The sequence below is a fragment of the Chenopodium album genome, chromosome 12 (assembly GCF_948465745.1).
Source record: "Chenopodium album chromosome 12, dcCheAlbu1.1, whole genome shotgun sequence".
NCBI lineage: Eukaryota > Viridiplantae > Streptophyta > Magnoliopsida > Caryophyllales > Amaranthaceae > Chenopodium > Chenopodium album.
Window position 1 is genome coordinate 51,153,571 of NC_137845.1, and position 126,648 is coordinate 51,280,218.

The 126,648-nt window shown below is 35.4% G+C and overlaps 4 protein-coding genes and 3 pseudogenes across 6 annotated transcripts; 4 read left to right on the forward strand and 3 right to left on the reverse strand.

Annotated features, from left to right (window-relative positions):
- The first annotated feature begins 16,206 nt into the window (after positions 1–16,206).
- LOC145571299 (putative pentatricopeptide repeat-containing protein At3g11460, mitochondrial pseudogene) lies at positions 16,207–63,813 on the forward strand (annotated as a pseudogene).
- A 14-nt stretch (positions 63,814–63,827) lies between these two features.
- Positions 63,828–67,595, forward strand: LOC145571300 (putative disease resistance protein RGA1; annotated as a pseudogene).
- Positions 67,596–69,020: 1,425 nt separating this feature from the next.
- Positions 69,021–74,543, reverse strand: LOC145572550 (uncharacterized). Of its 3 annotated transcripts, none has more exons than XM_081631517.1 (9): positions 74,307–74,543; positions 73,225–73,360; positions 72,970–73,090; positions 72,101–72,163; positions 71,904–72,005; positions 71,667–71,822; positions 71,074–71,193; positions 69,621–69,741; positions 69,021–69,540 (listed from the first exon to the last, which is right to left on the reverse strand). In XM_081631517.1, the coding sequence occupies exons 2-9, from the start codon at positions 73,293–73,295 to the stop codon at positions 69,425–69,427; spliced, it is 870 nt and encodes a 289-aa protein (XP_081487643.1). In that variant the 5' UTR covers positions 73,296–73,360; positions 74,307–74,543; the 3' UTR covers positions 69,021–69,424. The 3 variants fall into 3 exon arrangements, with proteins under 3 accessions (XP_081487643.1, XP_081487642.1, XP_081487641.1); XM_081631516.1 differs by having other exon boundaries at positions 69,621–69,711; positions 72,101–72,168; positions 72,915–73,090; XM_081631515.1 differs by having other exon boundaries at positions 72,101–72,168; positions 72,915–73,090.
- A 5,593-nt stretch (positions 74,544–80,136) lies between these two features.
- LOC145572551 (rho GTPase-activating protein 4-like) lies at positions 80,137–84,206 on the reverse strand. The gene is made up of 5 exons (XM_081631518.1): positions 83,297–84,206; positions 81,912–82,032; positions 81,683–81,802; positions 81,356–81,586; positions 80,137–81,048 (listed from the first exon to the last, which is right to left on the reverse strand). The coding sequence occupies exons 1-5, from the start codon at positions 83,764–83,766 to the stop codon at positions 80,509–80,511; spliced, it is 1,482 nt and encodes a 493-aa protein (XP_081487644.1). The 5' UTR covers positions 83,767–84,206; the 3' UTR covers positions 80,137–80,508.
- Positions 84,207–97,383: 13,177 nt separating this feature from the next.
- On the forward strand, positions 97,384–98,523 carry LOC145571301 (uncharacterized). Its single transcript, XM_081630359.1, has 2 exons — positions 97,384–97,962; positions 98,176–98,523. Exons 1-2 carry the CDS (start codon positions 97,384–97,386, stop codon positions 98,521–98,523), a joined length of 927 nt encoding a protein of 308 aa, XP_081486485.1.
- Positions 98,524–107,578: 9,055 nt separating this feature from the next.
- On the reverse strand, positions 107,579–111,503 carry LOC145570599 (putative small nuclear ribonucleoprotein G). The gene is made up of 4 exons (XM_081629723.1): positions 111,363–111,503; positions 111,214–111,236; positions 107,972–108,093; positions 107,579–107,881 (listed from the first exon to the last, which is right to left on the reverse strand). Exons 1-4 carry the CDS (start codon positions 111,395–111,397, stop codon positions 107,816–107,818), a joined length of 246 nt encoding a protein of 81 aa, XP_081485849.1. The 5' UTR covers positions 111,398–111,503; the 3' UTR covers positions 107,579–107,815.
- A 9,755-nt stretch (positions 111,504–121,258) lies between these two features.
- Positions 121,259–121,669, forward strand: LOC145571302 (auxin-responsive protein SAUR22 pseudogene; annotated as a pseudogene).
- The last annotated feature ends 4,979 nt before the right edge of the window (positions 121,670–126,648 follow it).

Consider the following 126,648-nt stretch of genomic DNA (forward strand, 5'->3'; position numbering starts at 1 on the left):
CGCCAAAATACTTTTCTCCACCAACTATGCCTAAAATCTTCAAAAGATTGAAGCTTTTTGATCGATTTTAAGGGTTTAAGTGTGCTGAAGAACAGAGAGTGCGTTTATGGAGAAGATGAAGCCAAGGGTCAAGTTTTTCGAATTGTACTATGCTTTTTTGGGAGAGTCAATGCTTTAAATGGCGCCATTAAAGAAGTAAGGGCAATTTAGTAAACTAACACAAACGGCAGGCTAACGTTTGTTAAGAAAATAAGAATTTTGTGATAATTTGTATAAAGTGAGTGGTAGTTGGTGAATTTGAAAAAAGTTGGTGGTATTTGGTGAATTTTGTTAAAACTCAGTGGTATTTGGTGAAAAATCTGTTTAATTTGGAGGATAAAACAAGAGGGACCGAATATTATTTCTTCTAGGCACATATCATATCTGCTTTCCTAATAATATTTAGTTTATCATCGACCATGTACGAAACAACATGGTTAACATGATATTCTTATTGAGATACAAAGAAGAGACCATTGATTTTGTTGTTTACCAAATTCAATCAACAAGAAGTTTGTGAACAAGTATTTGTAAAACCAATTAAAGAGAAAATACTCTAGATTAAATCAATACTAATATTTAATAACAGGAAATTTTAAAGAAAATTTAGACTACCATGTGGCACTTCTTATTTTTAATTTTTTTTACAAAAATTTATGATTTATCCTTTTGGGTTTCCCAAGCGATGCTATTCATTTCATTATCTCTATTTCAATATTTATAAATTCTAAATTGATTCCCAATTGAAAAATTTGCGAGCAAGGTCCTTTTAAGTGGTTGACCTAGTGAGGAAGGCCTTTTATATTAAAAAAGATGGCACAAAAGGTCCTTATATCCCATTTGGGTTGTGGGAGGGTCCGTTGACCAAACTCCGACGTTGAATAGAATTATTCCGGCCAAATAATTATGCACCTGACAACTTTAGTTACCTTTTTTTTTCCTTTTCCCTATTTTTCCCTTGATTTCCCTCTTTTCCCCTTATGAAACCCTAATTTCAGACCCAAAGTAATCACAAAATAATTTCAAGGATAAGAATTCAAGATTTGTGATTACTTTGGATCTGAAATTAGGGTTTCATAAGGGGGAAAAAAGGGGAAAATCGAGGCAAAAAGAGGGGAAAAGGGAAAAAAAAAAGGTAAGTTAAGTTCTCACGTGCTCTGCATGTGCCTTTATTTGGCCGAAAAAATTCTAGACAACGCTAGAGTTTGGTTAATGGACTCTCCCCACAACCCAAATGGGATATAAGGACCTTTTGTGCCACCTTTTTTATAAAAGGGCCTTTCTCACAAGGTTAACCACTTAAAAGGACCTTTCTCGCAAATTTTCCTTCCCAATTTGTCACTGGTACATGATTAATCCACTTTCTCTCGCCTTCTAATGGTCTCTCTGATTTTTTCTTGGTTAGTTGTAGTTTCTCTTTCCCTTAATGTCTCATATTTTTCGCTAATTTTTATGTTTTTATACTACTTTTGTCATTCTTGTGTTTATTATCTCGTAGTTAAAGGTAATGTATATTTGTACTTCATTTGGTAATGATTTTTGGAATGCATATTTATATATTAATTGTGCAATTAAATTTAATTTTGATGAATTTATTGATTTTTAATAGTGTTTTGTGTGATATGTTGGAAAAAAAGTGATGCAATTTGTAATGATATTTTTGGTCGGTTAATTTAATTGTCTGGAATAAACTATATCATTATTTTCATTTTTTCTGAATTTCATTTTTCAATTAAAGATCCTTTTCCTATATTTGGTGTTTAAATTTTCGGAAAACAATTAAATTTCTTAATAAGTTAACATTTAATAAATTTCTGACGTAGTTGGAAAGGTAGAAAGAAAAGCAAGTGCTAATCCTTCGCGAATAAACAGATTTACAGACGATAAATCTGTAAAAATATTCCGAAATCCACCTGAAAAGAGTAAAACTCTTGAGAATATTATTAAAATTTCAAAACTGAAAATTAAAGTCGCCTAAAGTGCTTAAATAGTCTAAACAAAACCCTAATACGAAAATAAAACAAAATTAAAATCCGAAAAATGTTTAAACTCTATTTTCGGGCCCTAAACGAACTCGGATGGCTTAAAAAGCCTGTCATTCACGGCGTAGCCGTGTGTTGGACTCTTAGGCCCGTTTCCATTTCCGAAAAATATATTTTATTAAGCAATCTGACTCCGGGAGCCCGACTAGTAGAAATCATTACTTTTAAAATCAACCTTTATGGCATTGCACTTCTTTGTCAAACCGAGCCGTTAATCTCTCTACGTCAATTTCTCGTATGATTCTGAAACTTAAATCAATTATTTCCAAATTAAAGGTAAGAGTGATTTCATTATTTTGTCAATTATAGTATCTGTATTGCATAATGTTACTAGATATGACGCTGATATATAATTTCCTCAATAGTAAGAGTGTAGGTTTCATTTTATGATGCATTTATTTACAGTAATTAGATAAAAAAAAATTTATCCCATTCCTTTTTTAGAAAAATCCAAAATATTGGAAATACTTAAACATACTCATTTTGTTCTCAATTGTCTACAGTATCATTTATCTTTTTTCTTTTTTTTTTCGAATAGTACAGTACGGTATCATTTATATCTAGGAACACATTACTGGTTCTTGGATTGTTTTCAATACCACATTGAACATTTGTACTTGAGGGATTTGTGAATATGATAAATGACTTTGATATTTGTTGTGTGGTATAAAGTAAACTCCAATTTGTCCAATGTACAACTGTAGACACCCATTTGTGTCTCCCCAAAACCAAACCCAGTGATGAATACCTTTTGCGTCGAATGATAATCGAAAAAAGTGAAAGTGTGAAAGGTCAGGTGTTGCGGTTAGTTTTTATTAAAAATTCTTTCTTTCTGTTTTCGAAAAACAACTCTATTTTATGAAAACAGCCAATCCAATTTAGTTTGGTCCACTACAAGGGTCCATTAATAGTGTAGTTGGATGGGGCTTGCAAAGAGCTTTCCAACGATATATTATAAGCCCAATTCCGATGAATAATGAGGAAGTTATGGCCAAAATACTAAACCGGGCCCGATTTGATCTTTACATGCGGCCCGATGATCTAGGGGAGGGCCGAATGTTAATTATTATTCCTAAAGTTATTAGAATTAATTATAGTCTTCTAGAATTCTCTAGAAAGTTCTCTTAAGTCCTAATAAAATTAGAATTAATAATTATATTTTGATAAGTTTTACTTGGAATAAAATATTATTTTATGAAAAATACGATTTCAGTTTTCACACGGACTTTACAAGTCAATTTTGATTGATAAGTGGACTCTGTGTTTGAAAGAGTGTAGGAATCCAGGTTGTCGTTAAACGACAGGCCTGTCGCTACGCGACAAGACTTGTCGCCACGCGACAGAGTTTGTCGCCAAGCGACAAGACTTGTCGCCACGCGACAGAGTTTGTCGCCAAGCGACAAGTTTGGTTTTGCGGCGACAGCGTGGAGTTTTATTCCTTATCAAATTCTACCTATTTCCGGACTGTTTTCTTATAAATAGGGTCCTGAACCTCCGTTTTTATTCATCTACAATCTACAATCTACGATATATAATCTACAATCTACAAGCTACGATCTACAATCAACAATTAATCTATTCTCTAAGCTCTCATCTCTCTAGCTTTTCACAAACACAATTCCACATACACGAGATCTAGAAACACCTAGCCAAGTTTGAAGTTGCCTTCCCCCTAGACGTGAAAGGTTTATACTTTTCTGAGGGTCTGGTCCCAATCCAGTCTAAACTTTTTAATCTTTATTTAATTTAATTGTTTGATTTTATACTTTTCCTTGAAGTTACTAACGTGTGTGTTTTGTTATTAGAAAGAGATACGAGGCATCCAAGTAAGTACTTTAATTTTTTCATTGATATTATGATATAGAAATCATGTTTAGGTTCCTATTTTGATTCCTAATATCATGTTTAGGGAAAAGGTTATAATATTAAATATGCTTATTATGATTCCTGCGATGCCTTTTATTGTCTTTCCTAATAGCATGTTAGTATCATGTTAGGGCTAAAGCTTTGATTTTTATTGTTTAGTGACATGCTAGGGTTTGTTATTAATCTTGTTAGTATCATGCCTAGGATCTTGCTAATAATATTATGCTTTAACATGATTATTTTAATTATAATTATTATTATGATTTTTATTATTATTATGTTGCTTGATATATTATTATTGTTGTTGCTTGATCACACCTTTTTATGCATGTTTAAAGGGAATTTGTACTTGTAATCACGCTTAATAAGATAATTAATAATCTTGTTTAAGGCTAATATGATTATAATTCAAGTGATCGCCAATAATAGTTTTCTTGTGCATTAATATTCAACAAACATAGATAAACAGGTTTAGGGTTAACCTATTGATTGCATGTTAGTCAGAAAGCGCACATGAATACGAGTAGAATAAAGTAGAGGCCTATTATTAGGGCAGGTTCAATCTCTTTTAGGTTGGATTTGTACCTTCATCCCCAAACCCTATTTGGTTCAAGACCTTTTGGAGTTGACGATCTCCTGGATCGTTAAGGGGTGTAACCTTCACCCTGTGAACGGTTTACAGGTTCCTAAAACTTGTTGGCGACTCTTTTGCTCTAGCTTCCTTCCCTTTGGACGCCACCATGCTTAATTGTATGATCACAGTGGGGTTTAAGCTTGGGGTTAATGCTTGAAATATTCCCTACAACTACGTACTTAACACTTTGAAGCATTTTGTTAAATTATCATTCAACATTGTTAGTTGAGACGAACAATACAAGAGGGGGGGTGAATTGTATGTGAGTTCCTATTGACTACTTTTCGCAGAATGTAAAACAGAATTTAAAGGAACTTGCAATGCACACAATATTTTACGAGGAAACCTTCTAAGGCCCAACTGGAAGTAAAACCTCGACCCTTCTAAGGGATTTCCGAATCAAACCAATGCACTATAATAGGGCAAACTTCACAAGTTACAAACCTATTATAATCAGACCTATACTCACAAGTTCCAGATTGAACTTAGTACACAGTAGGACCCTATCCTACCCAACCTAAGTCTCTGACTTAGATTCACTCGTACTCACTGAGTACTACTCACACTATTATATGCAAGGATGATTACACACACACACACACACCCAAGAACCCAACCAATTACAGAGTATAAACTCTAATATATGAGAGGTAAGCTACGCATGAAACCCGAAACAAATATGACAAAGTTAAAGACTTGGCAAACTTACACAATTAAGCACGCTTAGATTTCTTCACGCATAAACTCACAGAAAAATGTATTCGGATTTCTACTATTTATACAAGACTTGCTTGTATAGGAAGTAGGGTTTTCCAAAAGATAAACATGTTAATTTTCCTAAATCCAAAAACACTGTTTTTAAGTAAATCTATTTAGAAGAAAATCTTTTAGGAAATTTATTAAAGATAGATTATCTCAAAGAATAATATCTTTTTGATAATCGGTTTTTAAGAAAATAAATCTTGTAAAGAAAATCTTTTTCCTAAAAACTTATCTTTTTAACTTTCCAATTTTAAGAAGCTTGCCAAGATTTTGTCATGTTTCTAATAAATCTCATGCATAAACCTACTTAACATATTTACAACAATTCTGAAGATATAGACATTATTAAAACTGAATTGCTAGTTGCTGCGCCAATACACTGATTATGTAGGATGCTTGGGCTTCACGCAGTCCAAGACTGAGTTCCCGTTGTCAATTTCCTTCTAGTTTCAAACTGGAACTTCGCAGACCAAGTCAACTTCTTGACTTGCTGTCTTAAACACAGACCAAGTCAACTTCTTGACTTGCTGTCTTCAGGTTCCTGTTAAGGAACTTCGTTAGTTCCTGTGAGGGAACTCTTCTTCTATCTTCCTTAACTTTCCTTGAGTTCTCTTATGAGTCTTCAAAAGCTAGGCAACTCTTCCACTTCCAAAGTCAACTTCACCTGTCTAGATCACAACACTTAGTAACACTACTAAAATTCGGTCAAATTGCGACCGTTTTTCTACGACCGTCAGTTAAACGGTCGCAAAACCAGAAATCTGCGACCATTTTTTTACAGTCGCAAATTTACGACCATTTTTGAGGCGGTCGCAATTATTGCGACTGTTTTTACCCATTTACACCGTCGCAAGCATATTTGAATAATTCTTTTTTAAAAAATACATGTGAAAAATAATTTAAAATAAAAATAAAATAGTTGTGACCGCCTAAAACGGTCGCTGATTACGACCGCTTCAAAAACAGTCGCTAGTTGCGACCGTTTTTAACAGTCGTAATTAGTTTTTTTTTTATTTTTTTAAAAAAAGAAGTGGTATAAAAAGGGATTCCACCCTAACCCTAATAGGTTAAGTATAAAAAAATATCTCTCTTTCTGTTTTTGAAAACATTTCTTTTCGTACTCTATTTATGAAAATAGCCAGCCCAATTTAGTTTGGTCCATGATAAGGGTCCAATAATAGTGTAGTTGGGTCAGGCCCGAAAAGAGCTTTCCAACGATATATTATAAGCCCAATTCCGATGAATAACGAGGAAGTTATGGCCTAAATACTAAATTGGGCCCGAAATGATTTTTATATGCGGCCTAATGAACTAGAGGAGGGCCTATTAGTTATTATTCCTAAAGTTATTAGGATTGATTTTAATCTTCTAGAATATTTAGAAGGTTCTTTTTAATTCTAATAGTATTAGGATTGATAATTATATTTTAAAGAGTTTTATTTGGAATAAAATAAGCGTTTTATGATAAACTTGACTTTAATTTGATAAACACGGAATTTGCTGATTAATCATATTAAGAAGAGGATTTCGTACAAAAGCGCGTTTTATCTTTTAATTAGCGCAAAACGACAGAGTCTGTCGCCTGACGCTAGTGTTTGTCGCCAGACGCTAATGTCTGTCGCCTGGCGACAGAAGCCAGTTTTATTCAGATTCGAATTCTTACTCTTTCTATCGGTTTTCGGACTCTTTTCTTATAAATAGGGTCCTAGACCTCCGTTTTCAAATCACCCAGAATTCTCTAATTTTCTCTCTTCTCTCTCTTAAGCAATAGCTTATTCTTTCTCTCTCTAGCTTTCTAAACTAGTTTTTTCACAAACACCATACCGCATACATTAGTTCTAGACACACCTAGCCAAGTTCGAAGTTGCCTTCGCCCTAGACGTGAAAGGTTGATAATTTCTGGAGGTTTGGTCCCAAATCTCTATTTCAATTATTTAATTTAATTGTTTATTATTTTCCTTGAAGTTACTAACGCGTGTATTTTGTTATTAGAAAGAGATACGAGGCATCGAAGTAAGTAAATTATTGTTATTTTGATATAGAAATCATGCTTTGATTATTTTGATTCCTAGTATCATGTTTAGGATAACGACTAATATTTCTAATATCATGCATGTTTCTATGATGCTTCCTATTCTTTCTTTCTATCATGTTAGTGTCATGTTAGGAATAAAGCTTTGATCTTTAATGCTTAGTGACATGCTAGGATTTGTTATTAATCTTGTCAGTATCATGCCTAGGATCTTGCTAATGTTATTATGCTTTATTGAGATTATTGTGGATGATGATTGTTATTATTTTATGTTACTTGATATTATTATTGCTTGATCACGCCATCTCTTGTAGGATTAAAGGGAATTTGTACTTGTAATCACGCTTAATAAGATAATTAATAATCTTGTTTAGGCTAATAAGATTATAATTCAAGTGATCGCCAATAATAGTTTTGCTTGTGCATTAATATTCAATCAACATAGATCAAACAGGTTTAGGGTTAACCTATTGATTGTATGTTAGTTAGAAAGCGCACATAAATACGAGAAGAATAAAGTAGAGGCCTATTTAGGGCAGGTTCAATCTCTTTTAGGTTGGATTTGTACCTTTATCCCCGAACTTCTAGTCATGGTTCCAGACCTATTGGAGTTAACGATCTCCTGGATCGTTAAGGGGTGTAACCTTCACCCTGTGAACGGTTTACAAGTTCCTAAAACTTGTTGGCGACTCTTTTGCTCTAGCTTCCTTCCCTTTGGAGGCCACTATGCTTAAGTGTATGATCACAGTGGGGCTCAAGTGTGGGATGCTTGAAATATTCCCTACAATTCTCTGACTTTAATTGCCGGAAATCAGACAAAATTCAAAGAACTAGGTTCAAAATCGCACGACGAAGCTTTGTGAATTTCGTCACCGACACCAACCTTCAACCATCACCTCCATTACCACCACCGTCACAAGCACGAGCCCACCCTCCACGATCTCCACCGTCACAAGCTCATGCTTAAACAAGTTAATGGTTTTTAGGGTCAAATTCGACCATGAAAAGATTAGATCTATTCTTTTCATGGTCGAATTTGGCCTTATAAACCACATTCGAGGTGAAATTCAAAGTCCATTCGGGGTTTGAGGTATGTTTTCGTTTTTATATTTTTTTCTTGTTTGATTTTTTCGAATTTGGTTTGATTTTTTTTCGAATTCTCATGTTCGAATGTTTGATAATTTTTTTTTTATTATTTATGTTCGTTTTGGGTTTAATTTTCGTTTTGATTTATTGTTAATTTTTGGGTTTTATTTTTGTTAAATTTCAGTTTTATTTTCGTTTTGATTTTGGGTTTGGTTTTTGTTAATTTTGATTTTGGGTTTGATTTTGTGGTTTGATTTTGGTTTAATTTTTTGTTTTGTTTTTGGTGGTTAATTTTGTGGGGTTTTTATTGTTAATTTTGATTTAAATTTTGAATTTTGGTTTAGTTTCTGGTTGTTTGGGTTAAGATTGGAGGCGGTGGTGGGTGGGTAGAGGTGGTTTTGGGTTGGAGGTTGGCAGTGGTGGTGCGTGGGTAGAGGTGGTTTTGGGAGGTTGGCAGTGGTAGTATGTGGGTACGGTGTGAATGCAGGCTGGGTTGCGTAACTTGTTTCTGTTTTTTTTTAATAATTAATTAGCGACCGCGTCGTCGCAAATACCGTTTTTTGCGACTGCTGCTCTACCGGTCACAATTTTTTATATTTGCGACCGTCTTAGTACTTGTCGTTGAAAATAAAAAAACGGTCGCAATTATTTTGCGACCGTCAACCGGTCGTAATATTGTTTTTTTGCGACCATGGAAATTGCGACCATCGCTTTACGACCATTGACAGTCGCAATTGTTTTTTGCGACCGTTTTTGCTATTTTTGCGACCGTTTGTGGCGGTCGCAAAAACCTTAATTTTTAGTAGTGTAAAACTGTAAACTCTTATTAGTTTGAAGTTTGCTTTGTTTAAGTTCATCATCATCAAAACCTTTAAGCTTCAACAAACATATTACAACCACAGTCCACAGGAGGCAACAAGGCGAGTAAAAGTTGAAAAAAGTGATGGATAATCTGGAAAAGAGTGATTGTTTAAATATGATATGAGCAAAACATCATTATATGTATAGACGTAAAGTGTCTGGTTTACTTTTTTTAATTGGATTTTATGAAGTAGATTACAAGAGAAAACTAATTTTAAAATCTTATTTTGGTTATATACTCATTAAGATCTTATCGTTATCAAAATCTTTTATTAATTGGGAGAATAAATTATACTCGTACGAAGTATCAGTTTTCCAATCTGTTGGGTAGCTCTGGTTATGGAGGTTGTTGAAGTGTTGTTATTGGAGCCTTGTTGGTTGGTTTTGCCCACAAATTTAGGGGTTGTCCGGTTGTTTTATCCCTTGCTTGTTGGGTATGTGGTCCTTTTTGTTGCCTTTCAGGAGGGTGATTATATTCCCCTTGGAGCTATAAGGCTTCGGGTGCAGGGAAGTTTTCAGGTTGGATTAGTGATTCCCTTCACCGGTAGTTTGGGTGGTCTTCGTTGTTTTGTTTTGCAGGGGGTGGTGTTAATTGTGTGGGAGGGAGGTTTACCCTACATTTGGAGTTTGCAGGAGGTAGGTGATTTTGGGGGACATGGATTGTTTGTTATCCCTGTTATTTCTTGGTTGCGGGATGATATGGGTCGTCTTTTAGTTACTATCATCCCTTTGTTAGTTTTGGTGATGACAATGTCAGTCATCGCTGTTAATTTCAATCTTGAAGGAGGCTCCCCAACTTTAATGTTTGGGGTATGCAAAGTCCTCCATCTTGCACTCTTAGTTGGTAGAGTTGTAAGAAAGGAAACTGCATGTGGGTGTCAGGTTTCTTATGTTAGGGTCGTTTCAACTTACGACTCTCTTGATCTTCCCAGACTCTTAGGATGTAGCTTTGCATTTCGATCCCTGGGAGTGAAATTTTGTCAAAGGTTCGTTTGTTAACAACAGGGTGCTTACAATTGTCAGTTATTTCGTCTCTCTTTATCTTTCATTACAAACTTGTTTTGGTGTCAGTGCAAGTTCTAGTTGGTATGGTCCACCTCAAGTTCTTCGGTTATTTCGGCATCTCTTGGTCCACTTTACGGTTTTGGTAGGTTTTCTTTAGTTGTTCAGGCTCCACAATAACAAGTTTAGCGCAAGGCACTTGTGGTTTTATCAATTACTTTAGTCCTCCTGTGATAAGTGGCAAGGCGTGTATGGGGGTTTATTTCGATGGGTCGTTGCCTCGGCTTTAGTTCTTATAGCTTTTCTTTTGTTGTTTGTGTGTATGTTTAGGTGTGTTTTGTTGTTTTTTAGTTCTCTTAGGTTGTAATTTGCTTTTATTTATATAGTTCTCATTGTTCAAAAAAAAAAAGAAAAAAAAGTGCTACCTTATACAAGAATGCATGCTTACTTTCAATTAAAAATGTCTTACATGAATTTGAAGAGCTAAGGATGGTAAAAACAAATATGCAATATGCAAAATATTGAATTGACAACATGTTTCCAATAAAAAGTATTATTGTGGATAATTTTGCTATTTTTTTCAACACTTTTCATTTCATTCTAACTATAACTTTCTTACATATGTGATCTTCCGACGGAAAATCCGTCAGAAATTTCCGACCAAATTTTAAATTCCATCAGAAATTTCCGACAGATTTTACTGGTGCCGGAAAATCTCTTATGACGGAAAATTCCGTCGGAAAAGTGTTTCTGACGAAATTTCCGTCTGAAAATGTCATTTTTCCTACAAAAGCTTTTCCGACAACCAGTAAACGTGTTTTCCGACGGATTTTTTCCGTCGGAAATGGCCGGTTTTCTAGTAGTGACATAACCTCCCCTTTCTACCTTGGTCTTCAAGACCGTCTTGGAGATTTCATTACTCCAAATCGCCTCAAAGGTGATAATTATGATGAGTGGGCGGGTGATATACAACTCGCATTAGAGGCACGTCGAAAATTCGAGTTCCTCGATGGCTCTATTACTGCACCACTGGCTATAATGGTCACAGTTAGAGCTTTTCTTGCAATAGCAGCTTCTAAAAATTGGGAGCTACATCGAATGGATGTTCACAATGTCTTTCTTCATGGAGATTTAAAACGAGGAAGTATACATGAAACTTCCACCTGGCTTTGAGTCTTCTCACCATAATAAGGTATGTCGTCTCCAGAAATCATTATATGGTCTGAAACAAGCACCGAGATGTTGGTTTGCTAAACTGGTTTCTGCTTTGAAAAATTATGGGTTTTTACAATCCTACTCTGATTACTCTTTATTCACTTATACTAGCTAGAGGCACTATTCAAATTAATGTCCTTGTATATGTTGATGATCTTATTGTTTCTGGGAACAATTTTGCTGCTCTAACGACTTTCAAAGCTTATTTGAGTGATTGTTTTCATATGAAAGATCTTGGCTCTCTAAAATATTTTCTGGGTATTAAAGTTGCTCGTAGTTCTTCTAGTTTGTTTCTTTTCCAGAGAAAATACACTGTGGACATTATTTCTGAAGCAGGTCTATTGGGAGCAAAACAGATGGGCTTCCCTATTGAACAAAACCCCAAGCTTAGTTTAGCTAGTGGTGAAGTGCTCTCAGATCCTGAATCATATAGAAGACTCGTGGGAAGATTGATTTATCTTGTTGTCACTCGACCAGATTTGGCTTATTCCGTTCATATTTTGTCCCAGTTTATGCAGGAACTAAGAATTAAGCATTGGGATGTAGCTTTACGAGTTGTGCGATATTTGAAAGGCACCCCCGGCCAAGGCATTCTCTTACGAGTTGACAATAAGCTATCTCTGCAGGGTTGGTGCGACTCTGATTGGGCCACATATCCCATCACATGTAGATCATTAACTAGATGGCTCGTATTTCTTGGACATTCTCCTATTTCTTAGAAGACCAAGATACAAGACACTGTGTTTAAATCTTCAGCAGAAGCAGAATATCGGTTAATGTCCGTGTAATACCGTATTTTTATACGTATTTTATTTTAAATAAGTATTTTGTGAAGTATTTAAATAATTTGAAATAAATTATTTATGGCATTTTAATTATTTATTTTAAATAAGTTTGGAAATATTTTATAAAAGGAAAGTTTTATTTAATTAATTATTTCATTAAGTTGGGATTTAATTTAGTAAAGTTTTATTTTAGTAAAGTTTTATTAGGAAAAGGATTAGGAAATATTAAAAAAGGAAAGTTTAGGTAAGAAGGGTTTCTAGAGAAAGGAGTAAAAATATTCAACACTTGGGCAAATTAAACTGTGCCCAGAGTGGAGAATACCCAAGGTAAACTTTCTCTCCCTTCTCCTTTATTTCTTTTTCTTTTTCTTTCTTTTCCCCTTCCCCTTTTTGCACGGTCGGTCACCACCACACACCACCGGCCGCCACCACAGCCAGCGGCGCAACGGCCAACAGTCGTGGCGGCACTGGCAGGGCGTGGTAGCAGCCCAGCCGTGCCATGGCTGCTGCTGCTGCTGTTCGGCCTCCCTCTCGAAATATTTTTTTTATTCTTTTGTTAAAACCTAGATCTAATCATAAATTATGAGTTTTGTGATGGTTTTATGATGATTGATTTTAAGTATGATGAGAATTAATTTTCAGATTTTAAATTTAATTAAAAAGCCCCAATTTTGAAACACTAGATTTATAAATAATTGATTATTGAAGGAATATGATTTATGGTGGTTTAAACCTTTAATTTGAGGGTTTAAAAGTATAATTACAGCAAGTTTTCATGAATTAATATTGGTGAAATTTTTGTTAGTAAGCTAAAAATTAAGTTTCTTGAAGGAATTTTGACTACCCATTAATTGGGATTAAAGTATGAGGTTTTAAATTAATTTTTAGCTTGTTTTAATTAAATTATGAGTGGTTTAATAAGAGTATACATTGCTGGAAATTTGTGTGGAGTAGATTTTAATGCCATATTATGATTTTAGATTGTAGGAGACTTTGAAGTGAGCGATTTCTATTAGTCGTGGCGATTTTAAAATCGTATACAAGGTACATTCGCATACTTAGCACATTTTTGATGATGTAGTAACATGCTAGGCTTGATTATTTAATCCCAAGTAGTATCATGCTATATTATGATTGGAAATTGTGATTTGGTTTATATTGGTGATTGAATTATGAGGCATGATTTATTTGCGATGGATTGATGGTTGGAAAATAATTGCTTGGCAGGTTGAATATGAACCAAACTTTTATTCATGGCATGATAGAAAGCATGTTTAATTAAACTAAATGTTTAATTTGGTTTAGAATATTAAAAAGGGGTTCATATAATTTTTATTGATGTTATAAGCATAAGAAAGGAGCTATGTAAGTGTCTATGTACACGAGGAATAAATTATATGTTGGTGCCTTAGTGCACTTAAGGTGTTTCTAACACCGAGGGATAGGAATTGTGGCGCATTACGCGTTTAAGGTGTCTTTGACACCGAGGTAGATTTAAAAAGGGTTCAACATTAAATATTATGTGGTCACTAATTATTCAAGAATCAAATTGGTATGTTGATTGTTTGAAAAATTATTATAATTGAATGATTATGGTTTGAGAGTTATCACCAAATATATTAATATGTAAATAACGTAAAGTAAAAGAGATTACGCACCAAAACTCTTGGAACGTATATGCCTTGAGTATGAATATATTGGGGGGAGTTATGCGACTTTATATTTGATCATAACTTCTACTGGGAGTACAGGACGCCATATTTTCCTTTTATTATTATGCGCAGGAATTCCTCCACTCACGAGTGGTTCTTTTATACTGGCACGGTTAGCTCCCGTGTTAGTACCCCTTTATTGGGGCAGGTTAGGAGGGAACCCGTTCGATGCGTAATCAATACTAAATAAATTATTTAGTTACTTAGTTGAGAAGTCTTGTTGAATGTTGTGTGCTTGTAAATAGGTGCAACAAGGTAAGTAGTGTGTTGATAGGTGAAAGCATATTAGTGTGTTTAACTACGCTTATGTACTCAGTTTTGCTGATTGTGTGTTTGTGTGTTTGTTGGCCTTGTCTTTACCTTGGCCCTATGATGACCCATTTTTAATGGAGAGTAGTGGAAACAAGTAGAGAGAAGCTTTTCAGGTGATGAAGCATATTCATGATGGGCATGAGTAAAAAGCGAATCATGCTAGTTTCCATAAGTTTATGATGTGTTTATTGCTTTCATTATTTTATTATATTCTGTTTGTGAGACTAAAGCAAAGGTTTTGAATTGATTCGGTTTTGTTAAGGGCCTACAATGGTTCCAAGTTGTAGGTTGACTTTGTTTTACTTTGGTTTGACTTTACTTTCGTTGGTTGACTTTTTAAGTTAAATTGTTTTGAAGGTTTTTAAAACTAGTCTTCCGCTGTGTGTCTTTGATAGTTGCCTTAGCAAATTTCACGGTGGCGGTAATGTCTTAGAATTTCCAATTTTGAGTTTTAAACAGAGAAAAACAGGTATTTTAAAATAAAGGAATTTCTAGGGTATTATAAGCCGTTATTACTTGTGAATTGAAATGGTTAAAGGGGCTTCTTTTAAGTTAGGGTGTGCATCATGCAAAGGCCATTAAACTCTTTTGTGATAGTCAATCTGCCCTTCACATTGTTAAAAATCCTGTGTTTCATGAACGAACAAAACATATTGAGGTTGACTGTCATTTTGTTTGTGATGCTATTACTAGTGGCTTGATTGATCCATCATATGTTTCCACGCATGCGCAATTGGCTGACATATTCACTAAAGCTCTTGGAAAATCAAAGTTCGATGTTTTACTTAGCAAGTTAGGCATCTTCACTCCAAGTGCTCCAACTTGAGGGGGGGTGTTAGGATAATTATGGATTATTTCCAAGATATATTTTTGGTTTTATTGTTACCTTAATTATAGGAGCTAATTGATAGTGGAATATTGTGTATATCTTCTGATATTATCATATATTTATGATGTGATCTTGTATTATATATTGAGGTAATCAATACGAACAGAGGCAAGCAATTCACCCTGTTCCTAATTCTTCATGTTCTTGTTTGGAATCTTTGACTTTTAAAAAGTAAGAGAGAATCTTCTAAATTTCTCTCAATCTATAAGAACAAATATAGTCATGTGGTATCTAGTTTGATTTGTCTTGGTGAGTAGATTATTAATATATAACTTTTATAATTTTTGCTAATGTAAAATTAAAGATATTTGTGGTTTAAGATGGATAAAAATTTGCATCAATTTACGTAAATAGGAACATCTTTATGAAGCGGAGGGAGTATTCAATTACGTTTATTGTTATTTTTATTTACTTACATTCCTCTTATACCAAAACCATATCATTAATTTCCTAAAAGATAAAAAATCTTAAATTTTGTGATTGATCAAGATGAAATGGATCTTTAAATGGGAATTTGGGACATGATGGAATCAGAACCATTTGAGAAGAGGTCTAGTGTGAGATTATCTAAATTATGATGATGCTTTGACATGTAGTGCTCGGCTTAGATGTTAGCTTTTGATTATATGATGAAAATGGTATAAAACATGCTTAGTTAATCATTCCATTGTTCTGTACAACTGTTGTTATATTTAATTTCATGAGCTTAATTCACTGTGATTCTTATGTAGTGTGTGTTGAAAATTGCAATTCAGGCTTGCAGCTATCCCAGCCTCTAAGAGACTTCTGCATTACTGAGATAATTATTGGATGATCATCCATGGATTATTCTCAATCCTTTTGATTATCATTGCTCGATGGAACTAACGTACTTATCGTTTAGCTGCTCAATTGGGAATTGAGACTACTATGAGTGATTATCTGATAAGATGAATAATGTAGAAATGTGTAGCAAATTGTTTGTTGACCATGTACATTCGATGTGGGTCAGTTGATTCTGCTAACAGATTGTTTGATGAGACACCAGAGAAGAGTTTGATTACTTGGAATGCCATGATAAATGGATATGCACAAAATGGATTGTTAGAATATATGTAAATATATTCGGCTAACTTTGTATATAATTAGTTTGGTAATTGTATTTATCCTAGCCTAGTTTGTAGCTAGTTAGTTTCCTTACATAACTCTTGTAATTGTGTATTTATACCGATTGTGAATCAATGAGAAAGGAACGATCGATCTCTTTCAAGGTATCAGCTAAGGGTTTCGAACCTTGGTTTATCTATCCCTATCAAACGGCCCATCTCCCTGCTTCTTCCTCGACTCTTTTTCCTCTTCCGCTGCAACCTTTCCATGGCTAACAATTCGAAATATCACCCTGCCTTGACTATCACCAACGTGAAGTCTCTTATTCCGATAACCTTGGACGCCAATCATGGTATGTATCACTCTTGGGCTGCACTCTTCAAGGTGCTTTATAGGTTTCATGATCTCACCTATCACATCATTCCTCCTACGGAGGCTACAGAACTTGCTGCATTTGAGAAGTCTAAAAACACAGACCTTGCATTTTGGAAGTGATTAGATGTCGCGGTTCTCAACTAGATATATGGCTCCATATCTCCCGATCTCCTCACTGCTATTCTCCTCAAGGATGACACCGCTCAAGGTTCTTGGACTCGCCTCGAGTCTATGTTTTAAGACAATAAAGCATCCCGGGCCTCCCACCTTGAACAAGAACTTGCTGACCTTGATTTCGAGCCATTTTCATCCATTGACGGCTATTGTAATTGTAAGGAGGGTGTTCTCATCGTAGGGGATCCTTCTCCTTAGATGCCCATAGCCCTTAAAAAGCCTAGGACTTTACACTTGTTAGGGAGTATTAGGATTTGAATTCTTGATTGTTTGGGAGACCTTGAATTAGAAATGATACTCTGATCACGCTTTTTTGTAAGAAACAAGTAGGAGTCGCCAATGAGTTTTAGGAAAACTCATAAACCTCGTTCATGCCTTTCTCCCAAATGGAGTTCAAGGGATAATTAGCACGAATCGTAAGTTTACCCATGCCCAAATTGGTCTACATAAACCAGAAATGAGTTCGGGAGCGAGGGTACTAAAATAACGTTCCTTTTAGGGAGGAATCGCTATTATAGCCCTAGTTACGGCCTCTACTAGCTCTTTCTTTTTCACAATTTCATTACCAAACAATATATGCAACGTGATACCTAAAACTAAGTTAGTTGATTTTATTTACACACATTGATCACGTAGGAATTACATTACAAAGTCGTTATTATTTATTTAATTCAAGTTCGTGAGAGGAACAAAATAAATAAGATTCTCCTTGGCTTAAGTGATCACTAAACAATTAATTATTCAATTCTATTCTTTTTTAACGCAAGATACTATGTGAAATTAATTAATTAGAAATCCGTTTAAAGTGATCAAACAACACTAATTAATTAATTAAAGTCCTTTTAAACAAAAAAAAATAAAGGTGATTGATCTAAGTGCTCGGGAATTTACCACTTCTTTTTGCTAGATCTTCGTTTAGAACACTTATGGACTCCTTCTTGTTCGGGAACCTCCACCGTAGTAACAAAGATTAAGAGGGATGAGTGTTTAGGACAAGAGGGTTTGGTTGCACACAAGTTCACAATATTTCTGCCAGTAATTTAGGTTAATTTTCTGTGTGTTTGAACCTCATATTAAGCCCCTATTTATAGGGAAGGGATACGATTAGGGTTTTGAGCATTCCATCGCAGCAGGTGTCGTGCGCATCTGAATGGGTTGCGCGCGAATGACCAGCGCAAGTGATTTAGTTGCGCTGCTATAGACAGCGCGACTGACCAGCGCAAGTGATTTAGTTGCGCTGCTATAGGCAGCGCAACAGATTGTCTTGCGCTGCTATAGGCAGCGCAACAGATTGTCTTGCGCGCAGTATTATGGTAAGATTCGATTTCATATTTTTATAAAATTCTGAATCTTCCGCAAGCGCATCACTAGAGGTTGTGCTGGGTGTTGCGCGCTACCTTGTGAGTTACGTGCGCCAGACCAATGCGACTCTTTGAGATGCACGCGGATTTATCTGCGGCAGCATCAATTTTAACCTAGGCGCCTCTAAATCCGTCATTATTAGGGTTTAAGCTCGGGCTTAAGCCTAATATGATTGGGATTAGTTGATTGGACCTTAATGCTTTTGCTTTTGGGTTAGGCTAGCTTATTTTTATGTTCTTGCAATTCAATCAGTAATCCACAAGTGTTCTTCACGTTAATCCAACACGAAGATGGTTTTATTTATCGTCATTGCACTTCCTGTCGGGACAGGAGGCTAAAAGTAGATGTCTATAGTTAGCGCCCACTTTGATCGAGTCTAGGATAGACGAGGATTAAAGTAGCCAAGGAAATAAATCTTAGACTTTTTCTGCGGAGAATCTTTCAGAAATGTTTAAGGATGTCGAAACAATCCTTGGTTCGCTAAATGCTTGAGACAAATAGTTGTTAAGGTCATAAAAGAGTACTTTCTAGTCTTAACGCGCTAAAGAATCTAGATTGATCCTTTGCAATTGTTGAACGCTTTTACAAGTAAAGGCGTTCTGGGTGATGTCATTTCATGAGAAGAGAACGATTTAAAAAGGATTAAAGGGGATGATGTCCTCCCAATCATGTCATCGTTGGTCTAAAGTCCCTCGATACGTCATTGAAACTTTAGCCTGATTTTAACAAGTTTGAAAAGATGATAAAAGAGTGTTTCGGCTTTCGCAGCCTAAATGACATGCTAAAGTCGTATCACCTTATCAAAAATAATTCCTAAGTCCACTAACTATGCAGATAGGGAAGAAGGGTCGAACCACAGGGAAACAAGTCAATTTATTCCTAATTAATTAAGAGTAATCTAAATTATTAAGTAACCAATTTGTTGTTATATAAAGGAACTATACTACGAAGAATAAAAGTAGGGAGAAATAAAAGTAGGGGGAAATCAATGAAGAAAAGACCTAGGGCATAGGTTCACCAATAAATAATATTAAAACATAACAATCAATCATCAATGCATCAATTAATCAGATCATAAAGGGCTTTCGCTACATATTACAATCACAGAGGTAATTTACCGGTATTAAATCTCATCTCTCGAATCTCGACTTAACCATTTATAAATTAGTCCGCCTATTGAAACTAAGCCTAAAAAACAATTCTCATCTCTCGAATCTCGAATCAACATTGCTAAACTGATACATAAAATACCTGCGCAAGTCTAGTTGCATAGCATTAAATCAATCAATAGGAAATTAATTAAGCGTTGACAATCAACAACAATAAATTACCCCTTCATATTATTTATGGGTCCCCATAAACTCTAGAAAGAAAACTACTGTAGACACCCATTTGTGTCTCCCCAAAACCAAACCCAGTGATGAATGCCTTGCACGTTGTGTTATTATCGAATTAGGTGAAAGTGGTTCGAAAGTCAAGTGTTGCGGTTTAGTTTTAATTAAATTTTTTTCTCTCTGTTTTTGAAAATGACTTTATTTATTTGAAAAAATCCATTTCAGTTTATTTTGGTCCATGATAAGGGTCCAATAATGGTGTAGTTGGATGGGGCTCGAAGAGACCTTTCCAACGATATATTATAAGCCCGATTCCGATGAATATTGAGGAAGTTATGGCCAAAATACTAAACTGGGCCCGGTTATTTATTTTAATACGGCCCAATGATCTAGAGGAGGGCCCGATGTTAATTATTATTCCTAAAATTATTAGGATTAATTATAGTTTTCTAGAAGTTTCTAGAAAGTTCCTTTTAATTCTAATATTGTTAGATTTAATAATTAATTATTTTTAAAAGATTTTTATTTGGAATAAAATATGGTTTTATTATCTTAAAAATATATTTTATCTTCTGTACGGATTCCGTAGATCAAGTTGATTAAAGATCGGATTCCGCGTGAAGAAAAACGCGCTAATACAGGCTGTCGCCAAACGACAAGTCTGTCGCCACGCGACAGACCTTGTCGCGTCGCGACAGAGTTAATTCTTGGCGGCAGCGTGGAGTTTTATTCCTTATCAAATTCTATGTTTTTCCGGATTATTTTCATTATAAATAGCGTCCGAATCCTTGTTTTCAAAATCATCAACTATCATCTACAATCATCTACAAACAATATTCTCATCAACTCTTTCTCTCTTTCTCTTATTCTTAATTCTTTTCTTTCTCTCTTTTTCTAAACTACCTTTTTACATACAATATTCCGCACTCACAAGACTTAGAGTCTCTTAGCCAAGTTCGAAGTTGCCTTCGCCCTAGACGTGAAAGGTTGATAATTTCTGAGGGTTTGGTCCAAATCTAGTCTAAACTTTATTTAATTTGATTTCAATTTAGTTCTTTAATTATTCTTTATTATTTTCATTGAAGTTTACTAACTTGTGTATTTTGTTATTAGAAAGAGGTACCAGGCTTCAAAGTATGTAATCTTATTACTCTCTTTCAATATAGAAAGCATGCTTATTATTGTTTTATGATTCCTAGTATCATGTTAGGATGTTTAATATTCCTAGTATCATGTTAGGATGTTTTTAATGATTTCTAATATCTAATATCATGTTAGTACCATGTTAGGTTTAAAGCTTTGATCTTTATTGTTTAGTGACATGCTAGGATTTGTTATTAATCTTGTTAGTATCATGCCTAGGATCTTGCTATTATATTTAAGCTTTATTATTAACATGATGATTATTATTTATTTATTGTTTATTATTATGTTGCTTGATATTTATTATATTTTATTGTTATTGCTTGATCACGCCTTTTATGCAGGTTTAAAGGGAATTTGTACTTGAAATCACGCTTAATAAGATAATTATTAATTTGGTTTAGGCTAATGTGATTTTAACTCAAGTGATCGCCAATAATAGTATTATTTGTGCATTAATATTCAACCAACATAGATTAAACAGGGTAGGTTTAATATAATGTTTGTATGTTATTCGAAAAGCGTACATGAATACGAGTAGAACAAAGTAGAGGCCTATTTTATAGGCGGGTCCTTTCTTTTGTAGATTGGATTCGTACCTTCATCCCCGGACCCTGTTTGGTTCTAGACCTTATGGAGTAGTTGATGGTCCTTTTGGATTGTCTTTTTTGGGTTTACAAATTCCTAAAACTTGTTGGCGACTCTTTTTGCTCTTTGTCTTTCCCTTTGGAACGCCACCGTACTTTAGTGTATGATCACAGTGGGGTTCAAGTTTGGGGTTATCGTAATGCTTGAAATATTCCCTACAGTTTTTGGCGACTCCACTGGGGAGGATTTCTATTTATATTCCTGAAATTTATTTAAATTTTAGCAATTATTTAGAATGAGCGGATGAGACTTGAAAAATTCTAAGTATTTCATGTGCGTGATTTGATTAACATTATTGTCATATGCATTAAAAGGTCCTCATGGGAGCACCCCATGAGTCAATCCATAGGAATTTTACACGTAGGAAATTTGGGAAATATCTTTCATGACTAGAATCGAAAAGATGATGCGAAATCTGGAAAATTCGAAGGACACAGAAACTTGCCAAGGCATGTAGGAACTAGCGTCTAGAAAACAGGGCTTGTCGCCCGTAAAAAGTTTCTGTCGCCTGGCGACAGTCCTGTCGCCTGGCGACAGAAGCTTTTTTGCGGCGACAGTCCCTGTAGTCTGGCGCCAAGTTCTTCCAATACCGAGCCAGGGGTCTGTCTTCTTGCTTTGACCATTTCTAGTGTTGTTGGCTCGATTTTGCTTATTGATTGAGTCATTTTCTCACTTTTCTGAACCCATATGTGTTCTACATATGGAAATAACCCTCTGGGGGTTCCTGCTTCACCTGCCCAATGGAATATCCCACGATCATGTGCAAAGTTCAGATTTGGGTACGTGTAATGTTTGTGAATCCACCAAACCATAGGAGTCGAGTCCGAGCTCATCTCGCACTCGCGGAATCCTGTCCATTCGCTCCAACCCTCCCGGTAGGCTTGTGTGCAATGCATATGGATTCTTAACCATGGACCTTTTTGACTTAACCCATATCCTCGAACTTTAGAGAACTAGAGCCATGGTTAGGTTGCAAACTCATCTTGTGACTATGTAAACTACTTGTGCACCCTTGCTTGTATTTATTATATGTACTAACCGTTTGTTTGACTTGTGTTAAAGACTAAATAAACTGACTAATGACTAAAAGGACTTTGTCTAATTAATTAATTAATTTTGAATTAATTAAAGGCTAATAATTTAATCAATTCGACTTAGTACGACTTTAGGCATGTCCATTTAGAGTAAAATTGCTGGAAACAGTCCAGATTAATGTTCCAGCAATGGCGCAGGAATTTGGACTGTGGCGCTGCAGTCTAGTGTCTGTCGCCCGGCGACAATTTTGTCGTCTGGCGACAGACTCTAAACTGTGGCGACAGTCCTGTTGTTTTTAGCGACAGTCCAGTTCTTTTGCTCGAGTCATCACGACGAGTTTGATTAACAGTCTACTAATCGGATTAATCAGTTTGTTAATGGTTCAAACCATGTTTAAGTCTTTAATTGAGTTTAGGCACTTAAAGTCCCATGGTCATACACTAGTAGTCAAAACATGTCACTCACATACACATAAAGCACACACATAACATGTTTGTCACATTATGACCATGTCTAGAGAGTCTTGAATGCGTGTTTTCCGTCATTTTTTTTAGGGGGGTAAGTCGGATATTAATCCTCCAATTTTTAAATTCCCTTAAAATATATACCCCATTTTTCATCTTTTTCACTTTTTCTTTTAAATCTTTTAAACATAAAGTCAAGTCAATTAGAGTCAAATATTAAAACAAATATGGTTTAAATTACAGCGCGTGGTCAAGAAAGGAAGGGCGTTTAATCAAAGACAACACTTTTGTTCAAGTTTTACTTTTCGACAAACCAGTCGGTAGGAAAAGGAAAGCTAAGAAGGCAATGGCTAGTCAAGAAGAACTTAATGAAGTCAAGGGACAGGTAGCCAACTTGGCTGAGATGTTGCAAAACCTATCGCTGCAAATAAGTAATCCTGAAAAACAAAAACAAATGGACCTAATCCAGGAAAGCTTGGGCAAATTGTCCAGCGACTTTAGATTTCAAGAGATTAGCTCCCAAGGGGTCTCGGTGGATAAGGACCTTCTTCCACAAAAGTTCAATCCCAATGACATCCCTAAGTTCAAGGCCATGGATAACCCCTATTTTCATTTAAGAGCTTTTGAAACTGTAATGAGTATTAAGGGGATAGATAGAAAGGCATTTCATTCTGTATTTTCACTATCTTTAGAAGCTGTATGTCAACAGTGGTACTTTTCACTTGATAAAGAAAAGACTTCTAGTTGGGAATCTATTGTGAGCGCTTTCATTGAAAGATATAAATGCAATATACAAGTTGAAACCGATCATAGAGAATTAGAAATGCTGAAATAAAAAGAAAACGAGGGTTTTACCTCCTTCTTTAATAAATGGAGGGAAACCACTGCAAAAATGGTTGAAGTGCCTAGTGAAAAGGAATCCGTCAGGATGTTCATTAAAAACCTCCAAGAGAAATATTCTAAGCATCTCAAATATCAAAGCAACTTAAATACTTTCAAAGCGGTATATGACATTGGAATTAACATTGAAGATGACCTTGCTAAACAGAAAACTGCTAATAACAACTCAAGTAGTGGCTGGAAAAATAAGAAGAACGACAATCCTTCTTCATCCAAATCTACCCACTCAAATAATGTTAGCACTTTTCCTCTTAATGAAGTATTGGCAATGAATAATAATCAAGGACAAAAGAAACCATTTAGGAAGAATTATACTCCTATTGGTAAGAGTAATGACACCGCATTTGATCGTTTACATGCAAAAGGTCTTATAACTCCTATTGGACCTTTTGGGGACCCACCTGTCGAAAGAAGAACGGCTAGCTGGAACCCAAATGAACATTGCAAATATCACCAAGGTAGGGGTCATCCTACAGAAAACTGTTGGAGATTAAAGGAAGCCATTCAAGATTTGATTGATAGTAACAAGCTCCCATTACCTCCTGCAAGTAAGAAGCCAAGTATCAATACTGCACCGCTATCGGATTCTTTGGCTATTTCCGAGAAGAAAACCAAGAGGATCCGTCTAGCCTCATAGAGCCTATCGAGACCATTGAAGAAGAAATCTTTGAAGATGCTCTCGAATTCTCCGGTCAGGAACCCGCAACTAAGCAAGAAGTATTGGCATTGACATTAATACTTTCGGAATTAAAAGAATTAATCTCACAAACCTTCGAGGCCATAAAAGAGAAAAATGAGTTGCTTAAAAATAAACCTCCTCTTAAGCCAAAGAAACCATTTCCTTTCCAAGTAATTGACACTCCCAAAAAGAACAATAGGAAATATACTCCAATTGGGACATCATACACAAACATGTTCAAAATGCTCTTCGAGAACGGAAAATTTCAACCTCTCGAACCAAGACCATTTGAATCACTGAAAAGGACAGACAAATATTATTGTGCATATCATCAATCAGGAGGACATACAATAGAGCAATGCTTCAAGTTTAAGGACTTGGTTCAACGTTTGATTGATGAGAAAAAGTTAGTTCGACTTCCACAAGATGCCACGATTAATGGAGTATGGGACAGTGACGATGAGGATGTGTACCTCAAAGATATTGAAGAAACTCCTCTATCAACAATATACCCAGTAAGTGACATTTGGGACGAGGAGGATTCACCCATAGATGTCCTCACTAGGTCCGGAAGAATACAACCTCCCATCTCAACACAACCCATACCTTCTATTCAGCAAATTCCCGTGCCTATTATAGAAGACAACGATATTGTCAAACAGCTGAAAAAGGACTAAAGTAGAAATGAACGTATGGAAACTTTTAGCCACATCTCGAGAACATAGAGTCGCAGTCATGGATGCACTGGCTAAGGTAGGCATAGATTCGGACACCACTCCTGCGGGACTTTCAAACTTCCTCACGAGCGATCTCCCAAGTCCAATTAATTTGGTCACTTTTTCGGATAAAGATCTACCACCGGAAGGTGACAAACACAATAAAGCTCTAAACCTCACAGTCATATGCAAAAGAATGAATGTCCCTATGACTCTTGTGGATAACGGTTCAGCAATTAATGTGTGCCCACTTAGAACCGCAAGAATGTTAGGAATAAGAGATGAGGATTTATCCCCATCAACCCAAGGAATAAGAGCCTATGATAATTCACGTCGTCAAGCATTAGGGACGATCACTATGAATGTAACTGCAGGCGCAATTGAACATGCTACTACATTTCAAGTAGTAGATATCAAGGCATCTTTTAACTTGCTATTAGGACGCCCTTGGCTTCATGATTTAAAGGTCGTCCCTTCGTCTCTCCATCAACAAGTAAAGGCTATAGTTGGAGGCGTTCCAATAACCATTGATGCTTCATCTATGAGGATTAAAACAGTAGAAAATCCACTAATTAATGTGGAACACGACGAAAACGATGAAGATTTGTGGGGCTTTAGCGAAGAGGTCTCCTTAATAGGGGAAGATGAAAGGACCCCTCTTCATTATGACCTCCACTCAAACATGATAACAAATGCTATCCTAAGAAAACAAGGACACTTTCCTGGAATGACTCTAGGAAAGAAGAAAGAAGTAGCTAAACACATGGGCTTACCTGGCCTCCCTAAATTGGATACTTTCGGACTTGGTTTTGAACCAACCCTCGAAGACCTTAAACGAGCCCAGGAAAAATCAAAAGCACGAAGAAATGCCCGTATACAAAAAAAAGGAAATACCCATGGATCAATATCCTCTCACTTTAAACGGGCAATTTATAAGAGAAGGAGAGGATTACCCTTGTCACGAATTTCCTGAACCTTTTGTTGTAAATGGTATAAGGCAGCCTGGATTCGAAATCTTTTTGGATTGTTGTTTCCTAGACGAGATCCCAGCCCCAACATATAAGGAAAAAACACCCCCTTGTTTCGACTTTAATGTCATGGGACTCCTCTTTGGAAGGGAAAAGAACGAATCAAGATATGCGGAAGATGATTCTTCACTCATCCAAGCAGTTCTCCAAAGCGAAAATTTCGATCCCTCCGAACTTATCACTCCAATAGAAGATCAAGAGCGTGGATGGCGTTAGACAGCGAAGATAGTTACTATAAATGGAAAGAAGATTTCAATAACTACAGGGCAGGGACCAATATTCGAAGAGTCGTCTGAGTCAGAGTCAGAGTTAGAGTCTTCCCTCGTCGAGTCTTCTAAGTCTTTAGTTGTAGCACCCTCACCTTCTTTCTCTACTCCTAGGATAGTTAGCAATCAAGTCCCGACGGACATCTCTTTATTTGATGTAATGATTTCTGAGTTTAATAATATGTCTTCTTCCCCTTATTCCTCTTGTTTTTCTTTATCTAAAGATGACGAGCATTGCTTAACTAATGATGAAAATGACAAAGAAATAATTAAAGCAATGGAAACACTTGAAAATAAGACACCAATAATTGAGAATACAGAAACAGTCGATATCTCAAAAGATTCAACCATTAAAAGAGAAGTTAAAATCGGACTGACGCTAAACGAAGAAGAAAGAACCGATTTAATTAATCTACTTAAAGAATTTATCGATGTATTTGCTTGGTCATACGAAGATATGCCAGGCATTAATAGAGAAATAGCTCAACACACTATACCATTAATTCCAGGAATGAAACCTGTAAAACAAAAGTTACGTCGAATGAAACCCAACGTGGCCCTTAAAATAAAAGAAGAAGTACAAAAACAAATAACTGCAGGTTTCATCCGGGTATCTAAATACCCTGAATGGGTCGCCAATGTTGTCCCGGTTCCGAAAAAAGATGGTAGAGTTCGAATGTGTGTCGACTATCGAGATTTAAATAAGGCAAGTCCAAAGGACGACTTCCCTTTGCCACACATCGATATTTTGGTAGATAACACAGCAAACCATGCACTTCTCTCATTTATGGATGGATACGCAGGATACAATCAAATCCTCATGGCCGAAGAAGATATGGAGAAAACAACATTCATAACACCTTGGGGTACTTATTGCTATACGGTAATGCCATTCGGGTTAAAAAACGCGGGTGCTACTTACCAACGAGCAGCAATTGCCCTACTCCATGATATGATGCATAAAGAAGTGGAGGTCTATGTGGATGATATGATTGTAAAGTCAAAAGACCGCCAAGGACATCCAACAGACTTAAAGAAATTCTTTGAAAGATTAAGAAAATACAACATGAGGTTAAACCCCTCTAAATGTGCTTTTGGAGTTACCTCAGGGAAACTCTTGGGTTATGTCATAAGCTCTAGAGGAATAGAGATAGATCCCACCAAAATTAAAGCAATCATGTCCATGCCACCGCCCAAAACCGAAAAGCAAATTCGAGGATTTATTGGCCGGTTGCAATACATAAGTAGGTTCATATCCAAGTTAACCACGATATGCGAACCAATATTCAAAAAGCTTAAGAAAAATGTACCAATCATATGGGACGACGAGTGTCAAAAAGCCTTTGAGAAGATCAAAGCCTATCTTGCGAATCCTCCCGTATTAGCCCCAGCACTCCCCGGAATACCCTTAAGACTATACTTAACCGTCACAAAAGAAACTATGGGAGCTATGCTCGCACAAGAGGTAGAAAGCAAAGAAAATGCTATTTACTACTTAAGTAAAAAAATGCTCGAATATGAAACACGCTACACCCCATTAGAAAAGCTGTGCCTCGCGTTGGTGTGGGCCACAACTAAATTGAGACATTACATGCTCGTGCATACCGTTTACGTAGTCTCACGAATGGATCCCCTAAAATACCTATTCGAAAGATCTACACTTAATGGACGAATCTCAAGATGGATAGTAAATTTGGCCCAATTTGACATAAGGTTTATGCCTCAAAAAGCAATTAAAGGATCAGTGGTCTCGGATTTTCTAGCAGATTTCCCAATAGAAGATTCAACACCCTTAGAAGAGAATGAATTCCCGGACGAAAATTTAATGATGACAGAGGATGATACATGGACTCTATATTTTGATGGAGCCTCAAACCAAAAGGGGTGCGGCGTAGGAGTCTTATTAGTATCACCTAAGGAAGAACATGTCCCTATATCCATCAAATTAGATTTCGACGTCACCAACAACGCAGCTGAATATGAAGCATGCGTGGTAGGCCTCGAAACTGCTTTAGCCTTAGGTGTAAAGAAACTCCGGATATTCGGAGATTCATCCCTAATTATTAATCAAATCTCCAAAAGATGGAAGGTTAGGAGTGAAAGTTTAGCTCCTTACCAAACATATCTGGAAACCCTCACCGATCAATTAGAAAAAGTGGAATACACTTACTTACCTAGAGAAGAAAACCAATTCGCCGACGCCTTGGCGAGGCTAGCCTCAATGGTCAGAATACCTAAAGAAATTGAGCAAATGCCTTTAACCATAGAAAAAAGGCATAAACCAGCATACATTCAGGCCATAGAAGACGACGAAGTAATTCAAGAAGAAGAACCAGAGGAGGAACCATGGTTCGTAGATATATTGAATTATGTCACCAAAGGACAATATCCTCCTCATGCTGACAAAAGAGCGAAAAGAGCATTAAGACTCTTAGCTTCCCAGTTTGTACTCATAGGAAATGAACTACACAAAAGGGTACCTAAGGGACGAGCTCTATTATGTGTAGACAAAAAAAATGCTCAAAGGGCTATGAGAGTAATCCATGAAGGTATATGCGGAACACATGTTAACGGCAAAATGCTAGTCCAAAAGATAATGCGAGAAGGATATTACTGGACTACCATGAATAAAGATTGTCATCAATATGTAAAAAGATGCCCAAAATGTCAAATTTATGCAAATTTGCAACATATCCCACCATCTCTTCTCTACACCTACACTTCACCATGGCCTTTCTCTACATGGGGAATAAATATAATTGTAAAGATTACACCTCCTGGAACAGGAGGCCATGAATACATCTTGGTTGCAATAGATTACTTCACAAAGTGGGTGGAAGCACAATCATATGCTAAACTCACCGCCAAGCATGTAGCACTCTTTATAGAAAGAAACATAATTTGTCGATACGGAGTCCCACATGAAATGATAAGTGACAATGGAACTCATTTTCAAGCAGAATGTGAAGAATTACTACAAAAGTATGGTATTCAACATCACCATTCTTCCCCGTATAGAACTCAAGCAAATGGAGCAGTTGAGGCCGCTAATAAGAATTTGAAAACGATCATTGAGAAAATGACGGAAAATTATAAAGATTGGCCTGACAAACTTCACTTCGCATTGTGGGGTTATCGCACGTCAATCCGAACATCAACAGGAAATACGCCATTCAACTTGGTATATGGAATGGATGCCGTACAACCTGTAGAGTTAGAAATACCTTCTTTACGCATTGCGTTAGAAAGTAAACTTGATGAAGTTGAGTGGACTAGAGCACGATATGAAGAGCTAATCCTACTCGATGAAAAACGACTAGAAGCTCTACATCATACCCAATGTTATCAAACCCGCATGGCTAGACATTTCAACAAAAAGGTCAAAACCAGAAATATCAAGGTTGGGGACTTGGTATTAAAAGCATTAAAGAAAAATGTTTTAGATCCGAGAGGCAAATTCCGGCCTAATTGGTCTGGACCATATATTGTCAAAACAATCCTGTCAGGAGGCGCGGCTAAATTAACTGATATGGATGGCAATGAATTTTCAAACATGACAAACCTTGACCAACTTAAGAAATACTACCCATAAGTACTTGAGTAAAATACTCAAGAGAGCTACGTTTGGCCTGATTCCTTAAGCAAAGGATACGTAGGCAACCCAGACAGGGTGCGGCCGCTTTAATCTCTTTAGATTCTGCAGCTTCGAAGTAAAAATGCACGTCCGCAAAATTTCAAAACTAGCGCCAGACGATAGTTTCTGTCGCCAGACGACAATTTTGTCGCCAGGCGACAGAGCCCAATCGTCAGCGACAGTGCATCAGATAGCAGCGCCAGTCTTCTGCGAGTGTCTAGACCAGTTTCGCATGTTCTGGAAATTTATTCGACTTTCGTACTCGAATTTAAATCTCCGAAAAATAAATGTTATAATTGTTTTCATTGCTCTAATTAAAAGTTAATTAAAATAAAAGCTGAAATTTTATTGATTAATAAAGAAAGGACATTATTGATAAAATAAAAGCTGAAAAATTAACTGAAACAAATTAACTTTGTCTAATAAATCAAAAGAAAAGCAATGTTTTAATCTTTCTTCTCCTTCTTCATTCTTTTCCAATTTGTGTCTTCATTCTCTTCCTCTTGATCCATAACCTTCGCTAGGAGACAACCGTTAGAAGATCTACACTCTATTTTAGTATAGATAGTTTCTCCTTCCGCTAGGACTCCATGTTTCTTCTCTACCCAAGCTTCCTTCTTAGTAGAGTCGACTTTTCTTTTTCCTTGATTCTTCTTGGCACTCTTCTTTCTAGGCATAATAGGAGTCTTGAACTCAATTCTTTCCCCTAGGCGTTCCTTAGCAGGGATCTTCTTGTCACCTAGACGATGCTTCACATTGGTCTTTTCAACTTGAGGTTTTTGGAATCTTCCATCAAGCCATTGCTTCACTTTATTTGACAAGCAATGTGGTTCCTTATGGGTAATCACCTCCCATAAGGGCCTACCACTCCAGTATCCATCAAAGCGCTCAATCTCTTGTGACACAGGAAATTCATAAGGACGGCGAAGATCTCCTGTAGGGATGGTTTGTGCGAGACCATATTGTCTCATGACTCTACAAGGAAAGTAAAAGGTTAGTCTCGACAAGCTCGGGAGACGACAATATGCTTGATTACTACAACCAATCATCGCCTCAATCCTCCACCAGGGAACAATCCAGTTTATGGTAAAGTCACCGGCAGCGAACACCTTGCTCCACTCATGGCGACCGATTTTCAAAAATCGTTTCTTTCGGCGGACTATGCAATTTGGAACATATGTGTGGATATTATCGGGAGGATTAATAAGCTTCAACCTCTCCATGAGCCATATCTGCAAATATGTATTTAAATTAACATTACAGTGTAAAAATGATATTCTTTAGTTCTTGATAAATTAATAATAATATTATTTTATACCTGTAATAAAATTGGAGAACCTCTTAAAGGTGCCCTTGAATCCTTTCTTAGTGCATCTAACCACAGCATAGTCTCTCCAACAATTAATGGCATTGGATTTCTCCCAGATTCAACTTGTTCTATAACAGATATAATTATCGATTGCCCTTCATTATCTTTGCCACTCACTAAGAGCAATTGGTTAAATAAACAATAAAGGAAAGCCCTTCTTTTATAGACAAGGAAATTGGGATTGGGATTATCATAAAAATAATGTGCAAATTCTGTCAAATTAACTATGTTACCATGCACTATGTGTTTCAAAGCCGTCCCTCTCAAATCAAAAAAAGTGTTCGAAATCTTTATAGTAATATTCATTGATTCTAGGCATTACCGCAAGGTCTGTGGAATAATAACCTATGATGGCCCCAAACTCTTCCGGTAAAGGACATATTTCATCATGAAAAAATCTAAAACAATGAGTATCAATATTCCAATAGTCTATGGCAGAATAAATAAAGTCAATATCAAGGTTCATCCCCTTGACTCCAAACATACCCCCCATATGAGAAATATCTAATGCTTTTTTATCTTTAGCAGTCAAGTGACGACACCATTCATCCATGTACCCACAAAAGGTTCTCTTAGCTAAAGGCATGATTACTAGTTAATTAACTATTTAATAAGCTGGTTAAAATATGCAGTAAACGGATGATTCGGGGGCTATTTATAACTTTTTTTGCACGACAGACTTCAATTCCTGTAGGAAACAGGAAAGCGCGTCTGTCGCCAGGCGACAAAATTGTCGCGTGGCGACAGAGCCTGTCGCGTGGCGACATGATGGATTACGCGGCGCCAGTTGTTTCCTTAGTAGCGTCACCTATTGCGCGTAGGAAACCGTGTTTTTACGTATTTGATTTCGACTTTGACTTGGTTTATTGTTCTATTCCTTTTCTCATACCCTCAATATTATGTTTTTTATTATTATTTTTTATTTTATTATTATTTTTACTCTTATTATTATTATTATTATTATTATTATTATTATTATTATTATTATTATTATTATTATTATTATTATTATTATTATTATTATATTAAAGTTTAAATTTATTTTTACACTTTCCTTCATTTTCTTTTTTCTTTTTTGGGGGAGAGAGTCGGTACCCTCCATTAATATTAAAAATGACGGAAAAATTTTGCGCAAAAATTACACTTTCTCACACACTTACATGCACGACACATTTGTTATACAATAATAAATCAGGCAAATAGAATGTTAATAAATAATAAAATGCATATATATATACAAGTGTCTGGTACATAAGTCATATAAATACAATAGACAAAGTCCTACAAAAGTCAAACATAAAACAAACACAGGTACAACTATGGCGCTGACGGTCACAAGTCGCGAGGGATGCCGAATGTATCGAAAAATGTCCTACTCCGTGGAGTATGTCCATCATCGCCCCCTGAACCACTAGGCGGCGCGAACTGCAGCTCGAGACCAGGCCATCTAACCTCACCCTGAAACCCGACAGAAAGAGGCTGGGGCTGCAAAGGCTGCTGCGACGACGAGTCGAACTCGTATGTCCCACCACCCACCCCACCTCGAACGGTCGGCCCGGTCGGAATGTCCTCAGGTGATGACGCCGAATCCTCTACAGCGGCGGCCTCAGAACGACCACCTCGACCACCAGAAGTAGTCCGGCGACGCCTCGAGTCGGACCTAGTAGTCTCCCTCCTAGGCTCGGGCCTCGATCGAGTGCTTGGAGAAGGAATAGGCTGCCCCTGCAAAAGTAAATCAAGGTTAGCAGATGCAGCGAAAATAAAGCCAAAAGTAGTAAAAGTAAAAGTAATACCTCCTCAGCGTCGTTGCTACGACAGGTAGCACGGTTCCGCAACCTCACAAGCTAGCTGCGAAAGGCGTCAATGCACCTGGCCATAGCCGTCACCACCTCACGAGAGAACTGCCAAAATAGCCAAAGTCAATAACAATTATAAAGACCAACATAAGGATGGTATATAACAAGAAAAACTACTTACTCGAGTTTGGTGACGAGGAATAGACCGTTCCACAAACTGCTCTCCCGCTGGAGCTGGCGGAATAAGCTCCTCGATCGGTCCATACGTACCCTGGTAGCGTATAGACATCCTCAGAGGGATGAACTCCCTAGGACCAGCTTGCTAAAAGTAAAAGTTAGAAAGATACTTGGGGGCTACCTAAGAAAGATAAACTAAACAAATAAAAGCATACCGTTGCCTCCTTTGAAGGGACAGGAGCCGGCGCTAGTAACGGTAGCAGGTCCTCCTCATAGCTCTGCTCAAGGAGAACGTGTGACCTCCAGGGAGTACCTCGCGAAGGCCCACCAGCACGATCCCGCTGCAAGGCATCGTGGAACATATGCCGAGGTGGAGGAGCAGGAACAACGAAAGTATCTGAGGAGTGTTGGATGGCCACCCTCTCCCCTAGGTAGACCACCGCACCATATGTCCCCAGAAAGTAACGACGCTCAGCTGTATACTGCGCCGCCAGCGCAGGGATAGGGAAAGCAGCCCAAGGTCGATATACCGGGCTAGGCTCCTGAAACATCACTAAGTAAGATACTAACGCTAAAGGGTGATAAAAGAGAAAGTAAGAATTAAAGAAAAACCTACCGTGAGGATCATCTCTCGAAGGCGTAACACCTCCGGCGGACCTCTGCGGCCCCCCCAACTAGCAGCAATGGGGAGCACGCGAGGAGAAGGCCTCGCAGGCGCAAGAGAAGGGAAGTACTCATAGAACCAAATCTATACAGAAAATGAAAGTTAGTAAAGATTGTGCTTCTAAAGCTAGAGTTAAAATCTAAATAGGGAAAAGGAGATATACCTCTACGACCCTCCAGAAACTGGAAAGGGCTATCTCTCCAGACAAGGCCTTGTGACGACAGGAGCGCCGCAAGCCCAGTAAAAAAATCAGCATAGGCCATGCTGGCCCAGTCATATGTCCCGACCAACTGGAGGTCGCGAATGGCGGACAGGTAGTACAGGAGTACTCTACTACCTCGATCGGGGGAAAATGTCCCTGATAGCAGAATCAGCACAAAGATGCGCACCCGCTGCTCTTGGGTAGTCGCATCATCCTCGAAAGCCGCAGCCAGCGTGCCGCGACGAATACATCGAGAACTCAGCTGTCCCGACTGAGCCTCAGCCTGGGCCCGAATAACTCCAAAACCTCCAGCGAGTAAACAGTAACGCCAGCATCGAAAGGTAGAGGAGTAGACTGGAACTCTAGCCCCGTAATGAGACTAAAGTCAGCTGGAGTGACTGTCATCTCACCCCAGGGAAAGTGAAAAGTGTTAGTGGTGTCCCAAAAGAACTCCACCAAAGCTCGAACGACGAGGTTACCCCCATCGTATGAAAACATGGCCCGAGTGGCCTGCAGCAGAGGAGTCAACCCACATGACTCCCAAAGACGACGAAGCCCCTCATCGCGGCAGATGAAGTTGTCGTACAGGGAGATGATGGTGGAGTTACCGGAGCCATGGCTACGGGTCCTCCCACTCGCTAGACCTCGTCGGATTCTCTCTGACAGATGATGAACCGGCGCGTGAAAAAGAGTGCGCTCGTCCCAATCAGGCATGACACCCAGCCCGGAAGTAGAAGGCACGTCCTCGCCCTCGCTGGTGGGCTCGTCCTCTCGATGTGTGTCCCTCGACCGAGAACCGGAACCACGTCGTCTAGCCATGCTAAAGTATGTAAAAGTAATTAAGTTTAAGGCTCTACAGTATCTAAAGTTCGCCTAAGCCGCATGATACTATGTTAAAAAAAAAAAAAAAAACAGAGTACGTAGTACTAAAACAGAGCAAAATCTCAAACAAGCATGGAAGTGTGTTCTTTGAGCAAATAAACAATTTCTTGCAAATATATGATGAATATTATGACAAATTGTACAAGTAAAAGCAGTTAAAATGCAAAGAACGGCTCACATTGTTCTTCACGACCTTAAGAGGTCCTACAATGGTGAATTGCTTATTTCTTCACCAAATTGAGTCAAACAAGTCTCAAAATACTCCCAAAGTAATATACAAGAATAATTAAACAAATTCAAGGCATAAAATTCAACGAGCAAAGCAAATTAAGCAAAATGGTTTTCGATTTTTCGAAAAATTCGCGAATTAGAACGCGTAATTCGTCAAAAACCGAGTAGAGTTTGAGCAAAACTTACATAGATCGGGAAAATAGATGAGAAAAGCTTCGATTTGCAACAAGTTTGAGCGAATTTGGTTGAGAAATGAGCAAGAACGAGTAATTTGAAGTTTTTCGCGAAGTTTGTGAAGCAGAGCAGCGAAATGAGAAAGAGGAAGAAGACGGGTTTAAAACCCCGATTCTGTCGCCAAACGACAGAATTGTCGCGAGGCGACAGACTCTGTCGCGCGGCGACAGATGCAGAAGCTCACGACAGGTGTCTCTGGCCAGCGCTGGAGCGGCGACAGAGTGCTGGACTCTTCCTTATGATTTTGTGGGTCCATTTTAGTAATTTGGGTTCCTTGGTACGCCAGTTAGCCCCTTTAAGCAAATTGACATGATTTAGTCAGCTTGATCAAAATGCACTGAGTGATCGACTTAATGAAAGATCGTCTCACTTTAGCTTAAAGCGCCTAAGTATTGGCTCATAATAAGGCACCGAAGTAATGGTTCAAGGCACCGAAGTAATGGTTCAAGGCACCGAAATATTGGTTCAACAAATAAGGCACCGAAATAATGGTTTAATAGAGGCACCAAAGTAATGGTTCACGAAGGCAAAAGCACCAAAGTACCGGCACAAATAAAAGAAACAATGATAAATGATGATATTAAGGGTCAATAGGTAAAGTGATTCTTTGGCAATGTCTCAACATAAAGAGGAATTGTTTAGCGGCGAAGTACGGTCGTGACGAGGTAGTGTCACAAATGGTGGAGATGGCGAAGCAAGGCCACCTTCGGCGATCCCTCAAGGTAAAGAAGAGATTGTCTATAGCGGCGACATACTGCTGTGGCGACATATTGCCACACCCAGGAAATAACGACATACAGTTATTTTCGACGATGTTCCCGAAATACTGTGGAGGATTGTTACCAAGGATATTGAAGACGACGACATACGGTTATCTTCAAGGATGGCGTTCACAAGGCACTGTGGAGGTTGTCACAAACAACAAAAAGCAACAGAGATGGTTACTTTCAGAGACGTGTGCTCGACGGTGCAAGATACGCGTTTCTTAACTCTTTTATCTGTTTTAACTAATGATTAGTTTTGCAGGAATCGGCGTTATAAGAATGATTTGGAATCGCAGAACGTTTTGAATCATTCTCCGTCCCTATCGATACTTTGACTTTCGTTTTTCGAAACATAAGTTTCTTCAAACTCAGTCAAAGTGGGGGCTTCTGTAGACACCCATTTGTGTCTCCCCAAAACCAAACCCAGTGATGAATGCCTTGCACGTTGTGTTATTATCGAATTAGGTGAAAGTGGTTCGAAAGTCAAGTGTTGCGGTTTAGTTTTAATTAAATTCTTTTCTCTCTGTTTTTGAAAATGACTTTATTTATTTGAAAACGTCCATTTCAGTTTATTTTGGTCCATGATAAGGGTCCAATAATGGTGTAGTTGGATGGGGCTCGAAGAGACCTTTCCAACGATATATTATAAGCCCGATTCCGATGAATATTGAGGAAGTTATGGCCAAAATACTAAACTGGGCCCGGTTATTTATTTTAATACGGCCCAATGATCTAGAGGAGGGCCCGATGTTAATTATTATTCCTAAAATTATTAGGATTAATTATAGTTTTCTAGAAGTTTCTAGAAAGTTCCTTTTAATTCTAATATTGTTAGATTTAATAATTAATTATTTTTAAAAGATTTTTATTTGGAATAAAATATGGTTTTATTATCTTAAAAATATATTTTATCTTCTATACGGATTCCGTAGATCAAGTTGATTAAAGATCGGATTCCGCGTGAAGAAAAAAGCGCTAATACAGGCTGTCGCCGCGCGACAGACCCTGTCGCCGCGCGACAGACCCTGTCGCGTCGCGACAGAGTTAATTCCTGGCGACAACGTGGAGTTTTATTCCTTATCAAATTCTATGTTTTCCGGATTATTTTCATTATAAATAGCGTCCGAATCCCTGTTTTCAAAATCATCAACTATCATCTACAATCATCTACAAACAATATTCTCATCAACTCTTTCTCTCTTTCTCTTATTCTTAATTCTTTTCTTTCTCTCTTTTTCTAAACTACCTTTTTACATACAATATTCCGCACTCACAAGACTTAGAGTCTCTTAGCCAAGTTCGAAGTTGCCTTCGCCCTAGACGTGAAAGGTTGATAATTTCTGAGGGTTTGGTCCAAATCTAGTCTAAACTTTATTTAATTTGATTTCAATTTAGTTCTTTAATTATTCTTTATTATTTTCATTGAAGTTTACTAACTTGTGTATTTTGTTATTAGAAAGAGGTACCAGGCTTCAAAGTATGTAATCTTATTACTCTCTTTCAATATAGAAAGCATGCTTATTATTGTTTTATGATTCCTAGTATCATGTTAGGATGTTTTTAATGCTTTCTAATATCTAATATCATGTTAGTACCATGTTAGGTTTAAAGCTTTGATCTTTATTGTTTAGTGACATGCTAGGATTTGTTATTAATCTTGTTAGTATCATGCCTAGGATCTTGCTATTATATTTAAGCTTTATTATTAACATGATGATTATTATTTATTTATTGTTTATTATTATGTTGCTTGATATTTATTATATTTTATTGTTATTGCTTGATCACGCCTTTTATGCAGGTTTAAAGGGAATTTGTACTTGAAATCACGCTTAATAAGATAATTATTAATTTGGTTTAGGCTAATGTGATTTTAACTCAAGTGATCGCCAATAATAGTATTATTTGTGCATTAATATTCAACAAACATATATTAAACAGGGTAGGTTTAATATAATGTTTGTATGTTATTCGAAAAGCGCACATGAATACGAGTAGAACAAAGTAGAGGCCTATTTTATAGGGTGGGTCCTTTCTTTTGTAGATTGGATTCGTACCTTCATCCCCGGACCCTGTTTGGTTCTAGACCTTATGGAGTAGTTGATGGTCCTTTTGGATTGTCTTTTTTGGGTTTACAAGTTCCTAAAACTTGTTGGCGACTCTTTTTGCTCTTTGTCTTTCCCTTTGGAACGCCACCGTACTTTAGTGTATGATCACAGTGGGGTTCAAGTTTGGGGTTATCGTAATGCTTGAAATATTCCCTACAACTACTCACGCATAATTAAATCTAAACTAATAAAAGCAATTAAACAAGACATGATGAATTAAAAAAATAAAATTAATGAAATTAATAGAGAAGAAATCGTTACCAAAGTTAATGGAAATAATGAGTTGAATCAAGAACAAAGTGTAAAGTTGTAGAGAAAGAAAATAAGAGAGGAAATAAAACTAAGTAGAGAGAGAAAGTCTAAAAGAAGAGGTTCTTTTCACCAAAAACAATAAATCGTACTTATACAAAGCTCCTAACAAAACCTAATGAGAAACTAAGTAAATCGCCGAAAACGCCCTCTCATAAACACGCGCCCGATCGGGCGAAGGGCCGGCCGATCGGGCCCGCCTTTTTCCTCGTCCTCTGATTCTAGGCAGCCGCCCGATCGAGCCAAAGGTTGCCCGATCAGGCTCGGCTTTGCTTGGACTTCAATTGGGCTTCACTTCTTAGCCCACTCCGGATTTCCACTTTGGGGCTTGAATACTTGGTTTCCAATGCTCGGTATTTCATACGTCGAACCCTTAATCACCGGCTCCATGACTCTAACCGACCTTGGGCTATGAAAAGTGGTCGTGCTCCTCCAATGCTCGTAGTCACTCCATAAAATCCCGGGAAAATTCTCCAAAAGTGCAATTCCCTACAAAACTCAACCAAAACTACGAAAACACTAGAAAACACCAATTAGTAATAAAAGTGGCTCTAAAGAGCCAAAAACACTACCAATTATGACTAAGGGACGAGGGTAAAATACTATATAAAATAGATATATCACTAAACGTTTCGGCTTTTGCAGCTGGAATAAAGTTCTCGACAATTCGCTTGTCAAAACGCAATACTCGGTGTCCACAAGATAAAAATAAATGTCTCAGGACTGGAGGCGTATATCCAAATCCAGTGAGAGAGAAGAAAACCGGCTACTCTCTTAGCAGTTTTGTCCACAAGATGAGTACACGTGTCTCAGGACTGGGGGCACGTGCCTACATAGATGCGACAATTCGCTTGTCGCTCTTTATACAGGGGGTAGACAACACCCTAATTGTCCGATAAGCCAATAAGCTCACTAACTACCGTATTTTCTTCTAATCAAGAAGTGTCTGTTCTCGAATGGTTCGGCGCGCCTGTCGACTCGTGAGCTAACGCCTAAAGTAAAGTAATTCTACCTTTCAGTTACGAGAGGTAGATCTCGTGAAAGCTGGGAAGAAGTGAAATTTTACGCAACACCTACGTCATACATTTTTACGCTGTATGATAACGCCTTACAATTTTACGCTGTATGATAACGCCATCCTTTTCGCTTTGGATGTGAAAAAGGAAGAAAAGACCGGACATTTATAAAGTCAGTACAGTAAAATGACAAACCTGTCTATGGGAGCTTTTACGTAAAGCACCACCACAAAACATCTTAAGACACTCTTACGAAAAACGTTCAAAAAGTATGCTTAGGGAAGGCACAAAGCACGATGTGTATGCAGGACGATGCAAAAAACTATTAAAGAAGAAAAAAAAACTACAAAATGAAAATCAATTAAAAGAAATCTTGATAATTTGTGCACCATTACGTCTAACAACGAGCAAAAACCGTTAAAAATTAATCAAACGGATCGAAATTCAAAAAACCGGTCTTTTAACTGACCAATATCCGCGCGCAACACAATGGGTCGCGCTAGCAAGGCGCGCGCATCGTTCTGAGTTGCGCTAGTCTGTCATCGCAACTTATTAAGTTGCATGCGACATTTAAATCAGCAAAAAGAAAATCGCTGAGCGCGATTTTTCATTTCGCACTCGCTCTCCTTCCTTCGCCATTTTCGTTTCTTTCTCTCCCTAAAAAGCTCGAATTTCTTTCGTTTTTGAAGCTTAAGGAAGTAGATTTCATCCCCTATTCATATTTTCCATAATCCAATGTAAGTTTTTACTAATTTTACTCCTTTTTTTTTTTGCTGAATTTGGGTGATTTTCGAACCATAAAACCCCAAAATTTGAATTTGGGGGTTTTTGATTCGGTTGCTTTTCCTTGAAATTGTTTGTTCCATGTTATTATGCTATGTTTAGGGAGCATTTTGCAACACATTTCATGAAAAAAGGTTAAGTATTGAACCTTGTATGAGCGTTTCTTCGTTTAAGAGCATTCTTACATTTTTCTTCGATTTTAGTTCGATTTGTTTTGTTTTTCTTGCTCATGTTGGTTATACTTGCTGATTAAGAAGTAAATTATAGAATTAGAACTAGTATTACTTTCATGAATCATGTTTTGAAAATTTCGAAATCGGAAAATGGCGCGAAGTATACTCTTAGCTTGTTTTTTTCCATGTTCGAACTCAAAATAGTTTGGTAGACGATAATTATGTTTGTATTATTATTATTCGCCAAAAAATAGTTGATTCTTTGAGATTTAGGAATATAATCTCTTGAATGCTTTAGTTGAAACTGGTATAGGATGGCTTTTGTGGGTGTTAAAAGCCCCCGTTTACTGAGTTTAACTGCAGGTATCGTAGCCCCCAAGCATGGGTGGCGTTTGATTTTTGTGTTCTATCCTTTTAGTAGCCGTTGTGCTGCCGAAATGGGTCTGGAACATATTTATCTTAGTCCCAGTTTTTAGGAAATAAACTAATAGGGAACTTTATCCCTTTATAGCATGGATACCCCTCCATTCGTCGAAGCCGAGGAGGATTTGGGAGTTCCTGTTCCTGACGAGGCAGTTCGCCCTCGAAAGAGGGTGACACGTCCTCGTGAGGAGGTTCGGGAGCGACGCGCCGTAGCTGATCGACGTCGCTAGGAGGATGTGGTCTGGGAGGCCCCTCCCAACTGGGACCCTTGGGTTCTTAAGTGGGACCTAGACCATCACGTCTCGATTAGGAGTTGGCGTGGCATAGTGAGTTTTTTCGCGTCTCCGTAATTTGGTTCTCTCTTTTATCTTAAAACAAGCCGTAACCGTATTATTTTCATATGTTTGTTAGAGGAGCCCAACACGCGTTTGTACGGCTCGGGTGACTTGAGGGGCCGTTATGAGAGTTTACTAGACGTGGTAAAGGAGGTGGTGGAGCTTTCGGGGATCAGCCCTCAGTTGGCGACTCTTCGGAATTTATCGAGTCAGCCTGCGTCGTCAGCTTTCCTTCGTGGGTTGCTGGAGTTTTGGTGGGATTCCACCAACACTTTCCATTTCCCATGGGGGGAGATGACGGTTACCCCTTATGATTTCTCCATGATTACGGGTTTTCCTTTTGGAGGAGAGCCTGTAGTTATGGAAGTCGTTAAGGGGTCAGACGAGAGACTGCGTGACCTTGTGGGGGACCGCCTTGCAGCAGCCCTCCATTTGTATGCGCAGTCTTGTCCATACTTAGTTCTTGCCGACGAGTGTTTGGCTGATGAGGTTGATCAGTAGTGTACACCTGAGCAGCTGGCTCGGATATACAATGCTCATATTCTTTCCGTTAGTATCTTGAGTGATCGGGGAGAGCGCTTCACTATCGGATTGCTCATTTGCCTCATTGATTTGGGGCAAGTGGGTAACCTGAGTTGGGCGGAGGTGTCGTATTCCCATATGCTTACAACTTTAGGCAAGGCGACCCGAGTGATGGATTCCGCGGCGGCTACTGAGGTGCCTCGGATCTCCATTTCGTGGCATGGTCGTATCCTCGAGGTGCGTGTTCATTTTTAAATTTTGTTATCTTTTTAATCACCATTTTCTCCTTTAGATCTCATTTTATTTCTTTTAGGCTTGGGGGTACTCGTACCTGCCTTTCTTAGCCCCTAGGATGCTTGGGGTGGCTCGCTTTCCTATTGGCCATCGTCTGGTCACGATTAAGAAGCGAGCGACTTCAGCCGGCGACTTTCGCCAGAGGATTCTTTCGGCGACTTGTGTGTTGGTGAGTATCTTAACAACACATGTATATATATTTATTGTTATTATTATTTTTTGATGATTTTTCATGTGATTGTGTAGATTGATCTCCGTCCTTGGAGTTTGATCGTCGAAGTCCTTGAGGTTGTCCGGTCTGGCATGGTTCACTGCCATTTCCGGGCCCTTTATCATGGACTTTCAGTGCTTTAGAGGACAGACGCTATGTTTTTAGGTGAGCGTGTTCTCTGGCAGGCTTCGTCCGAGGAGCCTTTGGTTCCTGCGGACCCTCCGGTCCGGATGCTGCGTTCAGACCTGCTGTCTATCGAGGATCGAGCTCAGGCGATCCTTAGTTATCCAGCAGAGCAGCTGGTGCTACGGGATGCATCTTACATGGCATTCGTTGCATCCAGGCTATCTCCTTTTCCAGCTTTTGTTTCGGTTAGTATTTTTACTGTCTCTTTTTATTTATTCTTTTCTTTTGCTTTCGGAACATTGACTCTTTTATTGTATTTTCAACGAGTCGAGCTAGGTGGTTGGGTACCTCCTACGACGGAGATCACGTATACCGACGCTTTTGGGTCGGTAATTTGTGAGATTTTCCCAGCAGCGGAGGATGAGGACATACCGTTCGTTCCTGAGACGGTTGAGTCAGTATGTTTATTTTGTATATGTGTTTATTATTTTTTCTTTCATATACATTATTTTGATAACTGTCCTTATATATATTTTTTTTGGAACAGGTTCCGCGAGAAACCGTGAACGGCATGGTGAGGACTTTGCATGCTTTCCGAGCTGCTTATCGTAGAGCCCTCGTGCCTTTGTCATGTAGTGATCATCGAATGGTCATAGTAAGGATTTATGTCTTCGTCGTGTGTAATTACTAGATATATAAATGGATCAAATTAGGAGATAATTAAGTTCGGACATTTGGGTCATCGTTTTATCATAGCTAGTGGTACTAACGATCTTTGGGCTAGTAAAATAGCCCAAAGCCCAATTGGACGGATCCTATAAGGTCACACAAAGGGTCTAGATCGAGCACGAGAGGACGAGGCCCATGATGGGCCTCATCCTCTAGTATGGCCGGCCACATGGAATGGGTTGGAGGGTTTTGGGCTTCCTAACCCTAATCTAATTATAATGTGATTATAAATAGACTAGGTGCCTAGGGTTTGCATGACACAGTAATTCAGTGATCAGTTTGATCAAACCCGAATTAGCAAACACGAGACAAAGCCCTCTCAAACTCTCCTCTCTCTCACGGCTTTCTCTCCTCCCTCGGTGCCAGTGTTGTGGTTCATGGTGGTGGTGGTTCGTGGTGGTTGGTTAGTCCATTAAAGGTGGTGATTGCGGTTTTCCTCAATCACTCGACCAATCTAGTATTGGTGGATGGCTCGTTCGAAGCTCGTGGACTAAGTAGAGGAGCAACGCTTAGGGCTCTATTCTCTCCTTGATTTTTCAATCATTTGCTACGTGGAATTCACGCTTCAAAGGTATGATTATGTGTCTTTTGTGTTATGCATGTGATCTTGGGATTAGGTACTTGATTGAATATGATTCATGATTTTCCGCTGCGTAGTACCTATAAACTCCTACAATGGTATCAGTTAGCCTCTTGCATGAACGCACTTGATCATATTAATACGATTAATTTGAAGTCCATGTTAATTTTATAATCAATTAAGAGGGAGAAATTAATTTAATTATGGTTCAATTGTTATATTTAATGTGATTAAACTTTTGGAATTGATTAAATGTGATTTAATTATGCTCAAAATAGTCATGAAGAGGACCGAAATAAGCCCTAGAGCATTCGAAAATTTCGAACCATAATCCTAATAATTTTCGGATTTTCGAAAATTCAAAGCCTAAAATATGATTTTTGTGCTTGATTTTGATTTAATTCGATTTGTTTTATGATTCATAATTTTAATTGGATTGATTTATGTATAAAAAAATTTTGTGTATGATCATCAATTTAATTTTAAGAGTTAGAATTCAATTGGGATTAATTTTATGATGAACCCTAATTTTAATATTGAATGATGATTTAGTTTTAAAATTTAGACTGATTTAATTTAATTTTAATAAAAGTTATTTTGATTAAATTAAAAACCAAAAAAAAAAACGGTTTTAAGGCCGGCAGCCGCGATTGGGTGGCGCAGCCACGGCGGCTGCCGACCTGGTGGTCTGTCCAAGAGGGAGGGAGGGAGGGCGGCGGTCCAGGTGGCTGGGGCAACAGCTGTGCAAGCGTTGCACGGTGCTGCCGTGGTTGCCACTGCTAATGGTTGTTGCTGCCTTGCAGCAGTGGCTGCTGCGAAGCAGGCAGCCACCGTGGCTAGCTTCGACTAGCCAACCACGGTAGCCAGCAGCCGTGCAGTCACGGTTTTCAAAAAAAAAATCTATTTTGAAATAAAATCGGTTTTATTTTTGATAAAATCTTTTGTTTGGGATAAAATCAAATCTTTCAAAAGTTGTTATATTTGATATTATCCATATTTAAAGTTGTTAAATTGGTAATTATCCATAATTAAAATGGTTAATTTTGGATAAGATTGATTAGGATATTCTGAGCATATTCCAAAAGAATAATAATTGATTTAAATAATGTGATTATCCCATAATTCGATTAGGATATAATTGATTTTAAAATTATTTGATTGGCTAATAATTAGGATAGAATTTCCTAAAGTTGTTAGGATAATCATGGAAGATTAAATATGATTTATCTTTCTAGATTAAAATAAGATTTGATTCCATCTCATACCTAAATTAAAATATATGATATTTTATGATTGGTCATGAATAAAATATGATATTATCTAATTATGATTTAAAATATAAGATATTTTAGGAAATGCGTTGCCTTAATTATGAACATTCGATGTTGTAGTTTAGACAAGCATGTTGAGTGATTTATTATATGGTACTTTTATAATATATGATATTATGTTGTTATATATAGACTAGTATGGCCCATAGATTCTAAAATACGATCTGCGCATCGTGATGTATTTTTGTAATCTAAATACGGTCTGCGAACCGTTAAGTATTTTTGTAACTTTTATTTAAAGTAAATAGATTAGTTATTTAAATAGTGTTAGTCCATAGAAGCCCATGTAGTGAAGGCTCTAAGGAGCAAGGTGGATGGAGATCAATGATGATTCAAGTGGGAGCTTTTCATTTCTAGTTTTCTTAGGACTAAGGGGCCATACTATGTCATGTTTTACTGCATTAGTAGATTATGCATGTTAGATTTTATTTATGTTGATTGATGATGCGCTAGAGTTCACTGAATAAATCACAACATAATAAATCTAGGTCCTAGTAATATTGAGATTGATTTTCCAATTAGATACCCAACAATCCTTAAATAGTGAGTGATGGGTCGGCCTCCGCAGAGCGTCACTTGTTATTTTAGGCATTGTGGGGTAGATCACGTTCTACATATTTAATTGGTTGTGCTCAACAAGGTTACCTAAAGCGTTTAGAACCTTGAAACAAAGGGTAATAATTAAGTATGTGATGGTTAATTATTCAACCAAGAGTTACAAGAGTTGTAATCAGTAAAGAGTTTACTCACCTTGAAAATGTAATGCTTGATGGTAGGGCCTCAGTCCGGTCAACTATTACACAAATAAAGGATCTTGGAATCACTTAAAATTCAATTGGGATCAATTAATGTTGAATAAAGTGCTTTAAAGTTACCTAATTAATTTGTATATGGTACTTTAATGTTAAATTAAACATAATTATTAAACTTTGCCTTATTTTGACATAGATGGGTAGCCGTAATCATAATGACAACAACATTTATAATCTTTGACCATTCCTTGAGAAGGATAGGTTGACTAGAGAAAACTTTTCCACTTGGGAAAGAATGCTAAGGCTCGTTCTGAAATCTGAAGGTAGAGAGGATGTCATTGACACCCTATTACCAGGACCTCTGCCAGAAACTGCAACTACGGCAGAAGTCAAGAAGCATAAGGAAACTCATGATAGAGTTGTGCCTATCACTTGCTTGATGATTTCTACCATGGAGCCTAGTCTTCAAAAGCGTTTTGAGGATCAGAATGCGTACACAATCATGCAAGAACTCAAAGCTTTGTTTAAGAAACAAGCTAGAGTTGAAAGGTACGAGCTCCATCGTGAGATTCAGGATTGTAGGACGGAGAAGGGTGCCATAGTTCATGATCATGTTTTCAAAATGATCGGCCTTATTCAAAATATGGAGAAACTAGGGCACCCATACAGTGATGAGATAGCAACAGACATCATTCTCCACTCACTTCCAGAAAGTTTCAACCAGTTTATCATGAACTTTAACATGACTGCGATTGCAAAGACTATGAATCAATTGCACGCAATGTTGGTTTGCTAAAAAACAAATCCCTAAGGAACCTAAGAAGGAAGTTCTTATGATTCAAAAGGGAAAGGGGTTCAAGAAGAAGGGGCAAAAGGCTAGTGCCAAGAGCAAGGGCAAGCAAGTTGCCAAGGCTCCTGAGAAGCCTAAGGCGAATCCAAAACCCAAGGCTGCAAGTGAAAGTGAGTGCTTTTACTGCAAGAAGAAGGGGCATTGGAAACGCAATTGCCAAATATACCTTGACTTCCTCAAGAAGAATGGAGCATCAACCTCAGGTATTATGTTATAAACATTTTAACTTTCACTTAGGTATGTGATACCAAGTTGCAGTGTTTAACATTATTAATGTTGCATAGGGACCGCAAACAAGTGAAGCTAGCATGGAAATAAAGCTTGAAGGTGCACTAAAAGTGTTTGAGTGGCCAGAGATAGCTTCATAGTTTTATTTTCTGATTAGTTTATCATGATTCAAGAACGATTTCCGGTTTTGATGAGACAATTTTCAGTGTTAGTTTGAATACTGATTTGGTTTTACTTGGCTTGGAAAAGTGTTGATCCATGAACGAGGTAATAATTGTTTTCATTTTGCTAGATATGAGTTATTTTGTTTTATGACATTGATAAAAGTAGATCACGAAAGCAATTTAGATGATTAAAGTAAACTTACTTACAACAAAGTAAAATTAGGTCACATAAACCAATTGCACATCCAAAGTAACAATTGGATGGACTATTATTCTAATTTGATTATGAATCATTTGAGAATTAGAAGTCATGCTTGATAAGGTAAGATGACCAAGTCACCTTTTAGTTGAAAGGGTAAAAGAGCTAATGACCTTTTGGAACACAAACATATGATGTGTGTGAACCAATAAGTTCAAGAATTAGCAAAGAGATTTAACTAAAAGCTTAGAATCATTGAAAAGTTCAAAATTCCAAAATGAAATGAAATCAATTTGAGATAAACAATTTAACACCATAATATGATTGTTGTGATAAATATTTAACTCAAATTTAAGATCATCTAAAAGGGAATTGTTGAATTAGTTCACAATCTAGGAACATTATAATTAAAATGTATGTTTAAAGAAGGAATCAAACTTTGCTTGCCATGGTTCGATCCTAGAATAGCTTTAATGATTTACGGATATCGTTTTGAGGACATATATTACAACAACAATTGCGAATATACTAAATAGGAAACTTAACCAAAGCAGTAGAAAAGATGTCATAAGAGTTATGATTTGGAAATGTTCTAAAAGCTATCTTTTCCAAACAGGATTAAGGGTTATGAAATTAATGTAAAATGTTTACAAAGATAACATAATACACCCTAAATTAAGTGAATAGTTCTTCGTGGGTTTTCCCATGAAAACTAAGAGGTATTATTCCTACAATCGCGTACATAACAAAGTGTTTGTTGCTTGCGATAATGTCTTTATAGAAAGAAATCTCTTTCTACAAAGCCAAGTGGGAGTAAAGTTAGGTCTCGATGAGATTCGAGACGAGCAACAAATGGATGTGGATAACACTACATCAAAGACGAAGGCATATGAAATCAGCTAATTAGATAAACCATGTGTCGAAGAAAGCTAATTCAACTAGGGATGCTTCTATCGTCCCAATTTGAATGAAAGGCTTCAAAGAGTTGAAGAGAATAATACTATTGTTCCTCATACCCATTGTAGGTTACCTAGGATCAAAACAAGCAGTTTGTTGGAATTCTAGTAAAAGGTGAATTCTAAAATTTTCCTATTGAAATGGTTAAAATCCATGCCCTACAAGCAAGCTTTGGATAAGTGCCAACTCAGGAAATGGCTAAGGCCATTAAATCTAGAATGGACTCCATGTCTGTAAATATGTGTTAGTCCATGATAATCTTACAAATAGGGTCAAACCTATTAATGTGTAAGCCTGCTCGGATTCTTCTAGTGATTGCTGATTTCGATTACGAAGTTTAGCAATGGAGATCAAAATCACCTTCATGAAATGTTCTTGATGGATGGTATGTATATGATACAACCTAAGAGTCTTGAAATCCAGAAATCCTAGAAAGTTTTGCAAACTTCAGAAATTCATTTAATGGATTGAAGTAAGCATCAGGGAGTTGGAAAATTCGTTTCAATTAGGCAATCAAATAGTTTGATTTCCTCAAAGAACGATAAGGAATATTGTAGAGACAAGAAGTTTAGTGGGAGCAATCGGTCTTCTTGGTCTTGTATGTAGATGACATATAGTTCATATGAAATGACATATCAATGCTTGAATAAGTCAAGCAATGGTTAAAGTGTTATTTCCATATGAGAGACTTAGGAGATGTTGAGTGCATATTGGGAATCAAGATCCACGACGTGGATCTTGAAGAATGATTGGACAACATCAAGAGACTTATGTTGATAAGGACCTTGACAAGTTCATGAAGCATGACTCTAAGAGAGGATATTTTCCCATGTTTCATGGTATTACGCTCAGTAAAACTCAGTGCTTTCAAAAGCTAATAGAGTTGAGTTGTACGTATAGTGTGCCTCATGCTTTTGCAAAAGGGTCCATTATATGTGCCATGATATGTACTAAGCAAGATGTTACATATAACTTGTGCATGTGTAGCAGGTTCCAAGCAAATTCAAAATAAGCATGCTGAAAGTTGCCAAGAGCAAATCCTTGAGTACTTGAGAAGGATTAAAGGAATTTCTCTAGTTTATAGTGTTAAAAGTGAACAAGTTGTCAAAAGGTTATACGGATGCAAGTTTTCTAAACAAGCAAGATGACTTTAGATGTTGATCTAAATACATTTTGTGTTTGTATGGAGAAGTACAGTAAGCTTGAAGAGTTCAAAGCAGCATACTGTCGCATACTCAATGTCAGAATATGTGTATTTAGCTACAGTAAGAGTAGTTAAGGAGGAAGTTTGGATCAAATTGTCTTGTGACTAAGAGGACACCTTTGCCAAATTAAAAACAAAGGAGCCAGGGTCACATCACAAATCCGAACAAATAGATATGAGATATCACCTCATTTATGAGATCAATGACAAGGGGGATGACGTGATCTTCAGAGTTTTATTACTCTCATATCTTAGTCCATAGACTAAGATATGAGAGTCATATTAAAGACTTGGATTGAAGTAAGTTATGTAATTTAAGTTGTGTATGTTTTGAGAAAACATATTACATAAGAAATGCATCAATTTGTAGAATTATGTTTAAAATAGAAATTTCATTTCTCTTATTTAATTATGGTTTTGGAAATTAAATAAAATGTCCAAAATAATTATGAATTGATGGGCTCATCAGGTTGATGACCTGGTGAATGAAACCCCACGGGTGAACAAAACTCATATATTATTTGAGTTCCTAGTTCGAAATCATTAAAGTGGACATAAATGATTTCAATAAATGGACTAGCATGTAAGATTGATTGGATAGCGCAGTTTCATGGGCTATAGGGGAATAGTGATGCTCGGTCAATCACTTGGATATGCATGAATGATGCATGATCAAACTATTAACCTACTTTGAAGTTCAAGTATAGAGCTTCCGGATATATTAGTGGATTCCTTTGACATGAGTGGAACATTGATTTCATTTAATGGATGTTATGACTGTGGTACACTCAAACGTCTACCCGTAACTGGAGATTATAAAGGGTGTTTCCTGGTTATTTCAAAAGTTGAGTGGGAGCCTTGTTTCCACAAGATTGGATAGAGTCTACCTATTAAATTAGGAAATGTGTCATGGCCGCTTAAAGAGGGAGAATTCAGAAAATACGTGGCCACGTTCAAATGAATTACTCAGTAATCATTTGGTTTTGTAATTCTAACTCAGATTTCAAGAAATTATTTGTAGATTAATATATCTCGACATGTGATGCAATCATATTATCAAATCGACACATATTGACTTAAGGAATTTGAATATTGCACATTTGTCTCAGACAAGTGGGAGATTGAAGGATTTATGTCTTCATCGTGTGCAATTACTAGATATATAAATGGATCAAATTAGGAGATAATTAAGTTCGGACATTTGGGTCGTCGTTTTATCATAGCTAGTGGTACTAACGATCTTTGGGCTAGTAAAATAGCCCAAAGCCCAATTGGACGGATCCTATAAGGTCACACAAAGGGTCTAGATCGAGCACGAGAGGACGAGGCCCATGATGAGCCTCATCCTCTAGTATGGCCGGCCACATGGAATGGGTTGGAGGGTTTTGGGCTTCCTAACCCTAGTCTAATTATAATGTGATTATAAATAGACTAGGTGCCTAGGGTTTGCACGACACAGTAATTCAGTGATCAGTTTGATCAAACCCAACTTAGCAAACACGAGACCAAGCCCTCTCAAACTCTCCTCTCTCTCACGGCTATCTCTCCTCCCTCGGCGCCAGTGTGGTGGTTCATGGTGGTGGTGGTTCGTGGTGGTTGGTTAGTCCATTAAAGGTGGTGATCGCGGTTTTCCTAAATCACTCGACCAATCTAGTATTGGTGGACGGCTCGTTCGAAGCTCGTGGACTAAGTAGAGGAGCAACGCTTGGGGCTCTATTCTCTCCTTGATTTGTCAATCATTTGCTACGTGGAATTCACGCTTCAAAGGTATGATTATGTGTCTTGTGTGTTATGCATGTGATCTTGGGATTAGGTACTTGATTGAATATGATTCATGATTTTCTGCTGCGTAGTACCTATAAACTCTTACACTTTTCTCAAGCGACCAATCTCTTCTTGAATTTGCTCTATGGATGACATTATTGTTGGACTAGAACTTGTTGTAGAGGGAAGGTGGTTTGAAAGGGATGGATTGTTTGGTGGTAAACGTAGAAAGCGAGCGCCCAGGAGAATTCGTTCCCAAGTTTGAAAACCAGCCCTAAAAGAAGTAAAAAAGGATAAGTAAATCAATACGCTTGTTTAGGGAAAAAAGAAGAGGAAAGTACGCAAGATATATTCAAACGGATAACATCGCCTTTAAACAATTCTTCAACAAAGATATTGTTTTAACGAGCCAATTTGTTTTTCGCAAAATCAAAAAGGCTCGTAGCAGAAGGTGCGCGCAAGTAAATAGGCTGCGCGCGGCTAGCGCGCACATCCTAATCTCTTACGCTGGTTGTGGTCGCGCAACTCAATGACTTGCGTGCCACCTACTCGTGCAACTTTTTTTTCCAAGCAGTTTTTTTTTTTTGTTTTGTATTTTTAATTCGTTTTTTTTCTCGATTTTTTTTATGTTACCCTTCGAATATGACTCAAAATTACAAAGAGAAAACTTCGTAATTGGGAACCTAAACCAAACTAAAAAAAAAGCTATCCTAACACGTCACACATAGTAATATAATCATATAAGCATACAATAAGCCAAGGTTCACGTAATGCCATTCTAAGGTCGTAAGCTTGGGTGTCCAAAGGTACCATATCTTAAGGAACGACGCACAAATCAATCACTCAACGTGTTGACTCATGACATAGCCCTCCCAACATTTTGTTGGCGATATGGGTGGGATGATTGTTATTGATTTTGGGATAGAAGCCTAGTGTTGGCAACCCCTAGTCAATGAGCCAATCCCCAAAGGTTAAAGTGTGCTATGATTATGCATGATGCAATGCTGCTTGTTTGGTTTTTACTTTTGTGAAAAAGGAAGATATCATGTGTTCGAGTCTTGCTCTCTAACTAGAGATTATCCAAGTTAATTCTCATTACAATCCATTGGCAACCTAGTGTTGGAAACCTTGAACCATAACTACTAACTAATCTTGTAACATCTAAGTCCCCACTGTAAGGAGGGTGTTCCCATCGTAGGGGATCCTTCTCCTTAGATGCCCATGGCCCTTTAAAAGCCTAGGACTTTACACTTGTTAGGGTGTATTAGGATTTGAATTCCTGACTATTTGGGAGACCTTGGATTAGAAATGATACTTTCATCACGCTTTTTTGTAAGAAACAATTAGGAGTTGCCAATGAGTTTTAGGAAAACTCATAAACCTCGTTCATGCCTTTCTCCCAAGTGGAGTTCAAGGGATAATTAGCACGAATCGTAAGTTTACCCATGCCCAAATTGGTCTACATAAACCAGAAATGAGTTCGGGAGCGAGGGTACTAAAATAACGTTCCTTTTAGGGAGGAATCGCTATTCTAGCCCTAGTTATGGCCTCTACTAGCTCTTTTTCAAAATTTCATTACCAAACAATATATGCAACGTAATACCTAAAACTAATTTAGTTGATTTTATTTACACACATTGATCAAGTAGGAATTACATTGCAAAGTCGTTATTATTTATTTAATTCAAGTTCGTGAGAGGAACAAAATAAACAAGATTCACATTGGCTTAAGTGATCACTCAACAATTAATTATTCAATTCTATTCTTTTTTAACGAAAGATACTATGTGAAATTAATTAATTAGAAATCCGTTTAAAGTGATCAAACAACACTAATTAATTAATTAAAGTCCTTTTAAACAATAAAAATAAAGGTGATTGATCTAAGTGCTCGGGAATTTACCACTTCTCTTTGCTAGATCTTCGTTTATAACACTTATGGACTCCTTCTTGTTCAGGAACCTCCACCGTAGTAACAAAGATTAAGAGGGGTGAGTGTTTAGGACAAGAGGGTTTGGTTGCACACAAGTTCACAATATTTCTGCCAGCAATTTAGGTTAATTTTCTGTGTGTTTGAACCTCGTATTAAGCCCCTATTTATAGGGAAGGGATACGATTAGGGTTTTGAGCATTCTGCCGCAGCAGGTGTCGCGCGCATCTGAATGGGTTGCGTGCAACTGACCAGCGCAAGTGATTTAGTTGCGCTGCTATAGGCAGCACAACAGATTGTCTTGCGTGCAATATTAAGGTAAGATTCGATTTCATATTTTTATAAAATTCTGAATCTTCCGCAAGCGCATCACTGGAGGTTACGCTGGGTGTTGCACGCAACCTTGTGAGTTGCGCGCGCCAGACCAGCGCGACTCTTTGAGATGCGCGCGGATTTATCTTCGGCAACATCAATTTTAACCTAGGCGCTTCTAAATCCGTCATTATTAGGGTTTAAGCTCAGGCTTAAGCCTAATTATGATCGCGCTTAGTTGATTGGACCTTAATGCTTTTGCTTTTGGGTTAGGCTAGCTTATTTTTATGTTCTTGCAATTCAATCAATAACCCACAAGTGTTCTTCACGTTAATCCAACACGAAGATGGTTTTATTTATCGTCATTGCACTTCCTGTCAGGACAGGAGGCCAAAAGTAGATGTCTACAATAATCACATCAAATCCCTTACCAATCGTCTTGCGGACGTTGATGATCCGATTCCTGATACCCGTCTTATCCTAAAAATGACTGTCGGACTTCCAGAAGCTTATGCCGGAATCGTGGATTTTATACAAAATCAAGAACCTCTTCCCTCTTTCGAAAGTTGTCGTTCCCGCCTTAAGCTTGCCGAGCACACCATCAAGAACCGCCTCGCCAAGGAGGGGGGCACCACCAGTCGCCAGCCTACCGCACTCGTCTCCTCCACCGACAGTCAGCAGCAATCCGAGTCCTCTAGGAACTCAACTCGAGCGAATAACAAAAACATCAAGCAGAAGAAGTCTAATTCTAAGAATTCTAACAAAGGTCGCACATCTAGTCCAGCCCAACAGCAATCGGGCTCAACTAATGGGCAGCCTTAACAGTTTCAGCAGGGCCCGTATTCAGGGCCACGTTGGCTGGGCCAGTGGCCCAATCCTCCATGCTTGTATCCAGCTCAATCTTGGGCTCCACGGGCTGCTTCCTCTTCCACTAGTTCAAGGCCAAATAGGCCTGGGATTTTGGGTCTGGCTCCTCAAGAGTACAGTGCTCAAGACAATGGTCCAAATCCTACCCCTACACACATTGAAGTTGCTATGCAAATGCTTGCCAATCTCAACCATCCGGATAGCAATTATTATATGGACACTGGCACCACATCTCATATGACGGCCGATCAAGGTATTCTCTCTACCTATGTCAATTTGAGCATTAAAAATCATAACATTGTTGTTGGTCATGGTGATTTAGTTCAATTATTGGTCATAGTAGTGCTACTTTTCCCTTCCCGTACCCTCCATTTACCCTAAACCATGTTTTGCATGCTCCCAAAATAATAAAGAACTTGATATCTGTTCTTAAATTCACAACTGACAATATAGTTTCTATTTCCTTTGATCCTTATGGGTTTTTGTGAATGATTTACAGACGCTGGCCCACCTAATGAGATGTGACAGTTCTGGTAACCTATATCCAATCTTTCCAACCAGTCAAGCCAACTCTTCCGTCACACATTCAAATTTTACTACTCTTTCTTCTGATCTTTGGCATAATCGATTCGAACACCCCGGCGATGTTGTTCTTAGATCTTTAAGTAATCAGAAATTTATTGAATGTAATAAGGCTTGTAATTCTTTTTGTTCTTCGTGTCCTTTAGGCAAACACGTTAAACTTCCTTTTTATGATTCTATGTCGCATACTGTTTTTCCATTTGATATTATTCATAGTGATCTATGGAATTCTCTTATCCTTAGTTCTTCTGGACATGGTTATTATCTATTGTTTCTTGATGACTACAATAAATTTTTTGTGGACTTATCCTATTGCAAAGAAATCTCAAGTCAAACACCTATTTCAATCTTTTCATAAGATAGTCCAAACTCAATTTGAACATAACATTAAGACTTTTCAATGTGATAATGGCACCGAGTATGTTAATGGTACTCTTAAATTTTTTTTTTAAGATCATGGCATGCTCTATCGTCTCTCTTGTCCTCACACCTCTCCTCAAAATGGAAAAGCTGAACGCCACATAAAATTAATTAATAATATTATTCGGACCCTTCTTGCTCATGCTTCCTTGCCACATTCTCTTTGGCATCATGCTCTAGCCATGGCTACTTATCTCCTAAACATTCTACCAACAAAGGTCTTAGGTTATAAATCACCTACTCGAGTTTTATACCAACGTGATCCAATCTATTCGGCATTACGAGTCTTTGGTTGCTTATGTTTTCCTCTCTTTCCTCCCACTACTATAAACAAGTTGCAAGAACGGTCTACCCCTTGTGTCTATCTTGGCCCCGCACTAGAGTCGGTTTAGTTATATTTGTTAATATTGTCGTTTAGGTTATATATCAACCGACTCTAAACGGCAACCTACATTATCTAAGTCTAGTGCATAGGCTGAATATCGCGGGGTTGCTAATGTGGTATCCGATTCTTGTTGTATCCGAAATTTGTTGCTTGAGCTCTATTTTCCTATTCGCAAAGCAACGATTGTTTATTGTGACAATGTAAGTGTCATCTACCTCTCTGGTAATCCGGTGCAACATCAACGCACCAAACACATTGAGATGGACATTCATTTTGTTCGTGAGAAAGTCGCTAAGGGCGAGGTACGTGTCTTACATGTTCCTTCTCGTTATCAGATTGCAAATATTTTTACGAAGGGCCTTCCTCGGGTTTTGTTTGATGACTTTCGTACCAGCCTCAACGTTCGTGATGCTCCCGCTACGACTGCGGGGGAGTGTTAGAATATATGTAAATATATTCGGTTGACTTTGTATATAATTAGTTTGGTAATTGCATTTATCCTAGCCTAGTTTGTAGCTAGTTAGTTTCCTTAGATAACTCTTGTAATTGTGTATTTATACCGATTGTGAATCAATGAGAAAGGAACGATCAATCTCTTTCATGGATTTCCTGCTCGTGTTTTGGATCTTTACCATGAGATGGAGTCCTTGAGGATCCGTCCTTATGTTGTACGAGTAACATTAGTTGAGGTTTTATAACTTTTATCCTCTTGAGCACTAGACCTGACAATCCTGACCTATACCCGACCCAACCCATGACTCAAAAACATTGACTTGAAATAAACCCGAAACCCGAAATTGATCCGACCCGACCCGAAAATGGAGTTGACCCGACCTTGACCCGACACCCAAACTGACCGGACCCGAAGTTGACTCATTCCAAAATTGACCCAAAGTTTTTGACCCGAACAAACCCGATGCCCAAAATTGACCCAAACAGACCCGATAACCAAAATGTCCCGAACTAAAATTACCTTATAATTGAACTTAAAATGTCGTACAAAAAATAACTCAAATTGTTCATCTTCAACCGTAGCTAAGCTCATAAACTTAATATATACTCCGTATTAAATTATTGATTTGAGCTTGATTCATAAATGAAACAACCCGAACATGACCTAACCAGACCAGATTTTGACCTGGCCCGAATATGACCCAAACATACATGACCCGAAATTGACCCGACCCGAACTCGACCCGATACTTGACCCGAAACCCGAATCGATCCGACCCGACTCATACCCAACCCAAATGTTAGCTGACCTGAAATGACCCAACCCGAAAATGACTCAACCCAGACTCGACCCGAATGACCCATTTTCTAGGTCTATTGTGCGCACCAGTGCTCGTAGCATTGATTGTAATGTGGAGAAGCAAAATGAACCTTTACGGTATAGTTCGAATGTGTTCTTGAAGAGTGTATTGATTAATATGCATTTTAGGCGTGGGAATTTGGTGAAGGCTCGAGACATTTTTTATACACCCAACAAAAGATTGGTCCTGTGGACGGCTATATTAATAAGTGGTTATGGCTTGCGGCAAGGAGAAGTTGTTGCGGAGGTTTTGGGAGAAGGGGGTGGTTTCCGGTAGAGCTAAGGAGGGAGTGGGTAGGGGCTGTGGTGGTAGGTGATTTTTTTTTTTTTGTATTTTTGTATTTTTTTTCTTTTGTTTATTCATTTTTTTCCCCAATTAGCATTCAACATGTAAAAAAAAAAAAAAGCAGGCCACCGTTTCATATTATTTACAACAATTAGACATTTTTTCTTTCTGCTTTATGTCAAATCGTTGCAAATAATATGAAACAGAGGTAGTATTTCTTTACTAACAGAGAGAAATGCCATCCATTAAACTAGGAATTTGGAGTTATTTAAAAAAATAATAAAAAAAATTGGGAATCTGGGATTAAGGCAGTTGTTCAAAAAGGCTAAAAATTGTACTCCATTCGTCCCCTTTTGTTTCTCACTTTTGAAGGAAAATAACGGGAATTATGGTGGAAAATGTAAATTAATGAAAGTATATGGGAAAGTAAGATTTTCAATTAATAAAGTAGTAAAAGTACATGGAAAAGAGACATTCCAATTAAAAAAAATAATTAAAGTACACGGGAAAGATAAATTGATAGATTTAAGATTGTAAAACATTAAATTAGTCAAAAGTTGACACAATTATTATGGCAAATGTTAGGGTAAAATAGGAAGATGACTTAATAAAGACAAAAAAATAAGGGTATAAAAGTCTTTTATGTATCTTAATAATACTTCCTCCGTTACGAATTACTCGCAACAATTACTAAAACCGGTCGGTACACATTACTTGCAACAAGCTTTTTTCTTTCCTTTTTGGTAAGTTTTTTTTTTTTTTTTTTTGTGTAAATTGACCAAATTACTCTTAATCTTTTTTAAACACCCTAATTAAACTACTGATTTTATCTTATTAACTTAAACCCAAACGTTGATTAACTTAATCATTTCCACCAAAACATTCGTCCTCCATCTAAATTCATCGTCATCCTAAGTTCCCAACCACCTTCATCGTTAAATTTCATCATCTTCTTCCTCATCCCCATTATTTTTCTCTCTCTTCCTCCATTGAATTTATTCATCTTCTCCCTCATCCCCATCATTTTTCTCTCTCCTCCTCTAACCCCATTCTCATAATTTTCTAGATCTGTGGGTTTGCTAGTTTCGTGGGTTCGTTGGTTCATGGGTTAGGGTTCTGGGTTTGTGGGCTGTGGGTTTTTGATTATGGGTTTGTGGGTTTGAATCTGGGTTTGTGGGTTTGAATCTGGGTTTGTGGGTGGTGGGCATTAGGTTATGGGTTTGTGGGTTTGAATCTAGGTTCGTGGGTTGTGGTTTGTAGTGTTTTAGGTTTCATGGGTGGTGGTTTATGGGTTCGAATCTGGTGGTGGTGGTTAGTGGGTTCGAATCTATCTTGTGGTGGATTGTGGTTCGAATCTTGTGGTGGGTGGGTTTGAATCTATCTTGTGGTGGGTTCGAATCTTGTGATGGTGGTGGGTTCACGCTGCTGGGTGGTTTCGTGCTGCTAGGTGGTGGTGATAGGTGGTGGTAGTTTGTGAAATCTTGGTGCTCGGTTGACGGTTGTGGTGGTGTGAATTTTGATTTTTTTTGGGGTGGGGGGGGGGGGGGGGTTGGATTAACTATGTTTAACATCTTTTGACTTGGGAACCGCAAAAGTCTTGCGAGTAACTCATAACGGAGGGAGTAATAAAAATGTGAAATGTGACAAACATTTAGGGGCACCCAAAATGGCAAAAGTGACAATCAAATGGGGACGGAGGGAGTATTTTAGTAATATGACTCAAATAGGAGCACGCCCACGTTGATCTCGCAGATAAACCAGGGACGTTTATTAAACGTCAATTTCGTCAAATTGGCTAGCGAAATAGGGGTATATCTATAATTTAACTTCGACTGGGAATCTTTGCTTTTAACTTCATATAAACAACGTTACTCAAAAGTGAGTTAACCATGGTTAAGTGGAGTTACTTCCCATGCCCCAACAACCAACTTCACCGCTTCGCGGTGATAGGGCGGTCGACCAAATATTAAGACACCCTAGTAGCAAAATATGTAAAGTGGGGCCACATTAACCCTTTAGGGGAAGGTGTGACAAAGAGGGTGGTGGTTAATCGCCGTTATCGTGGTCGTTGCTAGTGGTTGTGACTTGTGAGGTGGGTTGAATATGGTAGGAACGGTGGGTAGATCTGGTAGTAGCGGCGGGGTCGATCTAAAGGAACAAGACGACTAGGTTTGTAGAGGAGAGAGAAGGAAGTGTAGTACTGTTTTTGGGGTTGATTATGGTGAATGGCGAAGATCAGAGTAAAAGCAAGTAGGAACCAGAGTAGAAGAAAAGATCGAATAAAGGAGAAAAGGGAGTTAACTCAAGTTGAGCAGCTTGGGTTAACTCCTAACGGCCACAAGCAAAGTCGTTTGATGGACCCTAAAAGCACTTTGCAAGTGATATTTCAGAAAAAGTTGCACACCTATTCCAATTTGTTTATTGTTATTTTGTGCTTCCCAATGCTATTTTATTACAAGAATGTCACTTGATAAACAAAAAAATGTTTATCAAAAGGATCAATTTGTATTTGCTCCTCAAATAGCGAGACATTTTATTCACAATAATGCTATTAAATAAATGCCTAAAATTTATATAGGTAACAAATCGAGTCTCGCTATTTTATTTTCCATTCATACTTTTTTTTTCTTTTTTTAAACAAGATTTTACAAGCCATTCTTACTAGAGGTGTCAAACCCGAACCGACCCGAAAAAAATTATCCGTTTCGAACTGTAACCGATCCGATTTTATCCGAGAAATTCAAGACCCAAACCCGAACTGTAACCGAACTGAACTCAACCCGAATCCGAACTTGACCCGATCTGAACTTAACCCGACACCGATTTGATCCGACCTGAACTCAACCCGAATCCGATTTGACCCGACCTGAACTCCACCCGAACCGATTTGACCCGACCTGAGCTCAACCCGATCCGAAATTGACCCGACAAATAACCGATCAGATCCGATCTGTTTTGACCCGAACTGATATTAACCCGGCCCGATTTTAACTCGATTTGATTTTACCCGATCCAAATTTAACCCGACCATAATTGATTATTGACCTTTTTATTCAAGTTCTTATAAAATATATTTACTAATTATTAATAAGTTAACTTTTTTACTAAAAAAAAATAGTCTGAAGTCTTAAATTTACTACAAACCCATCACGTAAGACAATCTGACCAAAAAGTAGGTGGGGTCCATATAAAGAGCTCTTTCTTCCTATCTCTCTCCTTTTTCCTCTCTCTACCATGTGTTTTTTAGAACATTTTAATCATTGTTATGTATTTACAAATACACAACATTCCTTCATTACTACTTCCTCTACAACTGTGCATTATCATAGAATTATAGGCATTATACATCGTACGGTTATATACACACTACATACATATGCAATAATTTATGCTCAAATAAAAAGAATGTACATAGTAACAATTAACTATCAATATGTATAAAGTCAAGTTTTTAATATAAAAATTGAATTAGTAATAAAGTAATTCTAACAACTCTAACAAATATCTTATACAAATTGAACTAGTAATAAACTAAACTAATAGTACAGTACTCATAACCTCGTAAGATTGTACAATTGATGAATAGTTGTAACCTTGTAATAACCTTAAAAAATTGATATTCTTTTTTGTATATATCACCATATGTAACTATTACTCGTTAATAACTTAATATATCACTAGCTTGGTCTCACTTATATAAGTATGATAAGTTATCAATAATTATTCAATCTCAATTTTTCTTTAAGATAAAAATTATACATAACTTGATCAAATGAGAAAACTAAAACTTCGTGCTTCGTAATTAATAATCATATTGAACCAATAATAAGGTAAAAACTCAATAATATCTCTAGATTAAAAATAACCTTATTTGGATATGAATTTGGTCAGCTCGACCAAAATCCAGCCAAACACAAAAAGGAATTGAATTGAAACTGACCATTTAATGAATCAACGGATCAACCTTATCTTAATCAAACCGAACTTGACCGAACCGAAATCATCCGAACCGTAATCAACCCGACCCAAATTCATCCGACCCGAAGTTATCCGGTTAAATCCGTTTTAAACCCGATCCAAATTTATCCGATCCGAAAGTGAACCGATCTGGAGTTGACCCGACCCATATCCGACCCGGACTCGATAGACCATGACCCGAATTTGACCCGACCCGAATTTGATCCGATCCGACCCGACCCGAGTTAAAAGGATAATTTTGATCCGAACATATCCGACCCGAACAGATCCGACCCGAACAGACCCGACCCAAACTCCATCCGATTATCCGAATTGACACCTCTAATTCTTACTAGTTAACTACTAGTCTAGTACTAATTAGTTACTACTACGTTTAAAACTCAACAACTATGATCAAACAAAGCAACACTTGCCAGTTGCCACCAAACCCGATTTATATGTCATCTTCCCGCCACTCTTACCGTTCAAAGCCCTTCAAACTGTCCAACTTCCACCACCTTCGCCGCCACCGTCAACGAATGGAACCTTCAATTACGAGAGCTTTCCAAGCAACATCAATTCTTAAATTCCATTCAATTATACCTCCGAATACTGCGATTTGGGCAATCCCCAGATTCCTCTACATTCCCCTTCATCCTTAAATCTTGCGCTTCTCTTTCTCTCTTTTTCACCGGCCAGCAGCTCCATTCCCATGTCATTCAAACTGGGTCGCTCTTAGATACCTTTGTAATAACCTCTTTGATCTCGTTTTATTGTAAATGTTGTCGACTTGATAGTGCACGCCAAGTGTTTGAAGAAATTCCCCAACCATTTCAGCACCAGCCCACTGTCTGTTACAATGCTATGCTTTCTGGGTATTCGATGGAATCCCGGGTTTCCGATGTGGTGTCGTTGTTTGGTGTAATGAGGTTTTTGGGTGTGGCTTATAATGATGTTACCATGCTTGGGTTGGTCCCTGTTTGTAGCTTGCCGTCGCATTTGAGGTTTGGGATGTCTCTACATGGTCTTAATGTTAGGTGTGGGCTGGTTAATGATGTGGCTGTAGTAAATTGTTTGTTGACCATGTATCTACGATGTGGGTCGGTTGATTCTGCTAGGAGATTGTTTGACAGGATACCAGAGAAGAGTTTGATTACTTGGAATTCCATGATTAATGGATATGCACAAAATAGATTTCCTGCTCGTGTTTTGGATCTTTACCATGAGATGGAGTCTTTGAGGATCTGTCCTAATGCTGTAACGTTAGTTGGGGTTTTATCCTCTTGTGCGCACCTTGGTGCTCGTAGTATTGGTTGTGATGTTGAGAAGCAAATTGAAACCTTAGGGTATAGTTCGAATGTGTTCTTGAGAAGTGTATTGATTAATATGCATTCTAGATGTGGAAATTTGGTGAAGGCTCGTGCAATTTTCGATGATACACCCAAGAAAAGCTTAGTCATTTGGACGGCTATGATAAGTGGTTATGGCTTGCATGGGCAAGGAGAGGTTGCAGTTGATCTGTTTGATGAGATGATTAGTAGTGGAGTTCAACCTGATGGAACAGTTTTTGTGAGTGTTTTATCTACGTGTAGTCATGCAGGCCTAATTGATAAAGGTTTGACATATTTCTACTCAATGGGAAAAGATTACAATTTAGTGCCCAAAAAAGAGCATTATGATTGTATGGTTGATCTATTAGGACGAGCTGGTTGTCTTGGAAAAGCCCACGAGCTCATCATTTCTATGCCAATGCAACCCGATGCAGCTGTTTGGGGAGCTCTTTTGGGTGCTTGTAAGATTCATAAAAATGTTGAATTGGCTAAATTAGCTTTTCAAAGAGTTGTTGAGATTGAACCAGCAAATACTGGGTACCATGCCTTATTATCAAACATATACTTGGATGCTGGAAATATTGAAGGTGTAAAGAAAACCCAAGTGATGATGAGAAGGCTGAAACTTAGAAAAGATCCCGGGTATAGTTATGTTGAACATGAAGGGAGGATTCATATGTTCTTGGCAGGGGATACATCCCATCCTGAGACAAATGAAATCTGCAAAATGTTGGAAAGATTGGAAAAGTCGATATGGGATCTTGGTGAGTTCAGGCAGAGCAATAGTAGATTACATAGTGAAAGGTTGGCAGGTGCAAAAATTATTGTGATAAAGAACCTTCGAGTATGTGAAGACTGTCATTTGTTTATAAAGATAGTTAGCAAGATTGTGGACCGGCTTATTGTTGTTAGAGATGCAACTCGCTTCCATCATTTTAGAAACGGAGCATGTTCCTGCAAAGACTATTGGTAGCAAACTAGCAACAGATGAGAATAATTGATCTTTCAGCAATCCTACCTCAGAATTTTATGAGCTGTAAACACTAAACAGATTACCAAGATTATCAAGGTGTATCTACAATTTAGGAGACTGAATGGTAGGATTCTTGAAGATGTTGCTACACAGCGATGAGTCGGTGACTAGTGGATTGAACAGATAGACAATTGAGGACTGATCCATTCGACTAAGGTGTTTAAAAAATTTGGTTTTTAAAATGTAGAATCTGACTAAACTTCCAAACTTTGAATTTACCCATCTCTTTATTATTTTTTTTTAACATATCTTAAAATACTGGAGTACTCGAAGAACTATACTTTAGAAAAATACTTGTACAGTTAACTTGGTATTGGAGTAAAAAGTAAATTTAAACGTTAATCATTGAAAAGAATATAATCAAACTATCAAAGTGATTATTTTGATTGAGTCGTACATGTTTATTGGTTAATTATTACATACTTCACCGGAATTGACGGATGTGCTCATTTTTCACATTAGCTATTGGATGCTTTCACTTTTGTCAAGTTCTGTACTTTTATGTTCTTTATTTATTTTATATTTTGATGGAAAGATACTTTTATTGAAGTCTTGAACTTACAAAACACAGATCAAACCCATTTCTCATTCTTCTTGTAATCTAGTGATTTTTCAGTGAATAGCTCAACGACAGACCTTGGAATCACCATTGCTGCAAAGCTCATTGAAGTAACTGGTTCTGCTATCATTAAAGGTATTTGTGACATGTGGGGCTACAAATCTCAACTAGCAGACCTTAACGAAACTTTCACCACCATCAACAATGTTCTCCTTGATGCTGATTCCAAGGGTGAGATCTCACACGAAACATGCGGTTACATTGATCAACTCAAGGCTACTGTTCATGATGCTGATGATCTATTCGATGAGTTTTTCACCCTTGCTGAATTGAAGCTGCTCGATGTCAATAATGATGGTAAATTCCTTAATAAGGTACGTAGCTTTTTTTCTACTAAGAAGGGGGTGAGTAATGCTCGTAGAATGTCTCGTCAGGTCAAGGAAATTAGAAAGAAGTTGGATGAAATTGTTAGCAACCATCAGAAGTTTGGTCTTAGTGTAGACTATAATCCTATTGTTAGGAGGAGGGAGGACACTTGTTCCTACGTGGACGCACAGGCTATCATTGGGAGAGAGCATGATAAAAAGGTAGTCATTGATATGTTGTTAGGTTCGAATGATGTTGATGAAAGTATTCGTTTCTTGAGTATTTTGGGAGTGGGTGGATTGGGTAAGACTGCTCTTGCTCAACTCGTTTATAATGATAAAGAGGTTGAAGTAGAGTTTCCGGATCCCAAGTTGAGGTTGTGGGTTTGTGTCTCTGATCAAGATGGTGAGCAATTTGATGTCAGATCAATCCTTTGTAAGATTTTAGAATTAGTTACTGATCACAAGCCTGATGCTACATCCACAATGGAATGGGTGCAGAAGAAATTCCAAGAGCAATTAAAAGGAAGGAAGTTCTTGCTTGTTGTTGATGATGTATGGAATGAAGATTGTGAGAAATGGCGTTGCCTGTACAGGTTCTTAACGTTGGATCTGCAGGGTAGTCGGATTGTGGTGACCACACGTTCGGAGATGACTGCAAAGATTATCGGGGAAAAATATGTGCACAAATTGCAAGGTTTGTCTCCAGAGAATTCTTGGCTCTTGTTTGAGTCTATAGCATTTGACAAAGGGGAACAAGAGCTCGTTAATCATCTCAAGTTAGTTGATATTGGAAAGAAAATTGCTGAAAAATGCTACAACATCCCGCTTGCTATAAAGGTGGTCGGAAGTCTTCTATTTGGTCAGCCTCTGAGTAAGTGGCAGACATTTGTGGATAGTGGATTGGCTAAAATTGGACAAGGTGATAATGAAGTTATGTCTATACTTAAGCTTAGTTATCACAACCTTAGACCCTCTGTGAAGAATTGTTTTAGCTATTGTGCATTGTTTCCCAAAGATGTTTATATAAAGAGGGTGAGATTGATTGATCTTTGGATGGCACAAGGATTCATTGTGCCATTGGACGGAGGTCAAAGCATAGAAGATGCTGCAGAAGAACATTTCCTGATTTTGGTACGCAGATGTTTCTTTCAAGATGTAAAGATAAATATGGTGATATTGAGGGAGTGAAAATCCATGACTTGATGCACGATGTTGCTCTAGAAGTGGGGGGAGAGGAAATAAGTGTAGTGAGTTCTAATACAACCATATTGGGAGATAAAGTTCGTCATGTGTATTTTGCTAGTGATAGATGTCCACAAAGTTTCTTTTGTAAGAGTAAGATTCGTTCGTTTATTTTAAGCTCTCATTCAACATCTCTAGTGGATACACCAATTGACAGTTGGATCTGTCTAAGGGTGTTGTACTTGCGGTCAGTAGGTATGATAAGGCTGCCTGATTCAATTGGTAAGCTACTGCATTTAACGTATCTTGACCTGTCTTCAAATTGTGATTTAGAGACACTCACTGATTCTATTACTAGACTGAATAATCTGCAGACATTAGTGTTATCTGATTGCAATAATTTGAGGGAGTTGTCAAAATACTTTAGTAAATTGGTAAAACTTAGGCACTTGGATTTAAGAGGCTGTGATGAGTTGAGTAGAATGCCTTCTGGAATGGATAAATTGACCAGACTTAGGCACTTGAATTTACGACGATGTGAGTTGAGTAGTATGCCTTCAGGCATGGGTAAGTTGACCAATCTTAGGGTGTTAACGTTGTTTGTGGTGGGTAAGGAAAAGAGAGGTTCTACAGAAGAGCAATGTATGGGAGAGCTCAAAGACCTAAAAGCCCTGACTGATTTAAAAGGTGGCATACGGATTGAAATCGGAAAATATTACATGAATGATGGAGAAGGAAAGTATTTGAAGAGCATGAAACATCTCAGCAAAGTTGAAATATATTTTTATTCAGATGATGATGATAGATGTTCAGAGTGTGAAGGTGTGATGGAAAAGCTAGAGCCATCTTCGAATATCAAGGAATTTCTCTTGTTGAAATACATGGGTATGAAAATTCCAAGGTGGGGTAGAGCAGAGGATGATTGGGCAATTTCTTTCCAACATCTTGTCAACATTAAGATTAATTTTTGTAGAGAGTTGGAGCAAATACCATTGTTGAGTAAACTGCGCTATCTAAAATCACTGTCATTTTGGGGCTTGGAAAAGTTGGAGTATATGGAGATTAGAAGCAACAACACGAGCAATGACGGAGAAGAATTGACCACATTCTTTCCCTCCCTTGAATCTCTTCAGATTCAATATCTTGGAAGTTTGAAAGGATGGTGTAGGGGGGAGGAGTACGTGGTTGATGAAAAGGATGATGATCACATCTTGAGGAGTAGATTGGCATTTCCCCGTCTCTTAAAATTAAAGATCGAGTGTTGTGATAACTTGATGTCATTTCCTTCCTGTCTAAGCCTTAAAGATTTGAACTTCCGTTGGAAGAACAACCGGGTACAAGTTGACTGTGATGGAGATTTACAAGGTGAAGCCAGATTAAGGGAGGTGAAAATCAACGATATGGACTTTCTCAAGTTAATACAGTCACTCTGTCTTACTGCCCTATGCATTGATTCCAATGAGAACGTGGAGAGTTTGTCAGAATTTGGAAAAGTACTCCAGAGCCGAGGGTCTTCCCTACAACGACAAAGCCAAATCTATGTGCATGGACTCGAGGCCCTTACACATTTGAATTATATTAACGGAAGGCTTTGTATATCTGATAGAAGATAAGTTAGTAAGTTAGGATATTGCCATATCTTTTCCTAACTAAATACTAGGGCTGCTCCTGTATATATTAGCTTGATTGATGAATGGAAATACAAGTTTTTGGGCCTAGCTTTTCAAATTAACTGGTCAGGGCTTCACAACTGTCCTTCGGGCAGCATAAAACCCTTAAATTAATTTGGCTGAATTCTTTGACAGATTAGAGGTAGGTTCTCTCTTTCTTTTTCTAATAAACAATATCCCAATTTGATTTAAGCACATAGTAGTTAGTAGTTACTTTCTATTTTCTATTATCAGTAATGCTGAAGTGCTTGTTTGATGTTGCAAAATATGGGTAAACATTCAGAATGATTGAGCAGATGAGCTTATGATAAGTTTTCTTTCATGACCTTTGATTTTCATCCCCTACTCCATAATGATTTTCCAACAAGTCAGCAACTTATTACAAATATCTGGTTATTTTTGCTTTCTCTGGAAGCTTCTTGGATTTGATAGTAGTGTAAGGTAGTATACTAGTTCGAGGGGTGGCACTATTAGTTGAGTTTTGTTTTATATCCTATCTCAATTTGCATATCTTTCTTTTTGTGCAGTAAGTTTCAAGTTGTCAGGCATCAAAACATCAGTATTTACGTGAAGTTTTACGTTGTTGCTGCAAGTGTCGATGCTGCTGCTATTGATGCTGGTTAAAAGTATCTACTGTATCTGCTCCCAAGATTTTGCATTTGTATGCTGTGCTGAACAGCTGAACTATGGAAAAATTGGTGCAATTCCTCTTTTTATGCCCTCGGATTGAACTGATGTATACAGTTCTAGAGTTCAAAGATAGCAAACGGTGATGAAAATGCAAATGAAATTGAAGCGTCTGCTATGACTTTCAGCACTGTCATTTTGTCGTGGCAGATGGTTTATGCTGAGGGTCAATCTTCACTAGCTCACTTTTTGTGCTCAGTATATTCTTGGTTTTAGTTTTTTGTAAATTGTTGAAGCTCAATCTCCCCCTCCATTAAGGTTGTGGTTTTAATCTGATCAACATAATTTGCTGGTTTTGAATTTTGATGAAGTCTTAAGCAATGTATTGTTTCATTAGTCATTTGGCTGACATCTATTCTTGTTATCTAATTCTAAAAAACCGTTCACCTTTGTTTTGATCACTGAAGCATAAGCAGCTCACTCCTTTTAAACATATTATACTTTTTTTTATACTCACATATTACGTATATTATTTGAATGATACACCCAAGTTTGGGCATTTGGATGGCTATGATAGGTGATCGTGGCTAATAATGAAAAGCTTTCTAAGGATTAGGTCCCTGTATTCTATGATGCTTGCTTGTGCAGTACCCCCAAGGCTTAACCGGCTAAGCTATTGACATTTTAACATACTTCATATCTACCAACACACGGTAAACAGAGAGAAAATTGAATTGGCCTCTTAATTAACTTTGAACAGATGGGGCAATTTTATACTCGTTTTGACCCAATACAATATCCCAACTGCTACAATGTGAAATGTTGATTAATAATGAAAAATACTGTAATACCTAGCTAAATTTTCTGCATAATGTTGGAGGGTTATACAAATAAAATGAACTATTGTTGGAAGGTTATACAAATAAAATGAACAAAATAATACGGAGCATGAAGTATAGAGTAAGAGCCTCTTGAACACCCTATAAGTTGGTTTTAGCTTCTGCCCCAATGATCAGATCCACTGTTAATATGTACTATCAACAATCCTTTTCTTGATTCTCGATTAAGCTCTCTTCTTGTGTTCACTGTTTTGTCATGTAACTAATTTCATCATATTTGTACTTATCATCAGAAAAATTGAACAATCAGAGCTGCTTGACAAGCCCACCAACAGTGATAACGGAATGAGTCCCAGACATGCACATATCTTCCAAAAATGGAATCGTTTTCCACACTCTCAAAGCCATAGGTGTTAGGTTTTCTGCACAAGTGGACCAAATTAAAAAGTGATATCCCATATCCATGTTTTGAAACCGGGAATTTGATAATACTATACCTTACCTTTACTGAATTTATCATTCTGTGTGCAAATAGCAGCATAATGAGTATTAGCCAAGTCAAGAAGGGCCAACTGCCATTCCCCAGTTTGAAACTGAGATGATTCAACAGCAATATCAGATTCCTGGTATGTCAATGAGGTGGAAGTGACCAAACATGTTAGAATTTTTAGAATAGAAAAGAAACACAGATAGGTAAGCTGCAAACACTCGTACAATTTTAGCTTTAAAAAATCAGCAATATGTTAACATAAAGAAATGGTAGCATTTTTTTGTAGTACACAATAATGAAAAAGCATCTAATAATCTATCCAGATCCTGATAAAACCAAAATCAAGTTAAAACAGGTTATCGCAAAACACGTCTGGATTGAAGATTGAGCATTAACGCCGAAATATTAAGAAAATCTTCTCAAAACGATCCTAACAACATATTAATATACTACTGCATTCCATGATATTAGTCTCAAATTGAAGGTTCTTAAAAATACAATGAAAAGGTAGAAATTCAGAATCACAGATTGTCAAAAGGGGCAGATGAAAATCCTGCCTCACTTGAAAATCAGACCAACAAAACTAGACCAAACCCGGAACACATGATTCTGCTCCAGTCCTCAGCTCTAACTTTTGGCAAACTACAAAAATGATTTGTTGTAAAGCAAAGCAGCAAAACCCAGAGACTGAACTTATGGAACAAGTTTCTATTGACTTCTTTTTTTGGTCAAGTTTATTAACTTGGTTAGCTGACCAATTTCTACAGTGACTATCTGTATCTGCCATCCCCTCTTGGACAACAAAGCCCTAGTCAAATTTAAAGGGTTGACATTTAGCTTAAGTTTAACAGACGTTGGTTTTATACATTTATAACTTTCTTTTCCTAGCTAGGTACTTTCTGGAATTTAGAATTCCAAGTGTTATATAGTTAACCACCCCTTATTTGTCGACCTACTTTTCTTCTACCCAATTGTCTACTTTTTTAATTTGTAATATCATTTGGTGATCAAAATAACTAAACAATTTTGATCACATATTTATATAGATGCGCTAAATAATTTAAAATCATGTGAGATTTTATTATAAGCTTTTTACGTAATTTACATATATGTTATTAAGATTTTAAGATAACATAGGACAAAGTATGCATTGGAGTCTGTGAAAAAGATATGTTGTGATGGACTGAGAACATAGGTGGTATATTCAAAAGGCACTATAGCAGTAGGATTTTGCAAAAGATGATAATTTGAAGGAACCATACAATCAGCAATCCGAGTCTGGACTAAAATTACTGGACCATTCTAGTCCAGATTGGTTTTAAACAGATAAACACCCCATCGATTCTTGAAATCTTATTAAGCCAAAAACCTTCATCTTTCAGTCATATCATAACATCTAGCTACAAGAACTATTTGAAAGGGCATCAACTTCGTCAAAAAGGACAGAGAACATCCGAAGGAATACCTCAAGAGCAGCAGTTTTTGAAATATTAGACTTATTTTTTGAAGAAGCTTTGAAGTGAATCCTGAAGGTCTTAAATGGAGTAGCCGAAAAGCCCCTTCCTATTGCTTTTACATAAGCTTCCTGAAAGTTTTAATTACATGTGTAAGGTGAGATCTGAGCATCAAATATATTAACTGTCAACTACAAGTTCAAAGCCAAAGAAATATACTGAATGGAAAGGGCCAATTCATGAGATTTAAGAGCTTATGGTCTGTCAGTCCTGTCTACATACATAGATTAAGTGTTATTTAATTAATGCTTTTCATTCTTCCCCTTAACATTGCAGACATATAGCAATTCCACCTTCACATGCCTTGGTTAATGACAAGAAATGGATGGTTCCATTTTGTAAGCAATATAGGTATCAAACACTTTTCAGGAACTCTCAGATACTTCACAATCTTGAAAGGTAACATTGAGGAAAAGTAAAGCAGTTTTACATTTATAAATCTGTATTTCTTGTCGCCTGAAATTTTCAATAAAATGAACAGTTTTTCACACACATGTCACACTTGTACATGAAGTCTTATGATATAAACCATATTAGTCATTACCTTGAGCGTCCATAATTTTATAAATTCCTGGTGTTGTAATTCCGGTTCTGAAATATTGGCCAAGTGATCAACTTCACAGGGAGAGAAGAAGCGACGAGCAAATGATATGACATCATTTTTTGTTTTTCTACTCTTATCTTCAACATCAATTCCAATCTAAATGGCACAGAGAATCAAATCAAAAGTTTGCATCAAGTAAGCGGTCATAAGCTAAAAAGGCAGAAAAAAGTATCTCACAGGAGAATAGGTTGTAATTCCACAAGCAATCAAGGATGAGGTGTGTGACAAATTAAAATGCAATGGTGGCCAACTTATATCAGGTACATCTTGCCAATCAACCTACAAAATGTAGAGCAACCATAATAAGAGAAGATAGACATATGACTAACCAGAGTAATGAAATCAATAGTTAAATAAGGGAAGACGACAATAACCTCGGGTTTTCCATAGGTGTTTTTCTTAAACTTCAAAGATCTTGGGTCAACAAAAGAATTTGTCTGATCTACCATAAAATGCAATCAGAAAATCAGTAATTCATTATTTAAGGGTGACATTTCTGTTATAAATAAACAGATGAAATAAGAATTGTGAAGTCCACCGCTTGCAGTGTTAAGAGTCCTAGCTTAATAGGTCAAGGGTACAAGCCCAGAACCCCTTTTATTGTGGTTAAACAATATGGAGCTTATCATGGTAGCCATAATTCCATATGCTACAATAGCATCAAATGAAAGAACACACTCTAGAAGCCTCCATAACCATGCTCAAATTAAAGAGTCAGCCAGTTATTCTTGTTCCAGACGTTGAAAGATACACACACATGTAGCACATCAACACAACCCAATATGCCAATGAAGCATTAAGTGTATATTAATCAAGCATGAAAGTTTGTACATTTATCAGTTTGCTACCAAACATTAAAAATAAATAAATAAATAAATAAATAAAAATAAAAATAAATAAAAAATAAAAAATAAAAAATAAAAAATAAATAAAAAAAATAAAAAAATAATAATAATAATAATAATAATAATAAAACTCAGTATCTAAACAATTGATGAAATTTAATTGCTTAGAGATGTCCGATGAACAAAATATTTCTAGAAGGCATTGCAAGCTAAAAGGTCACCCAATCACTGGAAACTCAAAAACCCTTAAAAATACCACAACATAGTAACATACCTTATGACCAATTAAATTTACGCAAACAATTTAAAAAAAAATCCAAAACAATTAGAGATGAGTACTGACATCTAGCAATGGTAGTACGAACTAGAGCACGAGCCAAGAGGGCTTTTTTCCTGACCTCGTCTTCCGGGAAGCTAAGAACACTTTTTTTCTCAGAAGGGGAAAGGATATCCAAATATTGCTTCAAGAGTGATGAGCTCTTTATTTCATCAGGAATGACATACCACAAGTGAGTTTCCCTATAAAAGTTCCACGGAAAAATCAAATTTCTATTAATTACAGCATTGAAGTGAACAAGCCAAGCAAGAAATTGAAAAAATTAATCTAAATCCATTCTAATCAAAGTTGGAGAATAAAGGTAGAACATATGTACCCTCGAGGTGGGAGAGGAAGAGGATGCAGAGGCTGACAGGAGAGAGAAAATTGTCTATTGAAGCAGCGCATGTTAGTTCATTATAGTTATGAATTGATTGTTGACGTGAACTATTGTAGTAAAAATTATGAAGCACCTGCAGACAAAGCACAAACAATTGAAAACTAAGATGGAAAATCTCTCATATTCCCATGATATATACAATATACAAATCAGCAGCCTCATTATTTTCATTCTTACAAAACTCAAAGTTAAAATAATCAATAATGAGTTCACCTGCAGCTACAGCTCATAAATCCTCGATGTAATACTTAGATTTTATGTCATTAATACATCGACAAATACAATTCTTTGTACCCAAAATATTTGTCACTGTTATACACAGCATAAGAAAGGACCATTCATCAGAGAATGGGGCTTAATTAGCTCAAAATCAATCATAATTAATACCATGCGATCAAGATTGTGTGATAATTTTTAAGTCTTCGATTAGATTATGTAATAAGCTTTGTAATTCTTATTGTGCGCAATTCTCACTTAAATTGTAATAATAAGATAACTAGAAGTAGATTATTTACATGTGAGAAGCAACATTATGCAAATATGCGTGTATAATCTTATGCCTTATTTTTTTTATCAAACACTGAAATTGATTTGAAACTCATTGCATTAATCTAATTCGTTTAAAGGCTAACTGTAGAGTTCCGACAAGCTCCGTCCCTGAGCCATGGCAAAAGGGGCAGTGAGGGAGAAAAGGTCCATTTTTAAAGTTCCTCCTCAAAAAGCTCCAAAAATTACATTAAATTCTTCATTTGTCAGATTAAACTCCAAAAAACACATAAAATTCTTCTCAATTATCAAATTAAACTCCAAAATTACATTAAATTCTTCTTGCTTACAAAAACCAGCGTACGTTGCACATAGCAAGAACAAAATCAATCGTTATACACATTCATAAGTTGAGCAATTATAACAAAAAGTTAAATAATCCATTTTTGAAGAACCCTAAAATTGAATATACTGATCAATGATAAACCCTAGATTGTGAAATTGATATTCAATGATTTAAAAAAAAGTCTTACCTCAGAAGCAGCTTCAATGGTGGAAAGCTGACTCAGAAGCCTATTCAATGGAGAATTCGGAGTACGCATCAATGGTGACTGGCAAGCCAATCAAAAGAGGAAATTCCTAATTTTTAAATTTGATACTCACTTCTTGATACTCAATTATCAAATTTCAATCTGACGTTTTTGAATCAAAGGCATTTAATACCTCTTGTACTCATATCTTGATAATTACAGTACCTCTTCACATTTTATACTCACTTCGCGAATCGCGACACCATTAATTTTTTTTTTTTTGGTAGGTTCTGCCCTACGAAGTCGGAATTCTTCACGGGTTAACCCGACCTGGGTTACCGGTTAGACAATTTGGAAGATAAGCGAAGGACGAAGGTACGGAAATTCCATCCTCAAATTGTTACTAGTGGGGATTGAACTTTCAAGGTGTTTTCCTTTCCACTAGACCAAACTTAATTTTAGCAACACCGTTAAATTAACAATTGGTTAATTGCTTTTTAATAAAGATGGATTTATATTCCGTACTATGGTGAAACTAAATATGGTTTAAAATAGAACTGCAAACCAAATCGAGTAAGTAATGCGGTTCGATTTTTTGTTAATATAACTCAATGCGATTTGAGAAATGAAAAAATTGCCTTGATTTCGGTTTTTGGATTTGAAAATTCGAAAACCAAACTGAAATATAGACCCATATCTAAACTATAGCTCATTTCTAATTTTTAGCCCTACTACATAAGGCCAAAAACAAGTACTGTAATATTGAGTCAAGCCCAAAAAAGTTACAAATCAAAGCTCAAAACACTAGGCTCAAAAAATTGCAAGGCAATCTATATTTTTTTTTTTTTTTTTTTTGAAAGCCGAATAAAAAACGTGTGGTTTGGTTTGGATCATATAATAATATGTTGCGATGCGGTTTGAATTAATATGGTTTGGCTCGGTTTGGGCTATAAACCACACCACAAACCGAAGTTTCACCCTACTCCGTACTTCATAAATAATAAGTGTGGTACCCCATTTTTGACTAATTAGAATCAGAAGTCAAAATCCCACGTAAGTCGATAATTTGACTAAAAAAAAGAAATTAGAGTCGTCACTCTATTTTTGCCCGAATAGAGACGGTCTTTTTGTTTATGATCGTTTTCAAATAGAAAACAACATTGACTCCATTAGGTGAGGCACTATATAAGTATGGTCTTAGGAAAATTAGAGATCTAGGTACGGGGTATAAGTTAGGAAGATCGAACGTTTGGAACTCGTCTCTTCCTCTGTTCTAATGACAGGCTCTTACTAGTACGTTGCTAATTGGTTATGGTTATTCACATACTTTTCCTTAAACTAATGCATAAAAACACGAAAATTTCCACATTGTCAATCACACTCAAATGTAAAATAAAAGTGAATTAAACCTTACGATATATGGTGGGTTTGAGCATTAAAGTTGCCCTACGTACCGTTCATTGTGGGATTTGAATCCACTCCCGGATCAAAACCCTACGTAGTTCTTACGAACGTCCATTTGTACATGGTCAAAGATTCCATACGAGGTTTCAAGAAGGTTTATATTTTTTTTGGGGAAGGGTGGTCGATCCGTATGGGTTTATTTGAATGAGATTGAGCAATCTTGCTTTCAAGATGGAGGTCAATTTGTCAAGGTTGAGGAAGTCACTAGAATTAGCGACACCATAGGAGTTTCTTTGAGGAGAATGCTTTTTTATTTGGAAAATGCGTTTCAATCAACGGCTTTACTTAGGGTTGACCAAATTCTGAAAAGAGATTGTATGGGCTTTATTGGAGTCTGATAAAAAGGGGTATTTTACTTGGTATGAATCGAGAAGAATACAAAGGAAATGTATTTGGATTGTAGGAAATTGACTTATGCAAAATGGACATTCCATATGGCTTAAATCTAAATGATAGGTAGTGAATTGAAAACCTTGATCATGTCAGATTACGTAAACGATCTATCAGAGATAATAAAACTTTAAAAGTATAGTTCTCTGTGGCAAAAGATCATCTCATAACCTATCATGAATGAATATTCAATTTTACCCTATTATTTAAATATAGGCCATAAACCACAACTCGAAAGGTTTATTTTATTAATAAAATGATACAAGCATGCAAAGCCATATTTCACTTAATTAAAAATTAGTTGTCTCTTTATTAAGAAATGCATAAGGAAATTTTGCTCCTCCGAACGGTGATGGAATTAAAACTTAAACAAGATTTATATATAAAAAAAAGTAAGGCATTCTATTCCAAAATAAATGAATTATTTATACCGCTCCTTTCATATAGCCATAGGAGGAAGAAGACCTTTTTTTTTTTTAAGAAAAAAGAGTGTTAGTCTTAAAGTGATACATATGTGTCTCTTTTTTGGATTAATATCAACTTGAGGCATGAATAATTTATAGCTTCCTCAAATGAATTAAATTTAAATCTTTTAAAGAAAAAAAAATACCAGAGGTGTATATAATATGGTGACACAAATTATATAATAAAGTTCATTCTTTCTTTTAAAAAAAAAAAGGAACTTAAGGGTTTAGAAAATTTCCTTAATATTTCGGACACCATAACTCAAGTTTTAACGGTGGGATTTGAGCATATGATAGATCCCTGGAAAGGTATATCAGTCTTCTATAACATATCAAAAATTGGGATTCATCCAACGGTTGAATTGAAAAATAATGAATTTTCTTTAAAAATACTCCAGTTTGAGACGTTCATGGGGAATTGGGTGATAATGGTCAAAGTACTTCGAAATTGGCATGATCCTTTTAATGGTATGTTAAGGACAAGCATATAAATGCTTTGTAGAAAATTCTCCCTTTTTAGAAGTCATTTGATATGCCAAATAAAAAGAGTATGCTTGGTTGGGGAAGACAGCCTCAAATCAGTTTATCATTTTGTTACCTTGTTTTGTAAAAATCATAAAAAATAGAGTATTTATCCTATGGGAACGTGTGACCCCAATTTACAAAGCTTAAGAAATCTTCTTTCTAGATAGTCAATTCAAATTTTATTACTCCCTCCGTCCCTAAATTACATTCCTCTTTCTAACATTTATTCCTCACATAATAGAGAGAAAAAAGAATGTAATTTAGGGACGGAGGGAGTATTAAAAAGGATATTGGTCGAAAATTGGCAAATAGAAAGACCTGTAGTAAAAAATTTGTGGTCTTACTATGTCTTCATGTCTGATTTTTTGTGGATTGGTTAAAATTTATTTTTATAAAATTCCAAGTCTCATACACTCCTAAATACATAAGCTTACTGTTAAAATTTTATTTCTTAATTTTATAATAAAAAACGATTTTTTTACATAATAAAATAAAGTGGTCGAAAATGCTATCTTGCTAGAATTTCATCATTCATTCTTTGGAGCTTCCTTATGCATTTTGTACAATTATCATTGCTTCCATTTCATACTCTATATAATGATGATACATACAAGAAAAGAAAAATAAAAAAAAAAACCATGTATACTCACTCTCAAACTCGCTCGCGGTCGGTCAAATTCTACTTGGTTTCCAAATTAGGAAACCGGCACGTATAGTGCCCTAGGAGGTTATGGAACACACAAAAGTAGAAAAGTTAGTAAATGTATGTAAAAATAATATGAAATCACAAATAAAAAGAAAGAAAATATTACCTTTGATTTTGAGTAGCTATCTTGAGGAGTTAGTAAGAGTAGCGTGATAGTGTCAAAATGATCGAATTAAAATTAGGCCAAGTCTTTCTACAATATTTTTTTTATTTTTTTTTTTACGGTAGATAAAAATTTTGATTGCTTTTTTTTTTTTAAGTCTAATAATAATGCTGAAATAATTTATACTTCTTTTATGGTTTTTTTTTTTTTACTATTCTCTTCGATATTTTTTCCTCCCCCTTTCGTGAAGAGTGGGGTGGTATAAATATGGGAGCAAATGGGAGCTAAAATACAAAATACAAAGAATATATTGTTATATGAAATAAATACGTACAAATACAAGAGTTAGGTAGAAATTATAACCAAAAAACGTCTTAATGAGGTAGAGGACAAATAGAATAGCCTACTACTTTATGTAAAACTTAATTACTATTGACTGAACAAAAGACAATATTATTAATGACTAAAAATAATTAAAAGTACTAATATAATTTAAATACAATGGTTAATTAGTACTACTTTCTTTTGAAGAGTGTACTTACTCTTCGTATATTAAACTCACCATAGCAAAATACGACTATTACACCACCTACTTATCAGAAAATAACAAGAAAAAAAGTTGTTTGCCATTGATTGTGGATAGTCATATCACCTTACCGTTTGGGAAGAAACACAGCTCAGTGATACAACGTATTGTCATATCACACCATTTTCTGATTCTCGTTGCTAAATTACAACCATGGCTTACCATTTTCTTTTCCTGTAGAGATTTGGCATATCAAATGAGTGGTAATGGCAGAGGTATCTTTGCTTGGAGCCACTCTTTTACTATCAATATTGTCGTCATTGCAATAACCCGGAAAAGAAATAGCATGCATACTTACACTTGGAGCCACTCTTTTACTATCAATATTTTCGAGTGCTAAATTTATATTTAGCTTTGATCATGGCGTTAGTGGTGCTACTAATGGTGTTAATGATTTTCATAATTATGAATAAATGACGACTTGAAGTTCCCGGCACGGAGTATACAAGGTTCGAGTAATGCTTCAAATTAATCTCGTATTTTGTTCGTAAATTAGGAGTACAAATTGTAAGAGTTTTGTATACTCCAAAATTATAAATAAACACTACTTGAATTTGTCTCTTATGTCTAATTATTGCGGTTGTCGTTAGCAAAATCAGATCTTATTATTATAATTATGTAATTACACAAAATTTATTAGTGAATTGAAAGTAAAAAAAAAATATGGAAAATAGGGGATCAAAATTTGGTGTCTACAATAAGTCGTACAACATGTCAACATCTATTTCGTACAAAGAATCAATTTACTACCTGCTCATTTTAAAGCCATAAAAAAGCTTATTTGGGGATATATTTGGTAAATAACCATTCCCTCAATCTCTTTACTAAATTAACGTTTAAGATTTTACGAGGGTATTAAGAAAAAAAATGTGTTGGGAGTAAATAAATGGAAATACGTAGTATTTGCTTTGGGAGTAAATAAATATTTTGGTAAATGAGAATAATTGTTTTGAGATTATGGAGATATTTTAATAACTGAGAATAGTTGCATTGCATGTTCGTAAATATGAATGTACACGCAATTAAATGTAAATGAGTGTAGTTGCAATGCATGTAGGTAAATATGTATAAATATATTAACGTAAGTACCGAAAAAAAAAAACGATAAAAATAGAAACACAACTACAGAAAAGAGACAAAGTGAGTAATACGAAGTAAATAAAAACTCATATTACAAGTTCATAAAATATAATAAAATTCAATAAGCACACTTGTTGCACACATCTAGGTGGTTGTATTGTGTGTTGAAATTAATCATCTTATGTACGTGCCTGATTGTACCTACTACCTCCGTTTCATGTTATTTGCAACGATTTAACATAAAGTAGATAGGAAAAATGTCTAATCGTTGCAAATAATATGCAACGAAGGTAGTATTTTTTGTATGTTCTTGACTTTCTATAATAGAAAAGAAGTTTCCACTATTATACTTCGGAGACCTTATAGAAGTTGTAGAACTTCCCTTATTTTCCTGCAAATGATATTGAATTTACATGGATCATAAAGCGTTGTCATTGTCTTGTCAAAAATTCAGGACATATGATCTTCTCAGGGTGAGGGTATACATACTAATTCTATACCAGAAGCTCCAAAAATGTGTTTCAAACTTAAGTCATAACATGATAACATGCCATATTGTCAACTATACAATGTTATTAGCAAATTAAGGACTTGATTCATACAAAAATCCAAAGCCTAAATATGCTTTTAAAACATACAACTGTTAGCTCTTCTGGGGTTAAAAAGGAAACATCCCAAATCACTTCAGAACAGGTTAACAGCAAATCACCACTCATACAACATATAAAATCATCCAAGAAAAGCCATGATAGATACTAAATACATTATTCCAAAGCGAAACTACAATTTCGACTTTGGATCACCAGCCACAAAAGATGTAGACAATACAACCATCCCCCCAACTGAAGACATGGATCTATAATAAAGCGGAGTAAGCACAACAGGATTTACCGCCAAGCTTCAATTCTCTCATTCCTTGGTTTCACGCTACTAACAAGGATGGATCCCTTAGTTTTCTCTGCTGACTTAGAGGCAATCTGAACAACCAGTTTTTCATTACTCTTTCTAGGTCCCTTTTTAGTTGTAGAAGTCTGTCCATTTTTACTATTCTTCTGCTTGTTAGATGACTTGGTTTTTGTGTCTGCAGGTGTTGATTCTTCTTCTCTGTGATTGCTAACTGATGACTGATTTTCTCCAGGAATGATATTAATGTTCTCAGCCGAGGTGGCTGGTTGATCGGCTGCAGCAGGGTTCATGGCTTCAGAAGTACGGTTTTCTACAACATCTGGCTCACTTTCAGTATTCTCCTCATGAATGGTTTGCAAGGGAGTGTGACAACCATTGTCACCTGAAGGATCCCTGCTGTAAGAATCAAGAGCAGAATCTAAAACCGAATCCTCTCTTTCTTTTAGAGTCCTTTCGATGAGTGTCTTCAGGAAATTCATCACTTGGACTGCATGCATCAATGCTGTTAAAGGGTCTGCCATCTGCAATTTATGACAACAGCATTAAAAATCGAATTGTCAAAGAATAAAAAGAAAGAAAATCATACTAGAACCAAAATGACGCAAGATGGTATAAAACTGGAGATAGCCTAAACGCTTTAGCTCATAGACACACTAATTAGGTCCAGACAGAATAGAGAAGCAAAAACTCAAAGTACAGCATGATTAAACAGAAACTATAATTAACCTTCAGAAATAAACTTTCATTACTCCCACCTAAAATCATTATTTGTGATCACTGATCAACACTTATGTTTAACTGCATGGCTTTAGAATTTTTTTTACTTACATGAGTCATGTTTGGAGCAAACACCATAGCAACATTGCGCGCATTCATTTTGTTCATATGCTCAAATTGTGCAACATCAGCCATCAGATTGACAGCCCAATCCAGAAGAGCAGCTTCTGTTGGGGGAAGAAGCCTTGCAAGCTGAAAGCACTCCTCTTCTGTCTGCGATTCCATGACTTGCTCCGGGGAAAGACAGTCTAAAACACCAGTTGGAAGTTCTCTGAACCAAGCCTAAGAAAAAAGCACAAACAATCTGATTATTCACCATTTTTATTCCATGCCATTAATGTTAAGAAGCTATAGCTCTGATAATATATCAAACATTACCTTAATTAGACCTGCCAGGCAATGAACATCGACATCATCAGGAATTAGTCCTCGGTTTAGTTGATCTCTGACAATATCTTCTTGCCCATTATCGGGATTAATTCTGAAAATTCCTTCTGCCTAAGAATTAACATTTTAATTTTAATCAATTGCAAGCCAAGGGAAAAAAAAAACATCGTTAAGGTGATGTTTAGTACTAAATGGTAAAGAGAAGAAATAAAATGCTTACTTCGAGACCTCCTAAAGCATACAACCGATGTTGCATTAGCAAGAGTATTGTAGGCACACTGTTTCCTCTAGTGTCAAAGGACAGTTGCATGGAATTGGTCGAGACTCCGAAAACTGTGGTACTATAATGAAAAGCACAACAACCAAATGAATTTGCAAGCTTAGTTCCATAACAGTCATAATAAATAGATCGAAAAATCATGATTCATTTCAAAACATTCCACATAAAGATGAGAACCAAAAAAGTCTTATGAAAGTTCATATATTACTATGCTCTTAGCTAAATTGATCAACCGTTATGCAAAAACCAGCCTTATTTTCCATGTTTATCAGCAATCAAACTGTGCAAATCTTGAATTCTGAGACCCAATACCAACAACTAATCGCGAGATCAACATCAAAGTATTGTTCTTGGGGTCTATCTTTTTTAACTACTGATTCAAAATTTCAAATTACTATTCAAAACATATTGTAAGAAAATATATTGGCCCACAAAAAAAAAAAAAAATTACTTCTGCCCCAGCAAATCTACTTGGAGGTCCCTAGATTGAGAATTTGAGACTATGAGGAACCACCTTTACCTCTTTATTACCCCCTACATACAACTTTATGGATTGAAGATGGTCCCATTTCTCAAGACTATGCCTCTTTTACCAGCAATTAAAAACACAGTAACTCAAATTATGGTCTAAAACATGGTGATTAACAGTTAACAAAAGCCGGAAAAGGGGGGAAGGGATTTGTAGAATTATATATTTATATGGCATATCAATAGCTAGATTGTAATAATTCATACACATTTGTCGGACCGACTAAGAGAAATCTTATACAACGGTTGTACCACATATATTTCCACTTCGGATTAGGTCTACACGAGTTATGGTGAACTCAAACCTTAGCATAATAATGAAATTAACTTCGTGTTGTTTTAGAATTTATATATCAAACTTAAATTTCAAATTCAAAACTGAGAAAAGGAGAAATTTTTTTAAAAGTGCATAAAAAATTAAAAACTCTAAATAATTCACTCACTTCTTAAAACAAATGAAAATCAAAAGACATTGTTTACCATGAAGAAAGTAATTCCCTTTAATGTAATTTTCAAAAACAAAAAAAAAAAAAAAAAAAAAAAAAAAAATGCAAATATCAATTCAATTCAAACAACAACACAGATACAAAGAACATAACATAATCAATCAAAGAATAGCATTTAAAAAAACCACACTACATCCGCCCAGATATATTTGTCACATTTCTAATTCAAATTACACAATCAGCACAACTATTAATTCCGAACAAAGAGATATAGTAGTCACATTGCGAATTCAAATTACACAATCAACACGACTATTAATTCCGAACAAAGAGAGTATACGTCGTAATTACCTAGCACTAGGAGCTCGTCTAGGGACTTCAGGCTCAAATTCAACAGGAAGACCAAGAAAGCCATTGAATCGATCAAATGTGACATGAGCAACATGCCTCACATTGGTAGGCAAACCAATTTCCATCCCACCAAAAGAAGTATTCGAACCCGAATTCGAAGTTGAAAACCCTGATTTAATATCACAAGAAGAACACCCAAACACAGATCTCCTAAAAGCAGTGAAAAACAATCCAACAAATTTCAACTGAAATTCTCTTTCTTCTTCTTCAACTTCTCTCCTCCTTTTTCTCTCTCCTCCACCCAACTCTTCTTCTTCAGAACAAGTATTACTAGTATTGATAATACTATTATTATTACTACTACTATTACTATTATTATTACGACTATATTGTTGGTACAAACCATCATTTCTAGTGGGGCTACTTTGAATTGAACTTATACTTGAAGATTGCACTACTTCTATACTCATTTTTGAAAAATTAATTAATACCCACTAATTTTTCTTCAATTAAAATCAATACCCACAATTTATTTTAAGGTAAAATCCTACCTTTTTAGGAAATTGAGTAAAAACAAAGAAAGAAATGTTGTGGGTATTTAATCTTTTTAATTAATTTGGGGGAAATTTAAAAAATTTGATGAAGAAGTGGAGTTAGATTGAAGAAAGGGATATGGTTATGGAAGGTGGGACTAAAACATCATCAATAATTTTTTTAAAATATTAAAATTTTCTCCCAGAAAATACAATTGCTGGTAAATTGATTGAGCCTGAAAGAAGCAAAGGAGAGATTTTGCAGTTTATGATTGGTGAAGAAAGATGGAGGAGAGAGAAAATGATGAATTTAGAATGCAAGAAAGAAACAGAGAGAGGAGAGAGAAGTTTGTTTGTGTGTGTGCTTCAGCGGGAAGACACAAACTTGGAATAGGTGAGAGAGTAATAATCAATAATCATGAGTTATGAGTTATGAGTTATGAGTTATGAGTTATGAGTAATTAATATAGTGGAGGTTTTTCTTTAATTTGACAACACGTTCCTTAATCCTTAAATGCATAATTAGCATGTCGGATTATTAACAAAAAAAAAAATAAAGATTTTTCGGATAAATGCGAAAAAGTTATTTATGATAGGTGTGAAATTAAAGTGTGTTTAATTATAACCAACCTACAAAAGCAGATCAGGAAAAAGGGATAAAAATGCTCGTATTATGCCACCGGGCTCGATTTGGCACCGTTTGGACCAAAGATTGTCGTTCTATAGTAATGAAATGAAACTACGATGAGGACATTTTTTTTTCATGAGATACCTTTAGTTTGGGTGTAAGTCTATAACATTGTTTTAATTGGGGGTAAATAATCTGACTCGGATTATGTAATAAAAAATGTGAGATAGTATTGATTACATAATCTTCGCTTTATCACGATGTTTATTGGGGTGGGATTATCATTATTGCTTGATCTTCTATGATTTCTATTAATTTGAAAAGATATGATTATTAGAAGGAGGATATTGTGAGAATCAAGAGAACTAATTGATTGCAAATTAGTCTTTTTCACATTCATATTTTTATTGAAAAAAATGTAAGTTTTACTCGTCAATCTTTTTTCTTACTAACATTTGACTTTTTATGGTCATGGTCAAATTTATTCCGTCTAATCATTCATATGTTAAAAATTTACAAAAAGTTACTGTAAAATATAATGATAATTCATATGGCAATAAATATTACAGAGTATTATTCAACTATTTGTACTCATGTCTTCAATAGTACTTAAAAAAAAAAAATTAAAAAAATATCATAATATATATTGTGGAGTATTATAAGAAAAAATTATCATGCATAGTATTATGGGTTAATGGAATACTAATCCTCATTTTATTTACTTATATTCTTAATTACCATACAATAATCTATACTCATACATGCATGTTCCCGCAATTCCACACACAAAATAAATAAACAAAATTGTTTATGGGAATGAAGTCTTAATCAAGAATTAGGTAAACTCCACCATATTATGACCATTTTCCTCGTGAAAATTATCATCATTTGGTCACATAAAGACCACTATTTTTAAAATAACTTTTCATATATCACAATCTCTTAGGTTAAATGTTATAGTCAATCACCTTGCCATTCTTGAACAATCCCTCGATTTTACTGGTTTTTGGAGATAATGTTATTTACTATTACTAGTGCATGTATTTTACATACATCACATCATTAAATTTGACCCAAAGTTTTCATATATTTTTTGATACTTCATAGTAATCTTTTCATGACTTACCATGTATATTGTCGCACGAGTAGTAGTATTAATTGAACAAGTACATACACTATTATTGTAATTGTAATAGTCAAACTTCCAAAAATTTTAAAAGGAAATAACTCATAAACAATTTTGCTTTAAAGGTACGATTGCATAAGTATAATTAATGACTAATTTTCCAAAACAAAAATGATGAACAGCTGAAGAAATAAAAAGTGGCCGTCTATTTTGATGCAAAATATATGCATGTATATATTTTGACCGATGCATGCACTAATAGTCATATTATAGCGTAACTAGCTCGTTATTTGGGTCGCTCGTCTCCCACACAATCACAAGCATGGTATAGCGTCATAGTAGTATAGGTTACTGTGCTAACAGGTTAAGGGTCTGTTCACTTCAGCTTAATTTCAGCTCAGTTTAGTTCATTTCAGTTCAGTTCAGTTCAATTCAGCTTCAATCAGTTCAGTTCTATTCAGTTCAGCTCCTAATTTCCTTCTCTCATAAAATATTTATTTCACCTCTATTCAGTTCAGTTCAGCTCCAGTCAGTTCAGTTCAGCTCCAATCAGTTTAGTTCAGTTCATAGTTTAGTTTATCTCAGTTTAGTAAATGTGAACAAGCCATAAGTCAAAATAAGTCGAAAAATTATATTAGCTAATCAGAAAACAACTGATTACCTAGCTTAGGACTTGTTCTCTTCAACTTATTTCAAGTACTTATTACTTATTCCTTAATAAATTCAAAATATATCATACTAGATCAGAATGATTTAGATCAGACCATATCAGAACTTTTGATTATCATTTACTTATCGTTAAATATCATTAATTGTGTATTAAAATTACATATTTAAAAAGTTCATGATGAGACGAATCTAACAAGATCCATTTTGATAATGTTTTTATTTATAGATTAGTATTAAAACGCGGTCAAAGTTTAGTCAAATTGTTAAATCAAATCAAATCAGACCAGATTATAAAAAATCAGATTAGACCATATCAGATCTTAAAAAATTAGACGAGATCTACTTGTTTCAAGTGAAGAGAACAAATACTTAGTCTCCACCAAACTTCTACAGAAACCAGTAATGATACTCGGGTCCTTCACAATAAAATTGTTCCAGTTGATATTTCATTTGGGTGTTCATTCTAGATAGTTAGTGTAGACTCTAGGTTAGAAATATCTAGAATTTGGAGACTTAGGGGCAATGAGACTATAAATAGGCACTCCCATTCATTTGTACTACACATTGTAGTTTTTCTTACCGCCATCAAAGAGCATATTCATTCAAATTAAACACTCTCATATGCATATTCTCTTACTTAGTTATTTTTGTATCATAGAGCCTGTTATGAATTTTTTTGATCCAATATTTATGGTTTAGGCATTTGAAAGTTATTTTTGCTACTTGGTGACTTATTAAAAAACATGGTCTAAAAATATTACACTAGATTTAGTCATAGGATGAGATTTATGATTGTGTTAATTAATATATGAACGTTTTTATTAGTTAATTTTAGCGAACACGTATGATTTGACGCATTCGTTGCCCATAACCCTATCCTGTAGCTGTAGCCTCCAAAATAAGAGGACTTTTCCAATAAAATGATAATAAATATAACTTTATGTAGCGAATATATATATAAATCTCAACCTATTAACTTAATGTATATGATTTTTTTTTTTTAATTTTACAAAAAATTAAATAAATTTATTAGTCAAATATATAAAATTGCATCAACAGCATTAAAAGAAACCTCTTCATTCGAAATTCTCATCTCAGACGAGCTAGCCTATGAGTTACCCCATTACTCTTTCAACCAGCATGAGACACATCAAAAAAGATACAAGTATTAACTAAATGAAGAATATTGTTAATATGGTAGCAGCTCAAACTTGAATTCTTACTATTCTATCTTGCATCTCATATTCTCACACCTTCATGCATCCAGTTTCTTAGAGATACAAGTATTAACTAAATGAAGAAAATTGTTCATATGGTAGCAGCTCAAACTTAAATTCTTACTATTCTATCTTGCATCCCATATTCTCACACCTTCATGCATCCAGTTTCTTACAAGCAAAAATTTGTTAATTTGTGCGATCTTTAATACATCATTTGTATATCATATATATTTACATCAAAATTAGAAAATTATAATTTAAATATATTATAATTTAAATACCTCTAATTTTTCATATTTAATATTTATTGTCATGTACTTTTTATTTTATCAATACATGCATGTATTTAGAAATGTATTTACAACTAATAAAATTGGAGTTAAGGTAAAATACAATCCCTGAAGTTTGGTATTTGTAGCATTTTAGTCCTTTAACTTTTAAATGAGGCAAAATGGTCCCTCAACCACCCAAGCCTCACCCTTCCTGGTGGAGGAAAGCAAAGTTTAGGGACTTTCTAGCCAACTAAGCAAAGTTCAGGGACCATTCAATATGATGTGTCATTTATTTTTATTTTTATTTTATTTTTCAAACAAAAGTTTAGGGACTTGTTAGATCACAAGTCAATTTATTAAATTAAATATAAACTAAAGCTTAGGGATTTATAAAGTGGCTTTTTTTTTTTTACCAATTAAATATTTATAAAGTGAGTTGACAAGAATTAGAAATCGCTAATAAAATTTGATAATCATGATATATTTTATATTTTTTATAATAAATTTTCTTCTTACCCTTTTTTCGGGCATATTCATTATAGCTTAATTTCAGTTCAGTTCAGCACCAATCAGTTCACTTCAACTTAATTTCAGTTCAGTTCAGTTCAGCTCCTAATTTCCTTCTCTCATAAAATATTCAGTTCAGCTCCAATCAGTTCACTTCAGTAAATGTGAGCAGGCCCTTCGTAATCAAATTTTTTATAATATATCTCAATCAACTAAACTCATTAACCACACATCCTCAAATTCTAAGTCTTTACCCCTTATATATTTGACACACCAAAAAAAATTTAAATAAAAATAATTAAACCAAAAAATGTAATGTGTTTTCAAAGTGAGTGAGTAAGACAAAATCCAAACTCTATAATATAAAACTAAATAGAAATATGAAAAGATTGAAAACTAGAATAAAAAATATAATAATACCATCCCACTTTTTTTTCAAACCGACAATTTATTTTCATGCGTTTACTTTCTAAAAGAGTTTCAATTTTTTTGGGTTTTGTGTGTCAACTTTCAAGGTTTTTTTTATTTTTTATTTTATTTATTATTATTTTTTTTAATCTATGTGTTTATGTTCTAAATAATTTTCAATATTTTTGGTTATTTTGAGTGACATTTTTTAGGGTTTTTTTTTTCTTGTGTTAATTTCTAAGAGAAAATAATAATTGCCCTAACTTATTAACTAAATATATTTAACTGAATGAGTAAGAACTAAGAAGGAATTTTTCTTTCACAAATAAATTTCGTATTATAGCAAGATTTTAGCGAGATTTCTAAACATATTTTAGTGAGATGAAGTGGATTGTGACCATGAATTTCACACTTAAAATATCTCTCACTTATATATTTTTATAAAGTTAAAAAATTTTACTAAAATTAATTTGATTATTTTGTTGAAATCAAATTAAATTAATTGAACTAAATTACACTTATAGGTTAAAACTTATAATCACTTTTATATGGGAGCGCCATGTGTCCCTATAGGTCCCTAAACTTTAGCCAATAATAATTGCATTAGCCACCTCATCCCATAGGTCCCTAAACTTTCATTTCTAATTTAAGTAAAGCCAACTCATCATCTGAAGGTCCCCAAACTTTGCTATTAAAATCATTAAGTTTATTGCCATATGTGCACTAAGGTCTCTAAACTATGCTTAATCAGCTAATTTGGACCTGAAAAGTGAGCCATTGGTGGTTGAGGGACCATTTTGCCTTACTTAAAAGTTCAGGGACTAAAATGCTACAAATACCAAAGTTCAGGGACTGTATTTTACCTTAACTCAATAAAATTGTTAGCTAAGACATGTATTAGTATTATATCGAGTTAAGGTTAAATACGGTCCCTAAACTAACGTACTTGTAGTATTTTAGTCCCTCAACTATTGGATGAGGCAAATTGGTCCCTCAGCCACCAAGGAGTACTATTTCCGGCCAAATAGTTTAGGGACCTTGCTTTGTCATCAATAGTTTAGGAATTGAACCATTTAAAATTATATGGCAAAATTTAATTATTATTTTATTACAATAGTTTAAGGACTTGTCAAACTAGCTAATTGATTAAAGAGAATAGTTTAGGGACTACAAGGCTGCCTTGGTAAAAACAATCATAACAAAAATAGTTTAGGGACCTTATAATTTACTCGTACTTTTACAAGACTTTGAAAAAGTGGGTTCGTTAAAAAGTAATAATAAATAAAAGATTATTAAAGGTGACTTTCATCTTCAAACTCAAAAAACTAAAAAAACATAAGCTCTATTTTTATGTTTGGGTGCCAAGGTGGTAATTTGAAAATTCATCAGATTTCATTTTTATCTTTTTTTAGTTTATCGCCTTTTTTATTTACGAAAATCGAGTTAGGGTTTTAATTTTTTAGAATTTTGATGTGAAATTTTCGATTGTTGATTTACTTAATTTTTGCTTATCTATGATGTTTTTGACAATCGTACGTATGAACTTTTGTGAGGTATCGTTTGAATTTTTTTAGAGCTTTGATATGATTTTTTTTTTAATTGTTGATTAATTAGGTGACACCATCAATTGTAAATGCAAATATAATTAATTTTCATTCTTTTAAATAACATACAGAACAAATGAAATTGCCATAATTGCAAAAATAGTCCAGTCATATTACTGTTCCTAATTGAGATAATTATATGTGTAGATACTTGGTATTTAATACAAAAAAGCTTTTCTCTCTCTAAAACTGAGAGCTTCTCTTACTAAAAGTGAGTTTTTCCTAGTGTAGACACCCAAATGTGTCTCCCCAAAACCAAACCCAGTGATGAATACCTTTCACGTCATTTGATTATTGAACGAGGTGAAAGTGTGGAAAGTCTAGTGATGAGGGTGTTTTTTTTATTAAAATATCTCTTCTTTCTGTTTTAAAAAATATTTCTTTCCTTACTCTATTTATGAAAAACGTCCAGTCCCGTTTAGTTTGGTCTATGATAAGGGTCCAATAATGGTGTAGTTGGATGGGGTTGAAAAGACCTTTCTAACAATATATTATAAGCCCAATTCCGATAAATAATGAGGAAGTTATGGCCAAAATACTAAACCGGGCCCAGACCGGATTTTACCTACGACCCAATGATCATGTGGAGGGTCCAAAGGTCTAATCTCATTCTTAAACTAATTAGGATTAATTAGAAGCTTTTATAAGATTCTAAAAGATCTTAATTATCCTTTTTGAAAAGATAGAATTAGAGAATTTGAAATTGAATAAAAACTTTCCTTTTTTAAAACTTTCCTTTTTTAAATCCTAATTCTATTCGAATTTAAAGATGTTCAAAAACAGTCAAATATTATTTTTGTGCCTCATAATTTTTATCCAAATCTTATATGGTTGGATAGATCTTGAAATTATCTTTCCAATGATATGTTATAATATTAATTCCGAGCTATAACGAAAAAGATATGAAAGAAATACGAAACTCTATCCAAAACTGACACCCTTCCACTATTTCGGCCATATTTTTTTTATCTACAAAAGATTTTAATCTGATTTCAATTGGGTTGGAAAGTAGACTTCAAGATCTTTCCAACAACATATTATATACCTTATTTGAAATTTTGGATCAAAAGATATAATAAAAACAAAATCCGCAAAAAACTGTCCTAGCGCCAAACGACAAGTCTGTCGCCTGGCGCTGCTACCTGTCGCCTGGCGACGAGCTTGTCGTCTGGCGCTGACTCCTGTCGTTGGAGACAGAAGGTATTTTATTCCGAATGGGACTTGAACTCTTTTCTTCGATCCCGTGCTATTTTTCTATAAATAGAGGTCGTATCTCTCCGTTTTTAATCATCAATCTCTCTTTCTCTCTCTAGAAGCTAGAAGATTTCTCTTTCTATTCTTTTTCTAAACCTTCCCTCTTACAAAATTCCACATTCACAAGTTCTAGACACACCTAGTCAAGTTCGAAGTTGCCTTCGCCCTATACGTGAAAGGTTGATAATTTCTGAGGGTTTGGTCCCTAATCCCTATTTCAATTATTTAATTTAATTGTTTGATTTATTATTTTCCTTGAAGTTACTAACGTGTGTATTTTGTTATTAGAAAGAGATACGAGGCATCCAAGTAAGTAATTTAATTACTTTCTTTTTCTATAGAAATTATGCTTTAATCGTATTAATTCCTAGTATCATGTTAGGATGTTTTATTGTTTCCTAGTATCATGTTTAGGGTTAATTAATATTTTTAATATCATGTACGTTTCTATGATGCTTCCTATTTCTTTCCTAATACCATGTTAATATCATGTTAGGGCTAAAGCTTTGATCTTTATTATTTAGTGACATGTTAGGGTTTGTTATTAATCTTGTTAGTATCATGCCTAGGATCATGCTATTATTATTAAGCTTTATTGAGAGTATTATTATGATGATGTGATTGTTATTATGTTTCTTGATATTATATTTATATTATTGTTATTGCTTGATCACACCTTTTATGCATGTTTAAAGGGAATTTGTACTTGTAATCACGTTTATATAAGATAATTAATAATCTTGTTTAGGTTAATATGATTATAATTCAAGTGATCACCAATAATAGATTTGCTTGTGCATTAAATTCAACCAATATAGATAAACAGGTTTAGGGTTAATCTGTTGATTGTATGTTAGTCAGAAAGCGCACATGAATACGAGAAGAATAAAGTAGAGGCCTATTATTAGGGCATGTTCAATCTCTTTTAGGTTGGATTTGTACCTTCATCCCCGAACTTCCAGTCATGGTTCCAGACCTATTGGAGTTAACGATCTCCTGGATCGTTAAGGGGTGTAACCTTCACCCTGTGAATGGTTTACAAGTTCCTAAAACTTGTTGGCGACTCTTTTGCTCTAGCTTCCTTCCCTTTGGACGCCACTATGCTTAAGTGTATGATCACAGTGGGGCTCAAGCGTGGGATGGCTTGAAATATTCCCTACAACTAGGGTTCATAGTTTCTGTAGTTTGTTCTTCTTCTCTTTACAGATTTCTTGCTTATCCTTGGCATCCTGTGTGAGTAGGATTGTCATATAGCTCCCCCTAGGTTGGAGAATCCCAAACATTTACTTCATCTATGGGTTTTTCTTGTTCTTTTTTTATTTTCAAGGAGTTTAGCTTCGTTTGGATAAAACTCCTCGACTCCCATAAAAGGTTTAAACCTTTCAACAGCTATTCTCTTCTTCCAATATTCTGAGCGCCACCTTCGTTTTCCGCAACCAATACTTGTTGAGCAGTTACTGTTCCTTTCAGCCATTGATGCAGCGTTTTAATAGCTAGAGTCGGCTACTTAATTTATAGCATTAATTGCTTCTGTTCTTGCTCTCCATGCTTGATTTGTATCAATTTTTAAGAACTCAAATTTGGCTATAAATGCAATAGCATTTTTCAGAAGAACATACCACATTCCTTATTCTCTTCTTCTATCCTTTTCTTTTTCTTTTAATCTGTCTTCTTCTTAACTCCTCCTCTTCTCTTAAATTCTTCTATCTTTTTCTGATTTGTCATGAGCAATAATAGTAATTCTTCTAATGCTCATGATGAGCAGCATAATCTGGATCTGCGAGGAGGCCCTCTTATACCCCCCCACCAGATTTTGATTTAAATAACAGCAACATTGATTATAACTCGTGTGCTATTAGTTTCTTTATTGGTCCCTACCCTCCTTTTGAACACTTTGTGCAACTCATAGTTAACTCCCGATGGTTGAGGAGGGGAGAAATCAGGGTCCATAGGTCAGGCCCTTATTTTCTATTTGAATGTAGAAGCAGGGAAGATCTATCAGGGTTAGTTCGTATAAGTTCTACCATAATTGATTGCAAAATTATTAATCTCATAATGTATCAGCGAGAGTTCGTGCCTCAACAGATGAGTTTCACTTATACCAGGATTTGGGTGAGAGTCTATGCGCTTCCTTTGGCATACTTGACTACAGGTTGGGCTAGACAAATCCTACGTCATGTAGGATACATTGAAGAATTGGGTCATGAAGGGAATAACCTTCCTCTTAATTCCGAACTAAGGGCGAGAATGCTAGTTGATATGTCTATGCCGCTAATCCCTGGATGCTTTATTACCTTAGAAGGGGATAGGGTAATTTGGGTTTATCTGCGATATGAAGGGGTTTTTAAGTTCTGTAAGTCGTGTGGCTATGTGGGGCACTCTACTTCTCGTTGCCTTCTCCATGTTATTGTAGCTCAAAGGAGGGTTAGGCGTAGACTTGATACGGTGCAAGCTGATAGGATAAGGGTTTTGTATGGGCCAGCAGAATATCCCTTCTATTCTAATTTCATTCGGAGCGGATTAGGGTTTTGTATGGGCCAGCAGAATATCCCTTCTATTCTAATTTATTCGGGGCTTACCAAATTTGTATAGGTTTCAAAACACGGCGACAGACTTGAGGCGGCTTGAAGCTCTAAATGCATCTCCTTTGAACAGGAGGATGCCAACGGAGGAGGCTCGGTTTGATGAAGGTCTTTATGATGATCCATTCCCTTCTTCAGAAAGTGATGATAGTGATCGCTTCTTCTCAGGTGAAGAGGATCTCTCGAATGATGATTCTGAGCTCATTGAAATGGAAGCACAAAGAGTGCAACCGGATCTTTCTCTCTCACCAGGAAGAAGATTGGGTTTGGTGGGAGATCCATATGCTGAATTTATTCATAAAGGGAGGGAGAACCCTAATATGGATAGCTCTTCTGATTCTCAAAGAAATTAGAATGTTTCTGCTGAACATGGTGCGCACATCTCACGGAACTCGGGTCCGGGCCCAAGAAAGCCCATCTATGTGCGGCATGCATCTCCTCCAATGCCGAGTGATTTACCTCCTCCACCTCGGGCTTTCTTTAAGGGTTCTACTTATGAAAGGGGTGAATCTTCTTCTGCTCAGCATGTGAATGGACAAAGGGGAGGCCCAGGAACAATTTTCCATACTTTGGGGATCTCAAATTGGGCCACCTCGCATGCTGGCTTTGAAGGAAGCAGCTAAGCTTTGCTGGGAAATGGAGTTAGGCAGAATAACTCTATTGTGGGCCAATTAACTTCAATCTCACCTCAAGGGTTCGATAGTACGTCGATCATGGCAACTAGGAGAATGGATGAGGAAATGCTTTCGGATGAGGATTATGCTCATGTTATGGAAACTAGCACGATACTTGCTTTGGGTATTCGTAATACAAGGAGGTTGGAAATTCAAGAGTTTCATCAAATAAAAAGGGGAACTACTCTGCCTTTCTTGAGACTTTCCTCGAAGGTGGGGTTGCCAAACCTACCACTTATGGAGTTCGATCCGCCTAACTCACCGGTATCGCATTTTAGCTCTTTCAATTTCACAGATTTATTTAACTATGATGACAGTGCAAACACCGGGAAAAGGATTAGGGAAGCAGTTAGCCACATGCCTCATTCATGTGATGGGGACTCGATTCGTTACAGTGAGACGGATTATGAGTGGGTGTAACGTAAGCGTCTTAAAAGGCTTCATAGGTGGTCTGAAAAGGGTAGGTTCAACATTTGGCTCAAACATAAAAATGGGGTTGGTAGGTTTGCTTCGAAAGTAATATCTGATCCGGACATGGCTCGTGAATTTGGGGTTGAAATTGATGAGGACATCCGCAAGAGGGGGAAAAACAAGAGGCCTCAGGAAATATCATCTTTTTCTTTTGGTTCATATAAAAGGAAAAAGAGTAAGGAGGTGACTTCGGCTCTCAGGAAAATTAGGGATGACATGGACATTGATCTGCAATTGTCTATTCTTGAGTCGGTGAGGATCTCTTCGAGGGGTAAGGAGGCTGAACCAGATTAGCCCTCGAATGCTTTATGAATGTTGTGGGGTGGAATTGCAGGGGTCTAAATGATCCACACTCTCTTGCGATTCCCTACTTAGTGTGGCTCTACCGTTCTAAGCTTCCTTTATTTATGTTTATTTCGGAAACTAAGATGTCTTTCTCTAATGCGGCATGTAACTTAGGTATTTTGGGCCGTACTTCCACTTTTGGTTGGGATGCGGATGGAAGTAGTGGAGGTCTCCTTGTTTTAGGATGTTCTAATGATGTAGTAGAATGTTTATACTCGTCAAAAAAACTTTATCCTTTGTAAGATTTATGAATCTAATGGATGTTTTAAGTATGTGTTGTTTCTTTATGGTGAACCTCAAGTAGAAAATAGAAGATTAGTATGGGAACAACTTCAATGGTTTTTGAATGAATTCAAAAATGTTCTAGTAATAGGGGATTTCAATCAAGTGGAAAGTGGGATTGATAAGCTAGGAGGCTCGGCTCTAATTAGGGGAATCGACGCCTTTCTAGATTGGAGGTTTAGCAGCAATATTACAGAAGTGCCTTTCTCGGGTCCAACATTTACTTGGAGCAACAAAAGGGAAGGCAATGGCCTTATTATGGAAAGTCTTGATCGTGCTTACATAATGGAGGAATGGTTCAATCACTCTCCGGATGGTAGAATTACTCATGAATCGATTGTTTGGTCGGACCATGCAACCATTACTTATAGCTCTCAGCCTAAATCTTTGTCTTCAAATAGGCCTTATCAAATCGAAAATTGGTGTCTCAATTTTTCGGAAGTTAAAGAAATGGTGGAAGGTGTGTGGAAGGAGGAGGTTCAGGGGTCTCACATGTTCCAACTCTCTAGGAAGTTACAATTGGTTAGATCAAAGCTTCAAAATCGGTGCTTGGAGAACAAGAAAATTTAGGGCATCAATTGGAGAAAGCTTACCAAAGATCTACAAAGTATAGGGTTGAATATTAACTCATTTCAAGAAGGGGAAGATTACATCCACCGTATAAATCTTCTCGTTCCGGAGAGCCAGTTGAGTTTCAGTTTTCGGAAATAAAGAATGAAGTCTAACTGGATTAAATTTGGGGATTGTGCTACTCCTATGATGTATAGGAAAGTGAAGCAACGACAGTTACACAATGAGATTTTGACTCTGCGAAATGATAGTGAGGTCTGGGTGGAAGGTCAAAAGGAGGTGGAGAGGGTAATTTTGACCTCTATTAAGGGGGATTTCAACCCGGCTATGGATAGTAACCATGGAGAAAATATTGATCTTTTGCTATGACAACTGGATATCCCTCATATCTCCACGAAAGACCGGGTAGGGCTAGATCGGCCATTCACAGGTATGAAGATTAAAAATGCAATGTTTAATATGCACCGATCTGAATCCCCAGGCCCGGATGGGTTCACGATGGACTTTTTTCAGTCATATTGGAAGGAGGTAGGGCAATTAGTGGTAGACAGTGTTCAACAATTTTTGAGAATAGGAAATATGCTCAAGGAATGGAACCAATCTTTACTTGTGTTGATTCCAAAGGTTAAGACATCGGAGCTGGCCAACCAGTTTAGACCAATAAGTTTGTGCAACACGATCTACAAATGCATCTCTAAGTGCCTTGTCAACAGGTTAAAAGGGGTTGCCACATATTATTTCGGAAAATCAACATATTTTCATTCCAGGAAGGTACATGGAGGACAATATCCTTCTGAGTCATGAGCTTATGCATTTAATACAAAGAAGGGCTTGAACTTCACGGTAGTGAAAATTGATATGTCAAAGGCATATGACAGGGTGGATTGGCTCTTCATCCTTAAGGTTTTACAAGCTTATGGTTTCTCTAGTCACTAGATCAGAATGGTGTCTCAATGCATCTCAACTGTTAGTTTCAAGGCGCTCATTAACAGGAAAACTACGGACCATCTCTCCCCCAAGTGTGGGTTGAGGCAAGGAGATCCCCTTTCTCCATATCTCTTCATTTTCTGCATGGATATTCTCTCAAGGATGTTATCTCTTGCAGAAGATATTAACCAGTTCAAAGGGTTAAAAGTGTCAAGGATATCTTCTTCTATCTCTCACCTATTTTTTGCAGACGGTGCTATGCTTTTCTTCAAAGCAACTGAAAAGTATTGCCTCTGCATCTCCGATATCCTGCATAGGTTTGGTAAGGCTTCTGGTCAACAATTGAACTTACAAAATTCCTTTGTGAAGTTCTCACCGAGGGTTGACTTTAATACAAGGTTAGACATTAAACGTATTCTTTCAATGATTGAGAGTGACAATATGGGGACTCACTTGGGAGCCCCAATTGATATACAGGGGAAGAAATGTTTGTCTTTCTATTATCTGGTTAAAAAAGTCTCAGATAGGATTTTATCAGGGACATCTCTAAAGCTGTCACAGTCGGCAAAGCTAATTCTTATTAACACAGTACTTGTAAGTATATCTGCTCATGTCATGAAATGCTTGAAGCTCCCCTAGAGTATTGCAAACAAAATTGATTCCTTCATCACTCAGTTCTGATGATCTAACAACGGGAATAAGGGTATGCACTAGGTAAATAGGGCTACTATTCAAACACCGAAGAGCATGGGGGGTCTGGGCATCCGAGGTACAGCGATCCTAAATGATGCACTCCTCTTCAAATAGGCAACTAGGATGCATCTCAACCCCCAACTTCTCCTTTCTAAGGTGCATAAAGGTTTCCAAGGTTGTGGTATTTGTAATATTGACAAGTCTTACAAGAGAAAAGGAAACCCCTCAATGGGAAGGACAAGCATCCGGAGGGTTATTGAGGTCTTCAAGAAGGGTTTTGCTTGGAAGGTGGGTAATGGTAGGGATATTAAGGTTATAAGCATGTCTTGGGTGAAAGGGGATATTCCAACAGTGAATTCTAATCAAGTGTTGGGGGTCTCTCTAAATTGGAAGGTTCGGGACTTCATTGATACAGATACAACTACGTGGAATATAGGGAAGGTGAGGGAGTGTTTTGACTAGAATAGTGCTAAGTCAATACTATCTATGGAACTTCCCCATACAAGGGAAGATGATTTTCATTATTGGAGATACCATCCGTCGGGAAGATATACAGTCAAAACTGGGTACTACTTCTTCTCGAAAAATGTAGGGGTAGAGCGAGACCCCTTTTCCACAAGGGATCAAGATTTTATAAAGCTAGTTTGGCGATTGAATATTCAACCAAAATGGAAGTTGTTCCTGTGGAAGCTATTTCATGATGGTATCACGGTGAAGCTTAACTTGGCTAGAAGGGGAATTCAGGTTGATGTAACTTGTGACTATTGTGGAACAGAGTTGGAAGATAGCCAACATCTGTTTTGGTTTTGTGATCTGGCAAAGGAAGTTTGGGAGATCTGTTCCCTTACTATTTGCCCTGACTCTACTGGTTCCAACTCTTTGAGAGTGTGGATCCAGAAATATATCTTGCTTTTCTATAGCGAGGATGGCAAACATGGGATCCGCATTGTTAAGTTTGTTGCAACACTATGGGGGTTGTGGAAAACCAGGAATGCAAGGTGCTTCAATGGGAGCAATGGGGCGGCAAATCTAGCTATGGAATTCATAAATATGGCTATGCATGATCATGAGGTTTTCACACAAGACAGTAGCACACTTTCCGATAGTAGGTCTCCAATAGAGGATGGCCCGTCTATCCCGCCAGGTTTTAATTATGTGCATTTAGGGAAGGATAAGCTTATGGCTCATGGGATAAGAATACTTCTAGGGCCGGGATTGGATGGGCTTTCACGAGGAACGGTCAAGGTAACCCTACAGATGGGGGGGAAGATATGGAGAGACCGGGTCGTCAATTCATTATGAGGCTTGGGCTTGCCTAGAAGCTATGAAGTGGGCTCGAGCAAAAGGGTTGAGAGGGATCCTCCTCCTCTCAAATTCAGTCTCTCTTTTTTCCAACCTTCAAGATGCCCTAGGTAAGGATGTTTCTATCTCTTGAATGTTAAAGGAAATTAAGGCAGTGGGAGCTTCGTTCCAAAGATGTGCAATTCTTAAAGTTCCAAGGGACCAGGTACAACGGGCAAACGACATTGCAAGGAAATGTCGGATTACTCTGTCGGATTACTCTGTCTAATTATTTATAATTTCTGTTTAGTTTCCATTTGCTATTGTCAAAAAAAAAAAAAAAAAAAAAAAGATACTTGGTATTTGAGTTCCTTATGCAACTGCAACTAGGGGTGAACACTGGTCCAGACCCAGACTGCACCTGATCCGGATTGGACCTGGCCGGTTATGCGAACCGGTATTGGATCTGAATTTGTCGTTTCGATTTCGGTCCAAACCGGTTCGGTTTTCGGTCAGATGTATTTATTTTATGCGCACCCGGGGGGACACCAGTCCAGACCGGTTTACGCGGACCGGTAATGGACTTGAATATGTTGGTACCATTTTCGGTCCGGGGTATTTTATGTACATCCCTAACCGCAACAAATAAATTTTTTAAACATACGAAATTTTTGAATGATAAAAAACAATCTGAAGAACATACAACAATATATAGCCAAATTTCAATTTGTAACAACTATTTTTTTTTTAACAAACGATTTTTTGGATAATTTGTTATACAAATATTTTGATACATTAAATGCAAAGTTCATAAAGTATTAATTGATTTAGTTTGTCTTCATTTTTTTTTCATGTACACATATGTTGATACATTAAATACAAATATTTAAGGAAGTCCCTAAATTGTGATGGCTAAGCAGACAAAGTCCCTAAACTATTGCTAAATATGCGTTGCAGGTCCATAAGTTATTGATGATTAGGCAAGGTCCCTAAACTATTTGGCTGAAAATAGTTCTCCTTGGTGGCTAAGGGGTCAAATTGTCTCACTCAATAGTTGAGGGACTAAAATGCTACAAATACGTTAGTTTAGGGACCGTATTTAACGGTAACTCATATTATATCAATCGGTTTAATATACGTAATGTCGGCGAGCCAATAAAATTACTATTGCGTCCATTTCGGGTTATTTGTCAATGTCGGCAAGCTACTCTAATTAGGATTCATTTTTGAATTAGGTTTGTATAATTACCTTGTATTTCGTGGATGGACACAATCAGATTAATACAAAGTTGATAAACGGGTCTGGGCCACACCCGCCACAAAGTGTCCACTTTTATACGACCAAGGAGGTTCCACTTCAACAATTGGTCTTACATGCATCCTTATGCACTTAGGATAGGTGCAACATTGGCCCAATAAAGAAGCCCAGTTGCAAAACTTGCCCAAACGAAAACACGACCCACATCCCTAACCCGACCCACTTCCCAACCGCCATATTTTGGATTTTAATTTTTTTTTTTTAAAAAAAAAACCATTTTACTTCTCTCTCATTAATTTTTCAAAAATTTCTACATTTAATTTCTCTAATTTTCTCACTCTAAACTTCATTCTCTCTCCTTTACATGATTTTACTTCATTAAAAACTGAAAAATCAGTAATGGATATACGAGAAGAGATGCAAAATCAACAGGATTATCCCAAGAAAAGGTAAATTTTCACTGATTTTTGTCCGAATTTATGTGAAATTTTTATTTGAATTTTTCAAAACTCTGTTCTTCGAAATTTTCTGTTAATTAGTTAAATTTTTTGTTCATATTCTTTATGCATTCACTACGGAAAACAATTAATATGTTCATATTTTGAATGGTTATGTTCACTTTTTGAAATGCATGTGTTCATATATTTTATGCTTATGTTCACTTTCTGAAAAGCATGCCTATGTTCATATATATATATCTATTCTGAAATGCATGTGTTCATATATTTTATGCCTATGTTCACTATCTGAAAAGCTTATGTTCACTTTCAGGGAACCTAAGCATATGTTCAGATTTTGCTTGATTATGTTCACTTTCTAAAATGCATATGTTCATATTTCTTATGCACAAGTTCACTTTCTTAAATGCTTATGTTCATATTTTGAATGCTTATGTAAACTTTCTAAAATGCTTTTGTAAACTTTCTGAAATGTATATGTTCACTTTCTGAAATCCATATGTTCATATTTTTTATGTATATATTCACCTTCTGAAATGCTTATGTTCATACGCATTCAAAAAATGAACCAATGCAAATGTTCATATTTTGAATGTATATGTTCATTTTCTAAAATGCATGTATTCATATTTTTAATGCATATTCATATTTTTTATGCATGTTCATATTTTTAATTGAAATTCATACACAGATCAAATTGATCGAAACTAACAAAATGCAATTCATATGAATTCAAAAAATCAGATAAAACCTAATCAATCGAAATTAAGCACAAAATCACCACATAATAAATCGAAATTCATACATAGAATTTATGAACAAAAAAAACACGAAGAATGAAATTTACACAAAATTCATACATAATAAATCGAAATTGATCGAAGCTAACCCAAAAAAAAAATAATAATAATAATTACAAATCAATAAAACAAAACACTGATGTGCATTGACGACCTCTTTGGGAATAACAACTAATTCCATGTTGTAAGAAACAAATCCAATAAAAAAAGTGAAATAAAAGTGAAAAATAAAAAATAAAAAAAAAACAGAAGAGAGAAAATGAAAAGGAGAAAAACAGAGGAAAAGAAAATTATATTGAAGAATTTGATGATAATTTGGATCAAATTATTATAAGAAAGAAAACAGAAGAGAGAGAATTTGGAAGAAGGAAACAAAAAATTTGAAAAAAAAGGGAAACAAATAATTGTGTTGATTGATTTGAGTTTGTGCTGGTGTTGCACCTATTCTACATGCATGAGGATGCATGTAAGAATATGCCCCATCTCAAACCATATGGCAATGAGGAAAGTAGCCCCTTAGCCTTATAAAGTGGACACGACTTTATCTTTTCTTCAATGTGGGATACACATCCTAATATTTCTCTTCACTTTTTATACCTTTTTAATGTGGGACAACACTTTCACTCACATGTGGTTTTCTCATTGCTCAACACTCTCGTTTATTGTTTTAGCTTTAGTGCTTGACTTACTTGCTTAATAATCAATTCAAGATCAGAGTTTGGTTGAGAGTAAAGTTCATCAATACTTAGTTCTAGGAGATAGTCTAGGTTATTAATTGTTAAAGAACTTAGCTCTAGAAGGTGGTCGAGGTGATTTGATTAGGCACGCAAATAATCGTTCCAAAAGGTGGTCGAATTTGTTGTCATATCCGGCTCTCTAAGCTTAATTGTTCAAAACTATTTGTGTTAAACTTTTAATTAATAAAGGAAAAATCACCTTTAATAATGCTCTTAAATTTGAATCATCAACAATCATTAACACGAACTTGACCCGTTGTGCATTATTTATATATTGTCCAAAAATACAGAGACGACAAGTAAATTGGAGCCCCTTTTATATGATTAACAACAGACAATTTTATAGGAAAGAGTTTGAAGAAGATTCAATGCTAAAGATTAACAAAGCTAAGAAAGATGCAAAAAAGAAAGATAGTGAGACACAAAGCTAACGGACAAACAGTAAACAGTTGAGGTTAGTTAACCAAAATAATACTAAGTACAGTTGTAAAATTCAATTAACTTCCAACAATTTTTAGCCTTATCATAAATCATAAAAGTAACGTAGAGACATGCATGCTCTTACAACGTTTTCTTCGACCACCCCATGTGGAAGAGTTGTGCATAACTTATACTATTCATGTTTCATCAATTTCATTCTCCTGTTTTTCTGTAAAATTATGTTTTATTTCCTATGTTAGTCCACCAAATCTCATGACTTTAAATTGGTTTTATTTCCTATGTTAGTTTTAATTATTATTTTTTTCTTCTTATTTGGAAATGCTAACAAATTAACGTTGGTTTAAGTTAAGTTTAATTGACATATTGCCATATTGGTATCCATAATTCAATGGTACGTTGGTCAACATTGGACAGCAAAAACCAAATTTAAAATTGGGAATCAAATTTAAGATTGGGAATGAAACACTTTCTCAACCTAAACATATTAAGTTAAGGGTTGGACGATAATGGTTATACTTTAAATGGAAGTAATACACACAGAATGTCTTTAGGAGACATTTTAAGCAACAAAATGAAAGGACTGATTTGTCCTCATTTAACACTGAAAGAATTTGCTATAATTATGATTATCTTATAAAACAACACTGATAAAAAGTTAAAGGGAAAATTTTAAATACTTATTAGTATAAAGGTCATTATAAATTTATAATAGACAAAACAATCAATGCTCCCAAAGACATGAATGATTATTAGTAATTAGGTACTTTGAGTAAAAATCCCATAAGTAAACTCGATAATCATTCATTTTTACATAGAGTAGTTTATACGCCATATTTCACTTAGAGTAGTTCAAAATAAATTACGATACTTTGTATTTCATCTAAATAACTTACGATAAATAATAATAATAATAAATAATAATAATAATAATAATAATAAATAACTTACGATAAATAATAATAATTATAATAATAATAATAATAACTTACGCTAAAAGTTTCCTTAAACTATATATATGAAGACATATTCTCTATCAATTTATTTAGCTAATTTGCATGCAATGGACTTCTTTCTTAATCCATGCAAACTTATATAATTATATTTTGATTAGAGTCAACAAGTTCATCATAAATAAGTGATATTCTATTAACAATGTACATTTTGGCAAGTATAAGATTTTCTGACAAACATTTCATCTAAAAGTGTAGTAGATTGATCTAGTTGTGAATCCTAGCTAGTTGCCAATCATTAATTAAAGCAATTAAGGAAGACCATTCTTAGCTTAATTAATACCCTTTCCACATGTAAACAAAATTAGGGATTATCTCAAGAGTATGGCCCACCTCCAAACTAAAGACTTCCAAAAAGAAAAGAAAAAAGTCAAAAACAAAAACACAAAAATATAAAAATATCTAGAACACCTTATTTTAGGACAAAGAAGCAAACATGCGATAATATAGGCTTTAAAAATTAAAAAAATTAAAATTAAAAAAATTAAAATTAAAATAAAAATTAAAAAAATTAAAAACTTTATTTTATGATTTGTCCGTTTTAAGACACTGGAAAATGGGAAAGTGAATTAGATAGAGCATAGTGTTTGATGTTTGGGGCATAAAAAGATGGATAAATGGGCTTTTTTAGACGACAATCTAAAATGGGGCTGTTTTTTTTTCCTTTCAAATTCAATCTCAACTTGAGCGGCAAAACAATAGTTTACGTTGAATAACCTTTTTCACAACGGGCAAACAAATAGTGAAATCGTTAAATCAATTACTTTATTGATCAAATTCATGTCCTTTTGCCTTATGTAAAGGTTTATGTATTAATTCTCCTGTTTTAAAAATTCTCATTTAGATTAGCATGTATGTCAACGTGGAATTTTGATTGACAATTTTTTTAATTATCATTAATTTGTATGAATTATGATAAGTTGTATTAAAAAATTATACATTGAGTCGCATATCTATAAACTATCTTTAATTTTTGTAATGTATCAACATTAGTTAAAACAGTTTATGGTGTAAAAGTCAAACTTAAACACTTATTTAAAACAGATAGAGCATTCACTTTTTCATTGTTCATTAAACATGAAAAAATTGGCTTGATCCAAAGTTATTCAACCAAGATTCAAGTTACAGAGTATATGCATACTAGACGACTCTAATTACAGAATAGTATTGATATGACCCAAGTATGTACACTCATTTATAACTCGATTTTGACATGGCAATAGAAAATAACTTGATTCAAATACCTCGTTTTTACCTCAACTAATATGTCACATATATGAAGTATTATAACTTTATAAGATGGAGGAGAACTCTAAGATAGAAGGACCGTTACTGTAAACCAATTGATAATGTTTCAATATGAATAACTCTCTCTGACCCTCCAATTTACAAGATTCAGATAAGATTTCAGTAAGAATAACAGATATCTTAGCCCCTCCCTGTTTTACCAGATTCGGTAAAAAAAAAATGTCAATATCACAACTCACAACTTCACAAGATGTACCTAATTTGGCTTTTGGCTTTCATAGCAGTGGTGAAAAAAATAGTAGTGGAGGCAATCAGGCAAACAATTGATAAATTTCTATTGTAACCTCTCTGTTGCTACTGCTCCCAGGCCTAGAGCTGTCAATTCAGGTAAACGGGTCGGGTTTGAGTCGGGTCATCTCGGGTCGGGTCAATACGGGTTACTATCATAACATATGCGGGTCGGGATCGGGTTGGGTCATGCTTGAGTCGGGTCACGTCGGGTCATACATCTTGTCGGGTTTAGGTTGGGTTTGTAAAAGGTCGGGTTACATTCGGGTCGAGTGAAAAATAGGTCGGGTTAAATTCGGGTCTTTACGGGTTTAAACGAGTTAGGGTCGTTCTCGAGTTTGAGTCGGGTTCGGTTCAAGTCAATTATTTACGAATTATAATCAGGTCGGGTCATTCTCGGGTTCAAGTCGGGTTCGGTTCAAGTCAATAATTTGCGCATTATAATCAAGTCGGGTCATTTCCAAGTCAGGTCATTCTCGGGTTCGAGTCGGGTTCAGTTCAAGTCAATAATTTGCGGAAAACATGTTTCGTCCCTGAAATTCGTCCCTAAAAACTTGTTGTGAAACTAACCTCTTAAAATTCAAAGTGAAATATTGAAGGAATAGAGTTAGGATTCAATTTCCGTTCCAATACCAACATGAGATAACAACCTATACATATTGATTCAATAACAAGTCGGGTTGAATTTGGGTCGGGTCAATAACAAGTCGGGTTGATTTGGGTCGGGTTAAAATTCGAGTCGGGTTTGTAGCAGGTCGGATTATATTTGGGTCGGGTTAGGAACAGGTCGAGTTGAATTCGGGTCAGGTTAGGAACAGGTCGGGTTGAATTCAGGTTTTGACGGGTTAAAACGGGTTTGGGTCGATTTCGGTTCAGGTCGGGTTCGGTTCAGGTCAATAATTTACGGGTTACATTTGGGTCGGGTCGAGTCGTCTCTAGATCGGTTAATGTTCGGGTTCGGGTCTCAAATGCTCGGGTCAACTCGGGCCTAGGGTTGGTTTCAGGTCGGGTTAGGTCAGGTTCGGGTCACCATTTTTTCGGGTTCAGACGGGTCGGTTGATAGGTCGGGTTAGGGTCGGTATTTCGGGTCGGGTCAGCTTTTGACAGCTGCCTCAGTGAGGCAATAGACATTAGGATCATGTCCAACAACGTTTCCACAGGGAATACAGCCAGTGTACGTATATTATACTAGCAGGATGAATGGGTTATACAGCCAATGTACTACACATTATATATATACTTTCTCCGTTTTTTTTTTTTACTTGACCTGTTTTGGTAAGGAAAAACATATTCATATGGGATCTTTTTGAATTCGTCTCAATAAGTAGTATCATAATATATAACTTTTATAATTTTTACTTATGGAGAATTTAAGTTATTTATCGTTAAAGTTTTGCATTGGCACACGTGATAAAAAAAAACAGATCAAGTAAAAAAGAACAGAGGAAGTATTTTTTTTCCCGATAAGCTGATAGGCCAAAAACCAATACTTTCCTTACTAGAAGTAGATACTGTGATGATATTTCCATTGGGTTGTACTTAATTTAGAATCAAGAATGGCCTACGGTTCTGTTTCTACTTCTATGATAAGCATTCGATTCTCATTCTTTGCAAAAGGGGTAACCAATTTTCCCTTATTAGACGATACCTACTCTTGCCTGATTATTTTTTAGCTTTGTCAGCTATATGAATGAATACTGACCGTTGTGATATTTGATAAAGTTTCAATATAACCAGAGAAACTATACACAACTTTCAAATTAATGTCTGATTGCAGATTACTTAACCCAACAATGTTATGGAAAATAATTTATGAGATGATCTGAGAAGGGAGATTGAGCTCAGACAGGCAAAAGAATACAAGCAGGATCTTGTTGATCACATTTGAAAATTTGTACACACTACACAGCAGAAAGGCCTGCAAAAATTGAATAACTAGGGGAGCTTTTGGCTAGAAATTCATACAGGACCTTCAATGATATGTGGCAAATCGCAATTAGCAAGTAATCAATACTAGTGTTATGTCAAACATTTCTCTAATCATCAGTGTTTTAGTGTTTCCAAGGATAATATAACTTCAGCAAGCTACTGTTTACACCAAAGGAACAGCTGATATCCAAAACACAAATTTGCTCTGAATTTTTACGAAAATTTCAACTCAGAAAGCTCAGGATGAGTATGATTAAAATACAAGTTCTAATTACTTTTGATTCCACTCATAAAATCTACGTCACTACTGCATCATTTTACTCACAGGTTCAAGAGCCTCGACAGTGACCACACTATTGCCTCGGATAACCTAGTAGAACAGAGAATGACCCAGTCAATCAGCATCTAAAATCAAAATACATCAACAAAAAATTAGAAATTAGGGAAAATCTTAACTCACCACCATGCCTATTTCATTTTTCTCATTGCCGTTAACTTCCACAGTGTTGTCAACCACAAGATTCATAAACTGATCAAATCCACGAAGTGTGCCCACCACCATCCTGTTTGCATTCAGCTTGACTGCACAAGAGCCAGTTTGTGTTTAATAATTTCTTTCATAGGATCCAGCCACTTGAAAATATATATTACAGAGAGTTAAGTATCAATTGTCAATGGTATGAACATGAATACCATTAGCAAACATAACATCAGATATAAATAATAAAAATCAGTCCTTGGAGAATATATAAATACAGAGAACAGTAACTATCGACAATAGTGATTTTCCATTAGAGCAGGAATTTTTTTTTTTTTTTTTTTTTTTTTTTTGGAAAGACGTTCGAGCAAGGAATGATCAGCAAACTCAATACCAAAATAACCTTATAATCTATTTACGCACCTAACAATAAGCAAACTGAGCAATTACATTAGCAACTTTCTAAAAAAAAAAAAAAAGTGCTTAAATACATGAGTGATGTCCTGACCATAGAACAATCCTGAATACTCTTATTATCATGTTGAAGTGTGCTCTATGACTGATCTACACCATAAAAAAGTACAACTTATATCCACCTACCTTTCATCATTGAAAACACAATTACCTCTACAAAATAGCTCAATTTCAGGAAAGGTTACCAAAAAGTACCTCTGCCCAACACAAATCAAACGATTATTGGTCTTTAAAACCATGAATGGTGATGAAGAGGCACTTTCATCGGTCTTTGAAGCCATATTGGCAAGGAGATTAAAAGGGAAGCATGAAGATACTGATGACGAATTTACAGAAGAGCTCCGATTCAGTATATTGGATGATGTAGTTGATGAAGAAGTTCAGATTTCGAGGATGGTCATAAAGCAGATTATGATATTCCTAACTTGTACAATGCCAAGGATATAATTGTCAAAAGGATGATGGAGGATGAATATTTCAACATAGATGGCAAAAAATGGAATGCCATCATCTAAGAAGCAACAGAAAAAGGATATGCTAGGAAAATGAGGGAGTGTGAGGAGATTTTGGAGGATATGCGTGATTGGGATAAGCTCCTCCCAGGTATATCTTTCAGTTCTTGCAAGTTTATTTTCAGTGATCTCTCGAGATTTCTTAATCTAGTAATTTGTTTCCTTAGCACTAATTATTAAGTCCTATTTCCTTGTTAATAGTTGAACTTAAGTGATATAATATGATATATTTCAAAGATCAATGTCCATTAACAACGAACATGAACAGACCATTTCAGATGACATAAAGCAGAAGGTCAAAGCAAAGTTTGACGAATTAGGAGATAAGTGTGAAAGACATGAGCTGGAGCTTGAGCTGGAGGAAACATAACAGCAGTTCAAGGAGTTTGGAGATCAGATTGTGGCAGAGTATATGTAGAAGGTGGAGGCAGAGGAACCTCCAAAGTCTGATCAGGTGACTTGGCTAATTGAGAAAAAGAGGTCTGATGATCCACCAGGTGTGGGTCCAGTCCTCAGATGGCACACACGGGTGGTATTTTCCCTGGGAGGTGGGAAAGGTGAAATTATCAGTTACAGTCAAGGAGCTAGGACTTATAAAATATCAGTTCCATCGTCTGAGGGAAATAGTAGGAAAATGATATCATCCTGGAAAAAAGAGCTAACAATCATAAGTGAGAGGTAAGCTTAAGATAAATCTCTGTAGTTTTTATAATTCTATTCCTCTGCAATTATAATTGCCAACTATATTCCTACAACACCCCAGCTTGCTTTATTTACATTTTGTGTGTGTGTAATTATTGATTAGTTTTTAATCTGGCTTGTAGCTCTTCAGCTTTAAATGAAATTAGTTGAGCAGAAATGTGTGAAGTGAAAGAATAAGTGGACAACATTGATGCTAACAACTACTGGGTATCCCTCCTCCCCAATATGGCTTCAAAGACCAATGAAAGCACCTCTCAATAATTACCTTACAGCCTCAGAAAAATATACCACTAGCCACTAATTATTAGTGAATCAATGAACTCGTCCATTAGCATGTCATGGTTGATTTTGTGAGGTGGCAATTCAAATCTGGAAAAGCCAGCAGCTTAACTCTAGTTTCAACATAAGTATTAATGTTCTACTGTAATTTATATATGAAGTAAGAAAGAAACAAACAGGTAGCACTTTTTCAAACAAACTACTTGAGCAACAGTAACATGCAGACATTGCAGTTTGCACTATATTGAAGGCAGCATATATCTACAAGTATTACTAATAACTTCTCCCTTTTATGTAAATTCCATCTCCCCAACACACACCGGCGGTGTGTTGCTAAACTTCTCCCTTTAATGTAAGTTCCATCTCCCCAACACCCCCCCCCCCCCCGGGTTGGAAAGCCACCTGTTAATCAACTGGAGTTTGGCACAACTTAGAATCTAAATTTATATGGTAGATCATGCAAGTTTCTCGGTTTAGAAAATAACACAATTAAGAGACATTAGAGGGGAAGCATTGACAATTAAGCAGGGAAAAAACTCATTTCTTCATCTGCCATGCATTAAGCTGTGATAGTATTAAGGATCGTAGTCGCAACTCACAGCCTTTTGTAATTAGGAAGAACTATAACAGAATTTTAAATACTAGAGTCAACTATTCCATGTAATAATTAGTCATCTTACTTAGACGATCACAAAATTATCCTTTCGCACACCACTTTTCACACCTACAAAGTATCTATCAAGGTGAAATTCATCCAACCTCAGTTCCACGAAATGTAAGACTTTGATCAATCTATTGGCACTACTTACACTAGCAACTAATTTGGGGGGTAATTCGCTAATAATTTGCTTCCCTTAACCCATCAAATCTCCCAAAAATTCTTATTCACTCCTTAAAAATTCAACAACCAATTCATATTCTAAATCCCCAAATATTACTAAAACACAAATTTTCCACTTGTTCAAGTATATAATCCGGCATCAATTTCCAAGTTATCACCACATTTGACTTAATCATAACTCATCCAACTCTAAAAAACTAAAGTTTGCGCAAATAATTTGATTTTCCAAAGCCATCAACTCTTCTAAAACCCTAACACACTCGTCCTTAATCTCTTTACTATGGCGCTACAACCAATTCATAACTAAAAACCAATACACACACTACTGGAAATACCCACAAATTATTTACACAATTAAAACAAAAAAAAAAAAGGAAAAAATTAAATTGAATCAGTATAATCACGGTGAAACTTACTTTGGAGCTTCTTGTCCATGTACCTATAAAACACCCAAAAAAACAGAGAAAAATAAAATTAGCGATAAATTTGTAGAAAAATCAAAAGTTAAATTGATTATCAAAGAGAAATTGAAAATTAACAAGAAAAAAGGGGGGAAAATACTGACTTCTTGAGATCTGGAGGCTGGCCTGATCTGCTCATCCTGGAAGCCTAGACAGATTTACGAAAGAGAGCAGCTGAAGTTGAGTACGAAAAAGATGAACTGGGAAAATGTGAGTGATTATAAACCCTAAAAAAAAAAGAGGGTTTTTCTGTATTTGATTTTCATTGATTGATGATTTGGGCTGGCATTTATAGCTTCTAAAGGCCATGGAGTTGTGACGGTCCATACATGAATATCGATTAATTATTTATGGCTATACTCTAGTCTAGGCATCTTACCCTACACCCCTTTCCTCAAATACTCACTTTCACTACATAAACACATGTCCCCCTCCCCACCATATATATACAAAAAAAAAAAAAAAAAAAAAAAAAAAAAAAAAAATCAAACCATCATTCTCATTTCACTTTCTCTCTCCTTACCCATTTTCTGCATTTTCTCTCTCTACACCCATTTTTCGCATTTTTAAATCCGAATATTTCTACGAATTTGTGACAAACTATCAAAAAAATTGTTCAATTACTACCAAATCAAGGTCGAAATTCAAAGGAGCAAGTGATTTTGTTCATATTTAGTTCGAAAAAGAGTATAAACACTAGTTTTAATAAATTTTTGTTGCAATAGTGTTACAGGAATAACATCAAAGTGTAAAACATGGAAAAAAGAGTATTAACTATTGCTTTTTAATAATTTTTACTAATTTTCATTTAAATATTAGCAAGCTGAATAAATACATTTTGATTTTTGGGTATGAAGTCTTTTTTTTTTTTTTTTTTTTTTTTTTGCAGTACAAAGGAAACAGTTTCAGAGAAGAATATCAAAGAATCTGGAGAAAAGTAAGCACTAATTAAATTAGTTCGTAGTGGTTTTTTTTGTAATGAATGTTCATTTTCATTTTGATAAATGTTCATTTATATATTAGTATACAGTCATTCACATGTTAATAACTGATTAATATAATTGTTCATTTACATATTACTACGTAGTCATTGTATTAATATTCATTCTTTTTCATAGTTTGGAGTGGAAAATTATTTTGATGAGTGTTCATTTGTATTTTGACAGATGTATGTTCAATCACATAAAAGTATATGATTTTTCACATATATTAGTATACGATTATTAGAATATTGATAAATATTTATATTTTGGTCATCCTCTTCAAATATTTCATGCTCGGTTCAATTTTGAGTTTCAATATATGTCTTTTTCATATGGATGTATGGTAAATCACATATTGATAGCTTCAAGAGTTATTCACGTATATATTTCATGTTCATTGATTGATATCTTTCATAGGCATTTTTAAACCAATGCATGTTCATTTATATATTAATAGATGTTCATTTTCATATTGAATTATGCAAAAATGTTCATTATTTATTAATAGTTGTTCATTTTCATATTAATGGATGATCATTTATACACTAATATATGTTCATTTATATATTAATATATGTTCATTTCCGTATTGATCATTTCAATTGTTATACTATTCATATTCATATGAAAATTGGTTCATTTCAACACTTATTCTTGCTCAAATCTAACGAAAAATTCATTTATTTTTGTCTATTAGTTTAACAAAGAATCGTGGATATAGTGAGCTACACCACACAATAGCAATGAAAAAAAAGGAAGACGACAAAAATAAGGAAAGCAAGAAGGCATGGATTCGCACTACACGGACCAATAACATGAGCTTGAATTTTTCGATTTTGGATTAAGAATTCATTGTGTATAATAATATGCATGTGTGGAATTGTGTTGTATATTTATATATTCAATATTTTAATTTTTGGGGACATACAATTTCTATTTGACGACTTATATAATGTTCATATTAGGGAAACAACATATATATATATATATATATATATATATATATATATATATATATATATATATATATATATATATATATATATATATATATATATATATATATATATATATATTCATATTTTTTGACGACTTATATAATGTTCATATTAGGGAAACAACATGTTCATAAATAAAAAACTAAATATTCATAAGAACTTGTATTTGTGGTTGAGCATTTACAATTGTTGACTTTGAACCATCATTCACTAACTATATTAGAATATACATGTTCATAATCACACCTGAACGATCAATAGAAAACTGTACAAAAGCTAAACATTCAGTTCTTGTATCAAGTCTCTCATAGGACCTAATATTTCTACATTTATTATCTTTATAATCCTCATCAAAACAAATAAATCTTTTCATAGAAAATGAGTCATCCCTTCGCCTCTTACTCCTCCAAACTCTAATTCAAAAACCTTTCATAAAAGTATACTCATTATACATTTCATAAGCATCATCTTCGGAAGGAAATTGTTTCCCCCCAAAAATCAAACTGATTTGCTTCTTGAAAAATAATAGCATCCTCTTTTCCACTGCAATAAATAAACATGTAACAGATGAACACATATAGTAGCATTTTTGGTCAATTACAATAATGCATTTGATCACTTACAATTAAATTACTATATGTAAAAATATAAATGATCATCTATATAGTTACATAACTGAATATTATTTATGAAATTACAAAACATTGATAATCATTAAAAGTCACATGTACAATTTATAATTCCATAAACACAAATATATATATAAGTGAACATTTATAATTGCATAATTGAACATTATTACAACAAAACAGAATAACAAATGTTAAGATTTTTTTTTTTAGGGAACAAATGTTAAAATACGTTCACTAGTTAGGGAACAAATAATTTTTACTAATTTTCGTTTAAAATCTAGTAATCTGAACAAGTAGCTTTTGATTTTTGGGTATGAACTATGAAGTATTCTCTTTTTTTTGGGGGGGGGGGCAGTTGAAGGAAATAGTTTCAGAGAAGAACATCAAAGAATCTGGAGAAAAGTAAGCATTAATTGAATTAGTTCGTAGCGTTTCTTTTTTACTGAATGTTCATTTCCGTTTCAATAAATGTTCATTTATATACTAGTATACAATCATTCACATGTTAATAGATGATTAATATAAATATATTGCTACATTTATATATTGCAACATAGTCATTGTATTAATGTTCATTCTTTTTCATAGTTTGGAGTGGAAAATTATTACTACATAGTCATTGTATATATAAATGTTCATTCTTTTTCATAGTTTGGAGGGGAAAGTTATTTGAGATGAATATTCATTTGTATTTTGGTAGATGTTCAATCGCATAAAAGTATATGGTTTTCACATATTAATATACGATTACTAGAATTTTGATAAATATTTATATTTTGGTCATCTTCTTCAAATATTTCATGCTCGGTTAAATTTTGAGTTTCAACATATGTCTTTTTTTCAGATGGATGTATGATAAATCACATATTGATAGCTTCAAGTGTTATTTACGTATATATTTCATGTTCATTGATTGATATCTTTCATAGGCATTTTTAAACTAATGCATGTTCATTTATATATTAATAGATGTACATTTTCATATTCAATTATGTAAATATGGTCATTATTGTATTAATAGTTGTTCATTCCATATTAATAGATGATCAATTCTACAAATATATATGTTCATTTATATATTAATATATGTTCATTTCCATATCGATCATTTCAATTGTTATATTTTCATATTCATATGAAAATTGGTTCATTTCAACACTTATTCTTGCTCAAATCTAACTAAAAAAATCTTGTTTTTGTCTATTAGTTAAACAAAGAATCATGGATATTTAGCAAGGAAGAAAAAGGAAGATCAGACGACAAAAATAAGGAAATCAAGAATGCATGGATTCGCGCAACATCAATATGTGTAGAATTGAATTGTATATTTAATATTCAATAGTTTAATTTTTGGTGATATACAATTTCTATTTGATTTTAATAAGAAGGATATAAACTTTTTGTTTCCCAAAGTATTATTACAAATCACATCGTTCAAAAGCAAACATTTAAATAGTATATATATAATACTAATATTTTTTTGACGACTTTGAACCATCATTCACTAACTATATTAGAATATGTTCATAAACACACCTTAACGATCAATAGGAAACTGTACAAAAGTTAAACATTCAGTTCTTGTATCAAGTCACTCATAGGAAATAATATTTCTACACTTATTATCTTTATAACCCCTTATTAGAACAAATAAATCCTTTCATAAAAAATGAGCCATCCTTTCGCCTTTTACTCCTCCTAACTCTGATCCCAAACCTTTCATAAAAGCATACTCATTATACATTTCATAAGCATCATCTATCGAAGGAAATTGTTTCCTCCAAAAATCAAAGTGACTTGCTTCTTAAAAAATAACAGCATCCTCTATTCCCACTGCAATAATTAAACATGTAATAAATGAACAAATACAGTAGCAATAATGGTCAATTACAATAATGCATTTGATCAATTACAGTAAAATTACCATATGTAAAAATATATATGATTATCTATAGTTACATAACTGAACATTATTAATGAAACTATAAAACAGTGATAATCATTAAAAGTTGCATGTACAACTTATAATTCCATAAACACAAGTATATATATAAATGAACATTTATAATTGCATAATTGAACATTATTACAACAAAACAGAATAACAAAATGTTAAATTATTTTTTTGGAGGGAATAAATATTAAAATATGTTCACTAGTTAAAATTTACATGAGCATCTTTAAAAGAATGAAAATCATTCAAATTTACATGTACAACATATATTTTCGTATACGACTACAATAAACCTATAGTTTACTACAGAAACATGTGATTTTGCAATCACATTTTGAAATTTATGATCCAAAACTAGCTTAAATTACTACTAATGCTTAGTTGTTCTTAACATTTTTATATTTTAACTTCTTATATACATTTCTTAAGATTGCAAATAGCATTTTCCAAGAATAATTTTGATATATTTTCGATAGTTTTACTAATATGCATGCATGTTACTAATATACACATATTAGAACTCCCATAATGCCTTAGCCTAATAGCCTTAGCTATATAATCCCTCTAATAACGTACCATACGTGTATCATCCTTCTTAAGCATCTCAAATTTGGACCTTATCAAACTTGTAATCCTATTGTAGGATTCATGCTTCATGTAATGCTTGTTTCATACCAAAAAAATATTCTTTTCCTTTGTTTTATATATGCTGGCCCAAAACCAATATTTCAATATGAAGTTCATGCATGTCCAATGTAAAGAATCTGCCCCCTTTAGAATTTTGGTAGCCGTACTTCGTCGTATACTTAGAGAGTTAGAGATCCCACGTTGTGGGGTTCAAGTCGTTGAACCTTTTTTTTTTTTTTTGGATTTGTTTGGTACTACTAAACTACTAAGCTACTTTTGTTTTGTATTTTATATATGCATAAATTAATAAATAGAGTGAATAAATAGAGTACATGCTATGAGCTAAACGCCTAAACCTTTTGGTTTATAATTTTCGGTGATGCCGTTAGCTTTTTTTATGTTACCCGCCGGCAAAGCTAGCCAACTACCCAACAAGTTATATACATTCGGACTATCTCGATTATCTCACCATAACTACTTCGATTTATTAATATTATATATCAGTTGTAAACAAGACACAAGATATCTGTTACTATATATTAGCCTATCATCATTTCGAGAGCTACAAACACATTTAGACCAATATGCATCTAGCACAACTAATTAACATAATACATAAGGACTACAATAATCATCTAACCTATTGTAACTTAACGAACGTAATTATTATTTTTTTTTTTCCTTGGACGGTTGAAGCATTCTAGTAAATGAAAGGCTAAGTTTCTTCATTTATCTTCAATTTAGGGTCTGTTCTGATTTACTGAACTGCACTAAACTGATTGGAGCTAAAATGAATTAAACTGAATATTTTATGAGAGAAGAAAATTAGAAGCTGAAATGAACTGAATTGAACTGATTGGAGCTGAACTGAACTGAAATGAACTGAAAATAAGCTGAAGAGAACAAGCCCTTAGTACTTGATATGTCTATTTTATATAGTATTTTACCCCCATCCCTTGGTCTTAATTAGTAGTGATTTTGGCTCTTTAGAGCCACTTTTATTACTAATATGTGTTTTCTAGTGTTTTCGTAGTTTTGGTTGAGTTTTATAGGGAATTGCACTATTGGAGCATTTTCCCGGGATTTTATGAAGCGACTACGAGCATTGGAGGAGCACGACCATCTTTCGTAGCCCAAGATCGGTTAGAGTCATCGAACCGGTGATTAAGGGCTCGACTTATGAGAAGATGAGGCATTGGACCGAATGATTAAAGCCCCAAGGAGGATATTTGGTTTGGCCCGAGTTACAAGCCTAAACAAGGAGTCCAAGTAGCCCGAAGTGTCACTGCCCGGTGCAAGGGTCTCCGCCCGAAGTCGCGCCCGATCGGGCGGTGCCTCGCCCGATCGGGCGGGAGAAGAAAAGCTCACGAAGAAAAAAAAAGGCGTGCCCGATCGGGCGCGTGTTTTTGAGGAGAAGTTTAAGCGTCGTTTAAGTTGTTTTAACTTAGGATTTTCGAGCTTAGTATTTATACGCTTTCGTTAAGTGAGTTTAGTATTCTTTTCTCCCTTCCCTTACTCTCTCTCTCTCTCTTTCTCTCTCTAACTTTTCTCTCTATCTCTCCGCTTAAACTCTAGTATTATTTTCTCTCTCTACAACTCTTTGTTTAATTCCATCTCTTGTTTCCTTCAACTTTGGTAACGATTTTTTCTCATTTAATCTCAGTTATTTATTCTCTCTTTTTCATCCTGACTTGTTTAATTGCTTTGTTTAGTTTATATTTAATTATGTGTGAGTAGTTTTCTTTCTAGAGTTATGGGGATGCATAAATAATATGAAGGGGGTAATTTATTATTGTTAATTGTCAATGCTTGATTAATTTCCTATTGATTGATTTAATGCTATGCAGTTAGATTTGGCCAGATTTAATTCGTATGAGTTTAGCAATATTGATTCGAGATTCGAGAAATGAGAATTGATGTTTAGGCTTAGTTTCAATAGGCAGACTAATTTATAAATGGTTAGGTCGAGATTCGAGAGATGAGATTTAATACCGGTAAATTAACCCTGTGATTGTAATACGTAGTGAAAGCCCTTTATGATCTGATTAATTGATGCATTGATGATTGATTGTTATGTTTTACCCTGGAATATTATTTATTGGTGAACCTATATCCTAGATCTTTTATTATTTGATTTCTCCTTACTTTTATTTCTCCCTACTCATATTCTTCGTAGTATAGTTCCTTTAAATAACAACTTTTGGTTACTTAATAATTTGGATTATAATAATTAATTAGGAATAGGAAGACTCGTTTCCCTGTGGATTCGACCCTACTTCCCTATCTATTATTAGTTAGTGGTTTTATGAATTACTTTTGATTAGGTGATACGACTTTAGCTTGTCAGTACCTACAAAAAAAATCAAATCAAGGTCCATATATTTTTCAGAGGAGCTTCTTCCCTTATTCACTTGATTGAACACCTAGATTGTGGTTGGAACATCTTCTTCCTCGTTTTTACTACTCAATGACATAGCCTATGACCTTGCTTAAGATTAAGAGACGACGGGAAGGATCTTGTATATGAATAGGATATCAATACTTTCAAGATCCCCCTTAGCACATTTTCTTGAATTCTCGGTGATGGCACAAGTATATGTACTAAGTTAAGTCTGTTCTTTTAATATATACGAGTAATAAGTTAAAAGTATTGAGAGCTCGGTGATACTAAAAAATTGGATCGAATCTTATAACATCACCTTTTTTTACCAAACTACTCTACATAAAGTGTAGAGTGTATATGTTTCCTGAACCGCATGATTTCACCTTACACTCTTAGTTTGATGTGAATTGACAATTGGCATGCATAAAATTATAAGCTTGGTGCGGAATAACCGCTAAGGAATTTTTCTCAGTTTTTTTTATACTTGCAAAGTTGTAATACTACCTCCAATTTTTTTTAGTTGTAACTTTGGAATATTTTATATTTCACAAATAATACCCCAAAGTTGCAAGTAAAAAAAATCAGAGGTAGTATATCTTTTTGATACGTTGTTTGAGGAAGTGATCAGACTAGATAAACGAATATATTACATCTTTCACTATTAATTAAAAAGTTTGTCTGCATAGATAGTTTGGTATCTTCCTTAATATCCGAGCATGTTAAAGTGATGCGTGCATAACAAGTAAACATGAATGGAAGAAGTATTTCTTTGGCTATTTATTTTATTAATCCTGTCCACTAATTGTTACTAACTACAGGTTGTTAGTTTTTTGCACCAAAGATGAACATGAAAAATTGGAGTTGCTAAGTTTTTTTAATTCATGATTTATAACTAATTTACGGCATGATTGAAGGTAGAGCAGTTGGTGTTACATCAATATCTTTTGGTCTAAACTTTGATCTACTACTTTAGAAGTACTATAAGGTACTACCAAACATCCAAACCATGATGTCAAGCTTTGAGTTTCAGATACTCTACCCATGTGCCCTGAAACATAACGTTACTTGCCATCTAATTAAAAATGCCACTAATCTTACCTGGTTTTTGAGTAAGACGTGTGAAAAATCTGGTAATTAGATTTGCTCGAGTCATTTTTGGTTTTATATCGATAATCCAATGACCATGACCTAGAAATTTCAATTACGAATTAGTCCGGTCAAATTAATGACATATTTTTATAAGATAAGTTCATATTAATATTATGAATGTTACTCAAATTCAAGTTACAACTAATATAGTTTGTTTTAATTAGTAAAAATAATGTCAGATTAGATTTAAGAAGTTCATATATATTAATAGATACTAAGTGAATAAAATGCACCATAGTTACTTAAATTAAAAACTAATTTCTTATTTATTGGGTTTATAGAGAGTGAGGGATAGCTCAAGTGTTAGAGCTTCCCTTCTGGTTTCATGTGATCTTGCGATCGTTATCATATAATTATCAAACCTCAAAATCATAGGAAAATGGTATGGCTAGGTTTGAGTCATTTTTGGGTTAATCTAGTGCTTAAAACTCTTTGTGGAGTCGATTTCTACTCAGATCAAAATTTATCAGGTTAAATATTAAAACTCTGTATCATAAGAAATCGCTAATTAATAAACAAAAAGCCAATTTTCAATCAAATACTCCGTACATAACACATTAATCGGTTATGTACTCTTTAACAAATTAGCAAGTCACATATTAATAATATAACTAATCACTCCACCAATTGCTGAAAGTTTTGGCAATACAAAGTCACCATGCATTATTTTTAAATTCTATGTTATTTTCGAGTAGAAATGCAAATAGTCAATGGATTGGGCCAAATTTAACTACAACCATATATTTAACATAACCCTCCTTTAAGCTTTTTAATTCCAGCTAATTATAATATACATTTTTTGGCCTTATTGGCCGTAATCGGCAAATTTCTTCAGCCTAGACTCTAAATTAAATCCCAAGGAATATTTACCTAATCCTTGTATTTTAAAAGGCTTTATTCTTTAAGGGAAAACATAGATCAACTTCAATCAATGTAGCAAATCATATCATGAAATTGCAACTAATTTTTCCAAAAAAATAGAAAAATTAAAAAAAGTACACGAATCAAATTGTATAAGAAGTCAATCAAACTAACATGCTTATTAATTTATTATTAAAAGAAACAAACAAGGTAAAGAACTTACACCCTACAATAATGATTGATTGATTATTTTTATTTCCTTTCTCCTTATACCCTTACAAAAAAAACATACATTCCCCCTTAATTTCCCACATTACAAATATAAATACCTCTCTTTTTTTCCTCTCAACCTTCAACCAACCCACTCAACTTCTCTCAACTTCCTCTCTAATTTTCTTGTTAATTTAGTAAACATGTTGAAAAAGATTAGAGTGGTAAAATCCTTGTCTAATCTTTCCAAGAAAACAAAGGCGACGATCAACAAAGTTGATAGTTGCCATTCTTGTGAGTATTCACATCGACAATCTTTGCTAGTCAAAGGATCGTTAGAGGAAGATTCATTTTCTCCCACGAAGATCCCTACAGGGTTCTTCGCGGTATATGTTGGGGAGGGGAGGGAAAGATTTCTCGTCCCCACGAGTTTTCTTTCTCATCCCCTCTTCAAGATTTTGTTAGAGAAGACTTATGATGAGTTCGGGTTTGAACAAAAGAATGGCCTTATTGTACCATGCAGCGTTTCGACTTTTCAAGAAGTGGTTAACGCGGTAGAGAGTAACCATGGAAGGTTTGACATGAGAAAACTCTTTGAGGAAGTTGTTGTTTGATCATTTGTATGTAAGTATGTATATATAAAAGAGTTATAATCATAGAGTTAATTAAGTTTAATTGTAGGTGATTAAGGGTGATGAGGCCATGATTTTGTAATTAAGTCTCTGTAATACTTGTAGATTTAGGAAATTCTTGAGAGTAATTTCCAAGGAGTATGTAGTAAAAATGCATTCCCATGGATTTGCTGTAGATGATGTGGTTGATAAATATAATATGATCACGTATGACATGTTTTATTTTATTTTTTGACATTGGCATGTCATAGTTTTGGAGCAAATTGATAGTTGATAAAGTATAAAACATATTCTTGGGCCTCAACCATCAATTTAAGCTTTTGGTTGAGTTGGTCCTCTAACATGGTATCAGAGCCAGCGTGACACAAAGGTCACGGGTTCGAATCTCATCCATTTTTTGACATTGGCATGTCATTAAGTTTTGGAGCAAATTGATAGTTGATAAAGTATAAAACATATTCCTGGGCCTCAACCATCAATATAAGCTTTTGGTTGAGTTGGTCCTCTAACATGGTATCAGAGCCAGCGTGACACAAAGGTCACGGGTTCGAATCTCATCCACCCCTCCTTTAAAGTGGAATTAATTCGCTCCAGGTATGGGTGGGCTTGTGTTGCATCCACATTTCAAGCCCAAAGGGCCTTTCATGTGAGGGGGAGTGATAGAGTATAAAACATATTCCTGGGCCTCAACCATCAGTTTAAGCTTTTGGTTGAGTTGGTCCTCTAATAATAGTTGCTACTGCAAATTCCAAATCAAAATCAACAATTAATAGAGTGGATGTAGATTAATATAATAACACCAGGAAGCGGATACCAAAAGTAAGTTATATGTACAGCATAAAAAAAATTTCTTCGTACAATGGTATTCCGGATAGGTGTGGTGGTGTCTCATATCATTATGATAATGTGATACACTGATACTCAATTTTTTCAATGCTTACTAGAGAACTGTAAAGATAAGTCAACATGTTTATATACACCTAAATTTTACAAATTTGTGACATTGTAAATGCATGTGGTGTTACCACGAGTGTATCAACCGTTCTTTTTTTTTTTTCATGAGGCTAAAAACATTATGAGTTTGCATTGATGCTAATGTATACTTTCAAAAGTTACTCTACGTTTCAAATAATTTTTAGCGGTTGAGAGATGGCAAAATGTGTTGTTATATCCCTTATAAGTTAATTAATCAATGCTCAAATAGCGTAGTAACGACCTCGGATGCTCAATTTTGCTAAATTTAACTTATTTTGTTGCAATAATACTACAGTAATAAAATTTTTTGTACAATTTCAGACTTATTTCTACTGAATTTTGCTTAGCACGCATAACCTATTTAATTTATTTCTTAACCTTTTTTCTTTTGAAACAAATCTTGCAGAGATTAAATTAATAAAGGTCTATTTCTGCCAAAGTTAAGAGAATTTGAGGAAAAGGGCCTAATCAAACATATTCGTTGCAAGTTCGCAACCTTTAGCATCTCACCTCGCAACAAGGTGAGCTAAGTGAGGAAAGGGCCTAAAACAAACATATTTTTAATTTTTTTTAAAACTTAACTTACTTTAATTAAATTTAACTTTTTGTCAAAAAGAAAAATAATAAATTCAACTTATTAATGTAAAACAGTAAAAGTTATTTTTTGTGAATTAGCCCTAACAGTTTTATTAGAAAAATTGCAAATTTTATTGAACATCTCATTTTGGTACGACATTTGCCCATGAAGTTCTTTCAGCAATAGAAGCGACACGCCGGCCTGATGCACGTTTTAATACATTTATCCACCAACAAATCACTAATTTTCAGGGTCTAATTTGTAGATAATGTTAAAAACTAGCAATTCCATCCATTATCTCAAAATTTAAACAATCATCACATATCCATTCTTGTTTAATTAATTTAGAACAGGAAATGGTCGAATTAATTTCAAAAATAAAAATTGTTGTGTACGGAATATTACATTTGTACTAATATTATTCATATCATGAGGTATTAAAAGTCAAAATAATATATGTATCTATTATTTCCGCATACTTTACGATGTCATGACCAATAAGCATACCGAGCATATGCTCTAGAGTTCGGAGTTGACAATGTCGAAGTTGAGTAGCTAAGTACGAAGTATGTTTTATTATTACTTATATTCGGTATGTATGTATATATCAAGCAGTTGATATACTAGTATTTGTTGCCCAACAAAAAGGCTGATGCATGATTCAGTTTTTAGTTTTATTTTTTGGTACATGAACATAGATAAGTTATAAATATGAGAAGAAAACAACATTATTTCTTGTAAAAGCATTTTAAATTGGTATTTTATTTAATATTATGGTGTGTTATCAGTTTATCACTTATCTGAATTGTGTTTGCTTGTAGACTTTGTCATATGACGAGTGATTGATGAGTGAATATTCATTTTTGTGCCATGGCACAATCTCTTTTCTTTCTTTTTGTGACAAGTTGTTAGGAATCATTCATACAATAATTTATTTTATTTTATTTTATTAGATGACAATGGTGTGCAAGATGATTGATTAAATTTAATCTTACATAATATTAATTCATATACTTAAGTTGCTATTTTTAAATTCATTTATGAACCAAATTCATCAGTTAGATTTAAATTCTAAAGTTAGTGTCAACAAGTCCTTAATACTTCGTATTGATTAATGTGTAAATTAAAATATACACCTGATTACATGTATGAACATATTTTACGAGAAAAATACATTTAAAATACTTAGTATAATTGATACATTTACTTTCACTTAACAAGACCGGGGTCGCATATGATAAAATTTTTTTCTTCTCAACTTATCCTCTTCGACTCTTCATTATTTCAAGCCTAAACTCCATTGAAGAAAGTATCTCCAAACCGTACCACGGCCAATGTTTATCCATCCGTATTACTTCATAGTTTGATTTAAATTCTAATGTTATTGTCAACAAGTCTCTAATATGATTAGATCTTACAACAAATATATTTAAAATGCATCATACAATTGATTAAGGTACATTATCTTTTTATTTCAAACCAAACCTTATTGAATAAAGACAATAAAGTGCCTACGTTTCCATGGCCTATGTTCATAAATTTTCCTTAGATATTTTAGTTGCTCCGTTCCAAAATGAGTCACTTTAATGTTACGTAGTAATGTACACATATTAGGAATTTGAATATAAATTATTGACAAGCAATATTGCAATGGTATTTTAGATTTTATTACTTACTTTATTCAATTTGAATATATATATATATATATATATATATATATATATATTATTTTTTGAAACCAAGTAATATATAAACTTATCTTAAGTTTTACTAGGTAATAAAATAAATTTTAGTACATACACCACAAATTTATTTTCCGCTTTTTACAAGAGAAATTCAAATAACAAGTAGAAGGAATTTAATGTCAAATTTTATAAACCAATCCCAAGGCTACCAATAACCAACCAAACTATCTAACACCCACTATCATTCCTTTATTTGAGAGAGTGAGACGCATCCTTGCCAAGATAGTCTACATCGGCTAATGATGGGCCTACATACAAAGCGTCATGCTACCATGGTTCTACTTTACGCTATGATAATAACAGTAATTTCCCATGAGTCATGACGCTTGAGGTTGGATTCTAACACACAGACATGCTCATGTATGTATTAGGTGATAATGAGATCATGTTAAACAACAAATGAAGAAAAAAAAAGGGACAAGTAGTAATTAAAATTTTCTACCCTGACGTCACAAATATATTAGATGCTTAACCAATAAAAACAGGTATTGAGATAAATAATTAGGTAAAAGCTAACGAACGTCCCGAAATCGTTAGATAAGTTAGCTAAAAGTAGAAAGATTAAATTAAAATGAATATTAATTACACCGATCGACGCATGATTTTATCATGCTTTCCCAAATTAATACCATTTTAGGCAATATTTTAAATGCTTATCTAACGCCCCGAATGCGTTCGTTACTAAGATCCAAATAATTATAGAGTATATGTTAAGGCGTTGGTATGAATATCATGGTTCATGATGTCAGAGTCAATTGGAATTTGCAACAAACATAGCAAAGATACGGTTAGCCTTTTTGTTCTTAATGATGAATTGACTGACTTTGAACAATAAATAGTCAAAGTTCTTTTATTAATTCCAATTACCCATTGCTACCGTGAAGCAAATAATACAGCAGACTTCATGGCTAATCAGAGCTGGGGCTACAAATGCTAATACTGCGGCTTTTCTATAGTAGTTTCACTTAGGGACCCTGTGTGATCGACCACCCTGTACATGCTCAGAACCACCCCTGTGGCCAATCATGATCACGTCCCTATCCCTCCAACAACGCTATTTGGGTTCAATTCTTGTAACAGCGAGCTTTCCCTCATCATCCGAAAGGAATGCTTTAGATTGCTACTCCATTACAGAGTAGCCAACTTTAATTTCCTTATCAAACATATATACAGACTACGGAGTAATAAACAAAATGCAGCCAAAGATTAAATTATGTTAGGGTTGCCTACGGTCCATGGATCTAGTAAGGCGTCATTTTCAAAGCAACCAACTTTCATGGTTGTACTGATTTGGACTTAAGTCCGTAGGACCCGTACAACATGCTTAACAGCTTGAGTTTGACATTTAATTTTTTTTATTTGACAAATCAAAAATTATTCAAAGTAGCATGTATAACATAGATTAGTCTTTCACTTTCAAAAAAAAAAAAAAAAAAAAAAAAGAAGAATAGTCTTTCAATCATCTATCTCTAATAGTTGTACAAAACTATTCAAAAACTAAGTTAGTAGTACAAACTATACTCATAATTTATGGAAGATAAAAGGTAAATGTAAAACGATACTCCCTCTGTTTCTCAATACACAAATTAACATAAATTATTTTGCAAGCGAACTTTTACGGAACTGGTTAGGAAGTGTGGTAAGGTTCAAGGAATGGGGGGTTG

Coding starts and splice junctions, on each gene's coding strand:
- LOC145571301 (XM_081630359.1), top strand. CDS start 97,384: ATGGTGTCTCAATGCATCTCAACTGTTAGTTTCAAGGCGCTCATTAAC. Junction 97,963..98,175: donor TTCTTATTAACACAGTACTT/GTAAGTATATCT, acceptor CTCTTCAAATAG/GCAACTAGGATGCATCTCAA.
- LOC145572550 (XM_081631515.1), bottom strand. CDS start 73,295: ATGCGCTGCTTCAATAGACAATTTTCTCTCTCCTGTCAGCCTCTGCAT. Junction 72,169..72,914: donor TCGTACTACCATTGCTAGAT/GTCAGTACTCAT, acceptor ATTTTATGGTAG/ATCAGACAAATTCTTTTGTT. Junction 69,541..69,620: donor GAATGATAAATTCAGTAAAG/GTAAGGTATAGT, acceptor CCACTTGTGCAG/AAAACCTAACACCTATGGCT.
- LOC145572551 (XM_081631518.1), bottom strand. CDS start 83,766: ATGAGTATAGAAGTAGTGCAATCTTCAAGTATAAGTTCAATTCAAAGT. Junction 81,803..81,911: donor ATGCTTTAGGAGGTCTCGAA/GTAAGCATTTTA, acceptor GTTAATTCTTAG/GCAGAAGGAATTTTCAGAAT. Junction 81,587..81,682: donor GCCTGGCAGGTCTAATTAAG/GTAATGTTTGAT, acceptor CTTTTTTCTTAG/GCTTGGTTCAGAGAACTTCC.
- LOC145570599 (XM_081629723.1), bottom strand. CDS start 111,397: ATGAGCAGATCAGGCCAGCCTCCAGATCTCAAGAA. Junction 111,237..111,362: donor CAGCCTCCAGATCTCAAGAA/GTCAGTATTTTC, acceptor GGTGTTTTATAG/GTACATGGACAAGAAGCTCC. Junction 107,882..107,971: donor AAAATGAAATAGGCATGGTG/GTGAGTTAAGAT, acceptor CTGTTCTACTAG/GTTATCCGAGGCAATAGTGT.